The 130610-nt window shown below is 42.9% G+C and overlaps 5 protein-coding genes and 1 pseudogene across 15 annotated transcripts in view; 3 read left to right on the forward strand and 3 right to left on the reverse strand.

The window, feature by feature from the left end:
• trak1a (trafficking protein, kinesin binding 1a) overlaps nt 1-12810 on the forward strand; it is a 19605-nt gene extending 6795 nt beyond the window's left edge. For 3 of the 5 annotated variants that reach the window (XM_047030033.1, XM_047030026.1, XM_047030042.1), the window contains 12 exons: nt 1-67; nt 497-605; nt 939-1017; nt 1262-1392; nt 1794-1868; nt 2224-2361; nt 3478-3554; nt 3727-3960; nt 4624-4934; nt 6909-7382; nt 8565-8667; nt 10064-12810. The exon at nt 1-67 is cut by the window's left edge and continues 34 nt beyond it. In XM_047030033.1, the coding sequence (XP_046885989.1) occupies nt 1-67; nt 497-605; nt 939-1017; nt 1262-1392; nt 1794-1868; nt 2224-2361; nt 3478-3554; nt 3727-3960; nt 4624-4934; nt 6909-7382; nt 8565-8667; nt 10064-10841 (2576 nt within the window). In that variant the 3' untranslated portion in view covers nt 10842-12810. Of the gene's footprint in view, nt 68-496; nt 606-938; nt 1018-1261; nt 1393-1793; nt 1869-2223; nt 2362-3477; nt 3555-3726; nt 3961-4623; nt 4935-6908; nt 7383-8564; nt 8668-9215; nt 9325-10063 lie in introns of those variants that run through there. The other 2 variants (XM_047030051.1, XM_047030060.1) reach the window with 2 other exon arrangements.
• A 26864-nt stretch (nt 12811-39674) lies between these two features.
• Nucleotides 39675-42757, forward strand: ccka (cholecystokinin a). 2 transcript variants are annotated; one of them, XM_047037658.1, is made up of 3 exons: nt 39675-39770; nt 40601-40858; nt 42284-42757. In XM_047037658.1, exons 2-3 carry the CDS (start codon nt 40603-40605, stop codon nt 42424-42426), a joined length of 399 nt encoding a protein of 132 aa, XP_046893614.1. In that variant the 5' UTR covers nt 39675-39770; nt 40601-40602; the 3' UTR covers nt 42427-42757. The 2 variants fall into 2 exon arrangements, with proteins under 2 accessions (XP_046893614.1, XP_046893605.1); XM_047037649.1 differs by having other exon boundaries at nt 39684-39762.
• Nucleotides 42758-45890: 3133 nt separating this feature from the next.
• Nucleotides 45891-56239, reverse strand: LOC124473310 (collagen alpha-2(VI) chain-like). 5 transcript variants are annotated; one of them, XM_047028586.1, is made up of 31 exons: nt 56083-56239; nt 55872-55888; nt 55363-55520; nt 54358-54992; nt 54101-54121; nt 53954-54019; nt 53811-53864; nt 53664-53708; nt 53531-53557; nt 53352-53378; nt 53212-53256; nt 52880-52933; nt 52591-52653; nt 52393-52455; nt 52182-52235; nt 51091-51126; nt 50946-51008; nt 50790-50852; nt 50650-50712; nt 50500-50562; nt 49923-49973; nt 49801-49836; nt 49615-49677; nt 49472-49534; nt 49315-49350; nt 49136-49181; nt 48888-49040; nt 48577-48779; nt 48143-48386; nt 47983-48021; nt 45891-47846 (listed from the first exon to the last, which is right to left on the reverse strand). In XM_047028586.1, the coding sequence occupies exons 3-31, from the start codon at nt 55466-55468 to the stop codon at nt 47239-47241; spliced, it is 3090 nt and encodes a 1029-aa protein (XP_046884542.1). In that variant the 5' UTR covers nt 55469-55520; nt 55872-55888; nt 56083-56239; the 3' UTR covers nt 45891-47238. The 5 variants fall into 5 exon arrangements, with proteins under 5 accessions (XP_046884542.1, XP_046884566.1, XP_046884555.1 ...); XM_047028610.1 differs by having other exon boundaries at nt 55828-55888; XM_047028599.1 differs by having other exon boundaries at nt 55872-55960.
• A 2940-nt stretch (nt 56240-59179) lies between these two features.
• Nucleotides 59180-63438, forward strand: ccdc127a (coiled-coil domain containing 127a). Of its 2 annotated transcripts, none has more exons than XM_047028650.1 (3): nt 59180-59265; nt 60455-60590; nt 60874-63438. In XM_047028650.1, exons 2-3 carry the CDS (start codon nt 60464-60466, stop codon nt 61557-61559), a joined length of 813 nt encoding a protein of 270 aa, XP_046884606.1. In that variant the 5' UTR covers nt 59180-59265; nt 60455-60463; the 3' UTR covers nt 61560-63438. The 2 variants fall into 2 exon arrangements, with proteins under 2 accessions (XP_046884606.1, XP_046884595.1); XM_047028639.1 differs by lacking the exon at nt 59180-59265 and adding an exon at nt 59697-59808 and having other exon boundaries at nt 60874-63437.
• An 8973-nt stretch (nt 63439-72411) lies between these two features.
• LOC124483580 (myosin heavy chain, fast skeletal muscle-like) lies at nt 72412-86205 on the reverse strand. The gene is made up of 41 exons (XM_047044083.1): nt 86152-86205; nt 85622-85660; nt 85112-85330; nt 84783-84926; nt 84510-84666; nt 84372-84399; nt 84099-84207; nt 83460-83552; nt 83310-83373; nt 83107-83205; nt 82876-82979; nt 82661-82799; nt 82439-82557; nt 82126-82275; nt 81754-81924; nt 81262-81565; nt 81061-81125; nt 80842-80929; nt 80594-80711; nt 80387-80510; nt 79936-80072; nt 79522-79777; nt 79137-79379; nt 78872-79048; nt 78535-78680; nt 78041-78131; nt 77492-77881; nt 77109-77235; nt 76861-76979; nt 76542-76738; nt 76229-76412; nt 75865-76030; nt 75542-75666; nt 75019-75327; nt 74527-74730; nt 74296-74421; nt 73431-73601; nt 73181-73285; nt 72974-73069; nt 72673-72804; nt 72412-72546 (listed from the first exon to the last, which is right to left on the reverse strand). Exons 3-41 carry the CDS (start codon nt 85316-85318, stop codon nt 72529-72531), a joined length of 5802 nt encoding a protein of 1933 aa, XP_046900039.1. The 5' UTR covers nt 85319-85330; nt 85622-85660; nt 86152-86205; the 3' UTR covers nt 72412-72528.
• Nucleotides 86206-98768: 12563 nt separating this feature from the next.
• Nucleotides 98769-102250, reverse strand: LOC124476132 (annotated as a pseudogene).
• Nucleotides 102251-130610: the final 28360 nt, after the last annotated feature.

A 130610-nucleotide genomic window follows, 5' to 3' on the forward strand; every position in this document is an offset into this window, starting at 1 on the left:
ATGAGCTGCTTCAGTTCTACACCAGCGCAGCAGAGGAGAGCGAAGGAGAGTCATCCACCTCTACTCCGTGAGTCCGGCTCTCTTACTGCATGCTCATGGGATATGTAGTTAATTCGTTTCAGAATCAGCCACCTTCACCCCTGTTAGTCCTGCGTGCCTACAATGTTCTCATGGGATCTGTAGTTCTTGGGAGCAGAAATGGACATCTACACAAGGCCTCACAAGTCCTCTTCTCTCACTGTGTGCTCATGGGAGGTGTAGTTCAATGGGTCTGTGGGAAGACTTGGTCACGCCTCTAGACACAGGGGGTTCTGTTACGCGGTGGAGAAACATTGATCCTCTCCGTCATCCATCCAAGTCACATGAATAATAGATACGCATGCTGTACAGCCCAGCTGTGCCTTTTGCGGACAACAAATACACACACACATGCACTCCCACACTGATGTGATGTGTGTCTCGTGTGTCTGACATGCTTCCTGTGTCTACTTGACAGCATTCGCCACCATGATGCCACCTTGTCTGTTCCAAACTTCTTCCCCTTGGACTCGCTGCAGAAGAAACTCAAAGACCTTGAGGAGGAGAACATTGTGCTACGTACTGAGGTACAGGCAGACAGGCAGGCAGGCAGGCAGGCAGGCAGGCAGGCAGGCAGGCAGGCAGGCAGGCAGGCAGGCAGGCAGGCAGGCAGGCAGGCAGGCAGGCAGGCAGACAGGGGAGAACAGTTTGTTGTGGACAGAGGGACGGTTCAGAGAACAATTTAGCTACAGAATTGTATCAGATCTACTTACATACAGCACAGTATTATGTGGAGTACACCTACCTACAGTATCAGTATCAGGCGATACATTTAATTCTGTCCATTTTGTATCGCAAGGTTCAATTGGCTCGAACCCTGCATCATCACAGCCTGTGTTTTTCTGTCCCTCCACCGTCAGGCAAACCACCTGGAGACAGAGACCATCTCGTACGAGGAGAAAGAGCAACAGCTGGTCAACGACTGTGTCAAAGAGCTGAGTGAGTTAGCTACACACACACATACACACGCATACATACTGTACACACACACACACCTCATGTCTCCTACCATGGTTGTCGAGGCAATGTTTGGCCTCGTCCCAGTACCAGTCCCAAAATGTGTGTGTGTGTTTATAAAAACGACACACAAAACTGAAAAAGACTTATACGTAAAGAAAAGCAATATCCTCATTGAGAGAAACCCTGACTTTGGCCCACGCCGGCTTATTCGCTCGCCCTCCAGAGGACGCCAACCTGCAGATGTCGTCGATGGCAGAGGAGCTGGCCAAGAAGACGGACGACGCGTCTCGCCAGCAGGAGGAGATCACGCACCTGCTCTCCCAGATCGTAGACCTGCAGAAGAAGGCCAAGTCGGTGAGTACCGGACCCAGACTGTCCATTTGAGAGGTGAACGGTGGGTTGGGGGGTGGGTAACGGTAATCTGCAACACTTTCATCATCCCCCAAATTGGGCTTTTGTCGGATGTTGGGTCCCTGAATGCTTTTAGGAGGGTCTGGTACTCCCACTCTCTTAGTTTGAATGCTGGCTGAATGGGACAGTGTCATGGAGGATGGAGTATGCCTACCATGTCCACCAGATGCTTTGATCCTGGGGGACTTTTAATGCTGTTTGTGCATTGACTGCAGAATGTGGTCCTAGTGGGAATTAAACCCAGAACCTTGGTTCCTAGAATGTCCTTGAAGTTAGTGAGGTGACGTATTCTGGTGTGTGAATCTCCCTTTTGACTGTGTGTGTGTGTGTCTGTGTGTGTGCAGTATGCAGTGGAGAATGAAGAACTCACACAGCACCTAGGAGCTGCCAAGGATGCCCAACGTCAGCTCACTGCTGAGGTAGACACACACACACACACACACACACACTGCCTTCCCCATTAATCACCCACGGGACAATAAGCGTTATTTAATGAGAACCCCTCTCACAATCAGCACCTCAGGGATGACTTCACGTTGCACTACAGGAGGCCAACTGCATCATTCACTTCACCACTGATGCTAACGGTGTGAAATAAGTCTGTAGCCTCACCTAAACGATTCTGTCTAACTGTAGCCACAAACACAGAGTACAAGACTTGGGAATATTTGTCTGCATCTCATGTCATTAGAACTAAATTAAGTCAAATTGAACTCCTGAAATAAATATCTCTGTGTTTTGGGAAACTTCCCTCTCTGTCACTTCCTGGGTCAGCTGCGAGAGCTGGAGGACAAGTACGCCGAGTGCATGGAGATGCTCCACGAGGCCCAGGAGGAGCTGAAGAACCTGCGGAACAAGACGCTGCCCCTCAGCACGCCGCGACGCTTCCACTCCCTTGGGCTGTTCCCCATGGTGAGAGGGGCAGGGGGAGAGTGGGACCCTTCTTTAAAAATGCACCATGCCACTTCCAGTGTCAAGGGCTGTACCACATGTGGTGGGAAAGAAGAGTTAAGGAGGAGGAGGAGGAGGAGGAGGAGGAGGAGGAGGAGGAGGAGGAGGAGGAGGAGGAGGAGGAGGAGGAGGAGGAGGAGGAGGAGGAGGAGGAGGAGGAGGAGGAGGAGGAGGAGGAGGAGGAGGAGGAGGAGGAGGAGGAGGAGGAGGAGGAGGAGGAGGAGGAGGAGGAGGAGGAGGAGGAGGAGGAGGAGGAGGAGGAGGAGGAGGAGGAGGAGGAGGAGGAGGAGGAGGAGGAGGAGGAGGAGGAGGAGGAGGAGGAGGAGGAGGAGGAGGAGGAGGAGGAGGAGGAGGAGGAGGAGGAGGAGGAGGAGGAGGAGGAGGAGGAGGAGGAGGAGGAGGAGGAGGAGGAGGAGGAGGAGGAGGAGGAGGAGGAGGAGGAGGAGGAGGAGGAGGAGGAGGAGGAGGAGGAGGAGGAGGAGGAGGAGGAGGAGGAGGAGGAGGAGGAGGAGGAGGAGGAGGAGGAGGAGGAGGAGGAGGAGGAGGAGGAGGAGGAGGAGCTCTACTCCCCCTCTATTCTAGCCACGTCCAACCATAACCTACCTGGGGTTAGCACCGAGGTGGATCTGTAACACGAATACAGCACAGCAGTGACGTGGACCTTGTCCATGTCTAGGTGCATCATGCTCTCTAGATCTGATGCCAATAGTTCACTCAAGTCTGACACATCAATGTGCAGAATTGAGATGGGGAGCAAGAAGATATCCGTTCAGTAGATGAAACACAGAAAGAAAGGAAGAATCCAAAGGTCCAAGGTATTTGGAGGACAAGCATGGCGTTTCTAGGGCAACTCAAGCCTCCAGTTTGTTTGTGTTTGGTCTGTGAAGGATCAATAAAGTTGTGTTAGAGTCCCAAGGCTTTCTGGACAAATAGGCTTGAAAAGCCGGATTCAATTCATTCACCGAGTGCACTCTTATTCCGTCTGACCCTCTGCTTTGCCATCGCAGTCTGTCTCACGCACACCATCGCTCCCCACACATTAACCTGTCTGTCTGCCTACCTGTCTCTCTCTCCCAGGACTCTCTGGCAGCTGAGATCGAGGGGACTATGAGGAAGGAGCTACAGATGGATGACCCGGAAGTAGAGGAGCAAAAGTAGGTTCAGTAGCCTTCCACTTGCTGTTTGTGACTCTTTGTTTGTTGCAACAATGTGCAGATGACCTGGTCATGTTTGACTATACACTGCTGTTTTTTCCAGTGTCACTGAGCGTTATTCATTTATCATTTGTGTGTGTGTGCATAAACATTTGCATTCGTCTGTGTCTAGGCTCCAACCCAAGCGTGTGTTCGAGACGGTGAAAAACATCAACCAGATACGCCAGCGTTCCCAGGGCCCCTCCCCCATGAACATCCCGGGATCCAATCAGACGTCGGGTCTGCCGTCGGGTCGCTCCAGCAGCGTGGGCACGCCGCGCTCCAGCGTGTACGGAGGAGAGAGCGGAGGTGGCGTCATCATCGACAACCGCACCAACAGCATCATACTGGAGTCACCCGACAACGGGTAGGATGGGTGGATGGGTGGATGATTTCTTGCTGGCTGGCTGGCTCTCTGGTGGGCTGGTTGGCTGAGTTTATATGTCAAATAAATGCCTGCCATCCTTCCCATGTCTCCATCTCTTCCATGTCACATCCTTTCATTTCTGACAGTTTTAGACTCTTTTCTGGTTTCCTGCATCCTCCGACATGCCGCGCTCTGGGGGGTAGTTCCAGTGTCTCTGTCTCTGATGCCTCACAAAGCCTGCCAGTCAGCAAACACAACCTAGCTTAGCAACACATAACATGCCTGCGGTCTTTGTATTGTGTGAACAGAGCCGGGATTACTAAGCACAGAGAAACACTGCTATCAGTAGCCACCCTCGTCGTAGTTTACTGTTACTATTGAGTTCCCATTAGCAACCTGGACATGTTTGACAAGGGAAACATTAAACCCACTTATTGAAGTCATTGTGCTATTCAAGCGATAATGTTGCCCTGATGATGCTGTAAAAGCGAGGAATATGTCAGGTGTTCTCTGAATAATGGAAGCCAAGTTATGTTGTGTTCAATAATGATGTTGGAGACCAGCTGTGATACTCATGTTGTGTTTTTTTTATTGTCTCTTTCCTGTGTGTGTGTGTGTCTGTGTGTGTGTGTGTGTGTGTGTCTGTGTGTGTGTGTGTCCCAGGTCCGAGGACTCCAATAAGAAGCCAGGCACCCCGGGGACCCCCGGCAGCCATGACCTCGAAGCTGCCCTGCGGCGCCTGTCGCTGCGCAGGGACAACTACATAAGCGAGCGTCGCTTCTTCGAGGAGGAGCGAGAGAGGAAGCTGGCGGAGCTGGCGGGCAAGGGCGAGCTGTTCAGCGGCTCCATGACCCCCACGGAGAGCATCATGTCGCTGGGCTCGCACCCCTCCCTGGGCAGCGGCTGGTCGGGCTACTCCTTCGGCGCCCGCTCCTACCTGCCCGAGAAGCTCCAGATCGTCAAGCCCCTGGAAGGTGACCTGCTCGTCCTGTGCCCCGCCCCCGGCCCCGCCCCCAGCCACTCACACACCCCCCGGCCCCTCCCCTTGCTGGTGGTGGACTCCCTGTGGGGGCTGCTGAATCAGGAGGAGGGCAGCCAATCCTGCCAGCACTCGTTCTACTTTAGACACACACAGCCGCGCTGCTGGTTCGAGATCTAGTCTGGAGCTCCCTAGGAACACCACAGCAAATACACACACACACACCAGCATACCGCTCAGAGAGTGCACAACTGTCTGGAGGGTTTTCATCTTGACCCTCATGGAATATTCATTTTCCTATGCCTAAATGCTAAAAATATTTATTTTCATACACAGTTTTTATTTATTTATGCTGTTGAGTTTTCAACTAGAGTATGTTGGAGTCATGACAGATATAGTACAAGCACTTTTGTTTTGTACTTGGTTGACTGAGTCATCCAGACCCAGTCAGCCAAGTCTATCTTTAGCCATCTATTGCCCCTTGGTGGCCATATGTAGTTATTCTGCTCACCATTATCAGTTCAGCTGTGGGTCAACAGCATATGGACCCAGTTTCCCAGACTTGGATTAAGCCTAGTCCTAGACTAAAAACTTTTTCAATTGAGATCTTCATTGAATGTTTCTCTTACTTTAGGACTAGGCTTAATCCATGTCTGGGGAAATGGGCCAATGTTAAGGTAAAGCCGAATTAGCAGTATGTTTTATTTCAAGTCTTATGGTTGGTTCAGTGTGGTATTTACAAAACCATTGTTTCTTTGATTTAGTTTATTCTTTTGGCTATCATGTTGCTTGTCAAGACATCCATATTTTGCATGTTTTTCCCCAGTCTGGTTTTGTTTCTGCTCGAACAGTATTTAAAGTCTCTTAACCGTCTCTTGAGTTCCTACTTCATTTTCATTTTTCCTATTTCTGTTCCCTATTCCTTTATGCTTTGTCAGTTTTATATTCAATAGCTCTTCAATAAAATCTACTAATTTTCATACCTTCTTCTTTTCTCCTTTGTATTGTGCCTGTTCTTAACCTCCTCTATCTGGCCAACTTAGTCTGTGACCTGCTAACAAGTAACCATTTGACTTGAAATAAAATAAATCTGTATTTCAACTAAGCAGAAAATATAAAGTTACTACACACAGAGCTCGACAGCAGAATTGAATATTTATCCTGCACAGTAACTCTTTCATATCTAGCCTAAATTAAAAATGTCACTCAAACCCATGTCGCATATCTGGATGTTGATGTCATATTCATCAATGCCTGGTGCCATACAAAGGCTGCTGTGTGTGTGTGTGTGTGTGTGTGTGTGTGTGTGTGTGTGTGTGTGTGTGTGTGTGTGTGTGTGTGTGTGTGTGTGTGTGTGTGTGTGTGTGTGTGTGTAAAAGTAGGCCACGCCATCAGGGGGCATACTGGTGGGAATGTTTTGATATCTTTGACCTGCTGAATTTATTGCTGTGTAGACATGAGTATGTGAGCACCCGTATAAACAGCCTATATATTTGGCCATGGCACAGCTTCAAGCTGCTCAACAAGTGGAGGTGGAGAGGTAACGGCCATTTCTCTATACATTGCTATTTCCCGTCCATTCATGATGCACAACCATGTTTGGATATCACAGAGAGCAAGTAAAATTTAGGCCATGGCCATGAGTATTGTATAATAATTAAATTGAGTTGGTATAGTATGCAGAGCTTTCAGGATGAAGTTTTAGTGATGCATGTAACCGTTCTAAAATGTCTCTCTTTTCTTCCCTCTCCTCATCCGTCTAACTCTTCCTCGTTTGTTGTTCTTCCCTGGCTGTCCCTTTCCCATCCCTCCCTTACGTCCCTCCTTCCCTTTCTTCCTTCCCTCCCTCCTTCCATCCTCTCTTCCTTCCTTCCTTCCTTCCTTCCTTCCTTCCTTCCTTCCTCTCTTCCTCCCTCCCTTTCTTCCTTTCCACCTCCTCGTCTCCTCCCTTCCCCCCCCCCCCCTCCAGGCTCTGTCACCCTCCACCAGTGGCAGCAGCTGGCTCAACCCCACCTGGGAGGCCTCCTGGACCCCAGGCCGGGCGTGGTGACCAAGGGGTTCCGGCAGCTGGAGGCAGACCAGGAGGAGGTGTACCAGTTCACCGACCTGGAGGAGGACGAAGGCTCAGCCGACCTCCCCCGCCAGCCACCGGGCGACCTATCTACCTCAGCAGGGGGCGTGTTCAGCCACCTGGGCCACGCCCGCTCGCTCAGCTCCTCCTCCTCCTCGTCCTTCTGCGTCATCAACAACAACAGCAGCAACAGCGGGGACGACACTGCCCCCCAGGCTGAAGCCGATGTCATCGGCAGATTCGGGGATAGAGCAAGCCCAGACAGCCCCCCTCCCTCACCCTCCATCTCACCCCCCCTTCCTGGGGCCAGCGAGCATGTGGACCCACAGTCGGAGCCCCAGGACCAGGCCGGTGCCGCAGACGGGGTGTCTGGTGAGGGAGTGCCTTAAATGGGTCACACAGCCTCGATACGCCCCCACCACCCCCACCACCACCACCACCTCCTCTCTCAGGATGCTGGGTATTCATTGGCCACCCCCATCCACCCCCATCACCGGCCACGCCCATCCACGCACGCGTGCACACACCCGCACATCCACCCATCCAGACCTGCGCGTGCCACCATGTCCCATGAGTATATATATATATATATATATATTATCTACCTTATTTACCTTGGTTTCACCTCCAATCCATTTTTCTGTCATCAATTTATCTTGTCTTCATACTCTGATGATATATTTGCTCTCTTAAGGCCTTTTTGTCATTTCCTGCACTTTTTCCACATCATATCCTGCTTTACTATCAATGATTCATTTCAACGATTCAGAAACGTTGTGTCATCGCCCTCCTCTTTCCACTCTGTCCATTGGTGGTCTGTCTCCAAAAAGGGCGTCAGATGACATTCCTCCTCTTGCACTGCATCCCGGGAAAAAACATGGCAGCATTCTGAATCTCTGGTCATGAATCTAAACTCAAATCCCCAAATCATTCAACTTCATAGTAATTGTAGAACAGCTTTAGGTGTTTTTTGTTTGTCGGCTTAGAGCTTGCGTAACTAGTGTTATAGGTCAGGTGTTAGCTTACACACACACACACACACACACACACACACACGTGGACACAGCCACATGCCCTTTCTCACACAGACAGACACATAGAGTAGCTGTTGCTGGCGTAGGTCCAGTGTGAGGGTCAGTGAGGTTTTGGTGTCGGTCTCTCAGATGACACGGTTCTATTTAAAACCCAGTATCTCAGCTGTCCCGCTCACATGACAGACCAGGCTAAGATAAGGCTACGACAGCTCAATGTCAAAGCCAAGGACAGGGCTACCAAGGCTAACATTCATGTCAGTCAATGAGAAGGGTTCATACCAGAGAGATGCAGAATCTTGTTCAATCATTGTCCATACTCCTTTTTCTGTGTGTACTGTACTGTATATCCTGTCTGACAGCTAACTGGATTTTTTGTGTGTGTGTGTGTGTGTGTGTGTGTGCGTGTGTGCGTTTGCGCATGCATGTGTCTGTGTCCCTGGACCTGTATTGAGTTGTAGTGTGGTAGTACCACTTGGCCCTGTACTAACTCTCTCTCCACCCCCCCCCCGGTCTCCTCCAGTGCACTTCCCTGGTAAATGCATGTCCCACACCAGCTCCACCTACACCTACACCACCTGCCGGATCCTCCACCCGTCTGACGAGCTCACCAGAGTCACCCCGAGGTAAGAACACCACACACACACACACACACAGAAACATGGGTTGTATGTTGCCCAAAGCCTCCATCCAGGTTGTACAGCTCCAACTATACAGTAGGCTGTGGTGTGTCCGGCTGACTGAGAGCACCATGTTAGTCCCTCTGAATGACACTGTAAAGCCCTCTTTCTCAATCCTGGTCCTCAGGACTCCGTGCCCCGCTTACGACAGACAGGATTCAATTAAATGGGTCTTTATCAGGGTTCTTCTGAGCTTGATAAGAAACCCATTCAGTTGAATCAGGTGTGTTGTAACAGAGAAACAACTCAAACATGCAGGGCAGGGGGGGTCCCGAGGCCCAGGGTTGAGAAAGGTTGCTGTAAAGGAATAAGGTGCATTGGTGTTTGTTTGTCCCTGATGTGATATATACCACATTTGTGCTGCTCTATCCTCTTCTGGGATTTTGAGTTTGTGAAAGAGATTAATAACAATCTGGGCTTGAGGTCATTTTGAGGGTAGTCTCCGAGACCACGCCTACATTTACCCACTGTCTGATCCGATTGGCCCTCCGCAGGTCATGTGATGAGGAAGAGGAGGCGGGGCTGTATCATGTGGTTCTGAGGGCTGATGTAGAGCAGGCTCACTGAGCTTGCTCCGCTCAGGGGTGAGCTAGCGGCATCTCCGCGGAGGACGCGACCTCAAAAGGTCGTGGGTCACCCGTGTTTGTCGGGGCCAATAATAGCCAGCCATCTGGGTCTAACTGTATCTGTGTTTGGTTCTAACACCTGTCAATCACACTTGGGCCCGCCTGCTAGACTGAACTAACAGTAATCACCAATCGAGGCCACAAGTTAGGGGCTAATGATTGTGTTTGCTTGCATGCTCAATAATACTGATAAGACATTGGGTTGAAGCTGGTTTGTATACACTTGAAGCTCGCTGTACTGTTTCATAACTGTTTTCCTGACACTAGTTGATTTATATTATGAAGCAATTTCAGGAAAATGTACGATTTACTAATGGAAAGGTTTGTCGACTTGAATGGGATTCCTGGAGACTAACAGCATGTGTTTGTGTTCTGACCTCTGACTCTTCATCTTTTCCTCTTTTTTGTCCCCTGTTCTGCACACCCTCCCCCTCTCTCTCTGCCTCTCTTGATCTATTTGTTCATCCCACTATTCCTCCCTCTATGCCTTTCTTCCATTTTTTCTCTCCCCCTCTTCATCCTTTCTTCCTCCCTCCTTTGTCTCTCTATCCTTCCTCCCTCTCTCCATCTCCCCTCTCTACCCTTCTTCCCATTCTCCTCTCTCTCTCTCTCCCTCTGCCTCTCTCTCCTCTCCCTCTCTATCCTTTCTCCCTCTTTATCCTTCCTTCCTCTCTCTCTTTCCTCCCTCTCTTTCCTCCCTCTCTTTCTCCATCCAGTCTGCTGTCGAGTCATGGGTTTTCCTGCGTAGTGAGCAGCAGCAGCAGCAGCATCCGCTCGACCCCCGCCTCTACCCCCTGCACCCCCCGACGACTCAGCCTGGCGCAGTCATTCACCAACCAGAGAGACTCCACCACGACCACCAGCACCTCCCTGGGCCTGGTGCATCAGCTGCAGGAGCGGGGGATCTCCGCAGCCATGTACGACCCCCTGAGCTGGGACCGAGCCACTGGCGCCCCCACCCCCACCGGGGTGCCCCCCGCCCCCCACCTGCCACTGCTCCACCGCCCGGACACCCTCCCCTCCACTCCGCCCAACTCCCCCACCCAAGCCAAACCGGGCTCACCGCCGTCACCCTTCCAGTTCAGCCCGCCTGAGTCCCTGTACGACAACTTCCTGGCGTCCAAGCCGGCCAGCTCCATCCTGAGGGAGGTGCGGGGGGCAGAGGGGCGGGACGAGGAGGATGCGGCCGAGGGCAGCGTGCAGAACCTGCGTCTGGTGGACAAGCTGAAGCGTTTCAGGACCGTTTCCCCCGGGGGCCCAGCAGGGGGGGTGCTGGGGGGGCTGCACCGGACCGGACCGCCCTTCAGACCAGGGGGGGTCACCAGCCCCATAGGAGGCCTACCTGTCCTGAACGCTGGCATGCGAAGGAACCGTAGCTATCCTGTCATGGTGGGGGCCAGCATGGCTATGAAGGGGCCAGGGCCCCCCAGCCCTGAAATACTGATCACCTCCGCCCACCAACTCCACAAACAGACCAGTCTCAACGATGACTGATACCTTTTTCTCACCCAGAACACTCTAATCGACAATGTACACTAACTAATGGATGACTTATTTAACCCAGACAGCCAGGCTAGGCTAATCAATGGCAAATCCCATACTTGGGAACCAATTTAGAACTAGTCTCAGTGATGAGTGAATGTTGCCTTGTCTCCCCTCTCTGATTCAAGTTGTACATAACTGTTACTATCCCTGTGACAAATCGACTTTGTGCCTGAGGGACGATGGCCCTTTCTAACTGTGGGTTTTGTATTGGTGCTTGACCTTTTTCCTCTGTGTGTGTCTCATTCTGCCATTTTCTTTATGAATGGTACCCTAATGTATTGTTTTCTGCCCTGTTCATGGTAGACTGAAGGAATTGTATGTAGCACATGGTAGACGTTGTCCAGTGAGAGGACTGTGAGGAACCTAGCCCAGGTAAATGCCTATAAAAGCACTTTTGTTTCCCAAGCCTAAACATGTGGATATGAATCTACTCCTCTAACATGGAAATGGTGCATCTCCTCAGGCCTTCTCCTATTGGCCCCACAGCACTGTGTCCTCTCCCCTTAACCAATGAGGGGCAAGCATAAAACATTTGGTCCAGTTAGAACCAAAAAGTGATATTATATTAGCAGTGGGGGTTTGACAGGTGCTGAAGTCACTTCCTCTTTGACCTGTCACTCAACCCAAGCTCTTTCCAAATAAGGAGAGGGGAGGGGTCGCACTGAAGCTGTGAGGGTCGCATGAATGTTTGCAGTGTAAGTTTATAATATGGTTTGAACTTGAAGACAGCAAAACTTCTAGTTTTATTTAATTGTAACCGACCAACATAGCTGACATGCATATTAGTGTGCAGTGCGAGTATGCAAACATGTGATAAAAGTTTGTTCAGGTTTGCCCGCTAAATACTAGTGTGACAAAAAAGACTCAAATTACAGATAATCAAAGGTAAACATGTGAGAGAACATTTAAAAGTTAAGTTCAAAGGTCAACTGTTTAGTTGACCAAAGCCTGTCTGAAATGAAGTGCACTCTAAGAAGACAGTGTCAAACATTTCTAATGTGCATGCCGTAGGATTACAGTTTGAGTTTCATATTCAAATGTATCATGAACTATCGACTGAACTGTTAGCTTTAAAAACTGTACTGTACTTTCGTGAGGTGAAGAGATTGAGGCAGAAGTGTCCTAGTGCCTAATGACATCTTCCCCCGGTCTCAACCTTGTCTGACTGACTGACTGACTTGTCTGCCATGTTCCCCATCTCTGACAGTGTCCAACCCTGTTGGCTGTTTCAAACAAAAACAAAGTTAGCCAGCCAAATAAATATATGAGAAATGAATTATTGATGGCATAGTTATCAAGAATGACAAGCTGTTTGTGGCTGGGTCTTGAAGTCTATTTTCTTGGAGAATTGTTTGGCTGGCTAAGCGGGTGATCCAATGATTTGGCACCCCCCCTCACCACCTTAAATGTGGTGTTAGCAGTTAAACAAGTATATTTTGTTGATGGGAGGGGGGTCCTTCAATGGGGTTTTTAACTTTTAACTTTCAGTTTAACAAGCAGAGAGATATTCTATTTTAGGATTCTATTTTGCAAGAAGCACATAAACTCAAGTGTGTCTGTTTGAATGAGACTAGCTTATTTATCTATTACTTTGAGTCTTGATGCAAGTAGAGAGAGGAGTATTCACTGACATTGTGTGTGAACTTATTGTGTGTAACTTGAATATCTTTTGAATGTATTGTTCGATTACAGGTATATCTCCATATTATGTGTATATTGTAAATGGTAAGTATGCAAGGCATTTAAAGTCATGTTAACTTTTATAAAAGGGTGGAAAGTAAAAGGAACAAAAATGTCAATCAATGAATCAGTCAGGACACTGGGGAGAAGAGCTGTGCTTTGTGTTCGTTGAGCTTCAAGAGTTCCTCTCTGCAGAAAAGGGATTACAAATATAAATCAATAAAATGATTGTCATAGCTTTTCTGTTTTGAGATTTTTGTGCTTGTTGGTTATTGTTTTATTAGTCCTTGCTTGTGTTGAAGTTGCTTCTCTTGACCACATGGGGGCAGTCTGCCCAAGAATATACTGTATGTTCATCATCCAGGATTTGGAAGATCCCGATAGTAAGCTATTGTAAACATCAGATGCATGAGGAAAAGTATTGAAATGCACATACTTCCCAAAGTAATATTAGGGCATTGTGTATGTACAGTGGCTAAGCCGGCACACCAGACTGACCATGCTGATGTGAACCTGGCAGCAGATGATGAGAGCCTCATCCTGGCTTCAGTGTCATCAAAGCCTTCACAGAGCTGGAGGAGGAAGCATTGTTATGGTAGAGCAGATAGCTGTAGTGTTGAGGGTCCATCACGATCTCTAACTGAAACAAGTGGAGTGGGTTAGGAACCGTCCTCTTGTGGTGTTGTGTCCTTGCTGTTGTCTATGAGTGCCCACTTACAGCACGTTCCTACTTGCGGAGAAACAGAAACCTCTTCGCATACAGATACATGCTACACCTCACCAGAACAAGTGCTTCATTTAATGACATAAAGAACGTGTTCAATTTGTCTCATGTTTATGCAATTAGACTGTTAGTTGAAACCAAGGCAAGCCTACATCTGAGGAATTCCTGCTAATCCCGTTATCATGGGAAGCTAACAGTGATGGACGGTCAACACTTTCTTCGATGTGACTCTTCCACGTTTGTAGTTCGCTCCCAGACTCTCTATGTAGTCAGTCTAATGGAGGAAAATTAACTAACTAGTGTTGTTTTTTCCAACAATCCTGATGCAGAAAATCTACCTTACAGCTGCTAGGATTTATCTCATCACATGGAGAAACAGGACTGGAGTTCTCAGACAACCAGCCTGTGAGGTTAGCTCTAGCATGGGCATTGGTGGGCGGTTGACAAAGGAAAAACACTAGGACTTTGGTGAAAGCCATCTTTTATTTGAAGTATACCTGTTGTAAACCAACTGAGCAAATGTTGTGAGATTGTCAAATGCATGAATGTTGCACATGTTGGACAGCCTGCCAATATGCAAATAAAGACTTTGCTTCCGCCAGCTGTGCCAACTTACACCACACCCTCCCTTCCTCCTATTCAGTAAATCCTGTGTCAGTACGAGAGACCCTGAAAGAGAGAGAGAGAGATACAGTAATCTCAGAGGAAGGAGAGCTGGAGGGAAAATCAAAGGATTCAGAACATTCCTGGCATGTCTTTGAAGGTTTTCTCCTCGTCTGTCAGTCCTCTTGGGACTTGGCCAGGCTGACTCATTAGATCATCTCCTTTCCTTTCCATTCCTCTCCTTTCCTTTCCTTTCCTTTCCTCAATCTTCTCCTGTCCTGGCCTTTCCTCTCTTTATCCTGGAGGTTTAATAAAACATCAGTCACTGAGGTGAGGCGAGAAGAGGAGGAAAGGCGAGGAAAAGCCACCACACAGATGGTCACTCCCTTTGCGACGAGGACTCGACACTCACAACAAGGTCATGGCAGCGTCGCCAGTCACTCAATAACTCCTTTCCCTTCTCTCGCATCCCTCCCTCCCCTCGATTCTCACTCCTCAAAAAGCTCTAGTTGCTTTCTCAGCCTCTTTCATCCACCCCACCCCACCCGACTCTGTGTACCACCTACCTGCTCCTCGAGGGGCAGGTAGGTGGTACGTCAGATACACTGCTGCATCCCAGAGGGCTTTGTGGAATGGTGACAGTGGGGTGGTTTGAAGCACCTCCATCCAGTCCAGCCAACCTCTTACAATAGAGGAGAGCCTTCAATAGCCAGCCTGGCTTACCTTTACAGCTTGAAAGGTACTTGAAATGTATATAGTTAGGTGCAGCTCCAAGTGCCTTAGGCTGTGAAGTAAATCTTCCAGAGCCCTTGAGTGGAAAAACTGAATCCTCACTGTGAATGACGCTTTTTGCATTTACCCGGCTGAAAACAAGTGAAGCCCTATTTCATTTTTTATTTAACCAGGAGGAATCATTAAGAACAAATTTGTAGTTTCAGTGGTGGCCTGGCAAAAAGCAGAAGACAATAAAAATCAAGTTACAAAGCACAACGGCACACAACCACAGCAGTACAACATACAGAAAAAAAAGCAACAACAAAAAACAAGCAGGTTAATTAAAGCAGGCATATACTATATGCCTATACAGGCATTAGTACATAGGGGAACCAGAGGGGATACAAATGTTAAAAGCACAAAGAACACAAAGCAAGACACAGAGACTATTTACACCAAACAACAACCACAATCAAGACAGACTGACACTGGCAGGAATAAACAAAGGATACATACAGGCAGGTGAGAAAAGAAAGCAGGCAACATTGGTGCAACAGTAGGAAAAAACTAGGCAGTTGGCAACAGACAATAATGACAAACCATGGACAGCAAATACTGAGGGGAAGGGTTAAAAGGTGAAATCGGTGAGGCTGAGTGAAATGGCTTCTTTGAAGGCAGGGGTGGAAAGGAATTTGTCCAGGTTGAGGTGTTTTTGCAGAGCATTCCAGTCAGAGGCGGCAGCGGATTAATTTGATGCAAGACCAAGGGTGGATTTGTGTTTGGGAATTTTTTACTTGATAACGAGAGAGGACCGGGTGTTGTGCATGACAGAAGGAGGATGCAGCGGGTGAGACAGGTAGGGGGGTGTCCGTGAATATTACGAAGGGTCTGATGTGAGGGCCAGTTTACAAGGGAGTATAGAGTACAGTGGAGCGTGTGGAAAGGGGCTTTTGTGGCAAAGCGGATAGCAGTGTGATAGTGTCGAGTTTTGAGAGTGTGCCCTTACATGCAGATCTGCATATGGTGTCATCGAAATCAAGTGAGGGGAGAATGTTTTTTTTTGATGAGGGTGAGTTTAGCAGAAAATGTTAAGGAGAGACGATTTCTGTAGAGGAACCCCAGTTTGGCCTTGATGTTGGACTGTAGCTTAGAGACGTGGAGAGAGAAGGATAGTGTAGAGTCTAACCAGATGCACAAGTATTTGTAGGTGGAAACGTGCTCCAGGGTATCTCCCTCACAGGTGGTGATGTCTAATGGTGGAGGGGAGGGAGCGTCCTTCCGATGGAACCACATGGCCTTTGTCTTGGATGTATTTAGAGACAGTTTCAATTGAGAAAAGGCATGTTGTACCTGAAGGAAGCTATCCTGGAGTGTGGATTGAACAGTGGCAAGGGAAGGACCAGAGGCATAGAGGATTGTATCGTCAGCGTAAAGGTGAATGAGTGAGTTACCAGCAGCTAGGGGTATGTTGTTGATGTAAATGGAGAACAGTGTTGGACCCAGTATTGAACTTTGAGGGACACCCTTGATGACTGGGAAAGGGCGTGGGAGAGAGTTGTCAAACCGTACGTGCTGCACCCGGTGGGAAAGATAGTCAGAAAACCATTCCAGTGAGTGATTCGTGAACCCAATACTACTCAACCTACTGCCGAGGATGGTGTGGTCAACGGTGTCAAAGGCTTTGGCTAGGTCAATGAGTACAGCAGCACTATGTCTAATGCAGATGTAATGTCATTTAAAACCTTTAAAGTAGCTGTTGTACACCCATAAACAGCACGGAAACCAGGCTGCACCCCAGATAGTAAACCATGTACACCAAGATAGGATGTAAGCTATTTGTTCACAAGCTTCTGAAATACCTTGGACACACTGGGCAAGATGGTCTATTGCTATTTGGGTCGGACTGCTCACCAACCTTAAACAGGGGGAGCACAATAGCTTCTTTCTGATCTACTGGTATTTCGGCCGTATGGAGTGAGAGGTTGAAAGGTCTGCTATGGGTGCTGCAATGATGGGAGCCGCAGTTTTAACAAAAAAAGCGTCAAGCTCATCAGACCCAGCTGATTTTGGGGGATCTAGGGTGGACAGTTCCCTAAGACTCTCCTCCTCTGTAAGAGGCCACAGGGAGAAACTGTGAAGAGGGACATGGGGGTTAGGAGGGCAGACAGGACTATGGGCTTCGGATGGCAGAGTGGTAGGGGCTTGGGTCAGTTTGTTCTCTGATGTACAAACAGAGTTTTGAGATTCAGAGACAGAGCTAGACTTTATTAAATGGCCATTAAAGGTATCTGCCATAGCATTCTTGTCTGTGATGACAAGATCATTCACTTTGTGTGTTAGAGGCAGGGATGAGGGCTTGTTCTCCAGTTTTCTCACTGTTTTCCAGAAGGCGTTGGGATCAGAGCCGCACCGCGTGAATTGATGCTTGTAATAACCAGAATTGGTCTGTCGCACAGCTTGTGTGGCCTTATTTCGGAGCTGCCGGAATCGGAGGTAGTCCAATGAAGACTTAGAAAGGCGAGCTTTCCGCCAGGCTACTTTTTTTTGTTTGAGTGATGTGAGCTCAAGGGGGGAACCAGGAACTGTGTCGATATTTTATTTATTGCTTCTTGGAGGGGGCATGCTTATCAGTTACAGCACTCAACTGGTCTCTGAACAGGGACCGTTCGTTCCCAGTGAGAACCAGGCTGATTCTGTGCCAGTTAATGTTGGCCAGGTCATGTAGGAACGCTTGGATATTAAAGTGCTTTAATGAGCGCTTAGTTCTGTTAGTAATGGACTGTTTGGCAGAGATATTTTTGCGGATGCATGCAATGAAACAATAGTCGCTGAGATCATTGCAGAACACACCAGATTGATACATGTGAGGGGAGATGGTGAGAATCACGTCTAACAGAGTGGCTTTATCATGAGAATTGGAGTTGAGCCTTGTCCTATAGCTTATCCACATCCATGAGGTGGTGTGTTTGATCTTCAAAATGCTGAACGATCCTGTGTTCCTGACAGACTCTTCAAAGACACAGGCCTCTGTTTTTGAAAGCATCTCAGCAACAACTGACATTTTAAATGCAACTTAATACACATTGTCTACAACCTAAAGGTCAGCACAGAGGATATTGAAAAACAAGTTTGTATTTAATATGAAAGAAATGATGAGACTTTGCCAAACTATTCATGAGGAATTCACTTACTAGCTACATTGTGGAAATGAAACTTTCAGTAATGATAATATACACACACTTGCTATTTTCTGTTAAAAATTGTTTGCTGTGTTTGCAGCCATTTTAAAGAGCCAGGTGTTGAATGTCGACAATGTCACACACACAATATCATTAAAAAGTCCAGAAGGCTCTCTCAGCTGCATATGTATCTCTCAAAGATAATAACCTAAAACCAGCGTATGCTAGAGTGGTCAACAAATGAATTCCACCATCTCAAGTGGATATTAAAAGTATTGAGTTTAATCTAAAACAGCCTACTCTCACACAGGCTACAGTGGCTATGTGGGTTGAACATTAGACACCTGCTGGATACATTCTTCTTCATCTAATGACAAATATGAGTAACTCGTACACAAGGGAATATCTGTCTCTCCATTTACAAAATCCACCAGTTTCTTTTTTCCTAAGGTTATTCACCTGGAAGTGTGGGTGTATCCGCAGATTGCTATTTTATATCAGTGCACTGATGGTACACAGATAATTATCTATTTAATGTTGTTGAAAGGGTCAATCCCGCCTCAGTGTTTTAGATTTGTTTGACACCTGTATTTTTGGGCGTGATTGTGTCAATGCAGACGGCTGGACCATAGGAGCATATCATCAGACAAAGAGAAAGGGCCCTGTGAACACTGTCAAACGCCCAATCAGAGGAGCCAATCAAACCAAAGCGCTAGCTTGAAACATTATGTTTCACCAGCAGGGCTTTGCTACTGAACCCTACGAGAAGTAAGGAGCTCTGCGATTGGACAAAACACTTCCTATGTTTGTCAGAGGCTGTGTGTGTAATGGAGCACTTTCTCCTAATGGCCCAGGGTCATGGCTCTCTTTGGAGTGTGTGTGTTTACCCCGGGCCCTCAAGACTCTATAAAAGCCGCCATGCCTGCTTTTAATGACTTCCTTTTCTTTTGCTAATGACGGTCGTTCTGTCTAATTGCCTGGATTGTAAATGACAGTAAGAGCATCTGTGTAGTGGGGAGAAAAGAGGGAGCACCTTCATCTTAATGAGAGTCTGAATGGGACTTGATCAATGAAGGTTGTGATGATGGGGTGGGTCAGGGTGACGTTCTCTGACCCCATAATGCACCTCTCCGGACAGAAGAGCTCCAGGGGTTGATCATCAGACCTGCTTCCTCCTCTCTCCCACATCAACCCCACCCCGCTGTTTTCTTGTCTTTTTTTCCTTTTTGTGACCCTGCATGGGGAACTATCGTCTCAGCATAATCCCTCCCCTCACAGTCCCACACTCACACACACAAAGTCACAACACACTAGTTATCTTTTCTCTTACCTATCCAAACGTAAAAAATAGACACCATCCTTCCCCACTTGGTCGGCTCAATGTCTCTGAGGAACTGCATTTCAAACCAGACAAAAGATAAGGAACATACACAGAGACACGTTGGATATTCTGAGCTCTTCAGTGCCTAGTTCCTTGTTTAAAATGTGACAATGACTCATTTTTCTCCAGGGCTTCAAGGAAACAAGAGTCCCTCTTCCAAGCCCCTGCCCCACCTCACCCCCCCAAAGAAGCTCAGGCCCACATTAGTTGGTCTTGCTGTAACATAACACCATAATTTCAATTTTCTATCACTCACTGGACCTCTGGTTCAAGAGAATCCATGTGATATATTCCTGTTGTAGCTGTCCGGCTCTGACATTTTAATCATAGTTTTCTTTTGGATGGAGGCTTTTTAATCGTACACGTCCTTCCACCTGGATATTGAAACCTGTATGCCCTTACTCATAGACGGGTTAAGCTGTAGTTAGCTGTAAAACCCTGGTTTTGTGGTTGGCTTTCATCATCCGGGAAAACTGATCAATAGAAAGTAAGAATTATGAAAGTTAAAGTTTTGAGTTGTGAGAATTTTCACACATAGACACATACAGATCAGTGACAATCTGAAACAACTTTTGGATACTATGGAAAAAGAGATGGTACTACTTAAAAATTGGTTTGATTCGAATAGACTAACATTAAATATAAGTAAAACTAAATTCATAGTATTTGGTAATCGTGCATCCAATACAATAGGTAAATTCATGATTAATGAAGTTGAAGTAGAGAGGGTGTCAGCTATTAAATTTCTTGGAGTAATTATAGATAGTAACTTAAACTGGAAGCCCCATATAGCTTATACTAAGAACAAGATTTCCAAATCAATTGCAATATTGTACAAGGTTAAAGATTTCTTAAATGAAAAGTCATTATACACTTTGTATTGTTCCCTTGTGCTACCATACATTACTTATTGTGTGGAAGTATGGGGCAACACATATAAAACAAACACCAATCAAATTTTATGCTTCAAAAAAAAGCCATACGAATAGTAAAGAAAACCACCTATAGGGAGCCAACGAACTCCCTTTTTATGGAATTAAAGGCTTTAAAATTTAAAGAATTAGTAGAACTAAAAACATTACAAATCATGTACAAAGCAAAAAAACATCAGTTGCCAGAAAGTATCCAAGGGTTGTTCACAGAAAGAGAATGTCAACATGACTTAAGGGGATCTTGTATATTTAAAAAGAACAAAGTGAGAACCAATGCTAAATACCATTGTTGTATTTCCGTTAAAGGTGTAAATTTATGGAACAGCTGTCATGCGGAACAAAAAATATGTGGGACCTTTAGTAAGTTAAAGAAACTATTTAAAAATAATGCAATGAAATTATTTGAAACAACTTAAAGAGTGATAGATGATCAAGCTGCTTTTGTTGTATTTTGACTGTGCAACTCTAATTGCATAAGAATATTAATGTTTTTTTGGGATGCTGTCCAGATCTGATTGTCAACATAATGATGTAAGACAATAGTTATTTTATTTATTTTTAAGATATGAGATGTACTCATAAAGGGAAGGCATTATAAGCATGAGCTTCAGCCTACACCTGTTTCAGACAGATGTAAATATGCTTTTGTTTGTTAGCTAAACTGTATGAAACTAAGTTGTTTGTCTGAAATAAACCAACTATTAACTATTAACAGATCCAGTATTTTACAGTTAGTTCACATATGGTAGTCCAATCAGGCATTCACTGTCCATGCCAAGCCACTGTCACAGACAGGTCTGAGTGGACTGAACCAGGACGGAAATGAAAATGAGGCCCTTGATGATGAGAGAGAAAGGATGCCAAGCCTGTCATGTCTCTCTCTACCTGCTTACTCTCCCTCCACCTGCACCTCCCTCCCCATCTTCCATTATGTCCAGTTAATCCCCACCATCCCACTCGCAAACGACAGCTCTTGAAGTGCGGAACAGGAGAGGAATCGCGCATGTGAATTTGTGATGTTTGTAAGCGTGATCCTTTTCTCACATCTGGCATGAAACTACTGTGTACTGTGTGTTGTTATGTCTGTTGCTCTGTACTACTAACTGCACTGTACTAGGCACTGCCCTGTACTAGGCACTGCTGTAATTGAGACGTTGATGTAAGTTGTAGTTGGGGTGCATAGTGATACTATTATTTCTGTTCACCAGACATTAGTAAGCCAGCCACTGTAATCAAGATGTTATCGGTGCTACATACTTAAACAGTTGAGATGTTATTGTTGCACTATTGTTGCACAGCAATATTATTGTAGTATTATTGTTGTATTGTTGTACACGATAGTTTTTCCTTACTGTGTCTGTTAGCTGATGGGTTACTTTGCAATGAGCCCAGTTCACACAAACTGTTCCTTGACTCTGACCACCAAAACGCTTTTGAATTAAACACTTCTGATACTAGATTTTCTATTGCACTTTGTATATATGCACTATTTGTACTTTACTTTGGTAAAAGGAATAATCTATCAAATGTTATGTGAATACTCTTGTTCCCTCAGTCTGGGAATGCATGTGAAGATTGTATCCAGCTATAAGGGAGAACCAGTGTTGGTGTGAAGGACTTGCTTTCCTTAATAATGTTGGGTGTACAGTATGTGTTTTGACAGCCAACTAATGTACTGTGTTGCTCTCTCTTTCCTCTCTCGCTCGCTCTCTTCTTCTCTCTCACTCCCTCTCTTCCGATCTCTCTCTCTCACTCACCTATCCGGTGTGTTCCAGAGTGCAACCAATCAAGTCCTGTTATATAACATTTACATTTACATTTAGTCATTTAGCAGACGCTCTTATCCAGAGCGACTTACAGTAAGTACAGGGACATTCTCCCCGAGGCAAGTAGGGTGAAGTGCCTTGCCCAAGGACACAACGTCATGTGCACCGACCGGGAATCGAACTGGCAACCTTCAGATTACTAGCCCAACTCCCTCACCGCTCAGCCACCTGACTCCCCACCTGATATAATAAAAGTACTCCGGCTCTGTGTACCGTAATCCTCGCTTTCCTTAATGTTAGGTGTGTGTGTTTGACAGGCTACAAATCTCCATAGGTTGCTCTCTCTTTTTTCTCTCTCGCTTTCTCTCTAAACTCTCTGGTGTGTTCCCAAGTGCAGCTAATCAAGTCTTATCATGTAATTTACACCAAGTTCACCCTATGAGAATAACCTAGCCCTCTATCTTCCCTGCTACATCTACCCAGAACACAGCTGGCTTCTATTCTACATTGTAATCTACAGTGTGGGGAGCTGAAACCCTTTAGGGCCTATAATATCTCCCTGTAGGAGTAATGAATTCAGGCTTCAGACTTCGAGTTTAAGATGGCTGAGCGGTTAGGGAGTCGGCAGTGGCGGTTCTAGACACATTTTACTGGGGGGGGCCCAAGGGGGGGCCAGTGTTTAATCAGAGGGACACATAAAAAAACGGAAACAAATTATATTTCTCCCTCTTCCAGCTCCTCAGCTCTCTCAATACCTTGATCTTTCTCTCACTTTTTTATTTACTGGGGCAAAAAAGGCTGCAATGTCCCTTCCTCGTTTCATGATGACTACTAGAAGAAAAGAAATTTCAGTCAGCTCACGGGGGCCACAGGGGGGGCCAGGGACATTTTTGTAGGCCCCCGTGTAGAACCGCGCCTGGGAGTTGGGCTATTAATCAGAAGTTTGCCGGTTCGATTCCTCGCCGTGCCGAATGACGTTGTGTCCTTGGGCAAGGCACATCACCCTCGGGGAGAATGTCCCTGTACTTACTGTAAGTTGCTCTGGATAATAGCCTCTGCTTAATGACTAAATGTAATGTAAACAGTAGCGGACTGGCCATCGGGAGCATCGGAAGAATTCCCGGTGAGCCGAAGCACTTTTGGGCCGCTGGCCTTATATATATATTTTTTCTACTAATAAAAATGTCGGCAGAAGATTGAGCAACACGATTGTCAGGCCTCCCTTTCCCCCAGGCCGATTGGTCTATTCAAAATTAACGTCTATGCAGCTTTGTCTCGCTTACACACGACAGTGACATTGACAGATCGAAACCTAGCTAGTAGAGACTACCTGTAACGATGGAAACCAGGCTAAGAAACTAAGGGTGGGGCTGAAAAATGAAGAGGCAAAAATACATCACCTTCACTAGACAAGGTTTTAGCAATTGAAAAACGGCTATGTTTATTTCACATAAAGTTAAAAAAACGATTTTGCGCTCAAATAAAGGCCAAAAAATGCATAAAGTTTGGAACTCCATAACTATAGCATCACATTAAACACAGAAAGTGCATCCAGTGGCAGGGCAACTGTGGTGGCCGGTTCTGGTGGGCCGCTCTGGATCAAAGTCCAGGGCCTATCTTTAGGCCTACTCCCAGTCCGTCCCTGAATGTAAATGTTAAGACCAACACATGATAGGTATGTTTGATGAGATCAGTGAAATCAGTTTTAGTTGAATTATACACTGGCCTCACCACAGTTTTCATATTTTCATAGTTTCGCTCGGTCCCAGTCAATGAACAGTCGGGACTATGCCATGCTCATGCCGGTGTTATGACATTTTCTATCACATATTCTACACGAATGGCTGAGTAAAGACTCAGATTATGGGGAAGATAAACAGTAGTATTTTTTTATAACGTAAAAAATTTCAATATTAACCGTTATTTTTGGGTGATTTTCTGTGTGATTACTGAGTGTATAGATTCTCCAAAACATACAGAATCTCATAGCATATTTGGCATACTAGAAAACATGTAGCCTAATAGCGTCACTATTGTATTTTTAAAAGACGGGGCCACAAAGATTTGAAGTGAGATGACATTTCACATAAATATGTGAAATCAATTACATTTCTGAGACGTGGCCCAGCCTCATGCTTTCAGCTATATTTGGATTCATCCGCCGTACGTCACTGGAGGTTGGGGATCGGGATGACACGACATAGAGACACGGGCTGAAGTTACTCGTCTCTCCGACTAAGTCAGTGTCACCGGCAGCTCCTTGTCTTGTTGCCTGTCCGTGGATGGGAAAACCGAAACCTGGAGTGACACGTGCAGGAGAGTGCTGAGAAAGGACTGGCGGCACAAGGAGTGAAGAACACCCGCACACCATGGGCACACGCCGACAACAAAGTGTCAGGAGACGATGCCAGCAGTGCAAACCAGGCCATGCAGGACAGAGTTTTCAGTGATTAATTAAAACCCCAAGGATGATCGGTTCACTCATGCACAGTCTGTTTACCTGTTTGTGATTAGGAGCAGGTAAGCAGCACCCCATCCCACTCGCATACCCCCCACAACCAATTCCAGAACCTGTTCCAGAGCCAGAGCCAGATAAAGGAGGCTGGGGACTCATCAAAAAACAACAACGATTACCGGCAGTCTGAGAGATGAAAGTGTCATTTTAATTTTGTAGGCTAGGTCTCTTCACCAGGCTGCTTGAATTGAATGGTGACCCCCCCTTCCTCCCCCCCACCACCAACACCACCACCACCACCACCACCCTACCCTTTCTATCTCTTTCACCACTCCCGAGGTAGTCAGATGGCTGAGCGGTGAGGGAGTCGGGCTAGTAATCAGAAGGTTACTGGATCGATTCCCCGCCCCGCCAAAATTACGTTGTGTCCTTGGGCAAGGCACTTCACCTTACTTGCCTCAGGGGGAATGTCCCTGTACTTACTGTAAGTCGCTCTGGATAAGAGCGTCTGCTAAATGACGAAATGTAAATGTACTGATAGCACATACTGTAGCTGTTGGCCACAGATCTAAATTTAATTGAGCGCTTTGAGTGCTGAGATAGTGGTTCCTCTTATCGATGCCCGGCACTTGTTAATTGTATCCCGGAGTCAAGGTTGTGATGCGTGATGAGCATTGGCACTATTATGAACATTAGGATTTTGGGGGAACTGTCATTTGAAAGGGGCATGTGCGTGTAGGCTTGAATTTGATTAATTCTGAGACAAATGTTACGCTAGTGTTGACGAGGAGGATGCAGTCGAGCGGCTCTCCAGCAGTCTTTGAGGTCAATTAATGAGATGTGTGACATCAACGACTGTTTGCACACATAAGCGTGCTCACAGACATGTCTCAGTCAGTTCCTTTGACTCTTATTTCATTGCCATTGCCCACACTTTTTCGGCTCTAGAAGTGATGAACACGTGCTGACGTCTAATAAAACTAGCTTTAAACCCCCTGCTTTTAATTTAAATCGTATAAAAAAACGTAACTAAGCCAGTAGACTACTCTCGCATAAGAATGGAGACAACATGTCGTGCAGACAAAGAATATTCTACTGTAATAGAAGCTCCAAATTGTAGGCCTACGTTTGTGTGAAAAACCCTTAAGAGAATCTGGTGCAACTGAAGTCAGACCGTTTCCACTATGTACAAATGTCAAAGTGTCAACCACAATAACATCTTAATGTTAGCAATAGCATTTCTGGAGGCCTGTTCCATAAAGCGAGTTTACCGTATAAGCCAGGCTTATGTCAGTTAGCAGACTCATTTCTAGTTCATTCGGTTCCATAAAGCCAGCTCAACGTAGTTCGAACTCAGTAACTATGGCAACTTATGCTTAGAAACTAGCCTGGTCCGGGGCAGGCTAACTGCCAGGCTTAGCCCGTGTTGTTGCTTAACCAGAGGCCTGTTCCATAAAGGCCTCTCAAAAAAGCTGGACTTAAAGTCCTAAACCAGACTTGAATTAGTTTAATTAGTCAAGCGGGGCTAAAGCGGTTCCATAAAGGCCAATTTCAGCTCACGCAATCCTACTAATTCAAGTCAGCTTTAAATAGTAAAGCTAATTGCGCGTGCACCCTATTCTTAAGTAGCCCCACAGGTAGAACATGGATTATATCGTTCCATCACTACAAAAAGCAATACACACGGCCGCGTGACTTCTTCCAGAAAGAACGTTCCCTTTAAGCAGCTCCATCACCCACCACTTTATCAAAATAAAATGACACGCCATGATTGACGCGAACGACGTAGGTCGAGGTTGTTTTTTATAGACCTTTAGCCTATTGATAAAAAAAACTGACACCCTCTAAACACAGTGTGCGAATTACGGGGGGGTTTGGGGGGGTCTGACCCCCAAGGCTCTGACCCCCCCCAAAAGAGGTAAAAACCACAGGTCGGGGGGGTCGATACATTTATATAGTTCTGAGCCAGCTAGTTCGATTATTTTTGTGATTTTTGTAAAACTGGTAATCTGAGTGAGACTGCGTCTCACGGTGTTATACTGTTTTGACGTTAGCCTCAGAGTCAGACTCAGGTTGCTCACTGGCACAATGTTGTATTTCACTCCATTCTACACCCAAAACGTCAGGGAGGACTGCCTTTTGTAGATACGAGCCTGCTGAAGATAGCCAGCATCTCGGATTTCTTTAACCGAGCCTGTTTCATTCGTCATTTGCCTGAGAAAGCGACCTCTGTTAGCCATGCTAGTTTTGCCTGATCACTTGGTCAAGCTATTTAAAGGTATCAGGGTCAAGTGACTTTTGTGCATTAACAATTGAAACGTAAATGTACTTGGGACAAGTGACTTTGTCAAGCCCTGCAATCCAGTGGCCAGAGATATATGATGACCTGATCGACACTCTAAGTGTATTATACCCGGGAGAAGTTCGTCTTTTGCAACCGACATGCGCAGTTGAGCCTGCTTGATAGTCGTGTGATGTAGGGTTGAAAATTGGTCTATAGGCTACATCTATCCTTCATTTTCCCGACACAACAACTATGTTTAAAAGTTAGGCTACTGGATAATGTATTGATTAATAGTAATCTATTTATTTAAAACAACAATTGTTAAGCTAATTAAAATTAGGTTTGGGATTTTAAGTGAAGATTTTTGAGCGGCCTTTATGGAACAGGGTAGGTGTGCTTCTGCGTCATATGCCACACAACAACCAAAATGTGTTGACTTGCACAACACACGTACACAGAGGGAAGATCTGACCATTAAGAGATACGTTAAGTGATACATTCAACATTAGCGGAAATATGTTTTATAATGTTGACCCTGTGGACTCTCCCATAGATATCGGTCGCTACCTTGAACGCCGTTCAACATAGTACAGGAAGTCATTAAGGTTATACTAACGAGTAGGCGAACTCAAACGGACCCTTGTCCTACAATCCATACCACATGGCCCAATCATCAGAACGATAGTAATACCTATTAATCATTTGATGACAATTGATAAGGAAGCCAATGCGAGGAAAGCCATGCAGAATACGCATATTTGCTTAATTTATTAGACTCACACTATTGGTCTAAGGCAATAAAAACAAACAGTCGTTAATTGTTTGTACAAGATATCGTTAACTTATTAGGCAGCCATGCACATAGAGTCTTTGGGTCTACTGCTGTTTGATCATGTGTGGGCGGTGGGGATCAAATTCGCAGTCTCAAGGTCAGCAAGCTAAGCAGTGACGGTACAATTGGTGCCAGACTCTGCTTCTTTGGCGAACAATAGATCCCCAAAGCAGTAGACTTCACACAGGTGCAATGGTAGTGTGTCAAACAACAAACCATGCCATGGTGCATTGCATCACAGTCAGTAAATATTATGTCCTGGTTTTGATATTTGATTATGCAAGTGTCTAAGCAAAAACAAGGAAAAAGGCTATATTTTGTTTGTGTTGCCAAGACCGCCAATATCAGGTAATCTGCCACCCAACTTCACCCTGGAATCTTCTGAAATCCTTATGCCAACACACATAGACACACAGAGAGAGAGATAGAGGTGGGAGGGGGAGAGAGAGAGATTTAAAGGGCTTTATATGAATCCACCAGGTATTGTACATTAATTCACAGTTCTCAGAATTTTCATGAATGTTTCTCTTAAGGATGAAGATAGCATTGGCTACTCCACACTGCCAAACTGACAACCGAAACAGCAAAATACTGCCAGCTGCCTGCAGCAGCTGTTCTCTAGGACATGCCTCCAACTGCAGACCGCTCACAGCCAGTTTAGGGGAAAGTGCGAGTTTGACAAAATCAGGGACAGTCTGTACCATAGGTAAACACTGCATTCAGTTTATGGCATCACCTTTATCAATTTCGCTGTAAAGGCCTGGTCTGTGTACAAGCAATATGGGCAATCTATTTTTAGACCTTTGTCCTCAAAATAATTTCAGGTTTAGTTGGGACATCTAAAAACACATCATGTTTGTTTTATTATCAAACCCCTCCACTGTCACATGTGAGTGCCTGTATATTGTGGTGTATGTGGGCAACACTTAACAAGGGTAGTCACATAGTCAAGTTCAGAACACATTGTTCCTGGACGTGTGCTGCCTTTGTTGGTGTCACATTCAAAATGTGCACAGTAAAATGTAGTTAAATAAATTGTGATTAATCTGCAAACCTGAAGTCAACTTTGAAAAGAATATCTTCACTTACAGCAGCATTTAATAAGACATTCTTTGATCAGCAAGGTGGTGAATAGTACACATTGATGGCTTTTGCACACTGTTTCTGTGTTTTTATGGCTGGAGTTTTCTTGATACTTTCTGACAAAAAATGTGATGGAGTGGATGGAATCAATTGGGTTGGGCTATGCACCAATCATGTTGAATAGACTGATAGAGTGTCAGCCTGTGAGACATTTTTCTCTCTAACTGGCCCAGGGATAGACAGACTGTGAGAAATCTGCCAAATGATTAGCATTTGACTTGATGTTGAATATTCAGTCTATGTTTTCGCACAATAATATCTCTGCTTGTACGGGGGCGGTCATATTTCTTTCAGCACAGTGGTATTACTCTTGCAATTTCATTTTGGTTTCACATTTCTCATTACCATTTCAAACTTCAATATTGGGTATGTGATATGTTTTGGTCAAGCCATTGTTTTGGATGTTACATAAAGTCTTGTGTTGAAGTGTTGATTTTCACTACAGTGAGAAACTGCTTTTCCGTGAGATGTTCTGACTTATTTTCATTATTGTTGTTGATTCTATCTTTGTCTACCAGAGTTAACATTTGACTAACACAGTGTCGCACAGCACGGGCGCAAAGTTGGTCTGGTTAGAGACATACAGAAGGTAGGAAGCAAGGGCGTAATTATATGGGGGGACAGGGGGACACGTCCCCCCCAATATTTAAAGAAGGACAGATTGTCCCCCCCAATATTTGTTCATACTGTATGATTATGCAGGCAATATCGATGACTGCTAGCCTACGTCTTTCTTACAAGCTCCGAAAATATCAAATCCCGGCCAGGTCATTTCACAATTCCATTCGACTTACCTTACACTATACATTAACAAAACCTATTTTTCCTAAAATCCATGTCATGTTTTCTCTATAGCTTATACATCAATGAGTGAGTTAGCAGCGCAACATCGGACAGACATTTGGCAAGTATTTATGGATGGTAAATAGTATTTGGCTAACATAATCCCTGAGATAAGGACTAGGTGGATTACACTATAATTTGGAGAGAAGTTTAGAATTAGTGCAAATTTTGATTGCAATACTATACAGCTTGTATGGGACTTTTGACAAGCTAGCCGACAGCAACCTATACAGTCTAGCATGTAGCCTGGCTTTACAGCAAACTGGGATAGCAGTCATGCAGTGACAGGCTAGTCAAACGTACCAAAGCTTTGACAGCGTTTTGGGCTACGTTCCTGTTCTCTGAATTGGGCTATCTGGCAAGTTATTCTCCTGACTCCTGCCATTTGTTCTTTCTCCCTTCATCATTTTCATCCCTATAGAATTGCGTTGCTGTTGTATTTTGCAGTATAGTGGCCAAAAATGAACAACACTTCAGAAGCTGACGTCCGTTATTTCTTTGAAAAAAAAAAATATGTTTCTGGAGATGTTAGACATTATTAGTAGTAGTTCATTTAACATGTTTTAAGGTACAGGACACCAGACTGACATTAATAGCTCTTAACTGACATTGTGAGTGAATGTATATGGGTAAGATATGATAATAAGCCCAACACAGAAAGTCCCACAGCTGTCCCCCCCAATGTTTGATTGACTATTTCGCCCTTGGTAGGAAGTGAAAACCGAGATACATCTCTTGATGAGAGTAGGTCATGTGCTTGTTGATGAGCTGCCTTACTTCCTGTGGGACATCTCAGGACTCAAGGCTCGTCTACAGAAGTTCAAAATGTGTCTTCTGAAGTACCACTTCTGCTGTTGTAGTCCACACTATGAAACACGAAAGCTCGTCAATCCCTCCTTTAATCCCAGCAGGTGTCATGGTATCCTCCTTGTCAACAACTTGTGCATTAATTGTCTCTGGATGATTTGGGAAACGTCTGTTCACAGAATCGCAAACAGACTCTTCCTGTCGCCCAAGAGTCTTGAGAGGTGTTTTTAATATCAACTCCTTCAGTCACACGAAAGGTCAAGAGTTGACGAAGCTGAACCGTTCCGTCATAAACAAGACCCATTCAAAGTCCACGGCCAAAACATATCAAACAAGTTTAATCTGTATACTTGGTGCAATTGTGTGTGAGTGAGTCCACAGGGTTTCCAGAGAGAAGCCAGACCGTTGTTTTGGGACTCATCATCTCAGAATTGCAATCAACATTAATGTGTAATCTCTTTCATCTTCAAGTGAAGACTAACAAAGGACAAAACAAGGACTGAGAAAAAAGAGAGAAAGATATTTTGCCAATTAAAGATGTTGTGTTTTGCGGTCAGGCTTGTGTTGTTGCTCAGGGATTAGGCATGGGAGACCCAGCCCTGACTTCACCAATCAAAGCCCAGCATCACCAGAGCGTGACCGAAATATGAAAAACCACCTCTAACAAACGGGCCGACCAATGCCAAAATGATCAATTTGCTGTCAAATATGTTAATCCTGCCTTGGCCTTTGTCAAAGGCAAAGATAAAATTAGATAACTGCCAGTCACGGTACTTGCCAGGCAAAGTCAGTTTTATGAAACAGATTGGGCTATGCTAGCTAGCTATGTTGAACCAGCTAAAAGGAGATTGTGTTGAGGTACGTTGTCCCATGTATAAAGGAGTCTCCCATTGTCCCCCGGCTTCCCTGTCCAGCCCCATAGTCCAGTGTTTGTCAGATGATTCAACTCACATTCAGCCTCCTCAGGACTGAGGGATGATCTAACCTGAGTCAACAAGCTCTATTGTGGGTATGGATCATGTATAAATCAACCTAATGGGTCTTTGAAGAGTCAGTGGTGGTATTGACCATGGTATCCATCACATCCCTAGTCTCCCCTGTCAGTGGGTGCTGTCTGAAGCCAGAATGAGATGTTACATGAATCTCAACCTGTCTGTTCCATTGACAAAATGCTCTATTCACAAACATGTCACAGAGACATGCGTGAACAAAGATGCACATGCACACGCTGTGATGAAGTAGCAGAGAGCAGGTGGACACTGAAGGTATTTATTTACTGTGGGAGGAAAACAGGGTTTTTCAAAGGGTTTGCTCAAACACAAGCTCCTCGGTAGTGTTGGAAGGGTGGATCCATATTGCCGAATTGGGAACCCTCTGGAAAGTGCAAATACTCCTCCTCCTCCTTTGCTGTCTGTGGACACGTTCAAGCACAGGGTCAAGCACATCTCTTGCCTCTTGTCTCCGTGTGGGACGCCTATCCAGAACTTTCTATGCTGTCCTGATGAGGAGACTTGTTCGGGTGTGGTCCCTCATTAGTGACAGCTAGTCATGGCTGGTAAGGACGCCCAGAGCAGGAGCTGTCCAGGGTGCTGATCAGCTAGCGCTGTCCAGCGCTGACCATTGGTGCAGTGTCAATACACTGGCTGACTTCACAACACACGCACACAAACAAACACAGTTGTTCTTAATTAGTTGCCTGGTTAAATAAAGGTAAAAAACACACACACACAAACGTACATTCTAAAAACAAAACATTTCTCCTTTCATCCCAAAGCCATTAAGTAAAGGACACAGTCTATGATACCTTCTTCTTAGTCCTCTGGGCTTCCCTGAGTCAGATCCACACTGCCACGCACATCGCTTCATCTATCCATCCCCAACATTTCCATCTCGTCCATATTTGGCAACTCACACATACACACCTCTTTCTCATACATCCTTCCACAAGCAAACACACACACACACAAACACACACACGCCTCTTTGATGCTCCTCCGGTGATTGACTCTCCCTCCCATCACCTTTTTATTGGTGTTGGCCAGCCTAAGGCCCAGAGGAGCTGCAGAGGATGAACAATGTGGCAGAGCAGGAGGCCGTATTACAGTGTTACGGTTCTCTCATTAACCAGACTATGATGAATCACCACCACGGCCCCTTCACCACTACAGGGGCTTATTGTGATTGGTCGGGAGGATGTCTCCACGAGTGTCTCGCCGCTGTCTGAGGTCTCCATGTGGTGAATGACAGTAACATTCGTGTGAGAGTTTTCTGTTCAGGGTTGAGTCGATTGGAACTCTTACATCAGCACGCAGTGTGCTTAGTCAGGCACCGTGTTCACTCTGGTGGAGTGGTTTGTGGTTTTGGTGGGCAGAGGGATGCAGCTTAGCGGTGAAAGGGTCTCTTTATCTCAACTGTTCGCTCAATAGATATGAATCACGGGAATGAATCACAAACATTCAGCAGTTGCTAATTAGGCTCTCCTTGCTGACGTACTAGTCGAAAACAAAACACCTGGCCACTGTTTTATCTCCATGTCATAAGACCTGGCTGGGTGGCTGAATGAGGGACTTCACCGGAATTGTGTGTTTGCATCTTTGAAGGCCATTCTAGAATGTGTATTCTCCCTGAAGGGCTACACGACTCTGCCCTTTCACTGTCTAACAATCCTTTCAGGATATTGTTTACAGATAAATATTTGACATAGTCTCACTGAGCAATCAACAGCCGGGCTGCTCTGGTTGGCCATAACTGAAAACATTTGGATATTGCATTAACATTTAGCAGACGCTCTTATCCCGAGCGTCTTACAGTAAGTACAGGGACATTCCCACGAGGCAAGTAGGATGAAGTGCCTTGCCCAAGGACACAACATCATTTTGCACAGCTGGGAATCGAACCAGCAACCTTTTATCTTGGCACAACACCCGTCAGGGGAAAGAAACTAAAACCCAAACTTTTTCCTACTGCTGGGGCAGGCATTAGTCATATTTTTGAGGTCTTTCGATGGACAAGTTAATACATCCCCAACCAGCAACTCAATCCTTCTGCTTGGTGATGCAGTCTCTCTCTGCCCTGGACTGAGGGAGAATGTGGGTTGGACATGCTGGTCCTCTGACCAGTAGGGTCCAGTAGGTGAGTAGGAAGCTAGAAGAGCTTCTTCTAGCTTCCTACTGCTTCTGGGTAATGAGGACAGTGAGCCACTGATTGGTCAATGCATTATTTGATGGGGCATGTCCACACGTGACCTCAGAGTGATCAAATCTGACAAATCGCCCACCAGACACTAGCCTGGTCCTAACCAGACCCTCGTACATTTCATTTGTACAGAGGGTCTGGGATCGCTCCATTGACAAACGTTAACTTCCTTGAAGGCGGGTCCTCTGTTGAAGTTTAAAACTATTGGATCTGCCCAGAGCCACTCTGATTTGCCATAACCAATCGCAATCGTTCGCCTTAGCCAACTCCTTCACCACTACTGTAACGGAGCTAGCTGCCGTAGCTGGAAAATCTAACTTTTCCCGAATCCCGTGGGGAGGAGGGCCACAACATCATGGCCACCAACAAAACTCAGCAAGGAATGTTCTTGCTCCGGCTTTAACTTGTGGATATTCGGCAGCGTTGCCACAACCGCAGAATAGCTTCGCTCGCATCTTTCTCCGCCGCCATTACTGAACTACTCAAACTAGTGCACAACATTAACGTCATCGTTGTCAGCCACTCCCTCTGTTCGCTGATTGGACCTACAAAAAAATTGTTTCTGAAAACCGACATCAAAGTCAAACTCCCAGACCTAGTACAGAAGCAAAATCCAAATTGAGCGGAAGTACGAAGGAGGGCAGAGCCAGGCTAACCAGACACACCCCTCTCTCTCTTTCTCTCTCTCTCGCGCTCGATGTCGGTGTTGGCCGGATCCAAACCATACCATTCATAAAACACACCCCGGGCTAGGAGGTTAAGCAGTTGGTGGTTCGTCGCGTCTCCGGTCATGAAGTCAGTCATGTGGAACACCTCTCTTATCACTCTGCGGAGGTGTGAGACTGGTCCTCAGGCAGGGTAAGGCAGAGTAGGCTGCAGCCGAGGATCCATATGTAGACGTACACCCACACACCTACACTGAGGCATGCACACAGTAATACGTTGCTTTGGTTGAAAACATTCATTTAAAACATACAATTACAGTAATACATTAAGCAGATACATGCACGTTTTTATTTTCTTAATCCAATTCAATTTTTTTTATACAAACAACATTTTTCAGGGATTCACATACATTCAAATATAACGGTAGCATTATTTCCTCCATGCTACTGAGCCAAAGTTGACGGTTGAAACGGCAATATTTCGACAGCACATTGGTGCCTCAATGGCTCACTGAACATGTACCACTAAGGCTAAGACTGTAAGGCAGGGCCCAGGTTAAATTCTGGCCTGGGTCATTTCCTGCATGTCTTCCCCCCTCTCTCTCTCTTTCTTTGCTTTTCTGTCGCTTTATAAAAAGGCCCCCAAAATATGTTTAAAAACAAGTATCAGCACCAGCAGCTTGCACCTGTACCTCACAGTGCGTACAAGTCAATGATGTACCCAGCTAATAACTAGAACTCAAGCCATGTAGCTGTGAACTACTGGTCTCATGAGTTGTACTGTGTGGGCAACCTACTTTCAAAGGGCACCTCTCTTAAATCTTTGGAAATGACAGTTGAGAATGAAAACAATTACAGTAGTGTAGGACATTAATGAAGGCAATGAAGAAACAGCTACCCCTAAATTTCAGACCTGGGTTCCCTGTGATACTAGGCATGTGTGATTGGCAAGATTCAAACAATGCCAATTTGTGCTGTTCACGTGCATGTCATGTATGACAATGCCCATCCAAGCAGAAGGTGACCTGAGAGGTGGCATAGAAACGTCTTCTCCAGCCAAGCAGCAGCAAGGCTTCCTAACCTGCTCCTAGCAGTGACAAGAAGCCCTTTGGCCAAAGTAATAAATGTGTCATGTCTTGCCTGAAGGGATTGCTGCCTTATTGCTTCCTGAAAGCTCTGCCAGTCTGTTCTACCTCTGAGAGGCTGTGGTCATATGTCTCAATTTAACCCTGCTGCTTGACCAAAGGGCTTTTTTTTTTACTGATGAATCACTGTAAGTCTTTTTGGTGGTTCTCTTCTGCTCCAAGATTTGTCTCCTCCTTGATTCAGACATCTGTGGTGTCAGATGTTACGTAGGGAAGCATTCATACAAGAGGTTTCGATTGAAGTTTTTGGAATATGCTAAGCTTTTCATATAGAGATCAGTCGACAGAATAAGAACAGTAACTGATATTGAGCTAACTGAATGAAGCCCTGTCAAATCTCTAAATGACGTAGACTCAAACACTCCCACTCTGTACAACTGCACAATTAAACCACAAATTTCCCTAGAGAATATACAATAGCAGGTCTATTTTATGTTGGGATATGACTTTAAATAGCTTACAGTCTCATTTAAAAACATCCTTCCTTTTTTTTCTTTTTGTGGGACACAATCTTCCTGCTGCTTTGAAGAAGAGATGACACAGAAGTGAGTTTCCGTTGGAAGTCATGGGAATTCATGGGAATAAGTGGAAAATTCTCGTTCGGGAGGGCACTTTGTCTCACCAGTGGCGGTCGTGACATTATATAAAAATGGTGTCAATATAAAGAGGACATTGACGTAACTTAGGGCTTGTTCATTTCGGGAAATGAAGGGGACGTGTTGTGATGACTGAGGGTAGACCCTGCTGGTGGGCAGAAGTGGTCAATGTGTAGCTGATGAAAGCAAAAACACAAACAGATACATAAAATGCAAGGTAGTATCAACATTATCTCTTAAAAAATCATGCTCCCTTAACCTTGCTGTCAAATGAATGGAACCAGGTGCATACACCCACCTCCAACACATTGAGCTCAGAGTCATTAGACCGAGATACCGGTGGTACCCCAACGTCTGTCAGTGTGTTCACCTAAAACAACTGTGACTTCACTTCCTTGTAGAGGACAGAACACCCAACAGTTTTGGATTTGCACTCGTATGCACGGGTTACAGTAAACCAACTGTTAGTGAACAATGCATTTTCAATGTTTCTCTTAATTAGCACACGTTACAATTGCCTCTGCGTTTCCTTGTTCTACTACAGGGCAAAGCTTGCTAATTGGCTGATGTTATTACAGCATTTTTCTTCGGCTGCAAAGACGCAATAGGAGAGTCAACATCCATACTGTAATCCATTCAGTATGATACATCTAGCTGTTTCAAAGTCTGGGCCATCTAATTTCCCCTGAGAATTCAGGGTTTAAATGCAATGTTAATGGAGGGTTGGTGGGTCGTTATGGGTGTCTTCATAGAGTGGGGGGGAGATCATTTTGAAAATAGTCTGTGGGTTGAATGGGGGGTCTTGTTGTTAACGAGCCACTGGTGTGAGGGCAGAGGATATCAGGGGCACTTAACCTCTACTGACTTTCACGCTACCTCCCTCCCTAGTCTCCTCTTCTCTCTTCCTCCTCTCATCTCGGTCCTTGAAATGTCCCCGTCTTCAGCCACTTTTCCATCTTCATCTCTCCTCTTCCTATCACTCTGCTCTTTCCCCCCCCCCCCCCGCTCTTTCTCTCTCTCTGTCGCTGTCGAGAATCCAACAGTCTGATTGCTCTCTTGCTCTCTTAAAAAGCCAGAGGGTAATTTATATGATGGCGACCCCCTCCCTATCATATAAATTACCCTCCGGCTTTTTATCAAATCTGTAGTCCTAAATCTAGCGGTGATGTCTCCCAAATATGTTCTACTGAGTCAGACACTTGAGGTAATTGCAACGTTCATGTTCCAGCTATTTGAACCCACTTGAATAGATAGACCCCGGCATCACTGTTCTAATGCTGTTCTTTCCCCCAGATGAAGAACGTTTAATGTTTTTCAGAGGTCTTGTTTTTGAGGTGACTGTGTTATTGTTTTGCTATATGTGTGTGTAGGTTGAGGTGTGTGTGTGTGTATGGGGGGGGGGGGCTGGCATTGGCCTGCACTACGGTATCCCAGAGGGCTTTGTGTAACCGTGGCGAAGGGGGAGATTTTAATAGCTGTCGGGATGAGAGGAGGCCTGTCAGTCGGCCCTCGCTTGATATTTGAATTGTGAAAGAACAAAATAGCAGTAATTATAGGTGTGAAGTTTTACAATATTACAATGGAGAAACGAGCAAGAGGAGAATAGGTAACAAACAAAAAAATCTACATTTTCGCTGAGCCCGCTCTTTAATTATTATTTTGTATTCATTGTTCAATGTTAAAGGTGTACTTTACTCAAAATCCTACATAAATATCTTCCATCAATCCACATATAGTATATATTGTCAAATAAAACGTTATATAGTTGTGTAGCTGATTCTGAAACTCATGAGGATTTACAGTATTTGCCTTCAGCGTGTGCATGTATTTTATACACGTCACACCTTTTTTGAGGAGTAATAAGAATATTTTGGTGAGCTGATGAAAAGCTATGTTCATTTTATATTAGTGAAGTCTCCCTCAGCAGCCAGTGTATCCCACTTTATAAAATATCCAGTACCTTCAGTTGTAAATTATGGATTAAGACAAACCTTTTCATTCACCTATCAGTGCGCAGATAAAATGTTCTAATCTTCGATCAAGGTCTCAAGGGTTCCTGTCCCTCCCTCCTTCCCTCCCTCCCTCCCTCCCTCCCTCCCTCCCTCCCTCCCTCCCTCCCTCCCTCCCTCCCTCCCTCCCTCCCTCCCTCCCTCCCTCCCTCCCTCCCTCCCTCCCTCCCTCCCTCGGTGTGCTTGTCTCCCGGAGGGTTTAGCTGAGAGACAGGGTTTCTGAAAGTAGACCCCCTGCCAGTCAGATTCAGCCCCTGTAACTCTTCAAAGGTATTAATAAGTCTGACCAGTTTTCCCACTGATATTAAAGTTAGGACTTTGCAATGCTAAGATTGGCCAGTATCTACCCCTAGGGATATTTATCCGCTTGAATCACTCAGGCCTTTTCTAAAACCTTGGGAGGACAGCCATGCTGGACAGACTATTAACAATTACTGGCCTAAACTACTCTACTCGTGATGGAGGTTAAACATATTTTTTCAGGTGATGTGGAGCATCACCTGAAAAGTGCAGTAATTTCAGCAACATGGCTCTGCAACACTTTTAAAGGTTAAGTAGGATATGAGTAAAATGTAAAACAACAAGCAAAAACAACAATATCAACACATCACTGTAAAATGTTACGTTCACACCGTTTCAGACCAATGAATGAGAAGTGTCATTGAGGCAGCTGGTTCAGTCTGACAGGGATATCAGTCTAGCGTTCCACCACCTGCAGGATCTGAAGAGTAGCAAAGTCTAGCAAGGGGCTTGTGTTAGCTCATCTATAATGCAGAGGAGAATAACTATACACAGGGGTCTTTTTAGAGACTACTCCCAACTGACTGCTCCCAGAGGTGTGGAGGACATCTCTATGACACAGCTAATTAGTGCAGTTTAAGTTATTCTCCCGTCGTAAAAGTCTGCTGTCCCATAGTTTTTCCAAAACTGAAGTTACAGTGAGTTATCGTAGGATAATTGTCTACATTTAAAAAAGCTTGAAAAAAAAGCTGATGCATTTGGAGAAGAGGTAGGAAGCAGACTATTTCAGCATGTTCAATAGAATGTTATTATTATTACCCCTGGAACTAGACACAGGCTTTAACAAACAGACACAGTGAGACTATATTCTCTAAATGTTTGCCACAGTTCCCTGGAAATACCAGTTTGACCATTCTAGCTCAAGAAAGGTGCGGAGGGAGAAGAATCCTAGGCTCCAAGAATGAAGAAAATAATCTGGTTGTCTTTGTGGAGGCCTCTTCTATCCCGACTTTCAGCAAGACCACTTGGACAAATACTTTGAGGAGAGCCGTATCTGGTATTTCATTCATGGGCACAGAGACAAGCACAGCCTCCAATACTAAACAGCCATAGAGGCTCTTTTCTCAGGAAACTGGGATTAAGTCCTCAGCCGACTAAGAAAGCCACATCGAGGTGAGTGGGTGGGAGGTTGCTGGGGTCGAGGACCAAAGGATGTCTGTAAGTGTGTTTGTGGGAGTCTTTGTGGGTGTTTGTGTGGATGTGAGCGAGGGGAGGCGGGGTTACATTGCTTTAGAAGTGGTTCCTATGACCTCTGCCCTCTCCCTGTTGTCATTCCCTGGTTGAGAGATGGTGCATGTGTGTCCACTTGTGCATTAGTGCCGTGTGTCAGTGTGTGCGTGTGTATATGTGTGTGTGTGTGGGGGGGGTCCAGGGTGGGTCTTACTCGGGCGGCAGCTAGCGTGCGTCTGTCCCTCTACTGCGTCAGCGATGCGCAAACAGATGACAGGATGCGCCAGCCCTCTGCTCCAGGGACGTGGGCCAGCCCCTCCCTCTCGGCTATATAAGGACCTCTCCTCCACCTCCAGGAGAACTTCCCTCATTCAGCCTGTTCTACCGCTGTACCTCTCAACCTCTGCTGTTCTCTTCATTCACTGTGGGGCTGTCTGAAAAGTGAAGGTAAGAGGGTATGTTGGCTTCTTCCTACTTGCATTTTGTTGGTGTGGTTATAGAAAAATAAAGTTTACTCTTCACTTTGAATCAGTACTTTTCTCACAGAATGAGAGATGTTCTTGGTGTTTGCTGCTTGTTTTATTTATCTGGAAGGTTCACCTGGTTTCGATTTTGATTAATTTTGATGGAAAAAAGTGACATGTTGCAAGTGAGAGAATGATTCAGATAAACATTAGGAAATCACATGAGCTTTCTAGTTTCCGGTTTCAAAATTGAATCCATCCATCACCACTATCTGATTATTGATAGTGTAGCTAATGTTTTAAAATGGTTTTGAGCTGTATTTCTACAACTGATACTTCTGTTTATCCCGTGTGCAAACCAGTTTGTGTCTTATTTAAACGGTTGCCTCAAAATGTTCAACATGTGGTAACCTTCTAAACAACATGTATTATTAAGATGGTCCACTGAGGATGAGTGATTGTTGACTAAGGTGTATCTGTGAAGATCTTTGGACTAACTCGGGACTGAAGGGTGGAGGCATTAACATGGATTGTTAGCTGATTATCCAGCCATTTCCTCAGGTTATATGATGACAGAGAGAACCATTCATTAGTCAGGATGGATGAATTGGTAAAATTGCAGGAGAAGGAGGGGGAGAGACTTCAGTTCATTGGAATGAGCATTTCTTTACTTACTGATTAGATCTATATAAAAAAAAAAAGAATTTATTTTCATTGTGTTTATATCTTAATAATTCTGAAATTATAATAAAAACAAAATAGCAATTGTAGATGAAGAAATTAAGAATGTCTGTCCTAACCTGTGTCTCTATTTCTGTCAGCAATGAACGCCGGGATCTGTGTGTGTGTTCTCCTCGCCGCCCTTGCCAGCAGCTGCCTGGGACGGCCATCTCACTCACCAAACCCGGACCTGGGCCGGGCAGAGCCCCCCAAACTGGACAACGCTCTGTCCACACACATACGCCAAGCCCGCTCGGCAGTGCCCGCAGGACAGCTCACCCCCTACTCCAAACCCAATGAGGAGGAGGACTCTCGCACCAGTCTCAGCCAGCTACTGGCCAGATTGATATCGAGGAAAGGTGAGTGGTGGCCAATCAGGAACTCCATTACACAGGCTTTCATATTTTAAAAGGTTGCATGTGGGTTAGGGTGGGATGTGAATGTGGGGAGAACAGGGATTTGGGATGGCCCTGCCTGTCAGTACAAAGATTGCACTTTTACTGCTTAGCAAAACTACTTGTTAATCCTCACATAACCTCAAATTAACACATGGACTGCAGTTAATCAACTGCCTCTGTAAAAGAGGATAAATATTGTGACAAATATTGTCTCAATCCTCTCCTTTGGTGTGCCTTACTTCTGGTATAGACTGTTGTTCCTTCATAGTGTAAAGGAGAGGAATGGGGAAAGGGAGGAGAAAGAGAGGGGTGGATGAAGAGAAGTTATGCAACAGGAAAGATGGGGATTGTTGATGGAAAAGATCATTCAGACTGAAAAGAATCCTGCCCTCCAGAGAATCCATCACATCGCAGAACATAAAGACGCTTGACATCTTGGAGAAAGACCCCCCTCCCCCCTCACTCCATTTATTTTGCCTCCCTTCCATCCTTGTCTGCTCACAGCTCTTCCACCTCTGTCATCATGTGTCGTTGTTTATTTCTGTATGCTGGCTTTCTGCTACCATCCACATCATGCTGCTGAGTATCCCACGGGTGCAGCCAGGGATGTCAAACACATCAACCAGGATTTCATCAAAATATGTCCAAACAATGGGGAATTATCATCACTATCATATACAATACATTTGCCACTGATTAAATCCCACTATCAAATAGAAAGCCAATGGATACACTGGATGGTGGATGGATACACCTTTTCGGAGAAGATTAAACACAATTGAGAAGAAACATTACTGACATATAGTATTTGCTATTCTTTTATTATGGTATTATATATCTACTGTATTTGTTGTTTTCTCATTCAATAATAATGAGCATCATGGAAAAAAGGGGGTGGGGTGTGCCTCTTACAGATGCCTTTACATAAGTGGCAGAGCTAGCCTTCAACAGCACATCGACTGTAAACAGAGAGAGAGAGAGTTGGTTAATTTTGTGGTTCACAGATAATGTATCCTCCATGGTTTAAGCCTGTCTGAACTCCGCGCTGAGCCATTTAGAGGGAGTTTGGGGCTGTGGAAATGCCTGAACTCAGTGCAGCGTCCCTGGGGTACTGATAATGAGCTGAAACAATGTGTTGCTCCGTCCAGTGTTGCACACATGCACATAACTGGCAGGAAGTAGAGAGAGAAGAAATTATGGGACTGATCAATATGTGGAGATATGGCTAGCGTTATAGATACATCACGGTTCTACTTCATGTAGCCTTCTCCCAGGTCGAAGAGAACACATTTCATGCTTCCGTTTCCTCTGTGTTTAGGATGTAAGAGCTATCTGGCATCTGGTCAGTGTCCTAATAAAGAATCTTGGTCCTCCCTGTGTTTCTAGGTGGGTTCCAGCCCCCAAGAAGCATGTCCGTCAGCAGCCGAGCTAGCGGGCCCGGGCCCAGTCACAGAATAAAGGACCGGGACTATCTGGGCTGGATGGATTTCGGCCGTCGGAGTGCTGAGGAGTACGAGTACTCCTCCTAAAACGTGACCCTGAGCCCTGGTCTTTGACCCTGAATCCTGCTACACAACACCTGCTGCGCAAACACCCCCAAATCATCTCAGAAATTGTCATGGAAGCAAGAATTATCATCCCAAAAGCTATATTTATTATGTATTTGATGTAAATTTGTTTGTAAACCAGATATATGAAGCAATATAAATGTATGTAAACAGATTTTTAAAGAAAAAAAATGAGAGAGAAAAAAGTTTTTTTCATTTGGTTTCTGTCTCTGACCATCTACAGGGTGAAATCTGCTTGTCTTCTAAACACAGAGACACCAGGTTGTTGTAGAATAAAGCACTCCTGCATCCACACACCCAAGCCTTCTCCATACTGTGTCCAAACACTTAGCCATTGGCCCCTGTATTCAGCCCTGAGTGCTTTGTGGTCTGTGCATTTAGCAGGTTCATTTAGCAGCTCTTGTTCCCTTTGTCACAAATGAAGTGGTTATATAACATCTCATGTGACTCATATTTGCTTTTCTATTAGGTCGGAACTGCGGTTGTCACACATATTGTTCCTTGGTCACCCATAGAAGGGGAGAGAGAGAGACAGAGAGAGACAGAGAGAGAGAGAGAGAGAGAGAGAGAGAGAGAGAGAGAGAGAGAGAGAGAGAGAGAGAGAGAGAGAGAGAGAGAGAAATGGCATAGTCCATTGAAATGTAACAATTCAAAATAAGATTGGGTGTCTGTGTGTGCGTGCATCTATGTGTGTCTGTAAATAAGCATTTATTGAATTTCAGTGTGGAGTTATATCCCAAAGCCGATCTCGGTTATTGTACCCCTGGCAGCCCATTACTCTCAGGTATAATGTTATTGAGCAAGAGCTAAAACAGAGCGCTCCCTATCTCATTTTTCAGATGCAGTGTCAGGGGGTGATCGTCGCATGATCATCGTTTCAATATCATCTCTCACTTACTAATCAGAAAACAATGACAAAGGGCTTATGGAGACAAACCAAGAGGAAGAGGGGAAAGGGAGAGGGAGATGCAAATAAATAATGGAAATAGGTTTTACATTAAAATCCACACTGCTTAACAAATATTGGATAGAGTGCACTTGGGTGCAGGGTAGGACAATAGCAGTGCAGCCAAGGCCGGCACGAGCTGTAGGATGGATAATGTGGGCTAGCGCCACCGCGTTGCCACTGACACAGGTGTCCCACAATGAACTGATTTAATTCACAAGCAACAGGTGTTGGCTGCTGAGGGTAGCAGGGGAGAGAAAGACAGGGAGGGCTCTGTTGTACAATAAAGCATACCAAAAAAAAATCTGGAAAAACATAAAACATCTGCTGATTCTGTCGGGGCAATTACCTGATGGTGGATGATTTGGTCAGGTGGTTGGGTCCACAGATAATGGACACATGAGCTTGAAGCTGGGTTTGTACTACTGTATAGAACCATTTAGACCAGAGACCCATTATTTTGGGCACACCCCCACATGGATAGGCAAGGAGGGAGGACATTGAGATATACCCAGAAACCAACACACTGGATTAGGTTTGAAAATACTCCTGTAGCTAATGAATAAAGGTCTTGAGTTTGTTTTGTACCATATCTTACTTTTTTTACAAAAACATTTATTGATTGGTTTTATTCAGTTTTATTGCAATGTTATTGATCCTCGGTTCAGTATGCCTCTCCATACAGAATGGAGAATAGGGGAAACCTTTGGTACTAACTTAACACCACATCATAACAACTTTTTTGTGTTATTGTTTTTTGTTTTTTTTTACGCACCCAATATACTGTATGAATGCCACAACATCTACCATGTGGACTCAACTACTCTGCTAACAGTCAAACTCTTACTACTGCAGCTAAAGGCTGTTGCCTATCGGCTGTCAAGGCAATTATCCTTACTGTACATAATTACTTTTGAAAAATAAAAACCTGTGGCCATAAACTATAAATGTAAACATAAGTTCATGGAACTTATACACGTTAAATATATTTTATAAATCAAAATATGGTTTGAAAAATGTAGAAATATTAAATGTTATAATAATATTTTGATGTATTCAATATATTTTACTTGTGCTGCTTTTCCATTTTATGTTAATAACCGTTTTATGATTGTTCAGATGATTTTGCGGCACCATTAAGGTACTGTAATGGAAATGTTGGTCATATGCATAGATGTATGTGTATGAAATCTATAATCTTCTATGTTCATTGGTAAGAGACAGGAAGGGAAGATAATTAAGTTGAGTTCAAAGGAATGTGAGGTGCTGATGGCTCTGTGGGCAGCTTGCCCATGGGGGATGGGTGAAGCATCTTATATGGCCTTCTGTCCTCTTGTTACTGTAAGGGGTCAATGAGACAGTTGCTCTGAACTTTGGCTATAAGGACTGTGTCCTGTTTCATTGTTTGTGTTAATTAAAAGTATTGTTTGAAGATGGTCACACAAAGGACAGTTGACCATTTGACTGGTCAACCCCTGTGGCTTTATTATCTACTGCTCTGGAGAGAGCTGTGACATCAAAGAACTTTGGGACACACCGGAGATGGATTGTTTCAAACTGTCACTAAGTTGAGTTAGCCAATCACAGAGTTTGCAACATTGATTGATTGACCTTATAGAATGCCATTTGATCTTAAGTTTATATAAGGCAGTGCATGTGTGATGGTTGGCCATCACTCCTGCGAACGACCTGTGTGGATGGCACCTCCTTCGCTGAGACTGATCAGCAAAGCTTTGTTTATGTAATTGTATAGTCTAATAAATTGTATTAAAACCATATCCCTTGACTATTCAGATCTACACAGTGCCACTCGAATTCTTCCTTAGCAGTACTCTTGTTATTTACTGCCACCATGTGGAAAGAAATAGTGCAATTACGCCATGTGAGCACTGTAAAGTGAAATACTTTTCATGCTGACACCCACATTTTTCAAATCAATTTACCACAGACTCAAGGGTTTTTCATTTTTCTTTATAAAAAATCTATAAGACTATGCTCAAATGTACATTTCAAGTCAAATTTTACTTTGGATATATGTGCAAAGCCAATCAATATTAGTAATTTCACAATTTGTCCAAACTGTTTCCTCCAGAGACAGCTGTCCCATGTGTAGGCTACCCATAGATTGTTCCCTGGGCTCCATACTGGCCAATTAGCTGCAGCAGTCCAGCATCATGTTTATGAATTAGTGTTAGATGTGGCTAAGAACTTCCTGATAACTGTTGATGATTTTCTTAACTTTAAACAACTAGTCGATCATCTGCAAATAAAACAAAGTGTATTTATTAAATATTTGTTCAAAATCTAATGAATCTTGATTAGTTTAGGAATTTCTGTAAATCTAATCTTTCTGCAGTGGGAAAAATAGAGACATAAGAACAGTTACACTCACTATGATCATAGTGGATTGGTAATAGTGTAAGCCCAAATAGTGTTAATCCAGACAACGCTAGTGACACAAAAAGGTAGAATCAGGTCACTCCTTTCAATGCCAACTGTATTCCAGCATTTATTCTGAAAGTCAAAACTCTTTACTGTCAAGCAAAGTTCCAACCTCATCTGTTTCTGCTCTTCCCGGAGACACAAAACAAATGTCAAAACAGATCAGATAAATTCATGGAATTACAAGATCCATCCATTGTTTTGTACACTGACTTTACAGATACAGACAAGATCACTTTCAATACACACATCGTTGGTGTCAGGTACTCAGTCGCTTATCTTTCAAGAGGTGTTGATGATTTGTGATAATAGAGAGAGAAAATGAGATGGAAAGGGAAGATGGAAAGGGAAATTGTTGGAAAAGTCTTAGTTTTGAGAACTAAAGTACACACTACTGTATGTGTGACTGGCCATGATAACACACATGGTTTATTTGAACTTGTATTTGTATTTACCCAGCACCATAAATTGAAGCATTCAGTCAAACGAACAATTCTCTCAGAGTTACAGTTTGTCTCAATCCCTTTGGCTCGTTTTTTGGAAATACTTTCCAGATTCTTTAACAGTATTTTGTCAGTAAATTGGCCAATGCCACCAAAACGAAAAAATATATATTAGAAGATTTTTTACCATGGCAGTCAACTCTGAAAATGTTTAATACAAATTTCATTTTTGTTCAAGTTCTTGGTTGACACTGACTGCTTACTGTACAATACAAGAATGTCAGTTTTGTCAAGCATATTGCTATTGTGTATAATGCTGAGCTTTTAAGATACTGATTTCAACAATTGGTAAAGGTTTACTGGGAAAGTCAGTACTGTAGAACACTATGGTACACATAAAAAAGATATACACATTTGTAGGTATACAGTAACACCTTTTGTAGCAATGCATTACATGTAAACAGAAAATTCACATTTGCATGTCAATGTTTTACATATTTCTTACATGTAAAGTTATACTGAACAGAAAATTGTCACAAATTGACATCCATGCAGGAAAAAAAAGATTGTTTTATTGTTGGTTAGGTTGTGATTCCTATTTCATGTTACCTTGCAGGTAATTTCCCAATTTAGCAGACATCACAAACATTCCATGTTATACATATTTAGGGAATATACATGTGTCGGACAGAGTTTTATAATTGAATGGATTATTTTGCATGTGATGGCTTACATGATGAAAGAATGTTTAGAAGTTGTGAAGAGTCACAGAGAATTAACTCATCAGTTTTGACCAACGAGTCATGTGCATGTAGTTATAGAGCAATAACAATTGTACTTATATTTGAAATTTGAGCCAAAGCGACAAAAAAAACTGTAATACCTTCTAGGTCAGTATAGCACTGTCTTTTCTGACAAAGAGCAGCAGAGACAAAACTTTGCTTAACCGAGACAACGACCAATAGACCTCACAACACCTGGAGCAGTCATTTCCTTAAAGCTCTTCAGGTTATAGATGAGAGATTTGTCCCCTAAAGTAAGCTGCAGAAGCCTGGCTCTATCTACCTCAGGGCCCACTGCAATTGCCATGCTGACTACATTGGCTTTCTTCATGGCGTCCACAGCCTGCACCATGTTCCTATCAGACACCACCCCGTCGGTGACAAACACAAAAGATATCTCAGCATTTCTACGGACTCCTCGGAACCGGCCTCCGGGGCTCACAACCAGGTTCTTAACAGCATAGAGGATGGCGCCTCCTAGTCTGGCAGAGGAGTCTCGGTACACAGCCTGGAAGGCCAGGGAGCTGATGCTGCTGGAACTGTAGGAGAAATCTAGAAGGACTTCTGGGTCTTGTTCCCCTCCAATCTGCAGGACAGCAAAGCGAGCCCCCTTTGGGTCCGACTCCCCAATGGACAGAGGGATTTCCTGGGCCAGTCTGCTGATGAAGCCCAGAACGGTCCGGAAATTTCCTGGCCCTGTTCTCTCAGAGCCATCCACAAAGAACAGGATGTCGACAGGGCGCTGGACCAGGGGAGCGACATTGATATCTGTGATAAAACACAGCCATGTTGATTATGTAATTAGGTGTTACCTCATAAATCTGCTGTATATGTCTGTGAGTGTGGGGAGTATGTGTGAGGAAGCATGTGTGAACAGCATTCCAAAGTCAAATGTTGTACCTACCCGGGGCACACTTCAGGTCCGGACAGATCGTCTCTGGATCTGAAGAAGTGTAAATGAGGAATCGGAATTGGTTGAAAACTATCCATCATATTCCGTGTGAAGGCAGAAAGCAAAGAAAGGCCTCGCTTTTGTTGACATACATCTGTGACGGTAGACTTGCCTGGGCAAAGCAACTGTTCAACCTCCTCCAGGAAGTCTTCCGCTGTCAGCTCTGCGTACACGCTCAAGGTCTTCACCTGGTCAGTCATGTTGCAGGCTATCCTCTCCAGATTCTGCCTCTCAGCTCCGGTCTTGAACATATCACCTATGGCGACAGCGTACACATCCACCCCGCCACACAGAGACCCCAGACTGTCCAGATCCTTAGGGTCGTACCGACCGTCCGTGATGACTATTGCCATTACCTTCAGATAAAATACCATCAAACCAAATTATGTTGAACTTCAAATCACATTAGCACAGCAGCGATTCGGTGGATAAGTCTATCACACTTAATTAATTTAAAGATGCTGGAGGCAATCAGAGTAGACATAGAAAGAAAGGAGTGTCCTTTATCCAATGTGTTACGGAAGCGTTGAAGAGAGGGGAGGGTACCTTGGTGCCGGGCCTGCGCCCGGGGACGATCAGGTTGTCATAGGTGTACTTCAGTGCGGATGGGGTCCAGGTGCCTCCCGCAATCCACTCCAAGGCCTTGACCTTGACCTTGAAGGAGGTCAAAGAGGTCACAGTCTTGTCATCCATCTGGATAACCTGAACAGCTCCGAGGTGACTATACTGGACCACGCCAAAACGGGACCCTGCCATCCAATTACAGAACAAGAATTTGAAACCCCCAAAATATGAAACAGTGAATGGAAATCAGGCAATCTTTGAAAAGACAATAAAAAAATACATTTTGTATTTACCTGATACATCAGTTTTGTTCTTAGCCATTGACCCCAGTCTGTTTGCCACACTAAGAACAAAATTCTTAGCCAGGCTGAAGTTGGTTTTTCCTATACTCTCAGAGCTGTCAATCACAAACACCAGGTCGAGAGGAGGACACATCTTCACACAGTCTGCAAAAGATGCAGAAACACTTAGAAACTTGTTATGGGTATTATATTCAAAGCATTGGACAGCTGGTTGTCGTAACTAACAATAAAGTTCTTACCACAGCATCCACATGTTTCTCTTACATGTCCCATGAGTTCACACTCCTGCCAAGCCAAGATGATATTGATTAGTATTTTCTTCCTCCAGAAGAGGATATGTAATACATGTAGGTTATTGCACCTGCAAGTTGTACATTAGTCTGTTGTTATTCTATTCTCTACAATGTTCATTACTCACAGTCAGTGCTGAACGCCCGCGTGGGCCAGGGGATCCCTACAGACAATTGCAAAAGCATCTATGTAACAAAATAGTGCCAAATGGTGTCGAATAGACAATTTACAATGTGAGTGCGTCATTGGAATATGGGTTTGCATGTCTATGGTGAGTGACTCACTGAAGACCCAGGCGGACCTCTTATCCCTCTGTCTCCTGGAGTCCCCTCAAGCCCTGGCTCTCCCTGTGGTAAGGTAGGGGAATTACACAAACAACATCAACAGAACTCGCTGCGCCTTCACCACTCTACTTTTCAACACTCACTGGCTCTCCTGTCCCTCCTTTGGACCCTTCTTCTCCTTTCTCACCATAGTACCCTCTGGAGCCCTGTGCAGGTCAATGTTATGGAAACATACATGCAGTTACAGTTTACGATGCATACATTTTCTTTGGGGGTGGGAGGTATACTGTATATTAACTGTATTAAATTTAGACAGCATTTCAGTTTACCGGCAAGCCAAGTAAGCCAGGTTCTCCTCTGTCACCCTGAGAAGGTGGGAGAAGCAATGAGTTTCAAGACGGAGCTGACAGTCAAAAGCAAGGCCGAGTAAATCATTGGTTTAGATAATTACCTGTTCACCTCTGGGTCCTGCGTAGTTGTAGCCATATTTTCCTTTGTCTCCCTTGAATGCAATACAATGACATAAACCATGTATTATTTATGAAGTTTTGAAAAAGAAAAAAAAACAATGTCTAGCTTCTGGATAGAATAGCCTTTTCCCCCTTTTGATGGATGACACAGTACTTAAACTGGTCTAACTCTCCTGCATTCTGTGAAGGAGGATTTGTGTGTGTGACGGAAGATTTGTCATTGATGTGAGACCGTGCATGTCAACACTCAACAAAGCCTTCATCTCCCTCTACCACTGTCACTGTTTGTCAAATGGGGTCTTGATTCTGAAAACCATGTTACTGTACCCTTACCTCAACATTCCCTCTTTTGTGTCAATACAAACGTCTGTTGGAACCTGTAAGTAGGGTAAAGTGGTGCTGTTTCGGAGATAAACCTCAGTCACTCACTCACCAAGCCCAGGTGTTTACCATCTGACCAAGAGTATCCTGGTAATCTTTTGGCAAAGTGTTGGTTTAAAAGTCTCATGCTTATAGAGGACTAAGAGGAGTGTGGGTGGGTAAGCCAGACCATCTCACCTTTGCCCCTGGCCCCCCTGCATCTCCTCTGGGTCCAAATTCCCCTATCTGTCCCTGGGAACCCTGGAAAACACAGAGACCGAGTGGACTGTTAGTGGGAGAGCTTGTCCACATAGCCGGAGAGAAGTTTAACGGTCTATGGATGCTTACCGGAGCTCCCAACTCCCCTTTGTCACCTGCTGGACCACGGACCCCTGGGAAACCTGGGGCGCCCTGGCAAAAGACAAAATGATTCACTTGACTCATCTTCACAAGTAGCTTTTTATGGGATTCATTAGAAGTTGACTCACTGTGGAGCCTGCTGCTCCTTTGTCTCCTGTGAGTCCCCTTTCACCTTCTGGCCCTAGCTCTCCCTGAAAGTAAACCAGACAGTGAAAACAAACTATGGTGTATCCAATCATAGACATTATTTGTGGCTGTAAATTGAATCTGGATTGTGCGAGAACCTTAGCTCCTTTTCTGCCTGTCCTCCCCCGTGGACCAGCATCTCCACTATCCCCTCTGATGCCCTGGAAAACAGGACCTTCAAGTTAAACAAGTTCAATATACCCTGTTGCAACCAAAGATGAATATCATCCATCTAGCACTTACATCATCTCCTGGAGCCCCTGCAAGTCCAGGCTGGCCCTATGGGACAGACATTGTTGTTAAAGGTGGAATGGACCTCTTGATCGTATGAAGTGGTGATCTAACCAATCCTAGAGATGCCATAAGGTGTTATTAAAAACGTGACGATGACTTCGAACTCTACTGTCATCTGCATCTACAAAAAGAACATGTAAATGTGTCATATTGAATGATACATAACCTACCTTTAAAAATACCAGGGTTAAGACAACATCTCAGTTCTCTCTATCTGAATGTATATCATATTTTTCAACACCCATAATTTCTATGAGAAATTATTTTATTTCTGTGGTAAAATATATAAGTAAGCACTGTGTGTTTCCTCCTTCTGTGTCTCTATGAAGTCATCAGACAGGCCTTCCAAAAATGGGTTAAGACAAAGACACATTCATTAATCATGCAGTGTGACACACAAGAGCAGGAAGTGGCGACACAAGAACATACACAGACACTGTTACGGCCACTGCAGTCGGCCACTGCAGTTGTCTAGTCCCTGTCCCTTTAACACCCTCTGCTGGTTCCCCTTTGTTTGTGTGTTGTCTTGCCTAAAACCTCCACACCTGTCACTCATTACTCCATCTTCCTGCTGTGCTTCAACCCTGGCTTTCCAACCACTCCTAATCAGATCGTTGTCACAGATACCATGGTAGTATGTGCTTCAAGATCAGTCAAGTACTATTTGAACTATTTTGCATTCACTAACCTGTTCTTCTTGTGCCCAGGATCATACACCGTGTGCCTGTTGCCTGCCAACCCACTAGTTCACAGTCCTATTTTCCCATCTGCCTGCCTGCCGCCTCTCAACCTCCAGCCTACGCCCCCAATGAAATCACCTCAGACTTAGTCCTGCCTCTGTATCTGTGCTGCGTTTGGGTCCACTCTGTGCTATACCACAACAGACACACATCATATTCTGGAATGTCCAAGGGTTCATTCTGATAAGTCATGCTCTTTCCCTAGATTCTGCCCCTCTGTCTTTCCGTTCAGGAATTTTGTATGAGGATGAAAGAATGTAGTTAATCAGCCAAACACATTTGAAGAGAGAGATACTCTACCTTTGCTCCTTTTATTCCAGACAGACCTGTGTTTCCTGCATAGCCAGAGATACCCTGCAAAAGATTGAGTCTGTGTTGCCGAGATGCATTGATACTGTTGGAATATACAGTATATTGAATATGCATATATGTAAGTGTGAAAATGTATATGTATGTGTGATCATGAGAATCCTCTCTGTCAATGTTTAATAATGTTCTGATTATGTCAAACTTTTCTCCCTGGCGTGCCACGATCCCCCTGAGCTCCTGGTCTCCCACTCCACCCAGCAACACCCTGTCCACAACACGATACAACACAACCACACAAAAATATATACAACATAAAAGTTATTTTCAAAAGTACAGTATTGTGAAAATGATCAAAAATGTATTGAGGTGCTTTATTTATGGGGTGAAAGACACCACATACCTTTTCACCTGTTGTTCCTGCTTCACCTTTGACCCCAAAGTCCCCAGGAGAACCTGGATCTCCCTAAGACAAAATAAAAGTGAAATAAAACCATATTGATATCATATTGACACATATTGACACTGTTTCTCCCAGACTTCAGAATAAGATTAAGATAAACACTCATTGACTAAGGCATTGTCTGTAACAGAGTCCCTATTCAATGTCTTATAAACTACAGGCTGAGGCATACAGTACAGTCATGTAATCTCGGCAAAAGAAATGCTTGTTGAGCTGTTTCACATCTTACTTGCATGCCAGGGTCTCCTTTACATCCAGGCGTACCCATGGTGCCAGTTTTTCCCTGCAAAGGGTAAAATTGTTTTCTCTTGTCAGATAAGATCATCACTGGAGCGTGTAGAGTAAATGAGCTGAGATGAACACAACACATATAGCAGAACTAGAGGTAACATGCACACTAACAAGCCTAATCTTTTGGGTGCTGGAGGGTCTACTGGCTTTCAATTCCAAAATGTAAAAAAGATAACACGGATGCACACAAAAGACCCCATGTGCCTCTGACCAAATCTTTAATTCAGGTTTGTACAGGTGCTCTCAAAAACAGATGAAAAGGAGACAAACCTTTTCTCCTTCAATGCCATCATACCCAGCTGCTCCATTTTGACCCTAAAAAATATCATGTTGAGTCGATCAGTATGACAGATAACAACAATGTAACACACCAACAACTAAACCAGGATGCTGAAGATAAAACTATGTACCTTTGTCCCAGAAATTCCAAAATCCCCCTGTCAAACAGAATAAAAATGTCTTAGAAAGCAATGTTATTGAATGACTTCAACGGCCTCAGTAGCACTTTAGGTGAAATTCAGGACAAGTTCAGAACTAGATCAAATCTCAGGGGAGGTCAGCGTAGTCTGTAACCTCTTCAAGGTCTTACCTTTTCTCCTTTTAGTCCAGGAGATCCCTGTAGAAAGAGTAAACATTCCCCATGTATGAGAAATTGCTCTAATAAAGCAACACATGAATGAATTCAGTATAGTTCTATCATTCAGTACTCTGTGCCTTCTCACCTTTGGACCAGGCAAACCAATTGGTCCCTCAACACCAAGGTCCCCCTGTGAAAACATATTTCAACCACAAGTCAATAATTGTATCATGAGTATCTTTCACGGTTCAAGTTGCCAGTTCAGCTGTAGTACTGCTACGGTTGATCTTACCTGTTGTCCAGGGAGACCAGGGTCTCCGATTGCACCCGCAGTTCCCTTTTTGCCCTACGGACAAAAGCATCATCTGTCTGCTCGTTCTAACTTTATTGAAAATATACAGTACATCAAGAATTACATGGTTAAAGCTTGCTTACCTTCATTCCTTTATACCCTTTTTCACCAGGAAATCCATCTGTTTGGACACACATGGGTACCTGGCACTGGTAAAAACCACAGGGTTTTCAATTACAGTAGGTTTTCAGTGTTCAGACTAAGTGCTAATTAATCATAGTTTTACTTACCTCATATTCAGCATGTTTCACCTGGGAAAATAAATTACAGTAAGTCAAGCACAAACTGATGTCTAATACAACATGCATCCATGTTGGTGCTCCACTCTGACATTAAGGCGATGGACCAGCATGGCTGATGTTTTGAGTCCCAGGCTATCTTAACAAGCATGTATAGAGGCACTGCAGTGGCATTGTTCCTTTGAACTGGCACTGATTTTGTACTAGTGCCTCTATTCGAACTCACAAAGGCCCCAATATGGACTTACTATGCTCTCAGCTATGCTGTTTACTGCTGCCTGACGGGGGGTGCTGGGATATGCCAGGTAGTCTCTCCTGTAAACCTCCACAGGTGGACTAGCAATTTGTTTTAGCTCGTTCTCCACCGTCTCCTTGTCCGTAGCCACCACAAATATCTTCATGCCCGCCCCCTTGGCTTCCTCTGCGGCCTGCTGGACCCCACCGCAAGGGCTTCCTGTGATGTATCCGTCTGTCAGCACCACGGCATACTGCAACCTTGGTTTCCTATTGCGACTGGCAAAACGCACTTGAGCCGTCATGTTTCTCAAGGCGCAGTCGAGGTGAGTACCCCGACCGATATAACGAACAAGCTGTAGCTGTGACAGAAACATCTGAGTATCGGTCTCAATGTTGCTGAAGATCTCCACGCGGTCTGAGAAGTGCAGGCCGCCATAAGCCCAGCGGATCTTGCTGGAGCTTAAGGCAGAAGATGGGGAGGGGGTGACAGACATGGATGTGTGGGACCTATCCAGCTTCTCCACAAGCAGTTGAATGAATATTTTAAGCTCCTCCACCAGGTTTCCCCAGGGTTGCTCCTTCAGAGCCACGCTCTCTGAGGTGTCTATGGCAAAGTACACGTTCACCGGGCACAGGCCGCTGGCATCTGACCAGAAGCATAAATAAATATGTTACTGCTTTATATTTATATTCTAAAAGTGCCGTATGTATTTACACACATGTTCAACAATTATCCTACGAAAATCAACTGGTATGGTTATTGAATTGATATGGTTATTAATAGTTATTGGAGCATTTACAGGTCTACAGTCCATCTGTAGGGCTTCTCAAAATAAATCCAATATAGGACTACACAAAGCAAATATATTACTGTTTGCAAACACACATATATTAATCATAAGGTATTATGTTGAACATTCTTGTTATGTTAGTTATGTTGAAGTGTAAAGTGGCAATACTTGTTGACTAATTGTCAGCACCATCAGCCAGCCCAGAACCCTTTCTCTTGGCCTCACCAAGGATGTCTCTGGGCCTGATAACCATGTCGTCATAATCCGAATCCTGAGCCAACAGATGGAGGGCCCCCAGAAGCAGGACCCCTGCTCCCAGGACCAATCTCATGATGCCAGGTGACAGGTGGGTCAATGCGGTAGCAGGTCCAATCTAAACAAGACTTGATTGTAAAGAAAAAATTAGCCCCCAAACACGTTTCTTACCCTTCTTTTGGCATGTAAGTCCATGTCATGTAATGAATACCTGTATACTGCTGAACGGTATATAATTGAGACAGAGCCTAGGCAGGCAGTAGAAATGTGTCCACAAAAAAACATTAAGAAGTTTACTGAGAAAATATGCCTCAAGCAAATACTCTCTGCGAGATAACATTTGTATGATACATTTACTAAATATATGTGCCTTGAATGGAACATCAAAAAAGTTACACAAAAGATTATCTAAAACTGGTAAATTGCTTTACTGACCTCAAAGTGAGAGAGCACAGGTCTGGTATCAACATGTAGCTTACCGTTACTGCAGCTGTCTCTGCCAAAAGGTAAGTGTTCAATTTAAGGTTTTGGTGCACCCAAAGTAGTTTGGTGAACAAACGACTGCATTCTGTTGTCATGACATGAACAACAAATTACTAAGAGTGTGGACCAGTCTTCCTGTGTGAGAAGTAGTCACTTGTCCCTCACCCCGAGATGAATACAAGCAACAAACACATACATGGCACTGACCTGAAGTAGTCAATCTTAATTCTCCATTAGATTGATGCTGTATGTTCCTCAAACGTAGTCCCAGTCCTTCCACTGTCAGAAGAAGGTATGTCTTCCTACAGACCTGTCGAGATGTGCCATGCACCTCCACAGGGGCTTAGTGGATGAGTGAACTGAATCAACATGGCACACATCACATCTAGTCCTCTTAGTGCAGCTGGGAAAGCAGGGGCAAGGCATGTCGCTACAGTACTCCAGACAGGCAAGTGAGAGATTTGGCTTAAATGGTCAAGAAAAAAGCACATTGACAGACAGGCTGACACAGTAAACATCCTTAATTAACATGATGAAAGGGGAAAAAATTACTAAAACAATTATGAACAAATGGCTGATCACATGTTTTGTCTTGGTGGACATCAAGCATGAGAATATGTTTTTGTTTCTATCCTATCTGTTGTACAGGCACTGAAATGCAATGTCTGTAGCCAGAAGAAGTAACCAAACACTAATATATTGGTCATGTGTTCTCTTGGCTCGGTAAGATGAACACAACTGCATTTACTAGTCACACAATGTCAAAGCATCCTTCAGAATCAGCTAAGATGTTATATTACTTTACCAAGGACTAGAACGAAGCTCTTGTGAGATGTAGATATGGAATAGATACAGGTTCAACTAACTATGAACCTAACCCTGAACTCTTCCAGCTCATTCATTCTTCAAGCTGATTTGAATTTGTTAAATCAACTCAGAGTGCGCCCACTCTAAGTTCAGCGCAGGCATGAGCTCGATCGAACTCCGATACTAGGATCCACCATGGCACCTGGAGACAAAAAAATGTTGTCCTACTTTACTTCGAATAGCAATATTAATATGTGTTTATGGTGGTCACGCATGTGTTTGTGATGTTAGTGACGTTTCTGAGGGTGGGTAGCTCGTTAGCCACCGTTAGCTTCACTTTTCTCCCCAAAAACTTAAACAAAGCCTATATGTCAAGATCATTGTTGTTCGGACAGACCTAACCCCACTGCTAAAAAAAATCCTAAAGGAAACACTGCAGCAGGTAATTACAGTACTGGCTTTTGTCAAATTACTTTTGACATGTATTACAGTTGTATTACAGTTTTGTGGCAGCATTAGGATTGTGTGTATTTTATGTAAAGGTGTATTTTAAATTGTGTGTCCCTCTGTCCTCCATTAGCCTGTTGCTTATGTGTGGGGCAAGGATCCTCTGCCAGCCTCCACGCTGGCCTCCACTCCTCTCCACTACCAGAAACATAAGCTGGGAGAGTGTCTCATCAGCCTCATCCACAAGGTTCAACCACGCCTAGCTGAAAAGCTCACCGGTGTGTCAGCCCATGTTCCTGGAGATGGAAAATGATGAGGCGATCCACCTGCTGAGGTCTCCACTGGCTCTGCATTCCAAGATCACTCAGGCAATCTAGGTGGCCTTCAGTGCCTCCTAGATGTATGTCCAAGGTTATTTCCCAGCTTAACCTCCAGACATCTTTGAAGATCACCACCCTGTACCAGGCTAGCCAGGACTTCAAATATTCTGCTGCTGACACCAGCCTGATGAAGCCTGTTGATGGTCTCCGGGAAGTCGTGGTCACCAAGACCTTCTAACTGCTGGCTGGTGAGCAAATCAAGGTTGTGATGAATACTTCCAGTAGGCATCAGCCTACCACTGACATCCAGTTGCTGCTGGACATGAAAGAGACAAGCAGATCATGTAAGTCACAGTCCTTTACTCTTTTTAGTATCATTGCATCCAAATATGTTGTACTTATGAGCTTAGGTAACCTGATATTAGTATTAATATTTGATATTATTTCTGATATTAATGATAGGCCTTCTCTTCCGTTTGTATTCTTGGCCATTACTCCAGGCATTACCAGGAACAGCCTCACCCAAAGGTCTTTCAACATGCAGCCAGCCTGAAAGTCCTTCTTCAGGCTGAGAATGAGAAGGTCCTGAAGAAAGTCTCCAGTGTTGCCAGCCTAGTCCAGCCTTCCACAGATACCCAGCTCCAACCAGAGCTTCAACCAGAAACAGCTGTTTCTTCCAAGAACCATGGTGGCTCCATAGGTGCTTCCAGGCAGAAAGCGAAGATGAAGGGAGGAGGATGTTTCTGTGGCCTCATGATTGCTTACGGGAGAGCTTTCAGGAGAGGAGGAGGGAAGAAAGTAAAACCTGTAAGTTGATCTTCGCAGTCCTTTATTACGTAAACATTGTTACATTCATAATAAACATAGTGTGCACACCATGTTGGTTACCAATGGTGTCCTGGAGCTCTGAGCACATAGTAGAAGCTCATCTGAAAGGATTTTATTTTCTTTTTGAACAATTGCACTGTGGATGAGAAGACCAAAGGTGGAATTTCATGCAGAGAACATCACCCCGATGAATGCAGCTGCATCTGCTGTGAAGAATTTCATCAATTAACATCAACCAAAGATATCTTTATTAAACTCAATTTGAGCAGTGAACTGCAGTTCTTAGTAAAGCCTCTAGATGGTATAGTTATCACAGTTATTAGGAGGATTGTGTCATGGGGAAAAAAGTGTTCAATTTGTGGAATTGATGAGACTGCTTTTTATTTGCTTAGTGGGACAATAGTTGTATATGGGGACAAGGTCAGGGATTATTATGAGTATGGGAATTCATGACTCAGCTTTTATGGTATCCTTTACTGTAAAATGTGTCTGACTCATGTGATATTGGGTTGTTAAAACATAGGAGCACCACTCAATTCATTTTTCAAGCACCAAACACTACATCAGTGCAAACATACAATGGCAAAGTATTTCTTCACAGGGAAAGAATGGGCAGAGGGCATCGAAGGTGATTGAAGGGAATATGTACTACTGTACTTTTGACTGATGAGAATTGTTTTTCACATCCCAGTCATGCCGAGTGAGGATGGTCCATTTGACCAAAACTAGTCATATGTCGGGCCATGAGGATTGCACAAGGTTTGTTTCTTCCAATAGCTCCTGTATACAGACAAACTGAGTTTATCTGCAGAGAGAAGAGGTGATAATCAGCTGAAGGCGCATCAGAAGAACGATTAAGAGAAACATCAGTTTGTGTTTTTGAAGGTGTGTACAAAAGTTTTTGTCTGTGCTGTGTTACGCACTACCCCGGTTAAGGAGGGCAGACGACACCTCGCCGCTCAAGGACCCCCAGCAGTCAGAAAAAGAGGTATGGAGTCGTGGGTGTGAGCAAGGGGCACTGACACAATGTTACCGTTTCAGAAGGGGCATTTATTAGCCACGGTAAAAGTAGGGAGAAGGGGCTGGTCATTTCTAGGAGCCCTACCTAGAGAACTTATCAAAAGCTATTCACTTCACTGACTTTGTACTTTTTCACTGGTCTAAGTGAGGGTGCATGATTGTTCTGGACCCACCCACATGAAGGAACCATTTCCAAAATGCGGGGGAGATACGTATATTTGAACAATGGTTTAAATGTATAACGTGAGCTATAAGTGCAACACGTTTGGATTAAAAGAGCCTACTATCAAAAATACAATAACGTTTTTTCCAAAACTTGCCGTCTTTAGTGGAACATTGGTGTACTGTTCTCTAAATATACACCCACTGCCGTCTAAAGTCCCCCCTAAACGGAGACGAATCGTGTCGTTGTCTAAGTAAACTGGGGTAAAAAAAAACGTATGTAAAAATGTATAATCGGTGGGGAAACAAATGTATGACTGACTTGTCTAGCTAGCGACTCGTTCTCAAGGTGAGCGACAACACCGTAGTCTGCGTAAACATGTTGTCTAATTACTAGCACAGACTCAGATCTCAATGCGGTGCTGTGCTGTTTGTTGAAGAAGTGCAAGGCATTGACTTTTCGATGCTAGCTAGCTAGCTAGCTAGGTACTGTAAAGGCCTAGACTTGCTAAGCAAATCATTTCTACAGTGAATGGTTAGCCGTCGAACTCGTTTCGTTTCAGTATTTTGGAAACCACCCTGTAATTAACTTTAATGGTCCTATACACTTGCCTAATGACCACTGGCACGTTATTGTTGTTTATCCGTCTTGCTCACCAACAGGAATAGTATTTGCTGCTGTTGTTGCTTGACAACTTAAGTTGTTTAACACTGCCCATTTTTGCTAGCCTTAATAATTTAACGCTAAGCTTTTAACGCAGGCATTTGAACAGCCCGTCCAACAAATTCACCAACCATGTTCATGTCATTCACCTTTGTGCATGCCATTAATGACTGTAAACTTCATTAGAAGCACATCCGGGTTCACTTAATAAACAGACTGAAGTCAAGATCATGTCTCCAAGCTAGATAAAATACAACAAACCCAACCAATGATGTTTTACGTAAACTAGTTACTGAACTGATGTCCTATTTTGTCTGGGCTCTGTATTAAGGCTAGCTCCATGAACAACCTGAATGATCCCCCAAGGTGGAATATCCCTGTTAGGCCAGACCCTGGAAGAGGTCCTGCAGACGGCAACCAATGGAATTATGCCCTGCTCGTGCCCATGCTGGGACTTGCAGCATTCCGTAAGCTCTTGGCCACATACTGCAGAACATGTTCCGTGTTCAGCTGAGACAAAGTTACAACCAAAGTTACAAGTTTTTTTGGGGGGGGGGGTTGGGTTTTCCTGGGGTATTCCTTTTAAATAAAACAAATATGCATATGCATACATCTAAAACATTATTTACACTAGTTTACAATTGATGAACATTTTTGAACAGTTTTGGGAAAATAACTTAGAACATATTTGGTGATTACACTGTATTAGGTAGTTGGTTCCTTCTTTACATCAGCCTTCTTTTTCCTCAGGTTGGATATGGAGCCGTGAGTCCCAGAGAGAGATCCAGAGTGTGAGGGCCCAGTACAACAGAAACATGTCGACGGTGACCAGCGACCTGGAGGACAAGTACCGTGACTCCCTGACAGAGAACCGGCGTACGGCAGCCTTGCTGGAGCTGGAGCTGGAGAAAGAGCGCCAGCGTGTTGTGGGCTACCGCCAGGCCCTCATCTCCCAGAGCCAGCAGCTCATGGAGGAACGCAAGCAGCTGCAGCAAGAGAGGGAGCTTCTGGAGCAAGAGAAGAGGAAAGTTCTGGAGTCAGGTGCTGCCGGGGCCGTTTTGCGCCACTCCCTGGACCGGGAAAGCGAGTGGCACAGGCGTGCGTCGGAGATGCTGAAGGAGCTGGAGGGAGCGCTGGTGGAAAGGCAGAGCGCCTACTGCAGCCTCATCCTGCCAAGGGAGCAGAGGCTGGAGATGGAGAAGAACCTCCTGCTGAAGGTGGTGAAGGAGCCACTGAAAGGAGACATCGACCTGGAGACTGACCTTAAGGACATTTTTAAGAAGGACCGGCACTGTGCTGACCTCCTCAACATGGACAAGAGGAAGAACGGCAGCCTGATGTGGGTCTACCTCCGATACTGGCAGCTGCAGGTCACTATGCAGAAACATAAGAAAGCTGAGGATGCCATCATGGGTACCAAATCAAACTTTAAGTGACCTTTATACAAGACTCTGGGTTGATTTTCAGGACACAGAAAAAAACTAATCATGAGTACCTATTAAAACTAGTCCTGAACAGATATTAAGGCTTGTTCAGGGTTTAGATTAAGACTAATATTAAACAGAATCTCAAAAAGGGTTTTCTCGAAACATTTAGAGAAGACCCATGAGGGTAAATCTCTGTGGAATTTTGGGGGTGAGATAAAATAAAGGATCTTCCTTGAAAGCGATTTGCAGTCTAGAACTAAGAGTCTAGGACTGCAAAACCTTTAATTAGGATTATACCCAAGTTTAGGTATCTTAATCCATGATGTTCATCATACATATCTCTTGACTACTGACTATTACCATAGAACGTCTGCTGCAGAAACCCATATTAATTACTATAACCCATACTGTCACAGTAAGTAAATCAAAAATATTATGATGATTTGACCTGAGATGCTCTTTGTGCATGACGTAGTCCCAGATCCACATTGGATGTTATTGTTTGGCTTCTCGCACTTACTGTACCAAGCAACTTACCCCAGGACATGGGGCAGGAGACAGTAACAGGAATATATTTGGCCTACATTTTCTATGTGGACTTCAGATGGTGAGAAACCAGGTGGAAACTATGCAATAACTGTCTAAAGCCTAATGCCTACCAGTCACGCACACATGCTGTTGCATGGGTTTTTCGTCATATTAGGTGGGGTTTATGCCATGGATATTAGTTATTGATGCCCAAGAGTGGAACTACTTGACAATCACTGTTAAACATGATATCATGAATAAGAAATGGCCAATAGCAGTATGTTATCTGTTATTATTTAGTTTATTTGCTGCATGTTCTGCATGTGTAGATGTGTGCTTCATGAATGTGTGTAGGAAATAAGGGAAGGGTGTTCATGATGTCGGACTGGGGATTCAGTTTCTCGGTCCTTCGTGTCCTTATTATAAAATGTATCATAATTATAAAAGGTAAAAGGCATCCTGGATCCACTCTCTTGACCACAGGTAACCCTGTGGAGCTCATAAAAACTGCTACATTGTTTAGCAGCAGCACTAATCTATTGTTTTTGCACAACTCTACACCTCCTTAGCCAGATAGAATAGCTGGTACCAAGCTTGAATTAAGAGTTAGATTTGTCTGTAAATGTAAAGATATACACACAATTGTGTGTAAATAGTATGCACCATCAAAAAGACATTGGGAGACCATCCTTTACAATCCTATGAATAAAGCCTTTGTGTGGATTTACTGTTTATAAGCCTTTGTCTTCCTGATTAGCTTGGGTTAGGGTTAGCTGTTGACTTACTTAAACCTAGTATCTTCGACCAAATTGATTTAAAAAAAAAAAAGGATGTTAAAGAGAAAGCCTAAGATACATCCCACACCAAAATTTAAAAACAAACTTTACAACTCGATGTCATTGGATTGTTGTTAATTTCTTCAGTATTTACTGTGGTAACGTGAGCGTATAAGAAACATCAGCCCTGAGTTATAGTCTAATGTGGGATGTGTCACATGCAATGGCAGAACTCAAGTAAAGCACAGCCACCTTGGCTTCTCTTTGAAAGTTCTTCATGAAAGGCCAAAGCGGGTATTGGCTCATCTCAGGCCAGATATTCCAGGCCAAATAGTTCACTGGTAATTCAATTATGTCATTTAGTAGTGGCATTTGAGCAGTAGTATCAATATCAGTAAAAAAGTACTTTAGTTTGTGGTTGTGTAATACCATTGATTGCTAAAAAGCAGGTGTTAACTGCTCATGGCAAGACTTATAAATGTATAAATAATCCATATGAAGAAAGGTTTGTGAGGAAGAATGTCAAATGTTCACACCATCTGACAAGTTATGTTATAAAGTAAAAATTCGAATACAATTTCAAATGTAACAGCAATTACTTTGGTATTGTTTTGATTGTCACTCCCTTTTGGCCTTTAAAAAGGTTATTCCCCACCAATTACATTTCTGTTCTATTACAGTAAGCAGTGCTCAAAAATCCCCTGGAGTGCACACACACACACTCACACACATACTCAAACATTTATGTTAGGCCATAAATACAGTCTGTCTGTATCCCTCACAGCAGGCAGCTTCTGTCCAAGATCAAGAGGCTATTTAATAATATATATGTGTATATATATAATTTGTAATGCGCCTATCTTGCACACAAAACACTACATTGCAGTAAAAAGTAAAAGTTGCAAGCATAGAACATACAGTAATACAAAATAACAATAAGAGTGTGCCTCTTCACAAATGTCCAAATTTGAACTTATAATGAACAATTATTTGAACAAATAATTGTCACGCAACATCAGACCAAAACAAATTCCTGTATGTGTAAACCTAATTGGCAGTCAACCTATTTGTGATTCTGATTCTGATTATATAGCAAATTTGCAAGAAACTGAGCAATAACAGGTCTATAATATGAATATAAATATTGCTCACTAATGACTTGCTCAGGTCCTCTCTGCAGTATGTTTCAGACATACATTCAAGAGCCTAGATTGGAGGAAAACAAACCCTCACAAAAAGTTTTTTGGAAGGCCTTATAACAAATTTGGTGGCTACGCCCCGGGTTCAAAGTCATGAAAGTCGCTGACGACCTACCGCGCTGCACCTGAGCTGCTCCAAACTTTTCCCAAACTTTTTTGTCTTGTTTATTGCTATATTTTATATATTACTTCATTTATTCATTTATTGTGTCGTTACCGATGTAATCTATACATCTACTGTCTCAATTATAGGTTTACTCGGCACGGCTTTTTTCCTTGGAGCTCGACGCTACTGTTCCTGTTGAACTAGCCAATTCAACGTTCTGACGAATTATCTTGGCTGGCATAAACTATTAACGTAAGTTAACTATAATGTCTCACACCCACTCACATTGTCCTACATGTGTCATTTTGTTCGAAAAGTTGACTCTATTAGAGAGTCGCGTTCAGTCGCTTGAGGAAGAACGTATGCTAGTAACTTTAGATGCGACTGGCGCAACATCACAGACAGGGAGTAGTGATGTGTCGTTCGTGAACGATTCGTTCATTTTGAACGAATCCTTATAAGGACTCGGGAGTAACGAGTCCTCTCAACGAGTGATTCGTTCATTTCCCGACTCGGTCTTTCTACGAGTCTTTGGATCATTTTTCACGTGACCTGCATAGGCTCTGTAGCTAGAGGAAACGAACGATTCGTTCCTTTCCCGACTCGGTCTTTCTACGAGTCTTTGGATCATTTTTCACGTGACCTGTATAGGCTGTAGCAAGAGGAAACGAACGATTCGTTCCTTTCCCGACTCGGTCTTTCTACGAGTCTTTGGATCATTTTTCACGTGACCTGCATAGGCTCTGTAGCTAGAGGAAACGAATGATTAGTTCCTTCCCCGACTCGGTCTTTCTACGAGTCTTTGGATCCTTTTTTCACGTGACCTGCATTGTATTTTTTAGTAGAGGAAACAGTTTCCTTATTCCCTTTCGCGTGGCCGCTGTTTTAGTAAGACGTGAATGAATTATATTCGCTCAAGTCATCATACTGACTGGTTTTGTTATTTTCACTCTACATTTACACTTACAGTTTAGTGCAGTGTTTGACGTGATAATTAAATGCTAGTGTGATAATACATGACCAAATCATACAAACTCATGATACATTATTTTAATGCAGGAATTTATTTTGAAATAGTATTTGCTGGTGCACATGTCATGCACTAACCTACAGTGGACGTATAGGGGCTATACGTCCTTTGCAGTGGACGTATAGCCCCCAACCCCCCCCCCCCCCCCCCCCCCCCCCCCCCCCCCCTCCTGAAATGAACAAATGACTCGAAAAAAGATTCGTTCATTTTACTGAACGAGATTCAAAGAACCGAATCAGTAAAAAGAACCGAACTTCCCATCACTAACAGGGAGTCCTAGTAGCGTGAGTGAGGACTCAAGTTTAGCCCCACCGGTTTCACCTTTGCAGCATGGTGGGAGTGGGACTCCGCAGACGTTAGTGATCGGTGACTCCATCACTCGTAACATTAGATTGGAGGGACCAGCGACAGTTTACTGTGTACCTGGGGCCAGAGCTACCGACATAGAAGCTAATCTTAGGGTGCTGGCTAGCACTAGGGCTAAGGCAAATGCCCAAGCTAAGGCACATGGCGCACGCACTGATGATAGGTATGAGAATATTGTCATTCATGTCGGCACCAATGATGTTAGGCTGAGGCAGTCAGAGGTCACGAAGGTTAATATTGCTCGGGCATGTGACCTTGCTCAAAAGATGAGTCGGCATCGAGTAATAGTCTCTGGCCCACTACCTGCTAGGGGGACTGACGAGATCTACAGCAGGCTTGTCTCTCTCAACCGCTGGTTGGCTCGCTTTTGCTCAGAACAGGGTTTAGGATTTGTAGATAATTGGTCTCGTTTCTGGGCCAAACCTGGCTTGTTGAAAAGTGACGGGCTCCATCCTAGCTGGAGAGGTGCTTTTCTTTTGTCTAGGAATATTGAAGCTATTCTAAAGCAGACCTGACACTCACTAGAACAAGCCGGGCTACAGTCTCTTAGAGAGTCTGATAGGTATGTTGATAGGCATGCTGTGAGCTGTTGGGGCCCCGATAGCTCAGCTTGTAGTGTAGCCAGGGTGGTTGCTGATGTTGTTTTTCCCATTGAGACGGTGTCGGCCCCCCGCCCTTTTTCCAAATTCCGGCCCTCAATTATTAGGAATTATACCAATTTAATATATATTCAGCCTTGCTCACCCGTTGCTCCTCCTACTCAGTTTCCTGATAACAGTGCCACCTTTTCAGAAGTATTATCTACGTCTAAAGCTGCCAAAAACCCATACTGGAATGTTGGGCTCCTAAACATCAGATCTCTATCCACAAAGGCTGTTTTGATTAATGACCTGATGTCTGACTGCAGCCTGGACCTGATTGGTCTCACCGAAACCTGGCTAAAACCTGATGAATATTTCCCCCTGAATGAAGCATTGCCTCCTGATTTTGCGTATTCACACATCCCTCGTGTTTCAAAGAAAGGTGGTGGTGTTGCTATGTTATATAAAGCTAGCTTCAACCTCAGCCTAAAATCTGTAAATACCTTTAAATCATTTGAGATAATTTGTATGAAACCACCAACTACTTTAAAAAGGACTAATTCTACTACTGTTGCCCCCCCTCCTTCGTTTTGTATAGTTACTCTATACCGGCCCCCTGGCCCATACTCCCTCTTCCTTGAGGAATTTGCTGATTTTAGTGCTGATCTTGTGACATACACTGACAATATCTTAATTATGGGTGATTTTAACATTCATGTAGATGACCCAAAAGATCCTTTAAGTAAGGCCTTTATTGCTCTTATGGATTCCACAGGTCTCACTCAGGTGGTTTCTAAACCTACCCATCTTCACTCGCATACATTGGATTTAGTTCTCACGCGGGGAATCAAGATTAGTGATGTCATTGTCCATCCCCACAATCCTATATTATCAGACCACTGCCTGGTAACCTTTAAAATGGATCTCTGCCAGAGCCTTGGAGGCACCCAGAATATTTCTATTAGCCGCTGCTTAACCCCAAATACAGCTCTGGAACTGGCTAGTATTCTACCCGCTGCACTAGAAGCACTTGATGTCCCGAATAAATCATTAAATGCTAAAACAAGGGATCTGAATTTGGTACTTCAGCAATCCCTAGATTCTGTTGCTCCACTCAAACCAAGGAAAAGAATAGACAAGAAACTGGCTCCATGGTATTCAGAGGAAACCCGCACTCTCAAGAGGTCCACTAGTAAATTAGAGCATAAGTGGCGTACCACTAAATTGGAGGTTTTCCGCCTGGCCTGGAAGGACAGCCAAATAGAGTACAAGCAAGTCCTCATCAGGTCCAGATCAGAATATTTCTCTAAGTTGATTAGTAAGAACAAACACAACACTAAGTTCCTATTTGATACTGTTGCAAAACTCACTAAGAAAAGTACACTCTGTGTTAGTTCAGATCTCTCTCCCAATGATTTCTTAGATTTCTTTGACCAAAAAATCTATGCAATAAGGGACAAACTACAGACTAGTCCTGGAGGAGTGGCCATCAACACTGATTTTCCCTCTGTACCCAGCATTCTGCATGTTGAGACTCTCACTCACTTTAACCCTATTTCTATGGAAGCATTCATCAAGCTGATAGATTCCTCGAAACCCACTAGCTGCCTTCTCGATCCCCTCCCTGCCAAACTTTGTAGGGAACTTCTCCATATTATTGGACCGCCCATGCTTAGTATTATTAATGAATCTATTGTAACTGGACAAGTCCCTGACGATTTCAAACAAGCTATTATCAAGCCCCTTCTTAAAAAACCAAACCTGGATCCAGGTTGTCTTAGCAATTACAGGCCCATTTCAAATTTGCCATCTCTCTCCAAAATTTTGGAAAAAGCTGTGGCAAAACAGCTCACTGAGCACCTCTCCTCAAATCAGCTCTATGAACCTCTCCAGTCTGGATTTCGTCTTCACCACAGCACTGAAACTGCATTAGCCAAGGTAGTCAATGATCTATTATTAGCCTCTGACGCGGGCTTTAGCTCTGTCCTTGTTCTTCTAGACCTAAGTGCAGCTTTTGACACTGTAGATCATGAGATTCTCCTGGAACGTATGGAGAACTATGTTGGGATTTCTGGTACTTCACTTCAGTGGTTCAGATCGTATTTATCTGATAGATCACAATATGTCCACTATGATGGTTGCTCATCCAGGAGCTCCATTGTAAAATACGGAGTACCACAGGGTTCAGTTTTAGGCCCTCTGTTATTTTCACTCTATATGTTGCCTTTAGGAAACGTAATTAGAAGTTTTGGGGTAGATTTTCACTGCTATGCAGATGATACTCAGCCATACATGTCTATAAAGCCGGGAGAATTTCCCGAATTAGAATTTCTATGGAAACCTGTGTTTCCGGGTTGAAAACTTGGATGACTGCAAATTTCCTTCTTCTTAATTCGGATAAAACCGAGGTTCAAATTTTTGGTCCGAAAAAACACCGAAATAATTTATCCCATCTAACCTTAGACTTAGACGGCGTCAAAGTATCTCAAAGCCAGCTGGTAAAAAATCTGGGAGTCACAATGGACCCAGACCTTTCGTTTGAGTACCATATTAAGCAAATCACCAGAACAGCATTTTTCCATCTACGTAATATTGCCAAAATACGAAGATTCCTCTCAAAGGATGATGCTGAAAAACTAATACATGCTTTTGTTACGTCCCGATTGGACTACTGCAATGTGTTGTTCTCTGGCCTCCCAATTACCTACCTAAAAAACTTACAGCGGGTGCAAAATGCTGCTGCTAGACTAATGACTAAAACTAGAAAGTTTGATCATATAACATCGACTCTTATCTCTTTACACTGGCTCCCTATCCAAGCCAGAGCTGATTTCAAAGTTCTACTACTAACTTACAAATCTCTGCATGGATTGGCACCACTGTACCTCTCCGGTCTCCTTGCACCCTATTGCCCCGCAAGGACTCAAGATCTCAAAATGCCGGCTATCTGGTAATACCCAAAGTTAAGAAAAAAACTGCTGGAGGTAGGGCGTTCTCAGTGTTTCCCACAGATTAGAAAGCTATATGTGGCGGGGGGGGGGGGGGGGGGGGGTGTTGTTTCATGTCAGACCGGGGGGGGGGGGTCGAAATAATTCACAAAATCAATCAACAACAACAAACAAATAATTTCTGCATATGCAGGTAGCGACGCTGCATACAGGGTGCTAAATAACTATTTAACTGGTCGGCTCCATGACGCCGGGTAAGTAGCTAGCTCTTGAAACTTCTCACCAAAACAACGAAGGGGAACCTTCGATTAAGACATGTCCGTCGGTACCTAGCGAAAAGTAGCCTCAACTTTCCTAGACCTTTAGCTACGGCACTAATGCTGAAGGCTCGCTGATGTAGCTGTCGGTCTCACTAGAACGGCGTATGCATCGTTGCTAACGTGTGCTGACGTAGTGACTGTGTGTGTATGTGAGAAAGACGCGTGCGTGAAAGAGACGGAGGGAGAGCAGGGAAAGGAAATGCAGCTGAACGAATACGCTGCGTGTTTTTACCTAAATAGCGAAAAAAAAAAATGTTTACGAAACGCAATGTGTGGCGGCCGGTGTTGATTCTGTGGCGCACCGCCACAAATTAGTCTATGTGTGGGAAACACTGCGTTCTCATATAGAGCACCTCTTCTTTGGAACAAATTACCCATCTCAATCAAGGAAGCTGAAACTGTCTCGACATTTAAAACTAGATTAAAAACGTTCTTGTTTAGTCAATTCTATGATTGTTAAAGGGAAGTATGTGTGTACTTTCTATGTAAACCTGGGGTGTGTGCTTGCCTATGTGTGTATCACATGTAACTTTTAAATTTTAATTATAGCTTATGTTCACATTGCCCAGCTAGATGTTACAAATAAAGTAAACCTGTTACTGTATATTGTAAGTATTATTATTATTATAGTTCCGTTGCTGTATATTGTTACTGTTATAGTTTTTATTACTAGTTGGAGACAACGGGGGACTGGTTGTTTTCATCCTTATTCGTATAAGTATAACCTACTTTAGAGTTCTTTCCCCTGGAACAGATTTCATGTTCCAACTGAGGGGGGCTGTCGTTGTTTTGGTGTGTGGGGCTGCATCAAATACCCTTTTTGCTCTGTTAAATTGCTGCACTAGTCCACACTTGACCGGTGGGGATCTCATTCTATTATGACTGTAACTGTTAGCTGCTCCTGGCATTCTCTAATCCCTGCTCTCCTCTCTGCCCCCCCCCCCACATTCCCTGTGGTGTGGGGGGTTTGAGCTGTCAGGACCTGCTTGGTCGTCGGTCTGCCTACGCTGAACCAGGTCGTCACCCGGAATCCAGTCTCCATGACGGCCAACAGCGAGTTTCCCGGTCCCATCCAACGTCTATAAAGCCGAACAATGGATTTTGGTGTTTCAAAACCCATTGACACTGTATGACTATGTTTAGCTTGTGTTCTGCTCCTCTCTCTTACCAACCGTCTCTGGAGGGGATCCCTCTCTGAATTGCTCCTCCCAAGGTTTCTTCCATTTTTTCTCCCGGTGGGAGTTTTTCTGGGAGTTTTTCCTTGTCTTCCTTGAGGGTTTAGGTTGGTTGAGGGGCAGTTCTATGGGCGCATGTGAAGCCCTCTGTGACATGCTTGCGTGTAAAAAGGGCTATACAAATAAATTTGATTTGATTTGAAAGTTACAGCAGGGGTGTAGCCAGAAAAATATTTTGGGGTAGGCCTAGAAAAATATGGATTGGCACCTTTTCAGTTTTTTTTTAAACTTATTTAATTTACAATGTGCACCCGGTGCATACTTATTTTGAGATTTTTTGTTTTTGTGTTAGCCTGGCTGCCAGCCCAACTTCTCCCCGCCCACAAAAAAATTTGGTCGGGAAGTTGGGTCTGGAGGGTCTCGTATTGATTATTGACAACTACAGAAAACCAGAATCGGGACGGACCAATGAAATTGCCAGGGCGGGCTTTATACGATGATGGACAGATGATCAACAGTAACGTAATCAACAACGTCACAAAAGAGCGCTTGGGTTGAATTTGTTTTCATCAAACAACATATTACGTTGCTCTGATTGGTTGTAGGTCTATCCAATTGAGCGAAGAGGCATTTGTTTTACGAGTTCGGTTGAAACACGCCCCGTAGTCACAGCCCAACGGAGAGTTTTCAGACTCATATTCTGACTAGAATTATGAGTATGACCACGTCAGGCTAGTTTTGGGTAGGCCTTACAACAAATTGGGTAGGCCTGTGCCTACCCAGGCCTAGTCTACGCCCCTGAGTTATAGATACATGTTGTAGCTACCGCAACAACACATTTATTTGGAACAATGTAATTCAAATTAGAATGTGTATTAACTGTTTAAGTACCATACAGGCAGTAGTCAAGAAAAACTAAGTAAATCTGTATTTTATTTCCTCAATGCCTGGTGATTGCAGTAACCTTTTACCTCAAGCCTCAAGGCAGGAATCTCTCTGTGTCTGTTTGTGTGTCTGTCTGTGGCATGATTATCTTGAAAATCAGGCATTGTATGATGTTGAAATTTGCTTTGTGTATTTCTCAGGACTCATGAACACATGCTGTGTTGCCTGTGAAATTATTCAAATATTCAGTTTGCAACTAATAAATATAAACGTGTTAGACATTTACAGGCATAACCGTTTACCACATATTGTTCGACCAAAGGGACTTTCTGACTTTGTCAGAAAACGTCTCACATCGCCATTAAATAATGGTAACATGGGGGCCAGAGTCAAGGATATGTATATTGTCGCATGAGGAGGCCATCAAGAAAAAGATGTGGATTAGTTTTATATCCATCACCACATAGCGGCTAACGTTAACTATCTAGGTACCCACATGACTCACGGGTTGAATTGCCATAGTGGCTAACTGACAAGGTTAAATTCGGCTCATTATTATTTCATTAAAAATAAGGAATTGTGTAAGAAAATTTACATTCTGTCTGTAGAACCAGCAACGAGTCACAATCTTAATACATACCACAGGCACTGTACTTGGTAGGTAAAATAGCCTGGATTATTCTTCAGCTATATGATAAATTATAATTATTTTATCAGTATGTTTTGCATCTTTTGCAGTCACTAAAGGACCCACAAATATGTTTTATTGAAACAACATGGGAGATTTAAGAATTGGCTACACAAACCATGTGTTTTCAAAAATAATTTGGATGCAGACATTTTGTATGTGCTTTATTGACCTGTGTAAACTAATTTCTATGTACAAAGTTGTGCAACCTTAGACAACATTCCTACCACCTACAACAAATCCACAACAAGCCATGATGTTTTGAAAAAAAGTTTCTTTTATTTTTGTTAAACTTCTAAATATCACAATGTAAACCATATTTTATGAAACATAGCAATGTTTAGGCATAGGGTCTTGTTAGTCTTCAGGTTAGTGTCTATTCCGCTTCTTTTGCCTGATTTTAAGAAAAAAACAGGGAATTATTGTATTGAATTTTTATATTTGACTAATGTTCTGACAAAACACTGTAATGCATTTGTTTCTTGTCAGAACTCTTGGTGTGACATTAGTGGATCTTTACCTTTCCAGAGTCACGACTCTTGGTTCTAAGCTTGTTGACCTGAGACTCAGCAATGTCGGCACGCTCCTCAGCCTCCTCTAGCTCATGCTGAACCTTTCTGAACTTGGACATGTGGGAGTTGGACTGCTCCTCCTAGGATAAATTCATTTTGACAAGGTTTCTTTAAAACTTTGTAAATGTGCTTGCTACAGCAATCATTCAGACAAGAAAAACACCATTGGTAAAGCCATAGAGATATACACCGAAAGCTAGGAAAGCTTTATTTAGCATAAGCAAGGCTCAAATAAGTTATTAGACTTACCGCCTCCTCAGCCTGTCTCTTGTAAGCCTTCACTTTAAGCTGCAGCTTGTCCACCAGGTCCTGAAGTCTGGTTACATTCTTCTTATCTTCCTCAGTCTGATGCAGAGAGGAAATATTATTTTTTTCTAATTACACACACTAATGATTTTTCAAAAATATGCAGATATGATAAATATGCTCCGTGTAGTGAGTGGGTTGTTATATTACCTGGTATGTCAGCTCCTTGACTCTGCGCTCATACTTGCGGACTCCCTTGACTGCATCTACACCTCTCCTCTGTTCAGCCTCAACCTCAGTCTCCAGCTCACGCACCTGGGTGGAGAACAGGAGCTCATGGTGAATCCATCACTCCCATGCTAAAAGGTCCTTATTAACAGCATTGTACCGGGAAAACATGGCTTAAGAATATTTAACCTTTCTCAAGGCAACAGGGAACATTTTACGTCTGCAAACTTACTCTGGACTCCAGTTTCTGGAGCTGCTTCTTGCCACCCTTCATGGCTAGGTTCTCTGCTTCATCTAGACGGTGCTGCAGGTCCTTTACTGTCACTTCAAGATTCTTCTTCATCCTCTCAAGGTGAGAGCTGGTGTCCTGCTCCTTCTTCAGCTCTTCTGCCATCATGGCCGCCTGCAACAACAGAATACAGCTTGGTTGAACTGAGGAACTGTGCATACACATAGTATATTGTACTAGGTTAAATGAACAACAATTATTTTACAGTAAAGCATTATATTATCTATACCATATACTTGTGGAATGACCCAAAAAAAACAAAGCCTTATGAGAACTGGATTGCGTAAGAATTAGCACCATCGAACACGTTTCTGCATTCTACTTAGATGGATCAGTGGGGGTCGACACTAGAATTGTGAACGCATAAGTTATGAAGCATGGCCAAAAGGTGGAAGGTATGCTACCATAGGGGTAGGCTACTGTATGATGATATGGTGGTAGTGACTGAATAGTGAATGAGCGAAGCTAGTTCAAGCATGGCACTTGGGCAGAGCACGTCGATAGGCGGCACTTTAAAGGCGCACACATGTACGCACACGCATCCTCGATTACCTTAGTGTTCTGCGCTGCTGCCACCCACCACCATTCCCTTCTCCCCCATGTTGTCTGTCTGTACTCCCCGTTGGGGGATTTAACTTGTTGCTCCCTTCCACATGTCATTCATGCACAGCGAGGCAGGGAGCGCTTCCCCATGTACATCCATTCCGCCAAAGTTAAACCTATTCTCATGTATATGAATAAATGGTGAAATCAATCATGTGAGTGTCTTGACTGAACTGTGCCTTGATACTTAGTTAGCCAGACTCACATCAGTGATGGCCTTCTTGGCCTTTTCCTCAGCATTTCTGGCCTCCTGGACAATGTCGTCCACCTCTCCCTGCACCTGAATCAGGTCAGACTCAAGCTTCTTCTTGGTGTTCAACAGGCTGGTGTTCTGGAAGAGAGTACACATGGCTATTAGCAAAACAAAACCTTTGCCGTGAATGTTATGTAACTTTGTGTTTATGTGTATGTGTGTGTGTGTGTAGGTTGTCCACACCTGGGAATGCAGCAGTCCCACTCTCTCGCTGGCGTCCACCAGCTCCTGCTCGGCCACTTTGCGGCCTCTCTCTGTCTGCTCCAGACCCACTCTCAGCTCTTCAATCTCAGCCACCATCAGACCATTTCTACGCTCCACCATGGCAGCCTGTTCCTTCATGTCGTCTGCGGCCCGGACGGCATCGTCCAGGTGCAACTGGGCATCCTAGAAACACCACAGAGTGTAGAGAGGAATGAGAAGATGCTGATGTGTACAGTATTTCTTAAACTGTCCTCTACTGCTTCAGCAGTACTGTTTGTACTGGAAGGTGTACCTTTCTTTGCAAGGATGATATTATGAATTTTCCTTCTATATATATGCACCCATGTTTTCCAAACCAAAACAACAACTGAGATGGATATTTGAGCTCCCATTTTGAGTCTACATCTGCAGAAATGGTATTAATGTAGTTCACTGCAGTCTACTCATCACTATGGTCAACATTCAGAGTACCTTGAGCTGCCCCTGAACATTCCTCAGCTGCTTCTGGGACTCAGCAGCCTGGCGGTTAGAATGGCTCAGCTGGATCTCCATCTCATTCAGGTCTCCCTCCATCTTCTTCTTGATTCTCAGAGCATCATTCCTGCTGCGGACCTCAGAGTCCAGGGTGCTCTGCATGGAATCCAGCACTCTCTGGCTGTTCCTCTTGATCTGCTCCATCTCCTCATCCTTCTCTGCCAGCTTCCTGTCCACCTCACCCTTGATCTGGTTCAGCTCCAGCTGCACACGCAGAATCTTGGACTCTTCATGCTCCAGTGTTCCCTAAATAAAGGAATGTTTTAGCAAATGTCATTCTTTATTGTGATAATCCTTAGAATGTTTATCATTTCCACTTCATTCTGGAAATGGTGGATAGTTGGGTAGTTGTTATCTTGTTGTTATTATCAGTGACCTATGCACTTAGTAAAGCTCTCTCTTGGAAGTCGCTTTGGATAAAAGCGTCTGCTAAATGAATAAAGGTAAATGTAGCTTGTACCTCAGCCTCCTCCAGAGCTGTCTGGATCTCAGACTTCTCTGTCTCCACTGTCTTCCTGGCCTTCTCCAGCTCATGGATGCTTTTGCCAGTCTCTCCAATCTGCTCGGTCAGGTCAGAGATCTCCTCTGTGATTTGAAAAAACAGAAGCTTGTTCAATTAGCAAGATTAGTTTACTGGATCTAACACGAGTTCAACAGGAAACTGTTTTCCCCCAGTTGATGGATTTGTAAATCAACTAATCCACAGTATAATGAGATGGTGAAATTTGAAATAATTCAATTTTTTCAATAATACAAAAGCACCACACACTACATTTATCTCACGTTGCAAGTTCTTGTTTTCTCTCTTCAGAGTCTCAAGTTGGTCAAGAGCCTCCTCATAGGAGTTCTTCATCTTGAAGAGCTCTGTGCTGAGAGAACGAGCCTCCTTCTGAGCTCCCTCCAGCTCAGCCTGGCCCTCCTCATACTTCTGCTTCCACTCTGCAAGAACCTAGGAGGAAGCACACACAAAAGTAGCCTTTAACAATTAATGTCAACATTTAAACAATGCGTTAGGCTCAAGGCACGAAAGCAGGGCATGAGCATGACAATATAGTTCGGAAGCCCCAATAGCAGATTTAGTTCCATCCTTGTTCCACACTTTACAGAGAATTACATCAAAACCTAGAACTGGCACAATATTTTTCACCTTGTCAAAGTTCCTCTGCTTCTTATCCAGGTTTGCAGCCAGGCCATTGGCTCTCTCAACATCAATCATGAGGTCCTCCACCTCTCCCTGCAGCCTCTGCTTGGTCTTCTCCAGAGAGGCACACTTGGAGTTGGTGGCCTCGATGGTCTCCTCAGCTTCCTGAAGACGCTGAGCCAGCTTCTTTCTGTTGACACAAAAAGTATTGCAATGGTGTTCTGTCCTGAGTGCAAACTTGGAGTGGTGGGGTACTATGAATTACTATCAACTTTCTATATTGTGGGCGTAAGGAAGACTACATTTGTTTTGTACTTACTTGGCCTCTTCCAGCTCCTCTGTCCTCTGGATGGCATCAGTTTCATACTTGGTTCTCCACTGAGCCACCTCAGAATTAGCCTTGGACATGCCACGTTGCAGCTCTGCCTTGGCCTCCTGTTCCTCCTCAAACTGCTCTCTCAGCAGGTCACAGTCGTGGCGGGCAGATTGGACACCATGGGCCAGTGCGTTCTTAGCCTGAGAGGAAAATAATTGGAGATGAGGGTGAAGTAGTAAAGGACCGAAAAAGAGTATTTGCAAACCACTGTACTGTAAAAATGTCATAGTTGAATAACATAGGGCTTCTTTAGTTGTTTTACCTTGACCTCCTCCTCAACGTGCCTCTTGAGTTCCTCAATCTGCTGGGTGTAGGCCTGCTTGCCTCTGGTCAACTGAGACACCAGGGCTTCCTTCTCCTCCAGCTGGCGACCAAACTCACCTGTGGGGAATTAAGGAAGCTCTTCCTCAGGTCTGATTCTCTATTATACTTGTTTTATGTAATTGTTTCAATATACACCTTCTGGAACATATTTCTGCATGTAGGCTTTTGAACAAATAGGTTCCGTACCGTTCTCAGTGAGGAGTCGGGCTCTCTGTCCACTGATGTCATTGACCTGGCGAACATTCTCATCGTTCTTGGTCTTGATCTCACTGAGCTGGTCCTCAAGGGTACGGCACATCTTCTCCAGATTGCCCTGTGGAACAAACATCATGTTTCGATCACATAGATACTATCGCTTTTTTTTTCTTGTAGTGTAACACAATGTTTTCCAATTGAAGTTGTGAAATCCCTAAATTGTCAAAATGTAGTAAATTATTTGAAATTACAAAGGTGCCTTTAAGAGGGTATTTAGAATCAGTAAAAGGTGAACATAAAAAGGCTTTCCACAAACCTTGGTAACCCACTTTAAAACCCAACCTTTGCTGTTTAGGTCTATTTGTATCACTGACCTTAGCCTTAGCAACGGCCTCCATGTTAGAAGAAAGGTCATCAATCTCCATCTTGTATTCACTCTTCTCTTTCTCCAGCTTCTGTTTGACGCGCTGCAGGTTGTCGATCTGCTCTCCCAGCTCTGCCACACTGTCAGCCTGCTTCTTCCTCAGGGCTGAGGCTGTGGACTCATGCTGCAGGGTGGACTCCTCCAGGTCACGTCTCAGCTTCTGGAACTCAGCCTCTCGCTTCTTGTTCATCTCAATCTGAGCAGATGTGGCGCCTCCAGCCTCCTCCAGCCTCTCACTGATCTCCTCAAGTTCCCTGGACAGATCAGCCCTCTGCTTCTCCACCTTGGCCCTGGCAGCACGCTCAGCCTCAATCTCCTCTTCCAGCTCTTCAATACGAGCCTACAGTAGATAAAAACATTTAGCATCAAAGTCTCAAAATTCTGGCCCACATACGAGAGGAAAAGGACTAAATAGACAACGTGGATTTTAAACACAAGCAAGGGTAATATCATCAAGGCAAAACCTGGAAATGTTACTTGTCTAGCAACTACAGTGCACCTGGAGCTCCTTGATCTTCTTCTGCAGCTGGGCACCCAGAGACTGCTCATCCTCAACCTTGCTGAGGAGCTGGCTGGTCTCAAAGTCCTTCCTTTAGTGCACACATTAATCCATGTAAGAGTTTGGTTTTGTGTCATTGAGTGGAAATTTAAAAAGGAAAGCACATCCATAATTTTTTATTTTGTTAAGTATTTCAAAACAAAAGCCTTGTTATCCCTAATGATAAAGATACTACAATTAAGTAATATATAAGTTATCTGATTAGTATAATTAGAAACAAAACTCAGTTTCATAGGTCTTCATTATTGCATTACTTCAAGGTGAGTAATATGCATAATCAATGTGAAATAAATGACCTGTAGATAGGGTTGAACATTGGACGTCGAAATAATTATGTTGAAGAAATATGAGGTGGAAATTCAATGTAAGGATTGCTGGAGTAAATGAAATCAATAAAATGTCAAAAATGTCTCTTAGGATTATACAATACTTACTTCTTAATCTTTTCATCGGACTGCTGCTTGTCGTTCTCCAGGTCCATTATGGACTCCTGGGCCAGTTTCAGGTCTCCCTCCAGCTTTCTCTTGCCTCTCTCCAGGTCCATACGGAGCTTCTTCTCTTGCTCCAGAGAACCTTCAAGCTAGAGGACAAAACAAATTTCTCATAATCAAGCTTTGATGTTAACAGCTATTTATTCCTAACACGTTATATTAGTCAGTTGTCCTACTGAATCCCTAAAATGATTTTATTATGTAAGATTAAATTCAATAACCAATAGAGGCAAAGTTGGCTAAAACCCTAAATTGTACACGAAAAGATAACTTGACTCACATCATCAACTTGCTGTTCCAGCTTGGTCTTGGCCTTGGTCAGAGTGTTGACTTTGTCCTCCTCTGCCTGCAGGTCATCCAGTGTCTGCTGGTGGGCCTCTTGCAGGGCTTTCTTCTCCTTGGTCAGCTTGGCAACACTCTCATCTTGAGATGCCATCTCCTCTGTCAGGTTTTTAACCTGCCCAAGACAAAGTTAGTTCAAGTGAAAACTAATGTTTGGTGCTTTTGAACAAAATACTGCTTGGATATTGGTGAGATGTTGATACCTTGTTCTCTGTGGCATGTTTCTCTTTCTCCACTTTGGCAAGCGTAAGCTCCAGATCATCAATGTCCTTCTTCAGCTCAGAGCACTCATCCTCCAGCTTCCTCTTCTTGGCTGTCAGCTCAGCATTGATCTCCTCCTCATCCTCCAGCCTTTCTGTTGTCTCTTTGAGTTTAGCCTCCAGCTGGATCTTGCTCTTGATCAGACCCTCACATCTCTCCTCAGCATCATTCAGACCTTCTGATTCCTTAGAATAACAGAAAATGGTTAGACTTGAATGTGGTGTATGTGTGTGTGTGTGTGTGTGTGTGTGTGTGTGTGTGTGTGTGTGTGTGTGTGTGTGTGTGTGTGTGTGTGTGTGTGTGTGTGTGTGTGTGTGGCTCACTCACAGATGCAACTTGGAGAGCCAAGTCATTCTTCTCCTGAATGAGGGACACCATTTTCTCCTCCAGCTCCTTCTTGCGAGCCTCAGCCTTGGTAAGAGCAACTTTACATTTCTCATAGTCCTCTTTCATGTTGGCCAGCTCCTTCTCTGTCTCAGCACTTTGCAGGAGAGGCTTGATCTTGTAGTAAACCTTCATCCATGGCCAGTGTTTCACATTCATGAATGAGCGGACATTGTACTGGATGGTGTAGATAGACTCTCTGATAATGAGAGATAGACACAGTAATTCTTTAGTCTATCATGCCATCAAGGCCAAGATAGCCATCATTCAAAAATTATAAGTTTACATAATTATTCTAACAATAGCTTCATGCAAATACTTGTATCAATATTTCTCCTGTTATCATCTCCATTTTACCTCCTCTCCATCATCTTGGTAAACTCTTTCCTCATCACGTATCCACGAGCAAGAGCCTGTGTCATGGTTACCAGAGTAGCAAGCTTCTCATCTCTCATCTCCTCAAGGACACCAAGCAGACCAGCTTTGAAGAACACCTGAGACACAGGTTTAAAACAAAACTTAAATGAACAACATAAACACTTCTAGTGTTAACATATTGTAATCTCAAATAGAAAGCAAAGTGGATCAAATAAATGCCAATGAAATGACTTGCTGAGGATTTATAATACGGTACATTTCTCATATGTGGTCATATTCTGGTCTCATGTTATTAAGATTGTTGGATTGCTCTTGAAAACTTTAAACTGCATTTTGAATGTTTACCAGGTACATGAGATATTTAATAACCTCTGTAGGTCACAAACACGAGTTGCCAGTATCCCATCATCAGTAGTGTATGGTATGTTACCTTGGTGTGTCCAAACTTGTACTCTTCATGGTTCACATCAATTGACCCAAGCAGCTTCTCAGATGCCTTCTTGTTATCCATAAACTGGCCTTCGGGGATTACACCGGCATTCAATACTTTGTATCTGAATAGGGAGAAATGTGTTTTATTAATTGATATGTTGTTATCTATCTACCATATATTTGTTGTGTTTGTGTGTTACATTACCTCTGCTTGAAGTCAGCATAGAGGATTCTGCTGGGGAAGCCCTTTGTGCAAATCCTAATACCCTCCAGCACACCATTACACCTCAGCTGGTGGATAACCAGGAAGTTCTCCATCAGACCTGGATGAAACATTTAGGGTCAGCTATTTACTCTGTGGAACTTAATCGTAGAAATAATAATCAAATGAATTTACTCTGTTTAAAGTAATAATGACTTAAGAGAAATAATACGTAAAACAATATGTTTTACCTGGAGTCTTTGACTCATTGGGGATCAGACAACGCACAAAATGAGGGTGGGTGCTCCTCAAGTTGGTCATCAGCTTGCCCAAGTTCTCCTGTAAGGTTGTTATAAAGCATTGTTACTCTCAGATATTATTCATAATAAAGCTGAAATGCTCACTTTTATTAAAGTACAATCACAGCATGAAACTATTGCAAATGATATATATTTTTAAACCTCACTCACTCTGAACTGAGAGGACACAGTCTGCATGGAACCTCCCTTCTTCTTGCCTCCTTTCTTTGTGGTATCTGTTATAGGAGTGTCAGGAGTTAATAAATTAATATGTCTTGTAGCTTGAACGATACTGTTAATTCATTAACAAATCATGTTAATATGTTCAATGTATGGACCTGTGTGTTTGTAATCTAATTCAACCATACTAACCCTCAGGTGGAGCAGCAACATAGAGTGTGGCCAACAGTTTAGTTGACGACTTTCCATACAGCTGAAGCACAGAGTCGTTCAGGGGATCCTTGTTCTTGTCCAGCCAGCCAGTGATATTGTAGTCCACTGTACCAGCATAGTGGACCAGGGAGAAGTGGGCCTCTGCCTTGCCCTTTGCTGGTTTAGGCTTCTCAAATGCCTTAGTCTTTCCAAGATGTTGGTCATACAGCTTGTTCTTGAAAGAAGTGTCTGAAGCCTTGGGGAACATGCACTCCTCTTCAAGGATGGAGAAAATGCCCATTGGCTGTGTAGAAATATAAAGTTATCAGTCAAATATACTGTGTATAAGAAACAGCATAATTGAATAAGACATATAATAAGCTCTGTGATATGATAAGAACATGTCCGTTTATTCATACTGTATCTACATGTATGAATAACCTCGTATCCTTGCCAGGTGTGAAACATCCACAGTTTTTACAGACACCTCACCTTCTCAATAAGCTCAATGCAGGCAGCCAAGTCCATGCCAAAGTCAATGAAAGCCCAGACAATGCCCTCCTTCTTGTACTCCTCTTGTTCCAGGACGAACATGGTGTGGTTGAAGAACTGTTGCAGTTTCTCATTGGTGAAGTTGATGCACAGCTGCTCCATGCTGTTGTACTATAGATTTGCACATTTTGGCAGAACTTTATTGAACGATCCCACCACACCGTATGTATTTTTTTTTAACTTAAGTTTGCACTTGATTTTTGTTCTTCTAAATCAAATCATTACAGTAACATAGAGTAGATTCTATCTGTATTGTTTAATGACACACGAAGTAAACTTTTGAATGTATTTCAAATAATTTTTCAAACTCACGTCAAAGATCTCAAAACCAGCAATGTCAAGCACACCGATGTAGTAGTTCCTTGGCTGCTTGGTGTCCAACATCTGGTTGATGCGGACGACCATCCACAAGAACATCCTCTCATAGATGGACTTGGCCAGAGCACTCACTGAATTGGTCACCTGTGTTATAATGTTGGTTCCATTTAAACATTGATTTCATTTTATGAATTGTTATTTACCTGTAATAATTGAAAACACTATGCTAAAAAGATATTACAATCAAGCTTTATTTCTAACAGCATGTCAGTTAAAAAAATTGCTCTGATGCTTATTAAAGCTTTACCTGAGGCACTGTCTGACCCTTGGTCACATACTCATTGCCGACCTTCACTCTGGGGTAGCACAGGGCTTTCAGCATTTCAGCTGAGTTCAGACCCAGAAGGTAGCCAATTTTATCAGCCACTGGGGAGAGAAAGGAGCAATGTGCATCAGAGTGCAATGTTTACCACAGGAATAGAGATAAATGAATGCTCTTTAGAACATCAATACAAACAACTTGGCTTACCCTCTGTGCCATCTGGCTCAGCCTGCTCCTCACGCTGCTTCTGCTTGAAGTGCATGTTGCCATGGTGCATGACAGCACCGGTAAACTTGTAGATGCTCATCTTCTCTTCACCGGTGAAGCCCAAGATATCAATAGCATCCTGGAGGGGGAAATAAAGTTTACAATAAACCACCAATACATTATGATTTTCAAGTTCAACCCTTTTACTGACTTACATCTGTGGCATCAAGCTCGACTGTGTCATCAATACTGGCCACAGTGATCTGACCCTGGCTGATCATGGGGTAGTCATAGGGGTTGGTGGTGATAAGTGACATTTCTGTGGAAACAAAACTCAAATGATTATCACCCAAGGCATGTGTACATTTTATGTAAAAGTCTGAACCCTCAATGAGTGGACAAAGGAGTAAATGCCATACAGAACATCTTTCCCTACAGTGCCTCACCAACAAGCTCAGGTTTGTGGTTGGTCATCATCTGGTAGAAGATGTGGTAGCCTCTCTCATCAGGCAGCTGGAAGCTTACTCTGGACTTCTCCAGCAGGTCTGTGAGAGACATGGTTGAAAGGTTAGAGAAAAATTAGAACAATTTGAATGGACACTAACATTTATTTAAAGGATCAACTGGGAATTTATCCTAACCTACTTACAGGTCTCAATGTCAGCACTTGCCAGTTTTCCATTCATGTGGAAGTGAATCCTAATGAATTTACCCTGAAAGAGTGCATAGAGAGGGATTTTTCAACAAGTTTTACAAGATGTAAAATGTAAAACAATATATATTTTCCCTCCAAACTTACAAAGCGGGATGAGTTGTCATTCCTCACTGTCTTGGCATTACCGTAGGACTCCAGTAGAGGGTTAGCTGCAATGATCTGATCCTCAAGGGAACCCTGAAGGGAGACAAACCAATTGATTATGTAGACTTATCACCAATATTCCAAAATAATTATCTTGTCACTTCGTCTTTAATCACTTCCCCTAGACTAGGTCTAACCATGTTTTTATATTATCGTTGAACACCTTTAGTTTAATATGTTTGGTCAGAGTTAACACAGTACCCCCCACTTAAAGAATGTCATAAATCCTTAACTTCTTAAGTTTCTATTTAAGTAACATGCTAATAGTCTTATTAATGATATGCCGTATGTAAAACTACAACAGGACTACTGTCAAGAATGACAACATATTTTGAAGATATAAACTATATTTTAACTACCGTATACGAAGGGAGTATGCTTGTTTTCAAATGTGGGGGGTGATGCAGCCAATGACTATAATTTTCTTAATAAAAATGTGAGGATTTATTTACAGTTTTCATGTCAAATGAAACACACACCCTTGAACTGTACCTTGGAAAAACTTTTTTGGGGGGCTGAAAACAATGATGGGTCAACAATTGATGGCATGCTCTTTATATGGTGTATGTAAGGTCATACCTGCATTTTGCCGGGTACTACTTCCTTCTTCCCTCCAGAAACAGCAATTGTGGCAAAGTACTGGATGACACGTTTGGTGTTTACAGTCTTTCCAGCACCGGATTCTCCACTAGTTTATTAGATCATAAAAATATATTTTAGTGTGCATGAACTAAAATAAGTGTTGTCAAACTTCCTAAGTCATTAATCACGACTATTTTCATATTTATATACATATAAGTATATATATAGTATATACATAAAATATACACTCAGTTAATGTCTTAAACTTACGTGATTAGGACTGACTGGTTCTCCTTATCTGAAAGTAAATTGAAAAAATTAATATGTCGGAAGTGATACGAGAAGCAAATAAGAATACATTCGTCCATCCTGTTATGAATTCAGCCATCCATCAGTGAGCGTCCATACCAGTCAACATGAACTGATAGGCGTTGTCAGAGACGGAGAAGATGTGGGGTGGAGCCTCCATGCGCTTCTTCCCTCTGTAGGCGTTGACCACTTCCATGTCATATACAGGGAGCCACTTGTAGGGGTTCACCGTGGCACAGAAGAGCCCAGAGTAGGTCTGCATATGAGCAGAGAGTAAAGGGATATATTGCTATTAAAGTTCAAGTATACATTTTCTGAGGGTTTCATTTGCTTCCTTAAGGTGTCTCATGTCTATATGTGTAGTTTTCTTACGTAGATCATCCATGCGGCATAACGCTCTTTGAGGTTATACAGGACAGTAGCTTCACTGAGGTAGGTCATCATGGCCATGTCCTCAATCTTATCATATTTAGGAGGGTTCATCTGCAAGACGTCCTCTTCTTTGAAGGATTTAACCTGAAATATGATGTCAATTACATGCATGAAGCCTACACGAATTGAATAATATCAAAATTTTCTGTGAATTTAAATCATATTTTATAGTTTTTAAACAGCTTAAATGTGTCAGTAACTGTGGCTGCAAAATACAGATGTACAGAAACAAGTCCACCAAATAGTTTTTTCATCAAGTATCCTCTTACCTCCTCTGTGATAAGTACTTTCACATCACACTTCCCGCCATCTCTCTTAACAACCAGACCCTTGAGGTACAACTCCTTGACATCGGGTACATAGCAGGCATTCTTAGAATCAAATGGTGCAGCCTGGGCCTCAAGCCTCTCCCTCTCAGGTTTACGAAGGTAAATGGCGGCCTTGCCATATATGGCCATCTCCGCGTCCGTACTCATGGTGCTGACTCACTGGGGAAAAAATATATCACTGTTAAAAAATCTATTCCTTCTTTAAATTATGATCTATAAATTATGTTCCCTTTCTCATTAATTCATAATTATCCTGTGGGCCTGAAAGTCTAAAAGATGAATGCATTTATTGTATATTACTGTAAAGTAAGTAGGCCTCAGAAGCCTACAAAAGGTGTAGAATAAATGTAAAATATATTAATTCATTTTATGCAATTACAGTCATAGATATACTGATCGTGCTTCGACTGAGTAGTATACATTCGTATATAGCATCAAACTATGTCTCACCTGTTTTTCCCCTCCCAGATGAAATTGACTTAGTTGGTGCTGTAAAATATGTTTGTTTTGAGTTTTTTTTTTTTTTATCCAGAGATAACACAATCAGAACAACATATACAATATTTACATGTCATTGCTATACCTTCCATCACATTTGAATGTTAGATAGTAGGGATGCACTTATAAGAAAATGATTGGTCAATACCGTAAACCAATATTCAAATAGCACCAAGTCCAAGGCCAGATTAATACCCCAAAGGGCCCCTTGGCACTGAAGCTCATGTGTAAACAACTTTTATTTTATTCTGATTGGATAATTATCAAACTCGAAAGGCAAGCAAGCCTTGTGTAGACTGTTTCTACGTAGCCCCCCCAAAAAACATCTCCGATCTCGGAGGGCCCCTCTATGCCCAAGAGCCCCTGGGCACGTGCCCAGATTGCCCATATGGTAGATCCGGCCTTTGCCAAGGCAAACCTAATTACCACGTAATAATGTGCCTGATGTCAATAAAGAGATGCAAAAATATCAAGTATCTTACCCCACTGGTGGAAGTTGTCTGTCCATGGATGCTGCTCTGTTGGACTCCTTATATCTAGTGGAGAGTGATTAGCAAGCAGAAGTTATTTGTGGGCTACTCTCCTAAAGGAAATGGATTAGAGACAAGAGTCTACAGTTTGACTTTTACCCCGTCCCTCCCTTTCCCCTCTTCTCTCTGTCTCTTTTGCATAATACAGGACATTTCTGAATATATTCAACATTATGTTCCGTTTTCTTAGTTTTAAAATATATTTTTTATGAGCTAATTTATATACGTTATACAATAATGTATACAAAGGCCTAAGTTGGATTTTTCTTAAGTACAGTAAGCATTAAAGGTTTTACTGAGTACAGTACTAGATCCAGCGGTATCATCTGGAATCCATATTTATAATTGTTTTGTTGCTTTACAGCATGCAGTTTGCATACCTTTTTACCAGTTCGCTAAACTTGTGTGAAAACGGAAATCCAGTTTAATTCTAAAACACAGAAATCATTTTGAATAGATTCTCCAGAAAAATGTAAAAAGTGTTTTTATTTGAAAGGCAACATTGGGTGTATTATTTCAAATCCAATGTGAAGAGTATAGAGATAAAATATCCCACATACATGAGTGAATTGTATGGATTTTATAATGATGACTTTGAAATGTGTCCAGGTCTGGTTTCTAGTATCTTAATCTTATTCAGTCCATTGAAATCTAAGACCTATTTATTTTGGATAATAAAACATCGAATTACATGATCTACTGATTTAGCAAGCCATAGACATTTACAGTAGGCTTACTATCATTCCAGTTATAAGGAGACAACGTGTAAAGATGTCACGCCTGTATTTCAGGTTTCTCTGGTTGGAAATGAATTAACTTCATCCCAAAGCTTTGATGACATTTACTGAGGCTGAGACCAACCATTTGTGCTGCATGTCTGGCTTGATTACAATTAGGACATATTTGACTTAGAAAGGTTGTAAAACTTGTCAAATTATTACAAACTACTTAACAAAAAGTCAGTCAAGTAAGGGCCAACCAACTCAAAATGAATTATTGCAGTGGGGTAATTGAGCAGTTTTGTATGATTCTTGCATGACCATTGACAATGACACATTTTACAGCAGTGAGTTGTTACTACTTGGGTGTGTTTTATATCTACTGGGAGTTTGCCTGACACACAAGCAATTATTTTGGTAGCTCAAGTAGCGCTGGTAGCTTGGACCAATAAACCACAAACAGTCATATCCCCAAGTTTAATGTCCAATTTGGAATTTGAGATTTCAAATGCCATGTCAGGCCAGTAAATTACTTTCACATGCCTCCTATGAAAGGCCAGAGAAGGTTTTGGCTTGGCATACCTTCAGGGCTATTTACTTCATCATGGTATCAATGTCCAAAATATGAATGGGATATCTTGTGGTGGAACAGACATATATGGTCACATTGCTTTCTTGCCCACCACCTTGACATTACCATGTTGGAAAACAGCTTGACAGGACAAGAAATATACTAATTCAGCAGTGCCACATGAGATGTATGTCAGAGATTACTTATATGGTTGTCGAAGCAATAATAACCTTGACCTCTGAGAGATATGTTTTCTGTTGATGGTAAGAATGATAGGGATAAGAGAAACATGAATATGTTCATATTAATATTTCGATGTTACATGTAAATTCATTTAATAGGTCTTTGGTACAACTACTAACTTAAGCAATCGTGTAAATGTTGTGTTACATTAATCTTCATAGACCCGCTATCCTTCAAATTCTATGACTACAGTGCACACACACACACAAACAAACAGACACAGACACAATCCCACACATCCAGGGCCGTTCCTAGGCATAGGCGACATAGGGTGGCATCAAGAGGGGAGCGGCAAATTCCGAAGTTCATCCATTAATTAACCGTCCCGCACCACCAGCAGAGGGCGCCAAGTCACATATCTGTGTTGTGGTTGGGGGGCGCCCCCGGGGGGGGGGGGGGGAGGGGGCTGGCGGCATCCCGATTTGGGGGGGGGGGGGGGGGGGGGGGGGGCTGTTCATACATCTCGCCCATGGCGCCGAATGTGCTAGGAACGGCACTGCACACATCCACAAACACACACACGATGAGCAATAAATCATTTGTCAGAGGTATCTCTCTAAGCAAGACAGTTTAGGTTAAGAGGTTATTCAACAGTTTGTTCAGCCTGGCTGGATTCCAGGCTCCTCGAAGATTCGTGTTCCAGTGGCTTCTACAGTATCTCAGTTATGACAGTTAAATACAACTACAGAATACTGTAGTAACTCGTACAGTAAGACGTACAGTGAGCTGCAGATGTAGATGAGAATTAGTATGAGATAATCACAGTCAAACACAGGGGTGGAAATCTCATATATAATTTGGGGGGGACAATTACATGACATTTTCTCAAGGGCTATTTTGAGGGGGTACACCAAAAAGTAGTGCTGTAATACATTAGCTACGTTATAATGTATATTATCCCCCCCTGTATTTCCGCCAATGGTTATACATACATATTGCTGGTCATTGTTTTTCACATAAAAAATTATATTCTAAGACTCTAACATCTAAAATGTTTAGCAAACACCCTATGGGAAAAGACACGCTTTAGACTCCTCTCGAATTCTTATTAACCGAGATGAGTGACAGAGAGTAGTTTCCATTAATCCTTAATAATCTGTAGCCAGTCTTTGAAAGGCAGTATATATATACAGGATGCCAATGTGTGTTGTTAGCGTGGTATCCCCACAGTGACTTATTATTCTTTGACCAAAAGGAGACACAGGTTGCTCATTAGAAAAATTGTAGGATAACCTCTTTCATTTGGGCAAAACCAAGAATTTTTGAAGTATAGCTTGATATGGCTCATGGCTTGGTTACTGAGAGGGACCTCTTAGAACGCAAAGGTCTGACTGATGATGTCGACCAGACAATATACTGAGTGCATGCACACCATCCACCGCAAGGGGCTATGCATCGTGTTGGTGAAACCTTTTTGCATTTTGGCACGCTATCTGGAGTAACAAATCTCCTCAGTTTTTGATCTGCTACGGTATGTCAAGGTTCGGGATACCTTTGTCTGCGAGGAGACTCTCTCACAGGCTCTGCCAGACTATGAGTATCGTGTGTGGTTCTATGGGGTGTCCCGCGCCACTTGTCATTCATTCTGACTCATTCCACCAGAGGAGTGAAAGTTTCAGTAGCTATCCTCAGGGGTGTGGGATTGGGCAACATTTGTGATTTGGCACAATTTTCATGAAGAAAATCTTTTGTTTTCACAAGGAACACACTGCCATGCAAATACGCTCACTGACTCATCGCATGGACAAACACCTGTCACACAGTTTTACAATTAGCAATCAGAGCTTTAGCATAAAAGGGCAACAGGTGACATCTTCTGTTTTTGAGCATTGGATGCCAACATTGGAAACATAGGCAGAGGCAGAGGAGTGAGAGTAAGAGGAGGAGGACACGGAGGATTACGGCAAATACAAAGAATAATAATAATAATGTAACTGTATGCACTATACAGTAAATTCCTCTGTTGTTTTGTATGTAGACCACTGTATGTGCAACTTTGTGTTGGTTGGGATGTACACTGTGTACATTGTTTTTCTGTGAAAAATATGTAAAATATATTTGTTACCATGTATTTCTGTGTTCTGAGTATAAAAACAATATTCTCAAATATTTTTCAACAGACTTATGTATATACTGTCTGTAGTAAGTGTAACACTGAACAAAAAAAAGGCCTAACTCACTATGATGAATGAAGAAGAAGTGTTTTCCATTCATCATAGTGTTTTACATTGAGCACATCAGTGTTCAAATGGTTCTTATAAATGTGTATTCATACGAGGGTTTGTGCTTGTCATTTGAAAACAAAATACAATTTTGAGATTAAATAACATTGTTTTGAATGTAAAGTTTAATTTTGCAGGAGAAATGAGGGGTTTTGCCCATTGTGTGTGTGTTTTTATGATTTGTGTGTAGAGTTCTGAGACTATGAGGTATGCATTCAGAAAATGTGTGTAACCAAACGAGAAAAACTGTAATTTAAACTTCAATGTTCTAGCCTAATCATTTACCATAGGGAGTGCTGTACCCCCCTACTTTGGGTTTGATTCGCCTCCAGGAGGCCACCCAATAACTTCCTTCTGCCACCCCATTGCCACCCCGAATGAAAATCTCTAGATCCGCCCCTGGATGAGTTATTTTTGTATTCATTCCAAACCCCTGATTGCTTGTTGTGTATATTTGCTTGTTAGTGCTTACACATGGATAATTGGTTGTTAAGGGTGTTTGAATTGCGCTGGTTTGAGTTTACTTATCAAACGGCAGTGTTTTCTGAATGACATAATGGTGATAATTGTGTCTTAAAGTGAGAGGTGTGTTTGGACTTTTGCAAAGAAGTGTGAATGAACCTGAGAAATGTGTCAAAAAGGCTAAATGTGTTAAAAGATTGGGGTATATGGTCTTTCTGCTGGGATTTGGCAAAATGGTTTTCTGAGGATTGCTTACACATACTTGTTGTGTGTTAGCAATGGAGAAAAACTGTAACTTGGACATGTGGGAGTTGGACTGCTCCTCCTGGGTGGCATTGAGAGCAGGTTTGAACATTAGCAGAATGCCCATCGCATTTTAAAAGGCTGATTTGGTTCATTACTATATTACTTTGTAATCAAGTCTAATTCTGTAATATCACATTCATATTACAGTTTTTCACAATTGTTAACACAAGTTTATCAAAACAATAACGGCTTTCTCAAAACTGCACACACAAAACTGAAAACCTCACACACAAAATGCGAAACCTGACACTCCCTTTGCAAGATGACTCTGCCATCAAATCTCTTACCTGTTTACAAAATTGAACTCATGTTCTCATTTGGTACACACAGCCATATTTTCAAATGACACACACACATTAATAACAGTACACACAACTAAGCATTTGCTGCACACTACTAAGCATTCACAGCACACTGTAGTGCAAAATTGAAAACACAACTATAGAAATGGAACACACCATATGAATGAAAATGACATTCTGGAGAATGAGACATTTCCCCTTTGGTAAAAAGGACCCTTATGTCTTACCCTTCTCCTTCTCTGGTTGTCGATATGTTCTACAGTTTTTTTTAAATGCTTACACTTTTTTTTTTAACTTGTGGTCTTTTTTACCAAATTTACAGTAACACACAAATCCAACAATTGCACACAGAAAATGCAAAATGCCTCACTTCTCTTGCAAAGCAAAACAAGATTGAAACCAAACTATTTTTACTGTAAGCATTTGTGGTTGTGAATACAGTATTACACAGTACGAAAGAAAGAGTATAGTAGGACAGAAACCAAACCTAATTTTGAAAAAGGTGATTACGGAATGGTGTGTGTGTGTGCAATTGGTACATGAAGTGAAGGTTGTGAAAATTGTGCCAAATGTTTGCTTTTTGTGTGTTAACAATTGTGAAAAACTGTAATTAATGTATGACTCACCGCCTCCTCAGCCTGTCTCTTGTAAGCCCTCCCAGAGGAGCAGAGGTAGAGGGCATGAGATAAATACAGTAATTGGTTTGCTCGATACAAAATGATGCAATGTAATTACATTTTTACCCTAACCCTAAATTAACCCATTCCTAGATGTAAAATCTATCATCATTCCATCAAGTCCAAGATATCCATCATTCCAAAATTACAAGTTCACATGGTTATTCTAACAATAGTTTCATAGTTAAACAGGATTGAATCACTCCCTAAAAACATGGTTTGAATGCCAAAACCTGAATCTGTATTTTTCCGTGTCTCACCTTCTCTCCATCATCTTGGTAAACTCCCTTCTCGTCAAGTATCCACGGGCAAGAGCCTTTGTCATGGTTACCAGATTAGCAAGCTTCTCATCTCTCATCTCCTCAAGAAAACCAAGCAGACTAGCTTTGAAGAACACCTGAGGCATAGGGGGAATACAAAATTGAATGTAAAAAGATGACTAAAACAGATTTACATATTGCTCTCACAGAGACTGTTCATCTAATCAAATAAATACCAATGCACTGTTTGCAGAGGATTTACCATAAAGTTGCTTGAATCGCATCACCAAGAGTGTATCTGGTATGTGACCTTGGTGTCCAAACTTGTACTCCTCATGGTTTACATCAATTGACCCAAGAAGCTTCTCAGAAGCCTTCTTGTTGTCAAAGAACTGGGGCCAGTTGCATAAACTTAGTTTAAGACTAGTCTTAGCCTTAGACTGTCTTAAATTGTCAGATAAGACTAGTCTAATTAAGCCTGTCTGTTGCATAAATAGTAAGACTGACTGATACGCGGGTGTTCTATACATGTGTGAGGTTGTCTCTTGCTGTGGTAAAGAGGTCACGCAACAGGTCTCGGACAATACACATATAGATAGGAGAATGTGCACTTTAACCTTTGGAAGGAGCAACCTGCAGAAAATAGTATAAACGATGAGTGATGACTTGTTCTTCCTATGCCTTAAGTTTTGGAATGTCTACCGTTTAAGGATATGTTTTGGTGGTTACTATATTTGTATGGCCCTGCTCATGCATATAATGTTCATCTGAGAGACATGTTTGTCAGTCATGCCAACCACTTTGCCTGTCGTGGTGACCTGATCCGAGCAGCTCGATTAATAAACGAAGTCAACTCTTTTTCATTGTGGTGCGTTCCTTGGCCCATCCTCCGACAGAAAATCATCTTAACACTGACTTAATTTGAGGTAGAAAAGTTAGCCAACTCTCCCCCTGGCTAAACCTTGCGGTAAGGGCTGAGTTGCTATGCCAACGATCTGTTTTAGTAGGCTATGTCTTTATCTTAGCATAATGTATTACGAAAGGAATTAGAGCTAAGTGTTATTTGTAACTGCAGAAAATGTTTACGGGGTTCTGCTTTTCCGCAGAATAAAATGTTTTATTAAACGAGTGAGTAGATGCCAAAGTGGCTACAACATCTCGACACTGCTAAACAGGTCACACAGATCTGACACACAATACAGTATGAAATCAAAATGCATGGAGTGTGTGATATGCTTCCTAATACTTGTGTTCATGTTCAGCATCTTCCCACTAGTGAAATATCAATTTAAGGTAGGATAACAAGTAAATTGAAGTGTCTATGGCAAGTCGGACTTAAAGTTGCATTTAAGTCTAAGACTAGGTCTATTTTTATGCAACTGGCCCCTGGCCTTCGGGGATTACACCAGCTTTTAATACTTTGTATAGAGAGAAATCTTGATTTCTTACGGTACATTTTTCTGTCGGAAACTATGCAACAACTGTCTAAAGTCTTAAGCCTAATGCCAACGTATTAGGTGGAGTTTAGGCCATGGATATTAGTTATTGATGCCCAAGAAGGGACTTGACAATCACTGTTTAACATGATATCATGAATAAGAAATGGCCAAAAGCAGTATGTTATCTGTTACTGTATTATTGAGTTTATTTGCAGCATGTTCTGCACTTGTACATGTGTGCTTCATGAATGTGTGGAGGAAATGAGGGAAGGGTGTTCATGATGTCGGACTGGGGATTCAGTTTCTCGGTCCTTCGTGTCCTTATTATAAAATGTATCATAATTATAAAAGGTAAAAGGCATCCTGGATCCACTCTCTTGACCACAGGTAACCCTGTGGAGCTCATAAAAACTGCTACATTGTTTAGCAGCAGCACTAATCTATTGTTTTTGCACAACTCTACACCTCCTAAGCCAGATAGAATAGCTGGTACCAAGCTTGAATTGAGAGTTAGATTTGTCTGTGTAAATGTAAAGATATACACACAATTGTGTGTAAATAGTATCAAAAAGACATTGGGAAACCATCCTTTACGATCCTATGAATAAAGCCTTTGTGTGGATTTACTGTTTATAAGCCTTTGTCTTCCTGATTAGCTTGGGTTTAGGGTTAGGGTTAGCTGTTGACCTACATAACCTAGTATCTTTGACCAAATTGATTTTATAAAAATATCTTAAGGCCATAATTCATCAAACATAAAGGATGGTAGAGAGAAAGCCAGACACATCTCACACCAAAATTTAAAAACAAACTTTACGACTAGATGTCATTGGATTGTTGTTAATTTCTTCAGCATTTATGTTGTAACGTGAGCGTATAAGAAATATCAGCCCTGAGTTATAGTCTAATGTGGGATGTGTCACATGCAATGGCTGAACTCCAGTAAAGCACAGCCACCTTGGCTTCACTTTGAAAGTTCTTCATGAAAGGCCAAAGCGGGTATTGGCTCATCTCAGGCCAGATATTCCAGGCCAAATAGTTCACTGGTAATTCAATTATGTCATTTAGTAGTGGCATTTGAGCAGTATCAATAGCAGTAAAAATGTACTTTAGGTTTGTGGTTGTGTAATACCATTAATTGCTGAAAAGCAGGTGTTAACTGCTCATGGCAAGACTTATAAATGTATAAATAATCCATATGAAGACAGGTTTGTGAGGAAGAATGTAAAATGTTCACACCATCAGACCAGTTATGTTATGAAGTTAAAATTCGAATACAATTTAAAATGTAAATGAAATTACTTTGGGATTGTTTTGATAGTCACTCCTCTTTGGCCTTTAAAAAGGTTATTCCCCACCAATGACAATTCTGTTCTATTACAGTAAGCGGTGCTCAAAATTCCCCTGGAGTGCACACACACATACTCAAACATTTATGTTAGGCCATGAATGCAGTCTGTGATCCCTCACAGCAGGCAACTTCTGTTCAAGCTTAAGAGGCTATTTAATAATAATAATAATAAAATATATAATTTGTAATGTGCCTATCTTGCACACAAAGCACTACAGTGCAGTAAAAAGTAAAAGTTGCAAGCATAGAACCTACAGTAATACAAGATAACAATAAGTGTCAATCTTCACAAATTTCCAAATTTGAACTTGTCTCACAAAGTTTATTGTTTTGACTACATGTTTATAAACATAAAACAAATAATTGTCACGCAACATCAGACCAAAACAAATTCCAGTATGTGTAAACCTAATTGGCAGTCAACCTATTTATGATTCTGATTATAAAGCTAATGTGCAAGAAACTGAGCAATAACAGGTCTACAATATTAATATAAATATTGCTCAATAATGACTTGCTTAGGTCCTCTCTGCAGTATGTTACAGACATCCATTTAAGAGCCTACATTGCAGGAAAACAAACCTTCACTAAAAGTGGACAGTTACAGTAAAGTAAAATATGCGATCCATATTTATAATTATATTTTTTTGTTTTATAGCGTGCAGTTTGCACACCTTTTGACCAATTTGCTTAATTTGTGTGAAAATGAAAATCCTGTTTCTTGTATATCATTGAAATAATTTTGAATAGGTTCTAAAGAAAAGGAAATAACTTTATTTGAAAGGGAACATTGGGTGTATTATTTCAAATCCAACGTGAAGAGTATAGATATAAAAAATCTGGCTACCCACATACATGGGTGAACTGTATGACTTTGAAATGTGTCCAGGTTTTGAATGATTCTTGCATGACCATGCAACATTGTCCAATGGTATGACAAAGATCTTATTTTAAACTAGGGATGCACCGAATCCAGATTTTTGAGGTCGGCCGAATACGGAATCCACTGGTTAAGATTCGGCCGAATCCGAAACCGAATACCAAATCCTACCCACCCTCAGTCCATTAACACTGTAAACACATTAATGAATTAAACAACCTCCACAGCCGTTTTTTTTACTGTAAAAAAAAAAAATAGGCCTATGCAACATTATGCCAGGAAGACAAGTGTGAAAAACAAACACCATATGTCTGGTATCAATGTCCTATGTTGGGATATGTTGTGGTGGAACAGACATATATGGTCACATTGCTTTATTGCCCACCACCTTGACATCACCATGTTGGAAAACAGCTTGACAGGACAAGAAGAAATACTCATTCAGCAGTGCCATATGAGATGTATGTCAGAGATGCCTTATTTTACATTTAGTCATTTAGCAAACACTCTTATCCAGAGTAAATTACAGTGAGTACAGGGACATTCTCCCCGAGGTAAGTAGGGTAAAGTGCCTTGCCCAAGAACACAACGTCATTTTGCACAGCCGGGAATCGAACCAACAACCTTCTGATTAATAGCCAGACTCCCTAACCTTTCAGCCTTCTCATGTGCTTGTAAAAGTAAATAATAACCTTGACCTCTGAAGAGAGATGTTTTCAGTTAATAGGAATAAGAGAAACATTAATATGTTGATATGTATATTATACATGTAAATGTTTAATAGGTCTTTGGGACTACCACTAACTGAAGCAACAGTTGTGGAAAGGTTGTGTTGCATTCATGTTCATAGACTTGCTATCCTTCAAATTCTATAACTACAGTGCACATACACACACACAAACAGACAGACACAATCCCACACATCCACAAACACACACATGAGCCATAAATAATTTGCCAGGGGAATCCCGATCAGCAAACTGACTCCCAGACAATTTAGGTTATTCAACAGTTTGTTCAGGCTGGCTGGATTCCAGGCTCCCTCGAATACAGTTTTGTGTTCCAGGCGCCTCTACAGTATCTCAGTTATGACAGTTAAATAAAACGACACAATACTGTAGTAACACCAAACACGTACAGTGAGCTGCAGATGTAGATGAGAATTAGTATGAGATAATCACATGGTCATGGTCATCCCCTTTAAACAATATAATTTAATGCATGTGTCTCTTTTGTGCAAGATTGATGGAGCAGTGTAGCAGGGTGTTACCTCAGGGTTTGACCCTTATTGTTTTGAGTCATTCTTAATATTGTATGGTGAGGGTGAGCGGTGATGTGCTTAATATGGAAAGTGTCTTACCTGTCCGATACTGCCGCTTGTCATTGCAGAAATGACAGTGGATGAGAAAGGAGGATATATGTTACTCCATTTGTTGTGAGATGATGTGCCTTGTCTCACTGAGGGTGTATCTAATAGAATTATACATACAAAGATGTTTTGTGTAACCTCAGTCTGTGTACAATATTGAGGTTTCTTCCTCCCACAACAAATCCACAAAGCACATTTTGTGTTGTTAACGTGATTTATTTTCAAACAATCCTCAAAATATCGCCATGAAAATCATATTTTATGAAACATAGCACTGTCTTAGGACCGGTTGTTGTGATGTCTATTCAGCTTCTTTAACCTAGCTGGAAAAAATATATAATTGGAAGTTTGCAATAGAACATACTGTACATTTGGTGTGTCAGCTTTTGTAACTTTAATTCTACACTTTCACGGTGTTGTGCTATTTAGTGATGTAATGTGTGCTGTGAAGCAATGTCTACAGTCCGGTCTAATGTCCGGTGCACATGACGTTGTGTCCTTGGGCAAGGCACTTCACCCTACTTGCCTCGGGGAGAATGTCCCTGTACTTACTGTAAGTCGCTCTGGATAAGAGCGTCGGCTAAATGACTAAATGTAAATGTAATGTAAAATGTACAAGACTACCGTATAGGCTATAGATCAAAAGTAACATTTGTACTAAGAATTTGTACACACCTCGTCACTTTGGATAAAAGCATGATGACATGATGCTGATGCTGAAGCATGATGATTGACAATGTCAAATTGTATTCTTAACATTGCTGTCAGCAGGTCTTTACCTTTCCAGACTCACGACTCGGTAACCCTTCCTTTTACAGTCCCACAAGTACCAGGTATTTACATAGAAAGTGAAGGGTATGTTTTGTGTTTTATTGGGTATTACCAATTGATACCAAGGTGGTAAATACCTAGATCATTTGAAGTATTTCCCCATTAAGGGGCCAAACTAATACTGATGTGTTCTATGGTACGACGTTGTTGAATTTTTGTGTTTTTATATGGAGGTTTGTATAGATTTAACCTTTGTATTTGGTCATGCCATGGAAACAGTGCTTAAATTTAAAAAAATGTTACAATTTACAGAGTGAAGTGTCATGTTTTTCTTAGTAACATAATCCAAGTTTAGTCCAATTTTTTATTGCATGGAGAAGGGAATCAACAGTTGAAAAATATATTATAAGAGCCTGGTAACATCACGGAAACAAACAGCTTCCTTTTACAGTCCAGTTTTAGATCACTTACCGAGTACATAGCCATGTTTTACCTGGTATCGCCTTGGAACGTATAGTACAAGTTCATACTAAGGGTAACGTTGACAAAGTGGTATTCGCTTACAAACAATATGAGGAGGTATTGACAATGACAGGGAAACACTAGGATAGGGCAAAACCAAAAACAACAGTGGGAGCACGGCTGTGGCCGTGACAACTCCTCATGGTTTATATAAATTAACCCAAGCAGCTTCTCAGAAACCTTCTTGTTGTCAATGAACTGGCCTTCAGAGATTACACCAGCATTCAATACTTAGTATCTGAATCAAGAAAAATCTTGATTTCTTACTGTAAATGTTTCTGTCTACCTGTAGTATCGTAATTGTCCATGTGTGTCAGTACATCTGCTTCAAATCAACATTGAGGATTATTCATACTGGAGGGTACACCTCAGCTGGTGGATAACCAGGAAGTTCTCCATCAGAAATGGTTTCAAAAGTTAAAGTTACAATTGGCAAATGTATTTTATTCACTTCAAAGTAAAATGATGTGTTCTGTTATACCTGGAGTCTCAAACCACAAATCACAAAATGAGGGTGGGTGCTTCTCAAGTTGGACATCAGCTTGCCCAAATTCTCCTTTAAGATATTTGCAAATTATATCTTGAAAACAAAAATTTAATTAAGTTATTTCATTGTTTTAAAACGTTATAAAAAACCTTACTCACTCTGAACTAAGAAGACACAGTCTACTTGGAACCACCCTTCTTTTTGCCTCCCTTCTTTATTGTGTATGTCTGTTGAACAGATACGCCAGAGAAGTTGTTTAACTTTATCATGAATGAATTTTTTTGTGTGAGTAATGCATGGTGGGGGGTCAGGTGGCTGAGCGGTTAGGGTGTCGGGGCTGTTAATCAGAAGGTTGTTGGTTCGATTCCTGGTCGTGTCAAATGACGTTGTGTCCTTGGGCAAGGCACTTCACCCTACTTGCCTCAGGGAGAATGTCCCTGTACTTACTGTAAGTCGCTCTGGATAAGAGCGTCTGCTAAAATGACTAAATGTAAATCTAAATGAAGGAGCAACATAAATGGTGGCCAGCAGTTTGGCTGAGGACTTTCCATACAGCTGAATTACAGTCGTTCAGGGGATCCTTGTTCTTGTCCAGCCAGCCAGTGACATTGAGGTCCACTGTACCAGCATAGTGTACGGTGTTCATTTTAGGACATCCGCAGATCTCAGACTCAAGTGTCAGACTCAAACCAAACACCATAATTATCAGGCAAAACACTGTCAAACCAAACACCGTCATTCTCAGACAAAACACTCTCAAACCAAACATGGATACTACAAACAAACTCCATATACCATGTCCTAAAATGAACACCTTACACGGTGTTCATTTTAGGACATTGTTTGAGTCTGAGGATGTCCTAAAATGAACACCGTATAAGCTGTTCATTTTAGGACATGGTGCGTTTCATGTGACGTCACACAGTGGTTTTAAGGACTGAATTGCAAGACGCCGTCTATCTGCTGTGCTGTGGGCTGTGATAACAGCAAATCACAAATACATAAATGTACCTTTTACAATGTCCCAAAAAACCCTGAGCGTCATGAGAAATGGATTGCTGCTATCAAGAGGGATCTGACGACTTTTGGTCTGAGACTTAAACGCCTTTTCGTTTGAGTCTGACACTCGAGTCTGAGATCTGAGGATGTCCTAAAATGAACACTGTAATAGTGGATCAGATAGAAATGGGCTTCTGCTTTGCCCTTTTAGGCTTCTCAAATGCCTTAGTCTTTCCAAGATGTTGGTCATACAGCTTATTCTTGAAGCAAATGTATAAAGCCTTGGGGAACATGCACTTCTCTTTAAGGATGCAGAACATGCCCATTGCCTGTGTAGAAAAAAATATTTGTATGCCAAATGTCTTTTGCAGAAGTAAGCATAGATTTATATAACTAACTATATTACTGTAAATATTTGATAAACTCTTTTATAATTACAATTACATATGTCAATTTATTAAGGCACCTTATAAAACTGAATAATATAATTGTTGTGTAATCAATCTTGATATACTGTCAATCAATAGTTACATAGAAAGCACACCGTCTCAATAAGCTCAATGCAGGCAGCCAAGTCCATGCCAAAGTCAATGAATGCCAAGACAATGCCCTCCTTCTTGTACTCTTCTTTCTCCAGGACGAACATGGTGTGGTTGAAGAACTGTTTCTCATTGGTGAAGTTGATGCACAGCTGCTCCATGCTATTAAACTGTAGATTTTCACAGTTTGGGAGAACTTTATTGAGCGATCCACCCAGACTGTATAATATTTTTACTTCAGCAGCACTTAATTTAGAGTAGATACTCTCTGTATATACAAAGAGTAGATACTCTCTGTATATATCTCTGTAAACACAAATTCAACCAATTGCAAATTAATTTTGAAATATAGCTGCAAGCACCAATGGGGTGGAAGCTCCGCCCCCTCGAATTTATTGAATTTAGCAACAACAGCAACACTAGCTAAATCAATTGTAGATATCAGAACAGACGTACCTGCAGTCTCTAAATGTTTTATGTGTTAATTACTTTGTGACTATGTGTTAGTCTTTGCATCGTACTAGCTTAGTAACATAATGCAACCATCTGTGATCTGCCGTGGATAGGTCGCTGTGACGTAGATGGGTTGGGTTTGGGTTTTTGCCCCGCCTATACAAAACCTGAGCTGAAAACGGGATAGAAACTGTTCAACGGTTTAACAACGCATTTCGGTGCGACAAAGTTTTCGCGCTTTGCACATGCTTTCAGGAACACATTTCACACGTGTGACAGAGAATGTACAGAGAAGCAAATCATGGAATTTGCTTTACAGCATATTTAACTGAGTGACACAAGAACGCAGGTAGAGACATGGGTATCCATTTTAACTCTGCTTTTACTAGCCAGTAGAACAAAAGTAACAATACCATGAACCGGTGCAGTAGAGCGCCACCTAATTCATTGGAATCACAAGGCATCCAATTGGCTATCAATTGCATATCTAACAGTATGCATTCTGGTTCACAATGTGAACATACTTAATGTGCGTTTGTCTATACTTCGTTTACGCTGTATTTAAGGTCATACCTGCATTTTGCCGGGTACTGCTTCCTTTTTCTTCTCACCTCCAGAAACAGCAATGGTGGCAAAGTACTGGATGACACGTTTGGTGTTGACACTCTTTCCAGCACCAGATTATCCACTAGTTTACAAAAGGTTAAAAGGGATTATTTTATTTTCCATGAAGTACTGTTAAGCAATTTGACAATGCTTGGGAATCCAATTACGCCACAGTTACACTCATTCTCATGTACATATGTCCTTTTCTTACGCAGATCATCCATGCCGCACTTTGAAGTTATACAGGACAGAAGTTTCATTGAGGTAGGTCATCGTGGACATGTCCTCAATCTTGTCATACTTAGGAGGGTTCAAGCTCACGACTTCCTCTTCCTTGAAGGTTTTAACCTTATATAAAAAACATGTACAAATATGAATTATCTGAAAAAGGAGAAAACATGAGTAAAGACTGAATTCATTTTAATTCGACATGACTAAATGCCATAGAAAGTGAGTTTCATTGAAGCTAACTTAAATCAGTTGACAGGCTGACAGGCTTTTGCATACAGTCAATCGTGTTGCTATTGTACATTAGTTTTGCTATACATACTCACTTGGTTATGCCCACAAACATTTATAGTCTCACCTCTTCAGGGAAAAGGATTTTCAAATCACACTTCCCGCCATCTCTCTTAACAACTAGACCCTTGAGGTACAACTCCTTGACATCGGGTATATAGCATGGTATATAGCAGCATCGAATTGAGCACTCAATTTAGCACACAGAGATTGTGTAAATATTGAGTGCATTATAAATATGATTTATTATTATTATTCAAATGGTAAAGTCTGGGCCTCAAGCCTCTCCCTCTCAGGCTTGCGAAGGTAAATTGCAGCTTTCCCACACTGGACCATCTCCACATCCGTACTCATGGTGGCAGGGTACTGGAAAGAATGGATATTTACATAATAAAATGAAAACAACCAAGCGGTCTGTTTAAATTGACAACTATGTCAATATATAGTTAAGCCTTGTGGGATGTCCATCCACCAAATACTTTATATTAAACATATTTTCTCAGGTTTTTTAGGACTTGCTGTTGTAACCTCCTTTACATTTGCAAGAAGTCTGTGTAAGACTTCAGCATTTACTTTGGTAACCTGATTTGAGTTATATAAAAGGGGCTCTTGAATCAAAGTCTAATTTGGGATGTGTCACATGCAATGGCAGGCAACAAAATAAGTCCTTGATCTCAGTTTGAAAGACCGGGTCATTTATTTTCCAGGCCAAATATCTCAGTTGGAAATGTATGACAGTATGTTTAATATGTGAGAGGCTATATGTGGGGTTGGGTGTGATACATAAGGTCACATTACGTGCCTTCCACACTCAGTGTCCAAGTTGTAAAATAGAAAATGTCAACCACTCAGCAGTGCCATTGAATCTAATGTTGGTGATAAAACCTTGTAGACGCTTAATTTGCGTGGTGTTGTCGGATGTTAAAGACCTGCTGCAGAAACACAGCAATGAATAAAGCTTGAATAAATAATCTTGATTGATTAGTAGCAGCTGTTGCCTGTGATGGCAAGACTGTCAAGAAGGAACAAAATGGAGGTCTTTGCTATTTAGTCTTGAACAATTTGTATTAATCCACTGCAAATCTGTAAAAAGGAAATAAATGGTTGCATACCATGTGAAATGTATTGCATACTTGATTTATAATTAGTTTGATTTTGCATTGTTTTGACTGTTACTCCCTTTTGGCCTTTACCTTAGCCTCTTCCGGACTGTTGATTCTATTAATAGCTATCCTCATAACAGGCCCCTCTGCCGACATACCACACGCAGTGCCGGTCCTTGTTAAAGGCGACATAGGCAGCCGCCTAGGGCGGCATGAAGAGGGGGGCAATTTCCCAAGTGCATCTATTTAAATTAACCCTCCCTCTGTCCAAACGCACTACCAGAAGAGGGCGCCAACCGCGGGACGTCCATGTTGTGTATGTGTGTGTGTGTGTGGGGGGGAGGGAGGGTAAACCTCGCCTAGGGCACCAAATGTCAAGGACCAGCACTGACTACACGTTACACACACATTGGATGATGAATACTTCTGTGGGGGATCCCTTACAGTTAACTGACTGTAAGGGACAAGTTCCTTGTCCACACCCCATCAACTCCCATATTTTATTGCTGAAATTTCCATAAATCGTCTGTCTCCAAATTAATGTTTCAATCACCCCACTGTGAACAAGGAGTATAGTGGAATCCCAAAAACAGGAATAATTAAGAAAATGTAATGTAAAGTAAAAAAAAAATAGACATTACACAGAATGAAAGACCGAAGCAGATACTAATAGCTATTTTAATAGCTATCCTCATAACTAGCCTCATTGAAGATATACTACGTCACACAAACATAGGACGGTGAATATGTCTGTGGGGGATCCCTTATATTAAACTGACTCCCAGTCGTCTGAGGTTCCTCAGTAGCTTGCTTTGGCTGCCATCCAGGCTCCTCTCATTTCTCTTCTTGCTCCAGGCTCCCCCTGTGTCATTCCTGATTCTAAATTGGGTCTGATCCAAGTAAGTCACACACTCATGTACTGGGGGAGCTCATAAGCAACACTGAACATATAAAACAATGTAAATTAATCTGTAAAAGGATGTGTACGGATAAATTGTACATCAAGTTATTCTGAGATTTGTAAACTGATTTGTAAATTGAAGTACTTTTAGTGTGAACGTTTCCTGGATTTGGTTATTAATGTGAGAGAAAGTAGAGGCTAAAATGGAATTTGCTAGGCTGGCTCTCATTGTGAGAACTTACATGAAGAGGAGTTATTAATACCCCTAAGATCTGCTGTTTAGTTTGAAATGCAGTGGGTGCCAACAACTCCTGCTCAAGGGCACCAAGACAGGATGTCATTCTAATGGGTTCCAGTGCTGGCAGTAAAAATATTTAGTCCACAGCTGGTTGTTGGACTGGGTTCTGAAACTCTTATTACATGCTTTGTCAAAGCATCACCAGATAGGATCAAGAGTACTTTAACCAGGACATGAACTACAAAAAATAAAGAAAAAAAAGCATGTATTGCCAGAAAAGGAAATCATATTATGATTTGTTCTTTATGGAGGGCAAAAATACTGGCACCTTTCTCAGGAAGGCATAAAAGGCATTTTTTTCAACTTAATGTTTCTACTCATTTAAAATAATTAATGTCCAGGCCTGTTGCTGGCATGCTCCAATTATGTAGTGCCTGCTGTAGTTTTAGACCATGAACCAAACATGAATTATTTGAAAACTTACCAACAGATATGACAAAAAATCAATGTGAAGGAGACATGGTGTACTGTATGAAGTCTCACAAGCCTTTTCACTTCCTGAAGCTGTTTTTTTTTTTTACTTTGTTTATTTGATCAAGAGGGACACTGTACATTCATCAACATTAAAATGTAAATGCACCCAATTATAGCCAAAAGGCTAATTTCCATTGGCAGTCCCTCTGCCAGAGGGAAAAAGGCTATACAACCTAAAAAAGGCATTAACGTATATCAAATATTACATTGACAATGTAAAAACAAGAAACAATAAAATAAATCCCAATATACAAGTTCTACTGCTTACCCACTAGTGATCACATTTTTGGTTATTTATCAACCATGTTTTGAGATTACTTTTAAAACAGTTGGATGAGGTTGATTCTCTAATGTTTTGAGGGAGATGGTTCCATTCCCATTCCAAGTAGCACTGGTTGCTGGTGTTCTAAACTTAACTAGGCTGCATAGTGGTGGGGGGGCCAGGTTAAACCGGATTTTGAACATTAAACAGCAGTTCTTGAATGTGATCGTGTTGTCCCAACTTAAAAGTCTGTATTTATGGAGGACTAAACTGTGATGGTGTGATTTAGGTTTTTTGTCAAGTATTTTGAGAGCCTGTTTGTAAAGAGACATTACTGGTTTAAGGGTAGTGGAGTTGGCAGTAGACCAGGTGGGTAAGCAGTAGTTAATATGAGATAAAATCAACGAGAACATGTACATTTTAGCAGCCTTGGTGGACATGTGATTTCTAAGATGCCTACAGTTGGCTAAGGTGAATTTAAAATGTTTGCATATTTTTTTAACATGATAATCAACAAGTAAGTTGATTATCGATCAAGATACCAAGATATTTGTATTCCTTCACAATCTTGATTCTTTGATCAGAAATAAACACATCGGGTTCAGTGTGAGACTTTAGGGTTTTAGAAAAAACACAGAAACGTTTTTGGAATTGTTGAGCTGAAGACTTGTTTAACCAGTCAGACACGTTAGGTTTGTGTTTACACTACAACTCCTTCCCTTCAATGAAGAAATATGCATATAAAATACCAAATTGATTAAGGGTATGTTTAATGTGCTGAAAAAAACATACAATTACTTATTACAATGTTGTTCTGAGTTTTGTTAGGTGACTGTCCAATATGGAGTTAAGATTAGTTTCATAATTCACAAACAAACGTAACACGATTCACAAATGTATTTCATGATTCACAAATAAATGTAATGCGATTCACAAATGTATTTAATGATTCACAAATGCAACGCGATTCATAAATAAATTACCACATTACATTTGTTTGCAACCTGACGAACACGGGTTACAAATCAGACAAATTTGTGAATCGTGAAATACATTTGTGAATCGTGTTACGTTTGTTTGTGAATTATGAAACTAATCTAACTCCATAGTCCTATTCTCATGCTTTTTAATCTAATCAAGAGCGGCTGTCACCTGCAAGGGCTTAGATTAGTAAAAATAGAACAGAAGCAACTCTGTGGTCTCTCTGATGGATGTGAAAGTAAATGAAAGAAGTAAAGTGAAAGAAGTAAGTTAAGTTAAGTATATTGTGGAGCCTATATATCACCAGGTTAACCTCTAACTGCTTTGAAAATTGATTTTTTGTACGGTGAATGTTTTAGACATTTAAGTCGTTCTTAAGGTCCTCCACCTCTTTCTACAGTCTCTGCTTGGTCTTTTCCAGAGAGACACACTTGGAGTTGGTGGCCTCGCTGGTCTCTTCAGCTTTCTGGAGAGGTTGAGCCAGCTTCTTCCTGTTGGGGACCAAATATGCTTCAAGTGCTCCATAAGTAATTTGACAGTGGACAACTTGGTCAAGTTTTTCCACACAAGAAATGTCCAAATGGTGAAAAACGTCCTATTCAATGGTGTTATTTGACTACCTTTAGTATCCCTCTCCTTTGGATGGCATTAGTCTCATACTTGGTTTGACTTTATATTGGTTATACTGGTTGTTCAAAATACGTGACAGAAGAGAAAGTGTAACAAACTAATAGTAAAGGAAAATTATCCTTTTGGGGATAATTAATAGGATATTACTATTTTAATTGAGTTTACATTGACCTCCTCCTCAACATGCCTCTTGAGATGTTTCGTTGTCACAGACCTTAGATTTATTAAATACCTTGACATTGGTGGAGATCATCAATCTCCATCTTGTATTCACTCTTCTCTTTCTCCAGCTTCTGTTTGACGGGCTGCAGGTTGTCGATCTGCTCTCCTAGCTTTGCCACACTGTCAGTCTGCTTCTTCCTCAGGGCTGAGGCTGTGGCCTTATGCTGCAGGGTGGACTCCTCCAGGTCACATTTCTTCACTACTCTTCAGTAGAGGCTTGACCTTGTAGTAAACCTTCATCCAGGAGTAGCGGATAATTGTGGTTCTGGGATCATGGTCAAATAAAGACACTGATCTTGACTCCTGATCTTGTATTGAGTGGTAGAGCTTTTTATTGCAGATCAAGGGATTGTATGCTCAAATCCCCACAGTACATTGCTTTGGATAAACATTATCACTATATTTTATGAATCACATTGTAAAGTAATTCATTGTATACTACAAATAACAGTACAAATCTTTCACCGTCAGAAACTACAAAACGAGAAAAGTGGTAATTCCTCAGTCTTGGCATTACCATAAGCGTCCAGTAGAGGGTTAGCTGCAATGATTCCATCCTCAAGAAAACTGAAATGGGAGTTGGTCAGTTACTGAACAGGGGCTGACAAACCAAAACTGACAAATACAAGCTTAATATAATTATTTAAAAATAACACAAATTCAATCATGGAGCATTGGGGCTTATTATTAATTTTCTTATTTATATTAAGTCATTTCTTTTTCTTTGACTAGTGGCACAACAGATGTACTGCTTTCAGTGATCGCCTTCTCAAGCTTATTTCATGGTGTATGCTTGAAAAGTTTATGTTAAGTACTATCTATACATGTGACTACACTGGGATAATAAAGTTTTACTCTGTTACAGTTCTCCGGCTGATGGGAGTATCAAACCTTGTCTCTGGGAGGTCTTCCCCTCCCAGATGAATTCAACTTTTGGTTGACACTGGAATATACAGTACGTGAGTACAGAGAGCACAATATATGCTAATTAGCCCATTAGGGAGAGCAGAGCACATGTTAAATTATAGCTACATGCAGACAAATGTTTCTGCTTTGACACTTGTTATGATTGACCAACTGGCTACTAGTTAGCTGGTGGACCCAAATGCACGACTCCACACAAGGCAGAGTTGACAGGTTTATTGACAAAAAAAGGACAAGGGGAAAGAAGGAGATCCGGGGGGCAGGCAGGGGTTGGCAGGCAGACGAACAGGCAAAGAAGGATGTGGCATGGTCTGTAACAGGCAGTGACAAAAGCACAATTACTTAGCATACTGAGATAACGTACCTTAAGTCAGGAGCCAAAACTAACACGTCTAGTAGAAGCGTTGAACTGGCGATAAGTGACTGGAAAACCGAGGTTGAAATACTGTGGTGCTGATGAGGGGATAAATTGCAGGTGTGTCAATTTCACAGGAAGGATGGAATATGTGGCAGGAGACCCAGAGCCGGGAGCCAACACCTATAAAATCAGGCCAGGGACATAACACTTTTCATTTTTACTATCCGTAGCTACTCTGTATCTTCTCCCTTCAGTATGTTCACAGAGGAATATAAAATAAAAAGCCTTTAATTTACTTTTCTATCCATTTACAATATGTATTTATTTTAAAACTTTACAGATTTATCTTATACTTTCCATCATAGTCAACAACCCATTATAATGTATTAATCAAACTTTTTTTAAGTTTAGATTTTGTGTCGTCATGTCACAAAAAGACCCCTCTTTGCAAGATTTTTCAGTCAATAAACTCCTGGGTTCAGGATAATTCCAATTATGTATTTTACTATTTAAACTGTAAAATATTTTGTGACAGGATTTTTTGACTTGAGGACCAAACTATGTGTCTCTCATAGCAAGCAAGAATTTTTCATGCACCAGTTGAACTTTTTCATCAGGGGTCATCAAAGTAAATACATGTGTTACCTTTATTATACCCTTATTATTTTGTGAAGATCCCTACATGTTGTCTAAAATAATGGACAGCAATCAGGAAAACCATTCAGATTATTCTCCCCTGGGATATTTATTTTTATTATAATTGTTAATAAAAGCAAACAGTTTACAGCTGTCATTGGTTTACCTGTTAAACTATGTTGTTAACTTGTTTATTTGACACACGTTTACATTTTCACTTTGGAGGAAATCATCAAAGCAGTGAATCATTTTATCCAAATAGCAACGCTTGGGATATTTAGGATGCTAATGCTGTCACAAACAGTTTTAAATCTATCGAGAGACTAGTACATCTAGACTTAACACATCAGCATGTTTTTGGTAACTTGATTTGAGCCATAAAAAATGTCCCCTGAGATAATGTCTAATTTGGGATGCGAAATGTCACATGTAAGGTTAGGGGGTCCACTAAGTTCACTAAGCAGAGACTTGCAGTCCATGGTTTGTATTCCAGTCCAAACATTTCAGTGGTAAATCTATTTCAGCACCAATGTCAGAAATGTTAGGGTGGAGGGGGAAAACATGGGGTGGTGACTTTATTAGCTTTCTTGAGTGCCTCTGCACTGAAATGTAGTCTGATGGACGATAAGGAATTTACAGTACTGTGATGAGTTTCAGGGAAGGTACTCTCTTGGAAAGTACTATCTGATGTATGCTGTAAACTTCAACAACAGAGTTACACTATTCAAAACAAGAATTCCAAGAAGTATTCATTGATTGATTCACAAGCAAGCTCACCTCTTTTTAATATGGTCACAGAAGTAAGCATAAGATAGCTGCCAAAAATAGACATTGCAATTGATGTTGTAGGTCTTACTTTATGACCCTTCATCATATAAATGAGCCCAGCTGCAATCTGAGCAGTCTCAATGTCAGTCATGTAGAAATAGATTGTAGGTTTTTTTGAGTTTGTATTGTGGGGTAGAAGTTTTGTGGGGTAAAAAAGTAAGTTGAAGGTATTTTGGGGGGCAGTTCCGGTCATGGCACATTCGGCGCCCTAGGCGAGATGTATGAACAGCGCCCCCCCCCCCCCCCCCCCCCCCCCGGAGCGCAAATCGAGATGCCTTCCCCCCGGGGGCACCCCGACCGCAACACAGATATGTGACTTGGCGCCCTCTGCTGGTGGTGCGGGACGGTTAATTAATGGATGAACTTCTGAATTTGCCGCTCCCCTCTTGATGCCACCCTAGGCGGCTGCCTATGTCGCCTATGCCTAGGACCGGCCCTGTTGGGGGGTATTTGTGTATTGTACTGTGCACTGTAGACTACATCTTTCTACTCTGCCACGACTTTCTGTAGCTTCTCAGCTAGATGAGTGCTTGTGTGCTGCTCATACAGGGGCCGTGTCTGTAGAACTGACGCTTTCATTTCCCACTCAGTCAATAAAATGAGCAGTCACCGTGAGGTAGCTTTCGGTAGCACGAGAAGTCCAAACATCAGTCGTTAGTGAAACGGAGGGTGCAGCTGACAACTCGCGCTCCATCAACGTCCGTGTTTTGTTGTATATGTAAGGGACCAGGGCCGGCGTTGCTGCTACTGTATCCCTGCCTGTGTTTGCGCTGTTGCTCAGCTAGTAGCCTATTGTGTCGTGGTGTAGGAGGACTGATCGACAAGCGCATCATACATTTAGCTAAGACTTGCATGTACAGTAGTTAATCTGGAGCCCTGCTTCTGCATTTTTGTTTTGCTTTCCCCCCATTGTACCGAACTCGTACCGAACCGTGATGTCTGAACCGCGGTACGAACTGAACCGTGACTTCAGTATACCGTTCCACCCCTAGTCTGTAGTCATTATACTCAGATACTATACTGTATATCTTTTAGATGACACAAGTGTTTGTAGTCAAATTTGTAGTGGCTGAAATACTCAGAGTTGGAAATAAAGAGAGGGAGAGACAGAGAGCGAGAGATATTTTATGTTTTAGTGCCATCACATGGTAATTCACATGTACTGTAACAAACATGCTTCTTACTGATTAAATTACAAACTAAAAAGCAAAAAAATACACTGACAGCTAGACATCAAAGTTATTCAAATGCTTCCATTGAATTATTCTGCATTTAAATAATGAAAAATGAATACACATACTTCTATACATTATGTATGGAGAAAAACTCTCTTTGTAAAATCGTAAAATGTCACATCACTTTGAGTGAAATAAAGTCTGAATAAAAATACGTTATGTACGTATTTAAACAATCCCCCACTAATACATGACCTTTAGTTCTGACATGTGAGCCTGACTTTGGGCCAATGGACTGCAGTTGTTTGAGATTACATTGCCAAAGTATAATCAGATTTTAATCGCCAAGTAGTTTACATGACAAGGAATTTACTTTAGTGGGCTGGTGCATATAATACATTTACATTTATTCATTTAGCAGACACTTTTATCCAAAGCGACTTCCAAGAGAGAGTTTTACAAAAGTGCATAGGTCACTGTGAAAGAAATTTTGGACCTATGTACAATGAATGTGTTTTATGAGAAGTTTACAGTTGGTTAAGAAGCTTGATACAATGTATGTTGATTCAACTCATTTGGTAGAGATGCCACCTGTAGTTTTATAACACCTAACTAGGAAACATGAAGTCTAGGAGAGTGAAGTCTGGGCGACCTGAAAGAGTTCTTGTCACCTGGGGGGGGAAGAGACAGTTGGTCTAAAGAAAATGTGGATTCAACTGTATTGTTCTAAGGATTTAACCAATGACAGAAGAGATTTGGTATAGCTTCATGTCTGTAGGACGGACCAATGACTTTTGAGAACTGTCGTATCTATAAAATGGTCTGTAGAAGAATGTTCTGGGGGGTTCAGGGCCATCAGCTGAGTAGTGCTGGTGGGCTGGATTCTCCCGGTTCCATTCTAGAATTCTAGATGGAGCTGTATGGAATTGTCTTTGTGTTATTGTCTTATGTTTGTGTGCTGATGATGTTATGTTGGTAACGTTATTATGTTTAAACCTACTTCAAATAAATATGAACTCTATACTTCACCTGACTTCAGCTTAAACGATTGATTCTCTCAAAAACTTCCATGACAGTCACTGATCATAACACCCGATATAGCCCCAAACATTGCGGGTAGCCAAACATGAAGCATACATTGTGAAAAACCAAAATAAGTGCCAAAGGGAAGAACCATAAGAGCATGTAGTTAAACAAGTAACAGTTGTACAACATGAACCTCAAAAAAGTGCAAGAGTGTACCTGTTGAAAAGCAAGCAACAGTCAAAATATTTGACTGGGGGGGGGGGTTGCTCAACATTTTATAGCCAATTCCCTGGCCTAAATACGTCCACTGCAAACACGTATCATATTCTTATGTGAGTGCATGTAAACCAGCAGATACTATTTTAAAATAAATTCCGGCATTAAAATAATGTATCATGATGTGACAGTGGTGGCTCCCCTTCCCAGATCACTGTCACCAGAGTTTTGACATTCCTCAACACACACTCACACACCTGCACCTCATTTGCCTGATTAGATGTTCAATCTATATATACCAGCTTAGTCTGTTTCTTCACTGCGAAGTCTTGTTAGTTAGTTCTTACCTGCAATACCGAGCGTTACTTATCTAAGAGATTTATGTGTACCAAACCTTTGTTTTTGGGCTCGACCATTCTTTACTCTTCCTTTTGGCTTTTTTAGAAACAGAGATAACGACCCCTGCCTGACATTCGTACCTGCTCTGTGCCTAGTCTCTGAAATTCCTGCCAGCCCCTGTTCGACCCAAGCCTGTAACCCGACCATCCTTTGGATTTGCCTGCCTTGCTGTTTGCCTGTTGACGACCTGTGCCTGTCTGACTACTCTGTACTACTATTAAAAACCCGCACTTGGATCGCTACCACTTCTCCTGAGTCCGTTCATTACAGAAGACTTTGCCACAACTATGGCTCCAGCGGAGCTAACCAACGCCCTGTCTTCCCAAGGTACGCTGCTCGGGGCTGTGCAAACCTATAACCTTCCCCTCTCTACGGCGCTACCTGAACCTATGCAGATTGCTCGTGCGCAACTTGCCATGGAGGAAAAGGATCGGAGAAGGGGCACAGCACTTGTGTATGTACTGTGGAAATCCGGGACTCTACCGTTTGGGTATACCACTCATACCATCTGAACCTCCGTTGCACATACGTGCCATAGACAATAAGCCCATTGGGACAGGACACATTACACATAGAACGGTGTTCATATCTCTGCGCATTGGAGTCCATCATAGAGAAACCAAATCACTGCTGATCATAAATTCACCCAGTACGGATGTTATTCTCAGTCTGCCATGGCTCACCTACCACGACCCCGCTATCTCCTGGACGACAGGCGAACTACAGTCATGGGGGTCTTCATGTCCCACTCGATGTCTGCCTGTCTCATGTCGGGCTACCCAGATAGAGCTCTGTTGTGTCAGAGACTGTTACTGTTCCTTCCGGATATCATGATCTGAGTGCCGTGTTCAGTAGGGCCAATGCTACACACCTACCCCCACATCGCCAATGGGATTGTGCTATCAACCTTTTACAGGGGGCAACACCTCCAAGAGGTTGGGTCTATCCCTTATCAGTGGAGACTGAGGCCGGAGGACGGAGGAGTATATACAGGAGGCTTTAGCCATGGATTACATTCGTCCCTCCGTTTCCCCCGCAGCAGTCAGTTTCTTTTTTGTGGGGAAGAAGGACGGGGGTTTGAGACCTTGTGTGAATTATTGGGGCTTGAATGAGGTCACAGTTACATTTTGTTATCCCTACCCTTGGTACCGGCCTCTCTGGAACAGGTGAGGGGTTCAAAGTACTTCACCAAGCTGGATCTTCGTAGCGCCTACAACTTGGTCCACATTTGAGAGGGTGATGAGTGGAAGACCACTTTTGTCACTACCAACGGTCACTACGAATATAAAGTGATGCCACACGGGTTGGCCAACGCCCATTCAATATTCCAAGCCTTTGACAATGAGATCCTGCGGCCATGTTTGAATCAGTTTGTTGTTGTCTACCTTGACAACATTCTTATCTACTCACCAACCCTGTGTGCACACGTCTCCCATGTCCGACAGGTGATGCAACTCTTACTTAGGGTGTCAGATGGCTGAGTGGTTAGGGAGTTTAGGGAGTCGGGCTATTAATCTGAAGGTTGTTGTTTCGATTCCCGGCTGTGCCAAATTACGTTGTGTCCTTGGGCAAGGCACTTCACCCTACTTGCCTCGGGGGGAATGTCCCGGTACTTACTGTAAGTCGCTCTGGATAAGAGCGTCTGCTAAATGACCAAATGTAAATGTACTCCAACACCGACTATACGTCAAGGCAGAGAAGTGCGAGTTCCATCAAACACGAGTGGGTTTCCTGGGCTACATCCTAGACGCACAGGGCTGTAGCATGGATCAGAGCAAGGTCAAGGCCGTGACCGAATGGCCTTGTCCGAAGTCGATCAAGGAACTGCAGCGTTTCCTGGGCTTTGCCAATTTCTACAAGAGGTTTATCCGCAACTTCAGTGCAGTCGCCGCACCGCTGACATCGCTCCTGAAGGCAGCCGCATGGAAGTTGTGCTGGACCGCTGCTGCCTCAACGGCATTCGACAAGCTCAAGGCGCTCTTCACCACTGCCCCTGTCCTGAGGCACCCTGATCCCACCAGACCTTTTGTGGTGGAGGTCGATGCCTCCAAATCAGGGGTTGGGGCAGTCCTCTCTCAGCGTCAGGGTCAACCGGCCAAGTTGTTTCCCTGTGCTTTCTTCTCCAAGAAGCTGTCCCCCGCAGAGAGGAACTACGACATTGGGAAACGGGAGCTGCTGGCTGTCAAGCTGGCGTTTCAAGAGTGGCGCCACTGGTTGGAGGGGGCCAGACTCCCGTTTCTCGTACTGACTGACCACAAGAACCTCGAATACATCAGGATGGCTAAGCGTCTCAATCCACTGTAGCAACCCAGGGGACTTGAAGGCCCGATACACCATAAAATAGGACTCAGACACGGGGTTTAACATAAAAGGGGTTTTTACTAACGGTTTCAGGGTAAGGGTAGTGGGACAAACTTCAAATTAGGGGTCTTCCCATCCGGGGTCTGGGGTCCTTTACGGAGTGCGGTTCTGGGGGGGTCAAAGCATAGGGAAAGGTTATTGGCAACGCTCATCCAGGGTTGTCTCTCGTTCACTCTCCCCCTGCGGCCCTGGGCTGGCTCCCCTTTAAGCCCTCGCCTAATTGCCTGATGGGCTCCAGGTGTGACCAGTGCCATGTGCCCAGTGGCTGCAGCACCTCGACCGGCAGGTAGACTCCCTCTATCACCTCCCCCAATCGAAGTCGAGGGACTCGCCTTCGGGGCCGGATTGGCTGGTCTGACTCCCCTGGTTTGCTACACCACGTCAAGCTCGGTGGGCCCTGTAACTGACCAGGTTCCAAGAACGTCAAGGCTGACGCCCTGACACGCCAGTTTGACGGTGCATCGGAGCCTCCCACCACAGGATCCATTGTTCCGCCGGCCTTTATCGTTTCCCCCATCCAATGGGACCTTGACAGCAAGATCCAACAGGCTCTCCATCGGGAACCAACGCCACCAGACTGTCTAGAAGGACGCACCTATGTTCCCGCCGCTTTGAGGCGACAACTGATACTCTGCCTTCACTCCTCTCCAGCATCTGGGCATCCGGGGATTCAACGCTCTGTCACGCTGGCCAGGGAGAGGTACTAATGGCCAACACTGGTATCAGATGTAACCAACTTGGTCCGGGCCTGCAGAGTCGGCACTCAGTTTAAAGCGTCACATCAACTCCCTGCGGGACTTCTGGAACCCCTTCCTGTCCCGCAACGCCCATGGTCACACATTGCCCTGGATTTTGTGACAGACCTGCCTAGTTCCCAGGCTCACACCACCATCATAGTCGCAGTGGACAGGTTTTCCAAGGCCTTTAGACTAGTGCCCTTGAAGGGGCTACCAACAGCTTGGGACACTGCCATGGCACTGTTCACTTATGTGTTCAGGTATTACGGGATGCCCGAGGACATCGTGTCAGATAGGGGATCACAATTCACCTCCAGAGTGTGGTCTTCCTTCTTCCGCCTCCTGAACGTCAGGGTAAGCCTCAGCTCAGGATACCATCCCCAGTCTGGGGGACAAACGGAAAGGCTGAACCAAGAAATAGGACGGTTTCTGAGATCATACTGCAGCCAGCAGCAACAGGACTGGTGTCAATATCTGGTCTGGGCGGAGTATGCCCAGAACTCTCTAGTGAGTGCTTGTATGGGACTTACGCCTTTTCAATGCGTCCTGGGATATCAGCCTCCGTTGTTCACATGGACCGGGGAGAGTGTCAATCTGCCTTCGGTTGACTCTTGGATGCAACGCAGCAAAGGGGTCTGGCAAGCGGCCCATGTCCGGCTGCAAGGGGCTGTCCGTCGATAAAAAATCCACGCTGACCAAAATTGGCGTCCTGCGCCACGATATGCTGCTGGTCAGGAAGTGTGGCTGTCAACGAGATACGTCAGGCTCAGACTCCAGTGTCGAAAGCTCAGCCCGAGGTACATCGGTCCCTTCAAGATTCTCCGTCAGGTCAATCCTGTGGCCTACCGTCTGCAACTCCCCCCTCAGTACCGCATCTCGCCCACGTTTCGGTGGTGAAGGCATGCCCATCCATGCTCCTCTCTCGGCTCCTGCTCCGCCGCCTCCGCTGTTGCTGGATGACGGAACCTGTGTATGCCATACAGACTCTGCTCCAATCCCGACTGCGTCAGGGTCGCCTTCAATATCTGGTGGATTGGGAGGGTTACGGGCCTGAGGAGCGGTCCTGGGTCCCGGATGCAGATGTGCTTGACCCCTCTTTTATCACTGACTTCCATAGGGAACATCCTGACGACCCCACCCCCCTGCCCCCTCACACACACTCACACCTGCACCTCATTTGCCTGATTAGATGTTCAATCTATATATACCAGCTTAGTCTGTTTATTCACTGCAAAGTCTTGTTAGTTAGTTCTTACCTGCAATACTTATAACTTAACTTATCTAAGAGATTTATGGGTACCGAATCTTTGTTTTTTGCCTCAACTAGTCTTCTGCTCTTCCCATTGGATTTTTTAGAAACGGAGATAACGACCCCTGCCTGACATCCGTACCTGACCTGGGCCTAGTCGGAAATTCCTGCCAGCCCCTGTTCGACCCAAGCCTGTGACCCGACCATTCTTTGGATTTGCCTACCTTGCTGTTTGCCTGTTGACGACCTGTGCCTGTCTGATTACTCTGTACTATCATTAAAAACCCGCACTTGGATTGCTACCACTTTTCCTGGATCCGGTCATTACACATGACAGTTTGCATGATTTGAAATGGTCATTTATTATCACACTAGCACTCTCGCACTTTACACAATAAACCGAAATGTCCGCACCATAAATTTCTGTCTAGAGGCCGATTTATACTTCTCCGTTTTTATGGAGACGGACACAGGGAACGCCCTCTTCCATGAGGGACGCCCTCTCCGAGCCCCTCGGAGAGCTTTACGTGCACCTCCTGATTTTCCTGACTATCCGTCCGCCCGTCCGTTATTTTACGGATACCCCTTGGCTGTGATTACTCCGTATTAAGAACCACTTGCGTCAGGGGCGGGGTTGCCGTGACCAACAAGACGAACAGAATCCTATGACTGACATTGCTGTAAGTTTACAATTCATATTTCAGTTAAACAGTACATGTAAATCAGCATCTGAATTAAAATGTGACGAGAAATGGGTAGTGTAGTCGACTTTTCGATAACCTAGCTAGCATCCCAGTGCAGCGCCACCTACTCTCTGGCAGTGAATTGTTTTCAGCACCCACAGCCTTCGGAGTACTATAAATTCAACGAATCCGTCCGTAACAGGTAGTATAAATCGGCCTTAAGCAGTCCACTACTCCGCTATTCCCGCCACTGGGTACCGTCAGCGCAAACATCCCCAGACTGCACTCCGGTTGGCTGTACCAGTGGAGCGATAAGGGGTGCATGCACTAACGGCATGACCCAGCAGCAGCAAAAGGGCTGTTCACGTGCACAGTCTAAGGGGGCAAAACCATCAGTCCTTTGCAACAGAAGTAAAGGTCTAAAAAATGACCTTGACCTGCGTAGCCTATTGTTCATGTCAATCATGACTTGTCATTTTAGTTTGATGAAGCGGTGGACGGGGGAGCTGTCATAGTACACGGCTTAAAGGGAACGTTCTTTCTGGAAGAAGTCACGTAGTGACTTGCTTTTGCCATGGTGGATTGTATGATCCATGTTTTACCTTTCGGGCTGTTTAAGAATAGGGTGCAGGAATTAAATTGGGCAGTAAAAATCGATTGTTTTGGTCTTCAGATGGCTGGGGTTCAGATGGCTGAGCGGTTAGGGAGTTTGGCTATTAATCAGAAGGTTGTTGGTTCGATTCCCGGCCGTGCTAAATTACGTTGTGTCCTTGGGCAAGGCACTTCACCCTACTTGCCTCGGGGGTATGTCCCTGTACTTACTGTAAGTCGCTCTGGATAAGAGCGTCTGCTAAATGACTAAATGTAAATGTCTTGGTGGAGCTTGTGTGTTCAAGCATTTAAAATGTGTTTACTCTATGCATTTTGTGTCAAAGCAACAATACATTTGTTAATTGTACAGCCTACACAGACGGATGTTGTGCTAACTGTGTTAAGAGTTTAGGAAACTTGTTAAAGGTATTAAAACAACTGTCATAGCAATTGTAAAAAAACTGTATCCTTGGGTATATCCATCACATGACCAGAGGCGCTGCCTTTACCATTTGTGCACTCACACTGCCATTTAGTGGGCACTTAAGGTATACACTTGAATGTATACCTTTTTTGAAATGTGAATGATATAGTATACAAGCTTGATTATTTTCTCATTAAGTAACCAGTAGCTTACAAAATAGCCTACAGTTGTTGATAATGTCACTGCCAATCTATAGCCTATTTCTTAACCTTAATTTGATCAAGATTGGTTGAGTGTGGACAGGTTTTCTCTCTTGCAATGATCGTTATCTGGTTTCCCCTCAGAAACAAATTAAGTGGTAGCACCCAATTTTAAATGTGTACAGACATTAAAAACGGCCGTGTACCGACATCAAATCGTGTACAAACGGTAAACAGAGCCCGTTTATGGAGAGCCTGTCCACTCCCTATTACAGTTTTTCACAATTGCTAAAACACTAAACCCTATTCTCTGAATCAAATGTTCAGTGAACTAAACCAATTTGTCAAATCAGACACTCTTTTGGCAAAACTCTAAACAAATTCTCATTCACTAAACATATTTTGCACTGTAAAGCATTTGTGCTGCAAAATGGTAAACACGGGGCAAACAGTAAACACAACAACAACACAGATGTCATCTGTAAAACACAATGACATCACAATTGTGTTCACAATCACAATTGTTCACACTTGTTTCTAATGATGGTTTGGGACAACGTCAGCTTCCGTGGTGTCTATATACAAGAATAGTTCAACATCAACTAGCATTTTTTACTGTAAATGTTTACCTTCCACCATACAGCCCTTTTCTCAACCCAATTGAAGAGTTTTTCTATGTATGGCGGTGAAAGGTCTATGACCGAAACCCATATACCAGGGTAAATCTCAGGGGCGATTCTAGGATCAGACCTTTAGGGGTGCTCAGCCCCCAATGTGAATGAGACATGAATACAGTGCCTTGCAAAACTGCTAAACCCCCTTGCTAATAACAGGCATGCAAACAGGTCAGGGGTAAAAAAAGGTGATAAGGATACGGCGAACCCCTGACCCTCTACGCAGGTCCGGGTGCACGCTCCCCCGGAAGAATTTTTTTTAAATTTGAAATTTAAATGCATGAATGTGGTGCACTTTGAGAGCAAAATTAAGAGGCTAGACCCATGTAGAATCTGTACTCTTGTAAACAATGTCATGTTCTTTTAAACATAAATATTTTTTTTGTATTAGCATACATCATAAAAAAACTGTTGGGATTACCTATGTTGAACTACTTTAAAAAGCCAAAATCAAAAGCATCACTTACTGTAAAGCTAACACACATCCAATAGACAATTTTTTATATTGTATTAAAATTGTTTCTACTAGATGTGAGATGGGTCTGTAAACCTCTCCCCACGCTGCCTATGATTGGCTATGAGGTTTAGGCATTAGGAGTGACGATTGGTTCCAGAGGCAGTTGTAAAGTCGGGAAGCACGGGCAAAATGCTGTGTTGGCCACGGCCACTACTTTTTAAATTATTATTATTTTTAGGGGTGCTGAGATGACTTTGATGCTTGAGCACCCCTAAAAAGGGTCTAAAATAGCCACTGGTATATCTCCTACAGGCACAGGCAATGGAATTGGCCTGTGGTGACATCAGTGGCGTAATGTATAACGACGGGCCCAGGTGCAAGATATTACGCCCCCCCCCCCCTCCCTAGTGAACGCAACAACAACAAATGTTTTACATTGGAATAGATGGAGAAACACTTCGTTACAATTGGCTCCCCTCCCCCTCCTAGGAATACTCTCCCGAGCACCCTGCTAGGCTATTTGCTAGCTTAACATAATAATTTGCTATCTACCTAGTAGTGACCACTATTTACCCAACTTTTATCCTCGTTATCCTTGTATGTAGGCTTTAACTTGGCTTGAAATGTATATCTATCACAATAGCCGTAGGTTACCTGTCTGAGGGCTGTGATACTGATCCCAGCTGAACTGCTGCACAGCTGCTAGCAGGGGGACGTCCGAATCGGGGTCGTCCATGGGGGGGGTCGTCCGTGGCGGACTTCGTGGGCTGGCGACTAGTTGATGGTCTAGTTAAAAAATAATCTAATTTTGGCAGCTTTGCCGCCTTCTCATCTTGTTCTTTTTTCTCTTGCCTTTTCCTGCTTCCACTCTTATGCTTAAAAGGCATTGCTACACGTTCAGTTGTGCTGTGCTCAATGAACTGCGTTGTCGGGACCTTCGAATTGGTGTAACTATATGGAAGCAAATCGTGACCAAAATTCAAATGAAAATGCATTTCCAGAAATGCATTTTCATTTTAAGAATGTGGCTGCATTATTTGACTCATAAATGAAATTAGTATTCAATCATCCTATTTGCATTTTAATTTTATTCCTTAAGACTGCTCGTTCTTTCACTTAATTAAAATGAAAACAAAAAAGACATTTGAAATTTAATTTTCAAAATATGCCCCAGCAAATAGATATCAAAATTCAATTTGAAATGTAAAATTTGAAAATGAAAATGCATTTCCAGAAATGCATTTTCATTTTAAGAACGTGGCTGCAAAATCGTGACCACAATTCAAATTCAAATGCATTACCAGAAATGCATTTTCATTTTCAGAACGTGGCTGCAAAATCGTGACCACAATTCAAATTCAAATGCATTTCCAGAAATGCATTTTCATTTTAAGAATGTGGCTGCATTATTTGACTCATAAATAAAATTAGTAATCAATCATCCTATTTGCATTTGCATTTTCTTCCTCAAGACTGCACATGTTATGCCATAATCAAAAAAAAAACAGAGCGGACATTGCATTTTCATTTTCATGTTCTGCCCGCAAAGAACTGCCCATAATTCGAAAACGAAAATGCATTCTGAGCGGCGCAGCAGAGTGACGTCAGTAGCCGCTCTTCTTCAGCTCCCTGTTGACCGAGCTACCCATCTTGTTCGGTAGGGGGCGGTGTGCACATACGCATTGCATTACATGGCAAATGTGCCGGAAAATTGATTGAATTGCCGGGTCTTTAGAGGACGCATCACAGATCATGGCGCTCCCTCAAATTGTGCAGTCACTGATAGAATTAGCTAAGCTGGTAGAAACTAATAATATATCTGAGTCTGATGCCCGTGACCGAGTAGAACAAGTCACAGAGAGCTTGGCTGCATACTCTGCCGTCACAGACGTACACATTAATAAGGTTGCCATAGTAAACCTCTCTTCAGTCCTGGAACGGCTGGATGCTGTGGAGCCTCAAATGGGACGGGGACGACTAACCATCCACATCCCGTTCGAGTCCATCGAAACAAATAGAGACTTGACATTGGACAACAACATACATATTACCCAGCAATCATCATTGCTAATCACAAAAATACCAAAGAAAATAAGAACTTTTTTGTTTTTTGATAGTTTCTATAGTACTTGTGGATAAGCATCTATAGTACTTGTGGATAAGCATCTATAGTACTTCTGGATAAGCATATCATTTTGGTAAAAATTGCTACTTTTCCCCAAAAAATAATAACAACCATGACTGAGATAAGTTAGCCTTTTTAAGTCTATAAATAGCATTACATTACCAGTGAATTTATGACAGCATATATTTGAACATAAGTAAATTGAGGAAGTATTGCACTAGCCACCTGTTTCTCGCATAGAGTTAATATAACTATAGTAAGCAACTTTTGTCTTCCAAGATGGCGCCCCCATTCATTTCTATGAAAAGTGCTCAGTGGCACTGTCAGGCCAAATAGTGTCCCACCTGACGTCACAATGCCGTTCCGAAGCAAGGACGCGTCTGTCGCTATGCCGACCTTAAATTCCTGAGATATCTACTCGTGCTAGCAGGAAACTGTCATGGTTGCTATACTGGTTACTAGGTAGGAAGATTTGTATTTAGGCTTATTTAAACCAGTTTATTCTACTCTACTATTTAAAGTTTTGACTCGTTCGACATTCCCAAGACAGCAACACGCGCAGGTAGAATACTATACGTGTTGCCTTCCCGGTCTGTTAAAATTTATGCTAACTAAGTGAATTATTTTGACGAAAACAACTAGCCAGCTAGCACCAGCTATCAAACGAGTCAAAACTTTAAATAGTAGAGTAGAATAAACTGGTTTAAATAAGCCTAAATACAAAACTTCCTACCTAGTAACCAGTATAGCAACCATGACAGTTTCCTGCTAGCACGCGTAGAAATCTCAGGAATTTAAGGTCGGCATAGCGACGGACGCGTCCTTGCTTCGGAACGGCATTGTGACGTCAGGTAGGACACTATTTGGCCCTAGGACACTATTTGGCCTGACAGCGCAGTGAGGCAAGCGAGAGCGCGAGACTGGACGCAGCCATCTTTCCACTTCCGTGTCTTCCTGTCTAGCTTAAAACAGTGGCTCTTTTTTTCCCTAGCTCCGAGAGCTCATGTAAATCGGCTATCGGCCAATGTGAATGTAGCGCCCCCTAGCTTGTCTTATACTATTTTGGAGTGCGCTCCCCGAATTCTTCTTTTAGTGAGAGGTCTCTCTCTCCTAAATTAATTAATTAATGCCCTAGTATTCAGCTTTAAATATTCCTTTTTACCTTTTACTTATTACTATTTTCCCAACAAGAAGATACACATTAGCAGGAATGAAATACACACTTGCAAGTTTTCCAGTAAATACACGTTTAGTGTACTTTTAGTAATAACAAACACATTGACCATACATTACATGCAAAATACGCAACTCACATTCACACACACACACTGGCACCTTCAGAATGATCCCCAACTAAAACCCGTTGCAGGCCTGATACGATGCTCGGGTGCGGTGAGACCTAAAACCAATGGTCACTTCACTCTATTGAGCAAAACAAAATAATGGTACCATTTGTAGTGTTGTGTGTCTCTGTTTCATCAGTGATACCTCACTCAAACCGCAGGACAATGAGGAACGGCAGTTGCTCGACGAATAGCGAGCGTTGGTGTCCGCGTTCTTCCTCCAACGTGGCCAGAGGAACCGTGAGCATCCACGTAGCTCACGGCGCTATCTGGTTTTCTACGTTTCCACAAACTCCCGTGCAAATTGTCCCCGCGCTGGCAACAACCCACACCCGACTTGCCGCGTTCAGCCGTGTTGGCCCGAACAGCTAGCTAATTCACAGGGTTAGTGAATAAACACTCAGTGCTAGCTAGCTACCTTACACACAGTAAGGTAGGCTAGCTGGAGCACTATTCTTTGCTTCTTGTCCGTAGAATTAGCTAATGTCTGTCTTCACTATCTCGCCGATAATAAAACAACAAACAATAATATTATTCACGTTTTCTTCTCTTTCACTCACACGCGGACTACCACATCTCTTTCGCCATTCTCCTTCCCGCTTCCTCTCTCCACTCCTTTCTCACACTCTCCCCCCAATCCACACAAAACAGCAGACACGACCTCATCACTACCAACTCTTCACAATAAAAGATGTACCGTTCTAAATTATTAAATGTGCCATATTGCTTCTTACACAATAACCTTTTTTACTGTTAAAGATATATTTTGGAATATAACATTTTAAACATATTTAACATTATAAATTGTACAATTTCAAATAAAGTAAACAAATGAAAATACAATGATTATGACAATACCCCAAAATCCCACAGGGCTACATGAACTTTTGTGCTCGTGCCCTGTTAGTATCCGCAATCACATTTGCAGGCAACTTTCATTGACTCAGCAAATAAATGGGTTGCTAGTTTACCCATTTCGGATTGGTTTCAAACTTAGCAAAAATCGGGAAAAATTATTCTATGAAAAAGCTAGTAGTATGAGCCAGGTTCGAGAATCAAACAAAAATTGATTTTCGTCGGAAACGTATTGCTTCGAACATCAACCACTTCGAAGAAATTGTCAGTGTCCATCGCCCGCTTTGCATTCCATGCCAAGGAATAAGGAACGCAAAACAGCGTGGCTTGCAGCTTTGAAACTAAAACACCCTCCAAAGAAAGTGTATGTTTGCTCTTTCCATTTCTTTAAAAAAAGCCAACCAAACTGTATCCTGATCCGGAGCTTTATCTGGGCTACGCAATAATGGCATCACTATCAATATTGTAGGTGGATAAATAAAGACAGTAAGCATGAACATATTAAATTACAAGTTTAAAAGTACATTTTGTAAAGAGCTGTGCATATGTAGTATTATATTTTTACTTTCCACAGAATAGCTGCTGCATGGCTACATGACTTCCCTAACTCGACTACCGACTGTCTCAATGTATTGTAGCTAATGTATTGTTACTTGCTAAACTACATGCTCTTATGGTTCTTCCCTTTGGCACTTATTTTGGTTGTTAACAATGTGCTTCATGTTTTGGCTACCCGCAATGTTGTTGGGGCTATCTTGTTATTATCAGTGACCAATGCACTTTGTAAAGCACTCTCTCTTGGAAGTCGCTTTGGATGAAAGCGTCTGCTAAATGAGTAAATGTCAATGACTCCACTTTCCCTCAGCGTTACCCATGCTGTATGTTTAGCTTCATTGACACTGACTGGGCTCTACTGCTGCCTTCAAAAATATAAAGCTGCTGTGTTTCTTCAACAATACTGTAGGCTACCTATTTTGTTACTATGCAAGTATAGTAAGTATATGCTTCTGTGCTTATGTAATTACGCAACTCTTCGCCATCAACACCTTCAGAAAATAAAAGGTAATTAACAACGTCGATGTAACATTGGGTCATTGCTTCATGCCATCGAGCCACTCCATCAGACGGGATGGATGAGGGACTGTTACGATACTTTTTTTTTATCTACATTTGTGTGAAAATAACTTCCCCAAAAAGATCACAACATTGAGAACAAAATCTAAGTTCTTGTCCTCCACAAAAACACCAAACTTGATCGTCTTTACCGTCAAGAATGGCATAATATGGGGAAAACTGCCACTCGGGAAACTTCTGGCTTCTGAACTGGTTGCAGTTCCACTCTAGTTCCATATGAGGGCGCTAACGGTCGAGTGCAGAATGAATGGAGGCCTATGGAGCTATACCCCTCAAAATTCACTTTTCTCAGGATATAATCTTTTGTCCAGTAATATGAATGTTGAATTCAAAAGGGGAAAAAAATACACACTGCTGGGTGTTAGCTTTTTTAAAGACAGATTTGTATTCTAAAAATCCTTTTAAAATGTAAATGACGTCAAATACATTGTATGGCCAGAGATACTGCTTCACGGCAAGCTCTAGTCTTTTCCATTTTTCTCTCGAGGCATTGACAACACATCTGACAGGGGAGGCTCTCCATGTCAACACACATGCTAGAAAGAGTTTTGGTTTGCTAACGTTGTTGCTAATGCTCTGACATTCTGGTCCTGCTTCAGATGCCATCAAGCAGGATCTCTGGTCGTAGTCAGTCCTTCAATAACCAATAAGCATTCGTTAGCAGAAGGCTAGGGTGTTATGGGCAACAACGACTTACCCTGTCAGAAATTGAAAGGACATAAGTACTCATTCATTCAAGTTTCAACCTGTAATCCTTGTTGAACATACAGAAACTACAATGAAATCTGAGATTTCTCAACGAGAATCAGATGAAAGAGACCAATTTAACCGTTAAGCTCCATAGACTGCCATTCATTTTGCACGTGACCGCCATCACTCCCAGTGGAACTCTGGTGGAACTGCAACAACATTCGGTACAATGGGGCTTACAGTTTTTCACGATTGCTAAAACACATTTCTTGAAACAGTCAACCATTTTCTCAAAACTGTAAAAACAAAACCAAATATTCACACTAGTGCTGTCAGTTTAACGTGTTATTAATGGCATTAACGCAAACCCAAAATAACGGCGTCAATTTTTTTATCGCGCGATTAACATTCTTTTTGGCCTAACAAACTTTTTTCACATGCAACAACTACTGACGTTAGAAAAACTACAACACCACACTGGAGTCACACCACACACACTTGTTTGGGCTTGCGAGCCGGCTAAAGAGTAGTAGGCTAACTGTACGTTTTGTCATGTTAAGTCATATCATCATGTGTCCATGATGTGTTCTGCCCCTCTGTTTTACCAACCGTCACTGGAGGAGGGGATCCCTTACTGAATTGCTCCTCCCAAGGTTTCTTAAATTTTTTCTCCTCTAGTTAGTTTTCCTGGTAGTTTTTCCCTGTCTTCCTTTAGGGTTGAGGTTGGCTGCGTGGCAGTTCTATCAGTGTATGTGAAGCCCTCTGTGACATTGCTTGTAAAAAGGGCTATACAAATACCGTGCATTTGATTTGGTTTGAAAATATTACAGTAACCATCACAACTTAAAGAAAAAAACAGAAAAAAAACTGGGTAAACCCAGGCTGCTGGACCCAGCCTTGAAAACACTCCAAACCCATGTCACCCAGGGGCGTAACTATAGGGGGTGCAGCAGGTGCGGCTGCACCTTCGCCCGTGGGGTGTCGGGGCCTGTAGCCGGGCCCAAAATCTAACATGCATAACTCTATGGGCACCCCGTCCAAGTACCATTGCACGACGTGCCCTCCCTCAGTATCCACCTTTTTCCTGGTTAGCGAATTTACCCATGATTCATAGCGGGTTTCAACCGGAAGCTGGTTTTCGTTTTCCGGTTCGAAGCTTTGTACGTTTGTTAGACGTAGATTGCTATCTTGTTTGCTGTAGAAGATGGTGTTTCTCCATGGATGAAGCACAAATGGACAAAAAACCGAGGTGGATACACACCATGGATGTTTTAACAAGTCGTGACAACAGTATCGTAACAGTCCCTCATCCATCCCGTCTGATGGAGTGGCTCGATGCTACATCGACGTTGTTAATTACCTTTTATTCTAAAACTGGTTGTTCCCATCCTTGATTGTGATTGGCTATATCGCATTCCATCCCGTTGTAAAATCCAGCATAACCTCACAGGTTGTCCTCATAACATTCTTTAACATTCCATATTACTGCACATCGAATATTTCAAATTGAAAAAGACGGCAAAGAAGTCCGTCTGGCTGTTGCCTGGCAACGATTTATGTAGGAACTATACTTTGTAGTAGCGGAAGAATGACGGTTTATTATTAAACTATTTTGTTTCTATTTGTTTTTATTGATGAAACCATATCAAATATTTGTAGTAACAGTTTTAGAAAAGCAATAAGCCCCGCGAGTTCGCGGGGTGCCGAAAACCCCCTTACCTGTTCTAAAATCAGCTCAACCATGGCCTCTTGGGGCTTATTGCTTAAGTAAATCCCTAAAGCTGATCAAAATCAAGAAAGCTCTTAGATGTTTTCCCTGTTCGATAACTTTAAATTAATCTGAAATGACCCTATGTTGTGTGTGTATCAGTGGCGGTTTCTTTAAGACTGCAGTGAAGCTCAGCTTCCCCTGCAATAAAAAAAAAATGTATGGTCAAATATTTACTATTGTGTTAACATTTTAAATGCGTTAGAACTCGTTCATATCGAAGACAAGTTCTTTCAGAATCAGCTACATATATTAGCAGGTCGACTGACTGATTTCTTTCTCATACATTCCCGTAGCATCACAGTGCATTTCCCTGTTGAAGCTCAGCTTGCATTGACTTCAATGGGGCTGCTTTGAACAGATTTTTTCAGTGCTTCAAACTATACGGTCATTGGATGAATGCTGAGATTATGTCCCGCCTCCGACGCTCTGCGTCTCTGGGGGTGAATGGAGGAGTGGGCTGGCCTGGACGCTGGGCTTCCGCGTGATGATTGGAGGGTCCGTCAAAAGACTGCATCTCCTTTTGATTGACAGTAATTTTGTACTACAAAAAGTCACCGAAGCTATTCAAGCCAGGGGCGTTTCTACACGGGGGCCCACAGGGGCCAGTGCCCCTGTAAAAATGTCCCTGGCCCCCCCTGTGGCCCCTTGAGCTGACTGAATAAAAATAAACATATTTTTCCTGAAGTTTAAACGTTTTTCTTCTTCTCATAGTCATCATGAAACGAGGAGGGGACATTGCAGCCTTTCTTTGGCCCAGTAGATAAAAAAGGCAGAGAAACATCAAGGTATTGAGAGAGCTGGAAGAGGGAGAGCCAGAGCCGTTTGTACGATTTTAATGTAAAGCAAAATTAAAGTATTTAATTATTTAATTCTGATTAAACACTGTGCCCTCTAATTAAACACTGTGCCCCCCTTGGCCCCCCCAGTAAAATTTGTCCAGAACCGCCACTGATTCAAGCTCAGTCCCATCGCGGATTTTGAAACTGTAGTTGAAAGACAAACTGCAGCAACCTATTTCTTGGTATTTGATTGGCGAAATTGCTAACCAATTTTCATCATACATTTCATACAATTATACACCACGTTCCTTGTTACAGTTTAACCTAATTTCCACATTTCCTCCTTGATTAATATTGTTACATTACATTACATTTATTCATTTAGCAGACGCTTTTATCCAAAGCGACTTCCAAGAGAGAGCTTTACAAAGTGCATAGGTCACTGATAATAACAACAAGATAGCCCCACAGCATTGCGGGTAGTCAAAAACAAGAAGTACATATTGTGAACAACCAAAAAATAGTGCTAAAGGGAAGAAACCATAAGAGCATGTAGTTAAACAAGTTAAATTACACAACATCAATCTCTAAGTGCAGGTGTACCTGTAGAAAAGCAATAAAAATAGGATTAACTAAAATAGAATACAACAGTTTAAACCAGCTACCACTAACCAACAAGAGCAACAGTCTAAGCAAGAGTCATTGTGATCCTTGAGGAGACTAGCGTTGGGTTCAGCAAACCATTCCTAAGTACCACTGTACTCCCGGAACAAGTGCGTCTTGAGCCTTCTCTTGAAGGTGGAGAGACAGTCCGAGTCTCTGATGGAGGTGGGGAGTTGATTCCACCACTGGGGTGCCAGGCAGGAGAAGAGCTTGTGCTGGGACCGGGCGGTCTTGAGAGGTGGGACCACCAGGCGGTTGTCTGAAGAAGACCGTAGGTGGCGGGTGGGGGTGTAAGGCTGCAGGAGAGACTTGATGTAGTCGGGCGCAGTCCCGTTCACTGCTCGGAAGGTCAGTATCAGGGTCTTGAATCTGATGCGGGCCGTTATGGGTAGCCAGTGGAGGGAGATGAGGAGCGGGGTAACGTGGGAGCGTCTGGGTAGATTGTAGACCAGGCGGGCCGCTGCGTTCTGAATCCTCTGAAGAGGGCGGGTTGCGCATGATGGGAGACCGACGAGCAGCGAGTTGCAGTAGTCCAACTTGGAGAAGACAAGTGCTTGGACAAGCAGCTGGGTGGAGTGCTCAGACAGGTATCTCCTGATCTTCCGGATGTTGTAGAGGGTGAATCTACACGACCGGGAGACCGCAGCAATGTGGGCCGTGAGGGAGAGCTCGTCATCCATGGTAACCCCAAGGTTCCTGGCAGAGGATGAGGGGGTCACCGTCGCAGATCCCAGGGTGATTGAGAAGTCATGGGAGATGGAGGGTTTGGCCGGGATGATGAGAAGTTCCGTTTTGGCAAGGTTCAGCTGGAGGTGGTGCTCAGTCATCCAGGCGAAGATGTCTGCGATGCAGGCCTCAATCCTAGCTGAGATCCCCGGATCGGTCGGAGGGAACGACAGGTACAGCTGCGTGTCGTCAGCGTAGCAGTGGTAGGAGAAGCCATGGGAGGTGATGATTGGTCCAAGTGAGGTGGTGTACAGAGAGAAGAGGAGGGGACCAAGGACGGAGCCCTGTGGGACACCAGTGGAGAGCTGGCGAGGGCCTGACAGTTTGCCTCCCCAGGAGACCTGGTAGGATCTTCCCGACAGGTAGGATGAGATCCACTGGAGTGCAGTGCCAGTGATGCCCATCTCAGAAAGTCTGGAGAGCAGGATCTGGTGGTTAACCGTATCAAACGCCGCAGAAAGGTCCAGCAGAATGATGACGGATGACCTGGAAGCTGCTCTGGCAGACTGGAGGGCAGTGGTGACTGAAAGGAGGGCAGTCTCTGTGGAGTGGCCGGTCTTGAAGCCCGATTGGTTGGGGTCGAGCAGGTTGTTCTGAGAAAGGAAGTTAAGACAGTTGGTTAGATACAGCACGTTCAATTGTTTTAGAAAAGAAGGGTAACAATAATACCGGTCTGCAGTTCTGGAGGACGGCAGGGTTAAGAGAGGGTTTCTTGAGTAAAGGGGTAACTCTGGCCTGTTTGAAGGCAGAGGGGAAGGTGCCAGAGGTAAGAGAGGAGTTTAGAACATGGAGCAGAAAAGTTATGATAGAGGGGGAGAT

This window comes from Hypomesus transpacificus, chromosome 2, assembly GCF_021917145.1.
Source record: "Hypomesus transpacificus isolate Combined female chromosome 2, fHypTra1, whole genome shotgun sequence".
Lineage (NCBI taxonomy): Eukaryota > Metazoa > Chordata > Actinopteri > Osmeriformes > Osmeridae > Hypomesus > Hypomesus transpacificus.

What these genes read in the sequence shown, in the direction of transcription:
- ccka (XM_047037658.1), top strand. Translation starts at nt 40,603, where the DNA reads ATGAACGCCGGGATCTGTGTGTGTGTTCTCCTCGCCGCCCTTGCCAGC. An exon ending in CAGATTGATATCGAGGAAAG is followed by an intron (nt 40,859 to 42,283) that starts GTGAGTGGTGGC and finishes CTGTGTTTCTAG; the next exon opens with GTGGGTTCCAGCCCCCAAGA.
- LOC124473310 (XM_047028627.1), bottom strand. Translation starts at nt 55,468, where the DNA reads ATGAGATTGGTCCTGGGAGCAGGGGTCCTGCTTCTGGGGGCCCTCCAT. An exon ending in CAGGCCCAGAGACATCCTTG is followed by an intron (nt 54,993 to 55,362) that starts GTGAGGCCAAGA and finishes GCTTCTGGTCAG; the next exon opens with ATGCCAGCGGCCTGTGCCCG. An exon ending in TGAAACATGCTGAATATGAG is followed by an intron (nt 54,020 to 54,100) that starts GTAAGTAAAACT and finishes GGTTTTTACCAG; the next exon opens with TGCCAGGTACCCATGTGTGT.
- ccdc127a (XM_047028650.1), top strand. Translation starts at nt 60,464, where the DNA reads ATGAACAACCTGAATGATCCCCCAAGGTGGAATATCCCTGTTAGGCCA. An exon ending in GCTGGGACTTGCAGCATTCC is followed by an intron (nt 60,591 to 60,873) that starts GTAAGCTCTTGG and finishes CTTTTTCCTCAG; the next exon opens with GTTGGATATGGAGCCGTGAG.
- LOC124483580 (XM_047044083.1), bottom strand. Translation starts at nt 85,318, where the DNA reads ATGAGTACGGACGCGGAGATGGCCATATATGGCAAGGCCGCCATTTAC. An exon ending in ACCAAGATGATGGAGAGGAG is followed by an intron (nt 79,778 to 79,935) that starts GTAAAATGGAGA and finishes TCTCATTATCAG; the next exon opens with AGAGTCTATCTACACCATCC. An exon ending in TGGCTCTCCAAGTTGCATCT is followed by an intron (nt 79,380 to 79,521) that starts GTGAGTGAGCCA and finishes TGTTATTCTAAG; the next exon opens with GAATCAGAAGGTCTGAATGA.